The sequence below is a fragment of the Oratosquilla oratoria genome, chromosome 30 (genome assembly GCF_046742065.1).
Source record: "Oratosquilla oratoria isolate Oo_2021 chromosome 30, ASM4674206v1, whole genome shotgun sequence".
Taxonomy (NCBI): domain Eukaryota; kingdom Metazoa; phylum Arthropoda; class Malacostraca; order Stomatopoda; family Squillidae; genus Oratosquilla; species Oratosquilla oratoria.
Genome location: NC_134806.1, coordinates 25114221 through 25254022, shown reverse-complemented (window position 1 = coordinate 25254022; position 139802 = coordinate 25114221). Strand labels below are relative to the sequence as shown.

The following is a 139802-nucleotide window of genomic DNA, read 5'->3' as shown; positions in this document are numbered from 1 at the left end:
ATCTTCCCTTTCTATATTGTTCGTTTTTTCCTATATTTTTCCTCATTTAGTTCTAGTTCAACCAATATATGGGCACTTTTACTTATTGGTGTCTTATATTAAATTTTATCCACTATTTCGGGTTCTGATGTGATTATTAGGTCCAGTCTCGATGGTTCTTTTTCATTTCTATACCTAGTATTCTCTTGTATCCATTGCGTCATTGTATGTTCTATAATCATATCAAGTAGTACATTTCCCCATAGGTCGTCTCCACCATCCCTGTCATATCTTCCCAGCATATTTCTTTACAATTAACGTCACCCATTATAACTATTCTTCCTCTATCTTCCATTATCTTATTAAGTATTATCCTTATGTCTTCTAACACATTCTTGTGTTTTTTCTCTTCCCACGAAGCCGTTTTAGGAGGCACATAATTCACTACAAACTTCCTGCTCTTCCCATCCTTGTCCTCCACTTCCATCATAATCATCTCTACTCTATTCTTTCCATATATGACATTCCTCACATTTATATCCTTCTTAGTCAGGAACATAACTCCACCCCCTTGTTTTACCTCTCTGTTTCTAATCCAACAATTATATGCACCATGTCCTACACTGTTGGGTGGTAGTGGACCTTTCAATTTTGTCTCTACAATTCCCATTATGTCCGGTTCTTTTTCCTTCAAGTAATCATTCAGTTCTTTCAAGCCTGTTATTAAGCCATCTATATTTGTGTAAGACACTTTTAATTTTCTACTACTTCTGTCCTGTTTTCTGTTTCCCTTCTGTTTTTCTCTTCTATGAACCATTTCCTCACTTTCATATTCACTACTCTTCAATAGAATTTCTCTTTTTCTGACTCTGTTCTTTTCTCGTTTTTTTTCCTTAGCTTCTATTATTTTTTATTTTCTAACCTTCTCTTTCCTCTTTATTCATTTCTCTTTTTATCCATACCTGTTTATATTGATCACTGTCTACTAGCTTCCCTGTTTTTGCTAAGATATTCTCTGCTGCCGTTTGTGACCTGAATTTAGCATTAATTGGTCTGGTCATATCTGTGTTGTATTTCTCTATTCTATATATTTCTTCAATTTCTTTCCCTGTTTCTGGTTCATCTTCTTGAACTACTTCTAATAACTTATTTACTTTTTCCTTTTCCTCCTTTATTCTTGTAGTCCTATTTGGATTATACTTCTCTTCCATCCCTAATATAATTATACATTTCTTTTTATCCGCTAAGTCTCTTACTATATTCTCCGCTGTTTCAATATATCTCTAAATTCAATTTTTATTGTTCTCTTGTACTTTTTTCCAACCATTTACCTCTTTCGTTATGGGCTCTTTATTCTCTTTATTATTCCTCTTTAATTCCTCATTCTCATCCTTTACTTCTTTTAACTGTCTTTTTAATTCTTCTATTTCTTTAGTTAGGTTTTGGTTCTCCTTCTTTAGTTCTTCCAGTTCATCAACCCTTTGTGTATCTAGTGGTAATTGTTTAAACCTAACCTCCCATGCTTTCTTCATTTTTTTTAGATTCTCCTCTAGATTTACTAGTCGGGGGAGGTTGTCATCTCCTCCCTCATTAAATCCATAAAACCAGTTATCTTCTCTTTCATTGAGCTGCTATTATCTATATCTCTGCTTTTGACACTTCTGCTTCCCTGTTCTCCCTCGTTTGTGTGTTCTGCACTCCCTCCTTTTATTTACACCCCTTCTAACATCCGGGGCCCGTTCGTCCCCTTCCTCATTTTCTTCCATTTCTCCTTTTTCTTCACCTTCCCACTACACCACGAGCTTTCTTCTTCCCTACCAATACAACAAAAGTACTCCCACGTTGTTGAGATTGATGAAACTTGAATTTTTCCTGAAGTTCCAAACTTCGCTGTCACTTCGACCGACGTGTGTGTGTGTGTGTGTGTGTGTGTGTGTGTGTGTGTGTGTGTGTGTGTGTGTGTGTGTGTGTGTGTGTGTGTGTGTGTGTGTGTGTGTGTGTGTGTGTGTGTGTATTCACCTTGGTCTTTGGATCACGTGTTGGACTCGTGATCGACAGCTATTTCCCTCCCGGAAGAGAGCTCAGAGCTCGTATGACCGATCTATGGGTAATGCTATGACCTTTCACACACACACACACCCAACTCCCCGCCCACGAGAGTCGGAGTAACGACCCGAAGCGCAGCGATACCGAAATAATCTCGGCCCTGGGCAGGAATCGAACCAGGTACTGCTGCACCTCCGTACTGGCATCCAGTACTCTATAAACCGCGCCACCAAGTCGTGTGTGTGCGTGTGTGTGTGTGTGTGTGTGTGTGTGTGTGTGTGTGTGTGTGTGTGTGTGTGTGTGTGTGTGCGTGCGTGCGTGTGCGTGTGTGTGTGTGTGTGTGTGTGTGTGGTGTGTGTGTGTGTGTGTGTGTGCGTGCGTGTGTGTGTGTGTGTGTGTGTGTGTGTGTGTGTGTGTGTGTGTGTGTGTGTGTGTGTGTGTGTGTGTGTGTGTGTGTGTGTGTGTGTGTGTGTGTGTGTGTTTGTGTGTGTGTGTGTGCATGTGATTCACCTTGGTCTTTGGATCACGTGTTGGACTCGTGATCGACAGTTATTTCCCTCCCGGAAGAGAGCTCAGAGCTCGTATGACCGATCTATGGGTAATGTTATGACCTTACACGCACACACACACACCCAACTCCCCACCCACGAGAGTTGGAGTAACGACTCGAAGCGCAGCGATACTGAAATAATTTCAGCCCTGGGCAGGATTCGAACCAGGTACCGCCGGCACAGCCGTACTGAGTCTGGGACTCTACCAACCGCGTCACCGAGTCGTGTGTGTGTGTGTGTGTGTGTGTGTGTGTGTGTGTGTGTGTGTGTGTGTGTGTGTGTGTGTGTGTGTGTGTGTGTGTGTGTGTGTGTGTGTGTGTGTGTGTGTGTGTGTGTGTGTGTGTGTGTGTGTGTGTGTGTGTGTGTGTGTGTGTGTGTGTGTGTGTGTGTCCCCACCTTACAAGGCAAAATGACATGTAGCCATTCACACCCATTCCATTCCCTTCCACCATCCTTTCTGACATCTTTCCCATTCTTGCTAGCCTTCTCACCTCGTTTCTCACTTTATTCAACATTGTAACCCTTACCATACTTCTCGGACATTTCAAATTTGTTTGAACTTTTCTTCTCTGACCCTCTTGAATTCCAAGTCTATGTTCACTACAGTGCCGTCGGCAGAATCACCTCTTCATATAATCTCCAAAACATCTTACTTAAAAAAATAAAATGTCATAATCCAGTCCTATTTCATTTCTGCCCTCCTTTTTGCCTCCTTCATCTAAAGTTTGCTATATTCTTAATACCTCCCATTTGTTTCTCTCGTCCTACTTTGCAACCAGTCCTTGAATCCTCGCTTCTTCTCTTCTGCAAATTTATTCATTTCATCATCCCACTAATCACTACCAGTAATGGCAAAAACGAGGAACTATGTTCTCTCGGCCAATCTAGGAATATCAACACAATACGAAAAAGAAGGTTCTCTGGTTAAATCTAGGAGATGCTCAAATATCTGCAAGGGTATAATAACAGTGCAAGATCTATATGTATATATTGAAAATTTACACAGAATTAATTAACCATAAATTACAACCATTAACAGCAACACGAAATAGTTTTGAGGGCCAATCCAGGAATACAAGACAATGAGGTCGGTTAATCCAGGAGATGCTCGAATATCTGCTAGGGTATAATAGTAGCAAAAGAAAATCTAGAAAATATATTGAAACAAAAAATGCTTTACAAAAAAAAATGAACCATATATTATAACCATTAGCGATAACAAGACGTAGCCAGGGCCTATGAGAGCGGGGTCCAGTAGATATATTGTTCCGGGGCCCGAGAGCTACGGAGGGGCCCGAGACTGAAGGAACATTTGAGTGTTTGTTACTAACAAACTCGAAATAATGTAGCGAAATTAATCCCGGTGATAAAACTGGTTTGGTCTCAAGGATTTGGTAGCTAGTGTGATGTATTTTAATGTGAATTGCTGGCAGTGCATTTCCTGATATGATGCATTGATAATGATTAGCAGTAATTATTTTTGTTGAACTTGTATGTTTGCCTACTTTGTCGAATTTAAGACATTCACGATTACTGTCCCAGTCTGCCCATTGAAGTAAATTTTCCTTTACGCCTTTCAATTTCAAACATTGCGGGAAAGTAGAGAGCGCTATCTGGCGAATGCGGTTTATAAGCCAAAGAGAGAATGTATATTGTAGACATTACGTGGCTGGAAACCCCCACCGCTAAAAGACAAACTGGCAGCTTTGACAGCTGCTACCAGTGGTGAGTGGTTTCAAACATTGCAAGTTTTTTTCAGTGTTTAACCCAGACAAATAGTGTACAAATTTTATTTATTTTTTCGCTTCATCACTTCTCTCTCTCTCTCTCTCTCTCTCTCTCTCTCTCTCTCTCTCTCTCTCTCTCTCTCTCTCTCTCTCTCTTTCTCTCTCTCTCTCTCTCTTGTTCGGCATTAGTGTAGATCAAACTAATACGGTGTATGTGCACACACACACGCATACATACATACACACGTATGCACACATACATACATATATGCAAGGTAAAACGAATACTATAAGGTAAGTTAGCGGGGGGGGGGAGAGCCAGAAAACCTCTCCACTGCGCAGGTAGATGATGACGTCAACGGAAATATCGAGACCAGGGTTCCGCGGGTCGAGAGCTGTCAGTCGCTCACACACAAATGTTATTGAGCGAAGCTCCATCTTCTGATTAAAGGGGTAGCTAAGGCAGACAAATAACATATAAAAATGCCAACAGTTTGTATAGTGCAGAAGTGTAATGCCGTTAGACTGAAAGGTGATAAAAAATATACATTTCTTTTCACTACCCAAAGATAAAGAACTTAAAAAGAAATGGATTGAATTATGTGGCACACACAATTCCCGGTCATCTGGATATGTATGCAGCCGTCATTTTGAAAGTAACTATTTATTAGCAAAATTTCCTGAAATTTTCATTCAATTGCAAATAAACAGACTAAAGAATCCGGTTAAAACATAACTGAGCTTGAGATATGGAAACCCACGCAAATCCAAAATGTAATGTAATAAAAAACCATATGATGTTTTTATGTATCATTACTACTTGGTTTGTATTCTGCTAGTTGGTGTGTATCAACAGTATAATATCTTCCTCAGCTACTTGATCAGCATATAAATTGACATGTCATCCCATCTAATAACTCGTCATATTAATATAATCCACCTAATGTGAAAACATGGAAAACATTTTCATAACTTTTCTGGCGGTCATATTTCAGATACTGATAACACTGATATACAAATTTTAAAAAGTTGCGGATATCTTGGTATCCAACACTTGTTCTATGAGATGTGAAACATGCTGATTCAGGATATGAAAACCATTTGTCTCTGTCACCCACCGTTTATTTGATATACGCCTTCAACCATTTACATTTCACTAGACCAATTTATTTTTACATGAGTAATAATGAACATGGCATCAGCTAAGTAAATAGTGAAATTGAGGTGCATGGCACTTGTATTATACAGTAATATCTAGTTCAACATATAATATACACATGCAATCCATACACACTGAAATACTTTCTTAATCTAAGGTGCGTTTGGTTTGAATTTCTTGGTCGTAGACTTGCGTTTGTGCTGAGCATTTGATATGTCACGCTGAAGTGACCAGCAGTAGTCGGCCAACATTGCTACACTCCATCGACCTTGATACCGTGACTCCATCACCGAGATGTCCTGGTGAAAACGTTCACCGTGTTCGTCACTAACTGAACCTAGGTGTTCGGGGAAGAAGTCAAGATGTGAGTCGAGCAGATGAATTTTAAGGGACATGTTGGCTCCCAAGTGTTTGTACGCACTGATGCATTTCTTCACAACATTAACATGGTCTGCAGATTTATAATTTCCAAGGAAATTGGCTACAACTGATTTGAATGCTACACATGCATTTCTTTCAGTATCATTCAGTAAGTTTTGGAAGTGTGTGTCAGCAATTACCTTCCTTATTTGTGGACCTATGAACACACCTTCCTTCACTTTCGCATAACTCGACTCTGGAAACTTGTTACAAAGGTACCGAAAAGCATCTGAGTCGTTGTCTAGTGCCTTCACGAAATTCTTCATGAGCCCCAGCTTGATGTGAAGCGGTGGCATGATAACCTTATCACGGTCAATCAACGGCACACGAAGTACATTTTTATTTCCTGGCTGCATTATGTTTCTAATTGGCCAACTCTTTTTTATGTAGTGTTGCTTTCTATCTCTACTGTCCCACTCGCAGATAAAACAGCAGTACTTGGTGTACCCTGTCTGCATTCCCATGAGAATGGTGATGACTTTTAAATCACCGCAGATACACCATTTATACTCTTGATAGCGATTTTTTTCAAGAAGTAGCGACATAGTTTCATATGTTTCTTTGAGGTGGATAGAATATCCAACAGGGACTGATGCATATTTGTTTCCATTGTGTAATAATACTGCTTTCAAACTTGTTTTAGATGAGTCGATGAACAATCGCCATTCTTCAATGTTGTGTTCCACCCCGAGACTTGACATGAGGCCTTCGACATCAGAACAGTAGCAAATGGTGTCACTCATTGCAAAGAATTTCTCAAGTTCCTTCTGTCTGTGGCGAAAATGTGAAGTAGTTGTACCCGGTGCAAGCAAATTAAATTCTTTAAGGCGTGAACCGAGCAATTCCGCTTGACCTTTTGTTAGGGCCAGGTCCCGTACGAGGTCAGACAGATCAGCATTGTTAACTAAATGAATACCTTCTCCGGATTGGTAGTCAGGGTCGGATACGTTGCTGGAAGATGAAGGAGAACTTTCTTCTTGCGTTTGTTTATCAACTGTATATTCTGTAGGTCCTATGGGTATTGGACAACTTACGGGATCATGTGGAATTGGTTTAGAAACTGAGAGAACGTCTGGATACTTTACAGATGCACGAGTTTTGTAAGAAAAGCCTGTGACATTTGCCAAACAAAAATAACAGTCTGTTGTATGGTTTCTTGACTCACGCCATATCATGGGAACTCCGAATGCCATATGGTTGTTCTTCGCCTTCCTAATCCAACCACGCAAGTTGCATGCACATGTCAAACAGATGAACTGTGGTGCCCAGGATTTACCAGTATCCACCTTTGAATCATAGTATAGTTCATATGCTTTCTTCAGAAATGGTGTAAAAGTCTTCCGATGGGATTTGTCTGTTAGATAGCCGCACACATAGCAAAACAGATCCGGTGAATTTATACAACCTCTGGACGCCATAATTTCGCCTTAACCTGAAAACTGAAAAAGAAAAAAATGAAAGATTAGTAATGCTATATCTTAAATGTTTTGACACGTTACATTAAATATAACTATTTTTACAGACGACGATAATATTGTATGGCGTTGTATGAAAAATTACTAAAAACGTGGGGGTTAAAAAAATGTGATGAACGGTGTTTCTAGAAAATTCATTTTTGTCAATATTTTAGAAACCTGACGTGATAGAGCAAAACTGTTTTCAGATTTGAAATTAGCATAAAAAAACTACATTAGAAAAAGTGAACAGCATACCAGATATCTATAGCTTGTTTATCAGTGTAATTTGAGGATAAGAAAGTGATACTGAGTAATTTCAGTAGTATGTGAACATCATAGTATAATTTTAAAGTTTACCATACATACAGATTGTTTTCTTTAAAGTTTACATTTTCTTTCACCTCTCACTCTCTCCCCCTCTGAATTTCCTATGACGTCAAGGTGGAGGTGCGCGGAGAGGGGTGCTCAACGTACCTTATAGTATTCGTTTTACCTTGCATACATGCACACACGCATACATACATACGATTACAAACATTGTAAGTTTTTTTCTTTTCACTAAAACAACCCAATGAGAGTGTATCTTCACAAATTAGGATGGCAGAAACGACAAGAAAGGAAGGCAAGAGTGGGCAGAAAAAAAGGCAGGCTGGCCAGCAGACACTTTTCCAGGTTGGGCTATTAGGGCCTGATACACTTCAGGTAGAAGACTCTCCAAACCTTTCCTAAAGTATCTTCCCTTCAGCCCTTCAGCCAGCTGGCGAATACATACGCGTTCTGCAAGATTTTCCCCCAGCTGACGTCTCCATGTAAGGCCACCAATACCCGCCCCCACAACATTGCGCACCACATCCAAACAGCTGGCCCGCTCCGGTCTATAGCAAACCTCGACGCCTTTCCCCAGAGAAGTTGGCCGCCGCCAAACAAGAATTCCAAGAACTTCTCGAACAAGACATCATCCGTCCATTGGAGAGTGCTTGGCCATCGCCACTCCACATGGTTCCCAAGACACCTCCACCACCCAACCAGTGGCGGACCTGCGGTGACTATCGCCAACTTAACCGCATCACCAAGGCCGACCGCTATTTCATCCCGAACTCCCAAGACTTCCACTTCAAGCTGTACAGGAAGCAAGTCTTCTCCAAGATTAACCTTGTTAGGGCGTTCCACCAGATTCCTGTAGCACCAGAGGACTTCCAGAAGACAGCTATTGTCACTTCGTTCGGTCTTTTCGAGTGGAAAATGATGTCGTTTGGCCTGCGTAATGCCGCCCAAACGTTCCAGCAGTTTATGGACCACGCCCTCAGAGACTTCAACTTCGTCACCGTCTACATCGACGATATAATGGTGGCCTCTGGCAACCACGACCAACACCGCCAACACCTCCGCCTTTTCCTCCCCCGACTACCTCCGGATCCACACGTCTAAGTGCCTCCTAGGAGTGTCATCACTCGACTTCCTCGGACACCGTATCTCAACAGCAGGCTTGTACCCTCTCCCTCAAAAGGTGGACACCATCATAGACTTCCCACAACCAACATCCGTCAAGATGTTGCGACAATTCCTAGGGATCGTCAATTATTATCACCAAGAACCGTTCCAAGCGGCCAGTCGTACCCGTGAACTGGTCTCCCGAAGCTACCCAAGCATTTGGACAGGTCAAGGCTGCAATTGCAGAGACCGCTCGCCTGTCCTACCCGGTGGCCCACGCCCCCACCTTCCTTACCACCGACGCCTCCTCCACAGCGATAGGCGCAGTCCTCCAACAGAGGGTCAATAGACGGTCCAGCCGATTGCATTCTTCTCCAAACGACTGGACCCTTCTTAAATGCGCTATAGTGCATTCGACAGGGAGCTTCTGGCCACATTTTCGGCCGTAAATCAAATCCTCTATTTCTTAGAAGGCCGATCATTTACCATCCTTCCCGACCACAAGCCGCTCACCCATGCATTGGACAGGGTCTCTGACCACCACTCACCAAGAGTCTCTCGGCAACTGTCATTCCTGTCCCAATATGATACTCACATCGAGTACATCAAGGGAGAGGATAACCAAGTGGCCGACGTCTTGTCTAGGATTACCTCTAACATCCTCCCTGATCACCACCACGTCGACTACACACGCATCGCCGCCTCCCAAGGTAACGACGAGGAACTCCGTCTCCTACGCCTACATGACACCTCCTCCCTACAGCTCCGGCAGCTCCCCAACACTCCTGCACCATTGTGGTGTGACATCTCTACAGGCAAACCCCGACCGTACATCCTTGCCTGTCATTGTAAGGATGTGTTCTCGGCATTCCACGACCACAGTCACCCTGATATTCAGGCAACACAACGTCTCCGCACGGATCGGATCGTTTGGCCAGGCATCAACAAATACGCCAGAGAATGGACCCGCACCTGCCTTCCCCGCCAGTCTTCAAAGGTCACGTGCCACGTCCACACCCCACTCCAGCGTTTCCCTACACCCACAGCACGTTTGTGGATATTGTGGGCCCCCTTCCGCCTTCTCGTGGCATGCGTTACCTGCTCACGTGCGACGACAGGTACACCAGGTGGCCAAAAGCGACCCCTCTCCCGGACATATCTGCCGAAACAACTGCCCGTGCTTTCCTCTTCGATTGGGTATCCAGATTCAGCGCCCCTTACGCCATTATCATCAACAGGGGGCTCCCAGTTCGAATTTGATCTCTGGTCGAGAATGCTCAAGTTCCTTGGCACCAACCGCGACCGGACTACCGTCTACCACCCTCAAGCCAATGGACTAGTAGAAAGATTCCATCGCCAGCTGAAGGAGTCACTCAAGGCACAGCAACCCTCATGTAACTGGGCTGACGCCCTCCCCCTGGTGCTCCTCTCCATTCGCAACACTCCTAAGGTCAACAGTGACGTATCTCCATCTCAGCTAATTTACGCTGAAAACCTTCGCCTTCCTGGGGAGATTGCCACCCCTGCCGTTGGCGATCCCGACCGTAACGCCCTCCTTCAACTCACCAGGGAGACCTTCGGCAACACCCAACACCCGCCACCTTGGACGCAACAATCAAAGCCAGTGCATGTTCCCTCGGCCCTCGCTGCAAGTGACTACGTTTTCGTCAGGCGGGACTCCAGACGAGCCTCTCTCCAACACCCGTACGATGGACCCTTCAAAGTCATCAGCAGATCGACGAAACACTTCCTCATCAACCGAGATGCCAAATCAGATCGCATCTCCATCGACAGGCTCAAACCAGCTTACCTTCCCCCACCAACCCTCCCCACCTCCTCCAATTCCTCTTACAACATGGTCCTAACCCCATCCCCACCACTGGGCAACGTCAATCCATGCAACGTCTACACCCTATATCGAGTGTTCCCCCCGAACCTCAAGACCCTACCCCAGCCCCGGAACCACTCGTCTTTTCAAGCCAACCCTTCCCACCTGATCACCCAAACCCACAGCGCCAGGCTCAGTCAGGATCCTCGCCAGACATCGACCACGTCTACGGTACGCCGCACCCTTCTCCTCCCTCACCCAGGCCAACCCTGCATTCCACCTCAAGCATTCCCCCCAATACCCTACTTTCCCCCATAACTCACTCTCCCCTTCACTGCAACCATTCTCACCTAACCGTATATCTCCACAGCTCAATGCTCAGCCAGGGTCCCTCTCCAACACAGCGACCACGCCTACAGCACGCTGCCGCCGCCTTCTACATCACCCAATCCATCCTCTCCAGAGACATCGCATCCTTTTCCTCCCTCACCCAGGCCAACCCTGCATTTCACCTCAAGTGTTCCCCCCAGCCCCCAATACCCTACTTTCCCCCCGAACTCACCCTCCCCTTCACTGCAACCATTCTCACCTAACCGTATATCTCCATGCTCAGCCAGGGTCTCTCGCCAAAATAGTGCCACGCCTACAGCACGCTGCCGCCGCCTTCTCAATCATCCAGACCGTCCTCTCCAGAGATGCCATCTGACGGCACAATCACCCGTTCCAGTCGGGTGGTTAAAAGGCCGGCCCGATTCTGCCACATCACTCGCGTCTTGCCCTACCCTCCGCGGCGCTCGCTCAAAAAAAAAAAAAAAAAAAAAACAAGTGGGTGGGTGGGTGGGTATTGTGGTGACGCGGCGCTGGTCAAAACAAGACTGGCCGTCACACAACTCGAGTTAGGCCTAAACGAGTATATTCGCCGAAGTGAGCAAGACGTCTCGACCAGCCCCAGCCATCAGCCAATCAGAACCTCGGTAAAGCTCTCCCGGGACCTCTATGAGCCGCTAGCCTCCTAAAGGACGGCGCTTTGTCGAGACAGTCAGTTCTCCAGCAAGTCACTTCGGGCACAACATCTCCAAGCTTCAAGTGGACTTTCGCTCTCAGCGCACGACACTTGAAGGCCCTCACCCCGGACCTTCCCTCTACGACCCCTCGTCCGTAACCTTCGAGCCTTGTATACATTTAAATCTCGTGCACCTTACTGTTAATGAGAGTTTCATTTTCCTGGCTTGTCCGAACCTAACCACAACAAAACTATATTTTTTTCATTCAGTATTTGTTTCAAAACAAATGCAGAATGAAAACACAATGTAAACACATGACAGTATGAATACCACATAATGAAAAACAGTACTGTTTACAAAGGTTCTTGTGAACGGTACTGTTTTTTATTATGTGGTGCTCGTCACACACACACACACACACACACACACACACACACACACACACACACATATATATATATATATATATATATATCTATAGATATATATATATATATATATATATATATATATACATATATATATATATATGACAGTACTGTTTACAAAGTTTCTTGTAAACAGTACTGTTTTTCATTATGTGGTGCTCGTGTTGTGGTTAGGTTCGGACAAGCCAGGTGAATGAAACTCACAATAACACTAAGTTACAAATACTAGGCTCGGAGGTCACGGACGAGGGCTCGTAGAGGGAAGGTCCGGAGTGAGGGCCTCTTCAAGTGTCGTGGGCTGAGAGCGAGAGGCCACTGGAGGGAAGGTCATGGGTGAGGGCCTTCAGGTGTCGTGGGGTGAGTGCGAAGGGCCACTTGAAGCTTGGAGATGTGCCCGAGGCGACTTGCTGGGGGAGAACTGGTCCCGAGACGACTTGCTGGAGAGAACTGCTGCTTGGAGATGTCGTGTCTACTACTACTACTACAGGATATGATAGGTAAGGTGGAGGAGAGGGGGGGAGGGGGGGAGGGGTGTGTGTGTGTGTGAAGTAAAGTAGGAAATGGAAGGAAGTTGAAGATTAATAGGTGTGGGGCAGACCCACTTGCTGTTTTAATTATAGATAATTTTTCTGAAGTTGGTATTGCCGTATGGAAGCATCTGCTACTTGTGGTTCTTGGTTGGATGTTGGTCCATCTCTTCTTAGTTCGGTCTTCGTCTCTTCTTTCTTGAGTTGTTGTTGTTGTTGTTACTTTGTTGATATTATTGTTGTTGGTTGGTTGTTAGTTAGTTTTTTTTTTTTTTTTTTTTTTTTTATGAATGTATACGACTATTCTTGCCTACTTTAAAAGGTTTTGAATACTATGGGGGTTAGTTCTTGGTTATTGTTACACTTCTTGTGTTATGATAGTGGGGGGGGGTTAATTCTATATGTCGTATCCATTTTTTTTTTTTTTTTTTTTGTACATGAATATAGTAAACATAATAAACATATATCAATGAGTATGTTTTCTCTTTTCCCATTAGGGTGACGTCTAGTGATATTTCTTCATTGATTAGATGATATCACGTGCGATTGGTTCGCACGTGCTATCATCTTATATTAAACAGTAACAATAATAATAGTTAGTAGGGTTAGTTGAACGATTAAAGGTGATATGTGTTTTTTTTTTTTGAGTGTTGTTTATGATTAGCGTATGTATTTTGGTTCGGGTGGGGGGCTGTTTATGATGGGGGACACTCTAGGCCACCAATTGTGATCGTGTCCGTGTTCTGTGTCTATGTTTTCACTGGTTTGTACTAATTCTGGGTTTATGATTGTAAGTCTGTTCCATGTTCTGTATGCTAGTCTGTAAAGTCTTGTGTTCAGTGGTTCAAGTTTATGTTGTGTATGTAGTTCTTCTATTGTGTTTAAGTATGGGGGAATGGAGTGTGTGGCGAATCGAAGTGTTTTGTTTTGTACTGCTTGTAGTTTTTGGAGTTGGTTTGGTTTTAGTGTGATAGCTGTTATTGGTATGTATTCTAGTTGTGGACGTATGAGTACTTTGTATAGTCTTAGTAGGAGCTTGGTGTCTAGGTTTCTGAATCGTTTTAGTGTGTGTAGTGTTTTTTCTGCTAGATGTTTTCTGTTGTGTGTGTGTGTTTGTAGACCTCTGCTCCCAAGTGTTAATCCTAGTATTTTTATGTTTCTTTGTTTGTGTATGTCTCCTATCCATATTTCTGCTGGTTTATGTGTTGATATGTTAAGTAATTGGAACTTTGCTGTGTTTGTTTGTATTTTCCATTTGTGTTCATATGTGTTTATTGTTTCTATTGTTCTGCTTGTTTTTAGTGCTAACATGTTTTTGCCTTTTTTACTTGGATATGTGATTATTTGTGTTAGGTCGTCTGCAAATTGTATGTGTGTGACTCCGTGTGTCGGGTTGGGGGTGTCGTATGAGTAAAGGTTGAATAGTGTTGGTGAATTATTGCTTCCTTGGGGGACTCCACTGTGTATGTTGAAGGGTCTTCCTATGTAATGGTGTATTCGTATCTGTGCGTGTCTGTTGTCGATGTAGTTGCAGAGTATTCTTGTGAGTATGTCTGGGGGGGGGGTGTTTGGTGTATTTTGTATTTGAGTCCTGTGTGCCATATTTTGTCAAATGCTTTTGTTATGTCGCGTGAAATTATGTTGCATCCGTGGTTGTGTCTTTGGCTTATGGCTATTGTTTCGTATAGTGTGGCTATGGCTGTGTGTGTTCCTCTTTGTCTTGTGAATCCATGTTGGTGTTCGTTTATTAGGTTGTTGTTGTATAAGTGTTTGAGTAGTCTTCGTTGTATGAGTTTTTCAAGTATTTTTCCTGGGACTTCGAGTAATGATATCGGTCTGTAGTTGTTTATGTTTGTGAGGTCTTTTCCGTGTTTGGGTATGAATGTTAGTGTGGCTGTTTTGAAGGTGTCGGGGAAGTATCCCATGCTGAATGTTTCATTGAATATTTCTGTGAGTAATTGTAGTGTTGAGTCTGGTATGTTAGTTAGTGTTATTTTGTTTATTTGTGACTGTCCGGGTGCTTTGTCTTTGAAGTTTTTTATTATGCTTTTGATGTTATCTAGTGTAAAGGGTTTTGTGAGTGTGTTGTCTGGGTCAAGTCGTCTCATGTCAGCTAAGTTAAGATGTGTGATGTTGTCTTGTATTTCTTGTACATGTGCTGTGATTGTTCGTTCATGTTCCATGTCAAATGTTGCATTTTCTGTTGGTGTGATTTTGAATATGTTTTTCCAGTGTTGTCTGAATATGTGTTCTTTGGCTTTGTCTTTATGTATCTTGTGGTTATTGTGTGTATGATGTAAGGGGTGGTGCTAGTAGGTGTTCCTGTTAGTTTTTTAATTTGTGTCCAGAAATATTTGGTGTCATTGTATTTTAGGTTTATTTTACGTATTTCAATGTTCCAATGTTCGTAGTATAGTTGTTTGTTTTCGTCTAGTAGTTTATTTTGTATGTCGCGTAGTGTTCGTATCGCTTGTGGTGTCCATGTGCCGCTGTTGTTGTGTGCTCGCGTTTGTAGTTGTTGGTATTGCCACTGTAGTAATTTTAATGTATCTGATTGTCTTGGGTGTGGTAGTATTTTGTGTTTTGTTTGGGGAATGTGTTTGTCCATGGCTTGTTGTATCATAGTGTACCATGTGTTAAGTTTGTCGTCTATGTATTGTTTGTTGCGTGTTTGTCTTTGTCTTTGTTTGTCGTATTTTGTTCTTTCTTTGTTTAGTGTGTTTTTGAATTCTGTCCAGTCTGCTTTGTGAAATGTGTATCTAGCTGGTGTTGGTATTGTTATGGGTTTGGTTGCTAGTGTTAAGTGTATTGGAATGTGATCTGATGTAGTTAGTTGGCCTGGTGTGATACTGTAGTTTAAGTGATGATGTCGGTTTGTTAGTATTATGTCTGGTGTTCCTTATCCAATGTGTGTAATGAAGGTATGAAAGTCTGGTCCTAGGTGTGTTAAGTGTCCTCTTTGTATTAATTGTGCTATTTGTCTTCCTGTGATGTTTGCGGTGCTGTGTCCTAGTGTGGGGTGTTTAGCGTTCATGTCTCCTATTATGTATACAGGTAGTCTTTTTCTCGTTAGTCTCAGTATTTCATTTATAGGGAAAAGGGGGCGTCTGGGGGGTAAGTATAACGTCGCTATAATAATGGGTCCTTGGTTTGTGTCAATCTTGATTGCTAGTATTTCGTCCTGAAAGTCGTCTAGTATTTTGTGTTTGATGTTTTGTTTAATGGCTATTGCTATTCCTGCTTGTGTTTGGTTAGAGTCGTTTCGTCGATGTACTGTGTAGTTGTATATTTTTAGTCTGTCTGGTGTACCTATCGAATTTAAAAGTATGATATCTGGTGTTGTTATGTTGTATATGTTACAAAGTTCGTTTCTTCTGTCAAATGTCCACTGTATTATGTTGTGTTGTATGATGTGTATTTGTTCCATGGTGTTGAGGTGGAAGTGTACTGTATTTGTTTATTCAGCGTTGTATGTCCAGTGGTGTTCGTGCTCTGTGTTCTTGTCGTGGAGGTCGAAGTGTCCTTGTTTGAGTTTGTTGAATTTTGTTTTGTTAACTCTTACAATGTTGTAGTGTGTTAAGTCTATTTTGTCTGTGGCTATTTTTTCAATTATGTCCTTTTCTTGTTGTTGTGTTGTGTAGATTATTTTGATTTTCTGGTTGGTGATTAGTGTTTTGAGAGTGTCGTGTGTGGGGTCTGATGGTATCTGTTCCGTGTCTGTTGTTACAAGTTGAAGGCCCAGGCTGTTTGGTGTTCGTTTTTGTGTGGGGTTGGTGTCATCAGTGTTAGGTGCTCGTTTATGTGGGGGGTTAGTGTCATCAGTGTTTGGTGCGGGTCTCTTCAGTGTTTGTTCTGTTGTTTCCATTGGCTCAGTGGTCTGTACATCGGTAGGTGTTGTGTGGTTGTGAAGGGCTTTAGCTAGTAATTGTGTGTTGATGGCTTGGGGAGGGATGATGACTGTGGGTAGGCCATTGGCTTGGTATATTGTGTTAAGTGTGGTCTGGAATGTTCCTGGTTCCTGTGTATCCATTAGGGTGGCTAGAGTAATGGCTGTGTTTATTGTTGTGAGGTGGTGAAGTGATGTGGTCGTGTTTGTTGGTGTAGGGAGGAGTGCAGGTTTTGATGTAGTGACAGAGGCATATGTTTGTGTATTGGTTTGTGTCTGTTGCTGTTTTTGTTTGAGTTCTTGTTCTTTTTCTCTCTTCTTGGGGCAGCGGCGTGCAACCGCTGGATGATCCCCATGGCATAGGAGGCATTTCGTGAGAACACATGTGCATTTGTCTCTTCGGTGTTGTGTGGATGCGCAGTTGGAGCAGGCCATGTATGGGGATGGGTGTGGGCAGTGTTTGCGTATGTGTTCAAGTGAGTAACAGTTGGTGCATTGTGGGATGTATGTGTATGTTTCCTGTTTCAGTGTATGTGTTGGAAAGGATTGGGAAAACATCTTAAGTCCCTTGAGGAGGCAGTCTTTCACCATTTGTGTGTTTTCAAACTTTATCTTGAGTATGTTTCTGGTGTTTGGAGGGGTGATGACTTCTGTAACGTGTGTGTTTGGATTCAGTCTTTCTATTTCGTGTTGGATTTCTTCTTTTGTGTGTTCTGTAACATAAGGGTCTATGTGTGTAATGACTAGTGTTCTGTTGGCGTTCAGTTCAGGTGGGTCTTGTATATCGTATCCGTTGTTGGAGAAGAATGTTTTTGTGTTCTTTTGGCATAGTGTTTCTGTTGTTGTGTCGTCTGTGAGTAAGATGTATGCTTTGTGTTGTGGAATCAGTCTGTGTATGTAAAAGTTTTGTTTTGCCAGAGTGTCCCAGAGTTCCTTTGTTCGGTTGCGGTTGTTATCTGTGGGACGTAAGTCCCGGATCCTAACTCTACCCATTGCGCCGAGCGCAATGGGTTAGGTGTCCTCGTGTTCTAGTGTTGATGTTTGTGTTACCCGTGATGTGTAAAGGGGTGGTGATTGTGTAGCGATTGTTGTAGGGGCGGGGGGCGGGGGCAGGAAACGTTAGTTAGCGGTTAGCGAGCGGGAAAAAAACTTGACTACTACACTGACAATTGCCGCGAGCGTAGACGGGGGAATGGGTATCAGCGCGGGAGTCGTGGGTGGGCGGCTATTATCCCTGGTGGTTACCAAGGTCTAAGTATTCTTAGATCTTGGTGGTTACTGACCAAGCACGCGCGCGTCTATGCCGGGTGTGTCGAAGAGACACGTAACCGGGAGGGAGGTTCCCCCTCTACTACAGAACAGACCAAGTTTTGAGACCAGCAAGGGCTATGGCTGTCTGTCGCAGAGTTAAGGGGACATAAATCGTCCAGCATAGCGAGTTCTCGGAGAAATGAGAATGTCTCGGATACTAGGAATTTCTTGGTAATGCTTCGGAGCAGCGATGTTAATACCACGGGCGGTTGGGCAACAAGTAGTGATGTCGTGTCTCAGCAAGACGCCGTCCTTTTAAAGGAGGCTGGCGGCTCAGCGAAGGTTCCCGGGGAGCTTTCCCGAGTTTCTGATTGGCTGCTGGCTGGAGCTGGCCGAGACGCCTTGGTAACTACGGTGTGTGTATAGGCCTAGCTTGAGTTGTGTGACGGCCAGTCTGGTTTTGAGCAGCGACGCGTCACCACACTCGTCATATATATATATGTACAGCAAAAGCTCTTTTATCCGTTATTCTCGTATCCGGCTCCTTCTTATAACCGGCATATTATTCACGAGGAAATAACAATTTTGTATAAAAATGTAAAAACTCGAAAAGATAAAAATTAAAATTCCCGCGCCACTCCCGCCGCCGCCAGAGGTAGCGCGCATCTTCCCCGCTATCTCCCACAAATCCCGCCGCTTCGTCAGGCCCAGTGCCCACTGTAATAAGACGCCTGATGTTAAGTGTGCGACTGTCTATTAGGAACTCTCTCAACACACAAACACATACCGACAGCAAAGGAAGGCAGTGATGGCTGAGTTGAAGGATATGCGTGGTAGTGCTAAGCTTAGCGTCACTGATGAAGCTCTTCAGGAGTGGATGGAGGTCGACAATGACGAAGCTATCACCCCCACACTAACTGACGACGAAATCATTCAGGCAGTGATTGAGGAGAAGCATGGTAAGGAAACAGAAGCTGATAGTGAAGATGAAGATGACCCAGAGCCAAGAGTAAAGTGGAAGGATGCCGCTAAAGGATTGGCAACATTTATCAAGTTTGCGGAGCAGTGCACCTACATGGGGACTCACGACGTGATGTCTCTTCACTGTCTTCAAAATGAATTTCTAATGCAGAGAGACAAACATTCTAAACAAAGAAACATACGTGATTTCGTGAAAACAAATAAAGATAAATAAATATGAATATACTGGTAAATAAATAAACAACAAAAGTGAAGACATTGAATGAATTTTATTTAAGTACTCTATGAATAAAGGCAATAAATGTATTTTTTTAATATCTGTGCCGGTTAAAAGAGCTTATACTGTATATATATATATATATATATATATATATATATATATATATATATATATATATATATATATATATATAAATTGAAATTCCACTTTTCAAGTGTTGAAAAGAGGAATTTCATTTTTTTAAACATTAAAAATGCATCGCATGTTGAGGAAAAACGTAAGATTTTCAACTTTGCACTCATAAAAAGTACGTAAAACAGCAAAAAAACGTAAGACTTGCCAGATATGAAATTAGTTTGTAAACCAAAAATAGAACTATTTTCTTGATTAAAAGCTGTGATGTAATCATACTGCCTGTATGGAATTGTCATATCAATATATTTTCTTATTCCATCAATCCTGATTAAAACATAGGAAGAATTATTCTAATCCTAAGAATATTTTTGTTTTTAAAAACAATTTGTCGTTATTTCGTTTTCTATCATTAAGTAGCGCTTTTATGCTAAACAAATTTCGGCATTCTAAGCAACAATTCCTTACAAATACAATTTTAGACAGGTACGTGTCAAGGTTACGTACAGTGAGTTTTTATGACAATGATTGACCTCGTCATTTTTGGACGGTTATCGGCAGTGTAGTGAACATTACTGCATTGCACATATATATAATATATTAGATGACATTGCCTTAAAACTGCCAAGGCTGATAGCATGAGGCACGGGGTCGCTACTTAAGTTTGTTGCGATACACATTTCAAAGCAATGGGCGATTTGATATGCGATTAATTTCGAATTATAGTGTAATTTCGAAAAAAAAACATAATCTAGTAAGTAGAATTGTTGTAGCGGATCAATGTCCGTGTTCCCATTCAATTTTCCATGTATGTCATATTAAAATATGGGTGTATCCCTTTTGTTTAATGATGGGCGTTTTAATTTGACATGAAAAGCAATAATATGGAAGGTTTAGTAAATTTTATGCGTAGGTCTACACCAAATCAAGGACATTGGAATGTTTAAATAAATGATTAGCGTGAGTATGAATCTACTGTAATCAATCAAGGGTCTCACTAATTGCCGAACAAAACCGATAAAAGCCGAACATACCAACAAAATCCAAACAAGAACGGTTTTTGCTCAAATGCACACTTCTATATATATATGGCTGCATTATTTGAACTATTTTCTTTAAAATGTGTGATTTCCATGTAATATGATCAGAGAGAAGTTACGTTTTTATCCTCTGCAAAATTACCGAACACAGCTACGATACGACCCAGCCCGCCGTCTATGATCACTGGTGGTATGGATCAAACTACACTCTTTTAAGTTTCTTACTATTGTGATATTAGTGTAATAGACTGCATATAGTTGAATTATTTCAACTATTTTCTTTAAAATGTGTTACGTCATACTGCAGAGGCTAAAACATAACTTCTCTTTAGTCAAATTACATGAAAATCACACATTTTAAAGAAAATAGTTGAAATAATTTAACTATATGCAGTCTATTACACTAATAACACAACAGTAAGAAACTTAAAAGAGTGTAGTTTGATCCATACCACCAGTAATCATAGACGGCGGGCTGGACGAATCGTAGCTGTGTTCGGTAATTTTGCAGAGGATAAAAATGTAACTTCCCTTTGATCATATTACATGGAATTCACACATTTTAAAGAAAATAGTTCAAATAATGCAACCATATATATATATATATAGGTGTGCATTTGAGCAAAAACTGTCCTTGTTTGGGTATAGTTGGTTTGTTCGGCTTTTATCGGTTTTGTTCGGTTTGTTTGGCAATTAGTGAGACCGATCAATCAATGGGTTGTAAATCTGATACTTCAAATATCTTATTTTTTTCAGTGTGGGGTGGAGCACCCCTCACCCTCACACTTACCCTCCTGGTTGGCAAGAAAATGGGTGAATTTTGGGAAAATAATTAATGGTAAACCAAAAATATTTATTTGTGACAAGCTGGATTGAAAAGTAAATTACTTTAAGTTTAGTCAGCCTAATGTAAATGTAATCCAAGCTAACCTAACCAAACTAAAAGTTAGAAGGCTAGTTAAATAAGTTGTTCTGTCACTAATATATAGAATATATTTTAGGTGAAGGTATGCAATTAACATGGGTCATGTTTTCTGACTTGCTGAAACAAAGGTACACACATCTGCAAGCAGTGCCACCATGGCAGATGTAATATTTACACCACCATTTCTTATGATCCTTTCGACTGGCATACCTTGAGTTTGAACTTGGTTAGTGTTTGACTTGTATGCGGGAAATTCAAAATGTCTTCCTGTTCTAGAAGTTTAGATGTAGTTCTTTAAAAATTGACAGATTTTTGCTGATTTAAATGTAAATTTAGATAGTTGCAGTGTGAATTTAATTTTCTGAGTGGAAATTTAAAGGGAAGAAAGCAATATATGAACTTTTTATTGTGATATGTGTTTTTCAGTTTTTTATGCAGAAATGAGCAATTTCAAGACTTGTTCATGATGTGGCTGTGCATTTGCCAATGAAAAATGCGTGTTGGATTGTCAGGTTTTGCTGCTAGATGCCATCTATTAGCAATCCTATCTTTAAAGACTGATTGTAAGCTTCTAGAACAGGAAGCCATTTTGAACCACCTGCACATGCATTGAACACTATCAGAATTCAGACTCAGGAGAACCTAGTTGAATGGTCACTCAAAATTGTGGCGGCAAAATTCCATCCTTGATGGTGATATTGTCCACAGATTCGCATGTACTGTATTAATCGGTGCCATGCCAGCATGATCAGTGATAGTAAGAATTGTATAAAAGGAGGATCCTACATGCTCAGGCGATGTGTTGACCCAAAACCTTCATAAGCCAGGTTGTATATAAATTGGACCAGCGGTTTGGATTTTATAGGTTATTTGGCAACTTAATCATTGCCATGGAAATGAAAATTTGATATGATGCTGATGTCCCACATTGTTTTTTATGTGCCCATGTGATTTGTTGACCCATAAAACCCAGGAACTCCAAATTTCATTAGAATTGGACCAGTGGTTTAGAGTTTGTGTATTTCTTTGCCAAAATGTTTACCTGAGTTACCTGTGTTTGTTTACTTAATTCTCACCTTTGTTTTAAGTTAATTAAGCACAAAATTTAGAAAAAAAAAAAAAAAAATCATCTCCCTAATTTTTCAAGCTATTTCAACAATTGAAAAAGTATTTTGTTTCTAATGAAATGGTCTTTTGTATGCAACAATAATTAATGGGTTAAACCAAAGTTGGAATTTTTATGCTTGTACATAACAAAGTACAGTATCTCAGTATTGGCGAGTTTGACTTTCGTGAGGTTCACACATTTGTGAGTTTCCGGCAACACAAACATGTTTACCAATATTCACGTGAAAAAATAACAAAGCAGCCCATCACCACATTACTACCCTCCCTCATCCCCCCCACCATCAACCCGCCAGTCCACCACCAAAATTCACTTGAAAAAATAACAAACCAGCTTATCACTGTGTCAATACCCTCTCTACATCATCCTTCCACTGCCAGTCAGCCACTCTGTCTCAGTCTTTGTCTTGTTTGTCCAGGTGGCAGTTTGGTCAGCTCAAAGTGATTGCTATAATTTTGTATGTGTTTGTGTGTCCTCCATTTCATGTGTGTGTGGTGAACTTTGGCCTTCAAGTGAGCAGCAGCCTCTCATGAAGAGTCTACTCCAAAAAGATTAAAGAAAGTGATGAATTTGGATGAGTAGTTGAAGTTGCTAGACAAGTGTAGGGTGGGTAATATGAGCAATTTTGCTGTTGGACAGCTATTTAATGTAAATGAGAGCACAGTGCATTCAATAAAGAGAGACGAGGTGAACAATAGGGCAGCACTGGCATCTACTGCTCCTTTCACTAAGGAAGTGTTGCAGGTAAGAAGCAGTACTATATCTAAGATGGAATCTGCTTTATATGTGTGGATAACAGACCAGAACAAAAACGGCAATCCAATTGATAACAGTGCAATTTGTGCAAAGGGAAAAGCATTTTATGACAGAGTAACGAGTGATAAGGCTAACATGTTTCTGTCCCATACAGTGCTGTCAGCACAATCACTCCTTCATACAATCTCCTCTTAGCATCCATTCCCAAATGTCTATTTCTCATTACACTTTTTTATTCAAGGCATTTACTCACTTCTCTCAGTCTACATTCTTCTTCCACCACTCCCCCCTTTCCTGCCACATTTGCACCCAAGTATCTAAAACTATCCACTTCCTCTAGTCTCTCCCCCTTAATACTCACTTCCAGTCTTTAACCCTTGAAAAAAAGTTTTGAAATGCAGGCCAGTGTAATATTTGGTGTTATAGGCAAATATGTGTTGGCCATTAATATAATGAAATTTACAATCTTGTCATTTTGATTCATATGTATGCCATCACATACCTAATATTTTACAATCATATAGTACTTGTAAAATCAATTAATACTTGTCAAAGTACAAGTATTTTTATTCAACATATTCCAATTATTATGACATTTCATAGTGAATTAAAAACGTGTGTCTTCTTCAAATACAAATGATGTAAATAGTAACACATAATACGGAGAAAAGATAAATTGTTCCACCTAGTGAATAAACCAGCATGCAAGTTGCTGGTGCCACCTACATACTATACATGGAAGCTGTCTCCAAAGTGGCTTCAAGTTTGTTTACATTCAATCTGCTGCAAATATAAGGCATGTTAGGGCATACATATGAATAAAAAGTGCCAAGATTGTAAATTCCATGACATTAACAGCCAACACATGTGATATTTGCCAATATAACCCCAAATATCACTATAATTCTAATGATTTCAATGTCTCTGAGAGGTCTGTTAATGTCTCTGACTTTTAGTATGTGTTGAATCTTACCTGACATGGTAGAGTGACTGTCCAGTACACATGATTTTGTGATCATATAATTCAAATCAGCCCACTGCTGCATGTTTTTGTGTGTTTGTATGTGTGTGTGTGTATATATATATATATATATATATATATATATATATATATATATATATATATATATATATATATATGTATTTACCTAGTTGTTTTTATGGGAAGGGGAGCTATGCTCGTGGTGTCCTGTCTTCATATCCCGTTTTATCTAGCCTGTTTTTAAATTTGTGTATTTTTTTGCACACACCACATTTTCATCTAACTTGTTCCAAACGTCTATTATCCTGTGGGGAAAGCTGTTCTTTTTCAGGTCTCTTCTATAATTATTTTTCTTTTATTTTCTTTCAGTGTCCTCCTGTATCTCTACCATCCCATTTTATTAGATCCTCTCTATCAATAGTTTCTATGCCTTTCATGATTCTATAAGTAGTTATCAAGTCTCCTCTCTTCTTTGCTCTAATGTCTGTAGCTCAAGTTTTGCCAGTCTCCCCTCATATGATAGTTCTGAGAGTGTTGGTGCCAATTTTGTAATTGCTCTTTGTATTCTTTCAAGTTTTGTTATACATTTTTTTGTGCTTGGTGACAACATCGTTGCTGCATACTCTAATCTTGGTTTTATCAAAGTGACTATTATTTTCTTCACCATTTCTTCGTCCAGGTATGTAAATGCCACTTTGATTGTTCTTATTAAATTATAAGTTTCTCTAAAAATTTTTTTTATATGTTTCTCAGGGGACATATTATTCATAATAATGATTCCCAGGTCCTTCTCATTTTTCACATTTTTAATTTCTTCCTCTCCCAATGTATATGATCCCACTATTATTTTATTGCTTCTCCCAAATTCCATTATACTAAACTTCTTAATATTGAATTCCATCTCCCACTTCCTACTCCATTCCCATACTTTATTGAGATCACTCTGTAGCGACTCACAATCTTCTACTTTGTTCACTTTTTTCAGCAGTTTTGCATTGTCCGCAAAGAAGCTCATATAACGTTCAATTCCTTTATCCATATCATTAATATATATAGCAAACATTATTGGGGCCAAAACTGTTCCTTGTGAAACTCCACTAATCACTTCATCCCAATTAGTGTGTTTGTCTCTTATCACCACTCATGTTTCTTTCATGCAAGAAGTCTTCCATCCACTTCAGCAGCTTGCCCTGTATTCCTCCTACAGTTTCTAGTTTCTTTAGCAATTTCTTATGTGGCACCTTATCAAAAGCTTTTTTCAGGTCTAGAAATGCACAATCAGCTCATCCATCTATTTCTTGTATTATATCTATTAGTCTTGAATAGAAATACATCAAGTTTGTGACACATAATCTTCCTTATCTAAATCCAGACTTCCTTGGATTTAGTACATTGTTTTTATCCAAATGCTTTACCCATGTAATTTTGATCATTCTTTCACAGATTTTAGCTACCATACTTGTAAAAGAGACCGGTCTATAGTTAGTAGGGTCTTCCTTGTTTCCCCCTTTATATACTGATATTATATTTGCTCTTTTCCAATCTTCTGGAACTTGTCCTTCTTTCAATGAACTGCTTATGTATTTTGACCATGTATTAGTCTATTAGTTCGTTCCTGCATTTTCTCAAAATCCAGTTTGCCATTTCATCTGGACCATGCGATTTTCTGACATCGAGATTACTCAAGTGATTCATTATTTCTTTCCTTGTTACTTCTATCTCTTTCATAGGGGGGACTTTCTCCTCTCACTCGACATCTCTAAGTTGTATGTTCTCCCTCGTAAACACTGATTTAAAATGCTTGTTCATAATTTCTGTCATTTCTATTTCCTCTGTGTATTCAACTCCTTGGCGTAGTTTCACTAATTCTTATTTGTTTTTCAGTTTGTTGTTTACAAATATATAAAATAGTTTTGGTTGATCATTACATTTTCCTATGACATCCTTTTCATATTTTCTCTTTTCGATATCTAGTATATATTTTCCATTTTCCAGGTCTTTTGTCTTTCTTCCATTTTATCCAAGCTTTATCCCTTTTGTCTTTTTACTCACTACATCTTTTGTTGTATCAACATTTTACATATTCTTTTTCTTGTTTTTGTTTTGGAACATATTTTTCCACTCCTTTATAAATTATTGTCAAAATTTTTCCATTTCTCTTCTGTTGTTCCCTCCTGTATCCTTTCACAATCTGCTTTTTGAAAAAAATTCTCTTATTTGATCAAAATTTGTTTTTCCATACATTAATCTCCCCTTTCTATATTGTTTGTTTTTCCTATGTATTTTTCCTCATTTAGTTCCAGTTCAACTAATATGTGGTCACTTTTACTTATTGGTGTCTTATATTCAATCTTGTCCACTATTTCAGTTTCTGATGTGATTATTAGGTCCAGTCTCGATGGTTCTTCCTCATTTCTGGAAATATACCTAGTATTCTCTTGTATTCATAGCATCATTGTTCTATAATCATATCAAGTAGTACATTTCTCCATAGGTCATCTCCACTTTTCACTGTCATCTATTCCCAGCAGATTTTTTACAGTTAAAATCACCCATTACAACTATTCTTCCATCTTCCATTATCTTATTTAGTGTTATCCTTGTGTCTTCTAGCATATTTTTGTGTTCTCGCTCTTCCCATGAAGCCATTTTAGGAGGCACCTAATTTACCACAAACTTCCTGCTCTTCTTTTCTCTGTCCTCTATTTCCATCATAATCATTTCCACTCTATTCTTTTCATATGTAACATTCCTCAGATTTATATCCTTGTTAGTCAGGAACATGACTCCACCACCTTGTTTTACTTCTCTGTTTCTAATCCAAAAATTACACCATGTCCTACACTGTTGGGTGGTAATGGACCTTTCAATCTTGTCTCCACAATTCCCATATGTACGGTTCCTTTTCCATCAGGTAATCATTCAGTTCATTCAAACCTGTTATTAATCCATCTACTCGTATATTTGTGAAGGACACTTTTTAATTTTCTGTTACCTCCATTCTGTTTTCTGTTTCCCTTCTGTTTTTCTCTGCTATGAACCATTTCCTTACTTTCATATCCACTACTCTTTGACTGTTGTTCTCATTTTTTTCCCTTAGCTTCTATTTTTTTTTGTTTTCTCTTCCTCTCTTTCCTCTTTATTCATCTCTCTTTTTATGCATACGTGTTTATATAGATAATTTTTTGCTAGTTTTCCTGTTTTTGATAAGATATTCTCTGCTGTCATTTGTGACCTGAATTTAACCTTAATTGGTCTGGTCATATGTATATTGTATTTCCCTATTCTATATATTTCTTCAATTTCTTTCCCTGTTTCTTGTTCATCTTGAAGTACTTTTAATATCTTGTTTACTTTTTCCTTCTCCTTTACTCATGTATTCCTATTTGGATTATGCTTCTCTTCCATCCCTAATATAATTATACATTTCTTTTTATCCACTAAGTCTCTTACTATATTCTCCTTCTCTCTCATCACTTTGATAATCGTGTCCTTAGATTGTTCTTTCATCTGTTGTTTTACTATATCTCTAAATTCAATTTTGTTGTTCTCTTGGACTTTTCTCCAACCCTGTACCTCTTTTGCTATGGATTCTTTATTCTCTTTATTATTATTTTATTCCTCATTCTCATCCTTTGCTTCTTTTAACTGTCTTTTTAATTCTTCTATTTATTTAGGTTTTGGTTCTCCTTTATTTCTTCCAACTTATCAACTCTGTGTAATCATTGTAAGTTGACTGAACCTAACCTCCCACTGTTCGTTCATTTTTGCTAGTTTTTCCTCTAGACTTACTAATCGGGGGAGGTCATCTCCCTCATTAAATCCATGGAAATAATTATCTTCATCTTCCATTGCTCTGCTCTTATCTGTATTTCTAATTTTTACATTTTTACTAATCTCTTCGACTTCACCTCTGTCGTCTGCGCATCTCTTGTTGACATTCCTTCTGACTTCCAGGGCCTGTTCATCCCCTTCCTCATTTCCTTACATTTTCCTCAGTAATCCCTCCCCTTCTCCTTTTTCTTCGCCTTCGCACTACACCACGAGCTTTCCCCTTCCCTACTAATGCAGCACAGGTACTCCCTCATTGTTGAGATCCATGGAAATTGTAGTTTTTTTCTGGAGTCCAATCTTCGCTGTCACTTCGACTGTCGTGTGTGTGTGTGTGTGTGTATATATATATATATATATATATATATATATATATATACACATACATACATACATACATACATATACCAAGGCTTTTTCCCCCTTACAAGGGGGTAGCCAAAAAGAAAAAGGCATAAAATCATTCCCACCCATTCCATCCCTGAATACACTCCACACCCCTCCACCCTCCCTCTTATCTTAGCACCTCCTGAATGACGGGTCATCCCTGCACCTTGTCCACTGCCCTGGGTCAGAAGCAGTGTCGCAAGACACAGCACATCCGCAGCAAGGCCGCTTCATATATTCAAAAAAAGAATATATATACAGTATATATATATATATATTTATATATATATATATTCTTTTTTACCCCAGGTAACCAGGTTGACAGATACTACTTGAAACAAGCAAAGAGAAAGATGGTTGCACCTGCAAGTGCTTTGGTATGTGTAAATCATTGCTTTGTTTATTTTTAACTTGATGAATTTGAATAGTCACACAATCCAATCCATTGCCCCAGATCTTTCTTGCAGGCAACCCATGGCCTTCAGGAACCAAGCTCAATGGTTCAGCCCATAAGTTACTCAGTGAAGATCTTTTGTCTGTATTAAGTGCAGATCAGTATCAGATGGTGATCTGAATGTAGGCATGCCACTGCAGTTCTTGCTTGTCATGGGCATGAGTTCATTGTTGGGTTGATGTATGTGGGAGCTTGGTGAGGTTTTTTTGTCATATAGAATGAAAATAATGATAATTGTTGCCTCTAGTTTCACTGACTCCCACACCAGACAAGAACCATACTATTATACATGTAATCAGGACATCTTCATTAAAACTACAAACCCCCCAAGGGCCCAGTATTTTGATGTAGTTGGGGGGCTTGCATGAAGCAGTGAAGGGTCAAGCAGTGGCAGCAGGGTAGTCTTTCACCCTGGTAGGTTTGACCATGCTGCTAAGGTTGACCCAGAGCTTCCAGACGAAATCTGCCTAACTGGATAGGTAATAGATGGGCGACCCCTCACTCTTCCCCTTGGTGAACTCGCCTCTCCCTCTTCTTCATATTGCCTACTCAGCTCTACGCTCCAGTCTTTCTCTTGTACTTACTGGGAAGGTTCTGGTAACTTGGTGCCTTCCAAGCTGCATGTTTGAACCCAGTCAAGTGGGGATGTATACCGTGAGGTCCCTACTCCCTGCGAGGGCCGAAAGCCCGCTGACTGGGGAATACATGTTTGTGAGGAAGGTACCTGGCTGCTGACTCCCTTTTCCCCCATTTCCAGTACACATGCAGGATGACTATGCCAGCCCCATTCTTTATGGGACAAAACTCCAGAGGACAAATCGGGTTGCCAAAGTCCACAGCTCAATTCCGAGGTCCTGCATGTGTAAATTACCATATTCTGGAACTTTCTGGTCCTATGGGGAACTTTCCTTCACCTCCCAAGGCATTGGGAGGCCATAGTATCTTTCTTCCATGCATTTCTCTTAATTAACTTTCAAATATGGCCACAACCAATGCAGAAAATGATAACTCTGCAGCAAATAACAAACTGGCACCTATACCTCCACCCCCAGACCCTCTTGATCCTCCTGACAAACCTGGACCTAACTTGGCTTGAGATTCATGAGGAACATCTCCATACATCAAAGAAACATATGAAAAAAGGAATGAATGCTGGCAGTAAACCCAGTGTTTCAAGACCAACTCTATCAAACAGTACAGCAGTTAGTAGTAGTCCCACCTACAAAATAAGCAGTGCCAATGGGAAGACCACACAAAAAGAGTCTTCCAAAAACAAAAACTAAATTTCATATCATTACTACAATGGAATTGTCAGGGTCTATGAGCGAAATATGATGAATTTAAATTACAGTCGAACCTCGAATGCCCGGACTAATTGGGGGGAAGGGTGGTCCGGTCATGCCAAAAGTACGGTCATTGAAAATATCACCCTAACACCCGTAGATTTTCGTAGTGGTATACGTATAGGTAATGTATGATATGGCATAGAAACACATAAGAATAATACTCTAACACTGTAATAATAACAATACTGTAATAATAATGCTATAATACTAATAATTCTGTAATAACTGTAATACAGGCATGTAAATGTACTGTAAATACAGTGTACTGTACTGTATTTTTTATTAAGTACACTGTAAATATCGGAAGGTATGCACGCGGGACAGTGGTGGCGGCCAGGGTTGCCGCATTTTCTACACTGCCGTGTAGAATGGGAGTGTTGCCATACCGGGGCATACATTTTTCTCAGGCGTGTGCAGACTTCCATAGCAAGATATACTTGTCAAACTTTAACAAAATGTTGGTTCTAGTTTTTTATTCTTGAATGTATATAATGCCCCCATACCCTAACATATTCAGTAAGATATAAAAATATTTTTTTTATATTATTATCACTAAAAGAAAGCTGAAACTTTAGCGTAGAATTTTTTCTACACGGTAAAAACGTATCTTTTGGGGTATGATATTTTATAAGTAACACAATTACCAATAAAAGTCATATTTTGATGTACCATTTATTATTTGATAACTAGTTCTATGATTTTTAAACAAAAGTTTGAGTTTTTTAATGTTTTTAACAGCCTGCTGATATGTAGAAAAAAATTTCCTTATGTCCTTGTGCAGTTGCCGCATGCCGCTATTTTACTACATTTTGGTACAAAATTCTACGAAACGGCAGCCCTAGTGGCGGCTTGACTGGGCCGGGTTTGAGTACACGTGTACGGCCGTTGCTGCCACCTACCTGACAAATAGGGAACTTTGCTTGAAAAGTCCGCCCTTTGTTCATTTCGACGGGTCATACGAGGGTCCAGGCATTTGGGGTCCGGTCTTTCGAGGTTCGACTGTACTAATACATGATATATCACCTACAGTTGTTTGCTTACAGGAGAGCAAATTAGACCAAAATATTCCCAGTCCCAGGAGTACTTTGGTTATACATACATACATACATATACCAAGGCTTTTTCCCCCTTACAAGGGGGGTAGCCAAAAAGAAAAAGGCATAAAATCATTCCCACCCATTCCATTCCTGAATACACTCCACACCCCTCCATATAATCCTCAAGAAGGAAGTCATGGTGGAAGTGTTCTATATGTTTGCCATGACGCTACTCAAATAACTGTTCATTTGCAAACCCCATTACAAGCAGTTGCAGTGCGAGTAGATCTTGGGAGAAGAAGGTACACAGTATGTTCTATTTATATACCTCCCAGTGACCAGTTGATATATGAAGATATGAAAAATCTTTTCCAACAGCTTCTGCAGCCTTTCCTCATACTTGGTGATATGAACAGCAGACACCCCTTATGGGGTGATGTAGTAGCAAACGCCAAAGGCAACATAATAGCATCCCTCATAGAAAATGAGGACATTGGATTACTCAACACAGGGGAGCCTACTCATTTCCATGTGCAAACTGGAACATTATCATGTATTGATATTTCTATAGCCAGCTCGAATTGTTTAATTGATTTCAGTTGGAGAACGCTGGATGATTGGCATACCAGTGACCATGCACCTATTGTAATTGATGCCGGTTTTGATCTTCCTACATATAGATCACCAAGGTGGATCTTGGAAAAAGCCGACTGGGAAAAATTTCAGGAGCAGAGCGATATAGAGGGAGATGCTGACGACTTCTAGACAGTGAATAGTGCAATTGAGCTGTTGAACGAAACCCTCCACTCTGCCGGCACCAACTACATCCCCAAGTCTACAGGTTTATTTTGAAGTCGGCCAGTTCTTTGGTGGTCCAATGAACTCCAGGTGTTACATAGATTAACAAGAAGATCTCTTACCAGATGTCGTAGACACCACACAGAGGAAAATCTAATTTTTTATTAGAAATGTAGGGCACAATTTCATTGTGCAGTAAAGGCTGCTAAACGTGCTTCATGGACATCATATGTATCCTCAATAAATGATAGAACTCCACCTTCATCTGTATGGAGAAAGCTCAGGAAAATTGCGGGGAAGTTAGCTCCAAATCCACCCCCAGTATTAAATGTAAACGGTCAAATTCTAACCAGTGCTGTAGATGTGAGTAATTCCTTAGCCAATCATTTTGCAAATATATCCAGTAAATCACAAGTCTCACCTAGATATCAGTATCGACTCAGAGAAGAGCAAAAGACTCTAGATTTCTCTACCAATAAAACTGAGTCTTATAACCAACCATTTAGCGGAAAGGAATTTGATTCTGCCTTGTCATCATGTAATAATAAGACTCCAGGCCCTGATGAGATTCCTTATGCAATGGTGAAACATGCTTCTATTCATACAAAGAAAGTAATTTTAAGTATTATTAATAGAATTTGGCGTGACACTAGTTACCTGACAATATGGGAACTCTAAATTATTTTAGCTTTTTTAAAACCTGAAAAAGATAAATTTTTAGCAGCAAGTTACCATCCTATTGCACTGACCTTCATGGAAAAGATGGTTAACACAAGGTTGATATGGTATTTGGAGAAGAAACGTATTTTTTCTTCAAATTAATGTGGCTTTAGAAGAATGCACTCGACAACAGATGCATTAATCCATCTTGAGTCGTCGATATGTGAAGCATTTGCTGCAAAACATCACCACGTGTCAGTATTCTTTGACATGGAAAAGGCATATGACACTACATGGAGGCATGGAATCCTGAAAGCCATTCATAGAGCAGGATTGAGAGGTGAACTGCCTTTATTTATTCAAGCTTTCCTGGCTCGACGGATCTTTCAAGTTAAGGTGGGTAATACATACTCAGACAGAAAATGCCAAGAAGAAGGTGTGCCACAGGGGAGTGTGTTGAGCGTCACATTATTTGCTTTGGCTATTAATGGAATATCGTCTTGTCATTCCTCATGATATCCTACACACACTCTTTGTGGATGACCTGTCCATATCTTTTTCTGGAGCAAGAAAGGTTATGGTGGAAAGGAAAATCCAACTGGCAATTGGTAAGATCATTGAATGGGCAGAGATGAATGGTTTTAAGTTCTCTATGAGCAAAACTGTCCTTGTGCATTTTTGTAGAATCTGAGGAATACATCCAGACCCTGATATTGACATTAAAGGACAACAAATCCCATGTGTTCAAGAGACTCGTTTCTTGGGTTTAATATTTGACCAAAGATTGACATGGACTGCCCATTTGAAATATCTGAAAAATAAATGCAGTAATGCAATGAACATTCTAAAAGTATTGGCTCATACTTCCTGGGGTGCAGATAGAAAAACATTACTGAAGTTGTATAAGGCACTTGTATTTTAAAAAATCTCGTATGGTTGTGAGATCTATTCTTCGGCTTCTCCAAACCAGCTCAAAATGCTTGATTTGATACACCATGCAAGCATCTGCCTAGCTACTGGTATTTACCTAGTTGTATTATACGGGAAGGGAGCTATGCTTGTGGTGACCCGTCTTTGTATCTCTCAGCATCGATTTTTTTCTTAAAATTTTGAATAGTGTTTGCACACACTGTTTCTTTGTCCAATTTGTTCCAAGTATCTATCACTCTGTGTGGGAAGCTATTTTTTTCAGATCTCTCCTGTAATTATATATATTCATTTTTTTTTTTTTTTTGTATCCTCTTGTTTTTCCATTGTCCCATTTTAATAAGTCATTCTTATCTAAGATTTCCATGCCCTTCATAATTCTATAGATAGTAAATCTCCTCTTTCCCTTCTTTGTTCCAAAGTTGGTAATTCTAATTTGGACAGTCTTTGTTCATATGTCATTTTAAAAAGAGTTGGTGCCAGCTTTGTTTTTGCTCTTTGTATTCTTTCTAACTTCTTTATATTCTTTTTGGTACTGGGTGTCCATAGTGCTGCTGCGTACTCGAGTTTTGCCACTTTTATTGACCTCAATGAATTATAGGTTTCTCCGACTATTTTATTAATATGCTTATCCGGTGTCATGTCTTTGCTGCAACTTTTTATGCAGAGGGGCTCTTTCTATTTCAGCCTCTATCTTTACAGCTGAGCTGTATGCTATTCTAGCTGCTGTTGAGAAAGTGGCAACTCTGGATACTGGTAGCTTGACCTTTTTTCTGTGACTCCAAAAGTGTGTTGGAGGCACTCTGTGCTTATAACTCTAGGAATCCTCTGATTTTAAATTTTTTACAGTGGATTCATATTAGAGGCGAGGTACCGAAGTAAAGTTTTGCTGGGTCCCTGCACATGTTGGAGTGAATGGGAATGAAGAGGCTGATAAATTAGCCAAACATGCAGCAACAGAGCTATTTCCAAGGAAATACCCACTGTTATTCAGCGATTACTTTCCAGAAATTAAAACTTTTACTCGCAGTATCTGGCAGGAACGTTGGAGCTTGGTTAATCCTAATAAGATGAAGGAGATTACAAGTGTGATATCTCCTTGGGAATATGGTAGAATGCCTAGGAGATGGGAAACAGCACTATGCAGACTCAGGATTGGACATACTCGTCTCACTCACAAATATTTGATGGATGGAAATTATCAGCCTAATTGTGAGGAATGTTTGGTCCCCCTGACTGTGCGACATTTGCTGGTTGAATGCCCCAGTCTCGGGGATCTTAGACACCGATACCTCTCCGAGGCTCTTGGTGGGGATAGCAGATACATCCTTGCCAAGATCCTTGGAGAGGAAGTAGTGTATAATGCTAGTGGCATTTTTAAATTCATCGAAAAAGCTGGCCTTCTTCAAAAGTTGTAAATAAGTTTTGTTTTTAATTATTACATACATATACCAAGGCCTTTTCCCCCTTACTAGGGAGGTAGCCAAAAAGGAAAAGGCATAAAATCACTCCCACCCATTCCATCCCCGAAAACACTCCACACCCCTCCACCCTCCCTCCCATCTTAGCACCTCCTAGATGACGGGTCATCCCTGCACCCTGTCCACTGCCCTGGGTCAGAAGCAGTGTCGCAAGACACAGCACATCCACAGCAAGGCCGCTTCATTAAATCGGCGACCCCCCCTCTCCGTCCCCCCATATAAAGGAGAGGACGGGGAGAAATCCCTTCGGGCTGCATCAAAATTTTGCTCACACACACTACCTCACCCCCCCATCCCCCCGTCCATTCCACCTCATGCATCACAACATCTACCATATACAACCATTCTCCATTCACCCGTCTTCTGTCCTCTCCCGTCCTTCCTCAACAGACATTCCCCTCTTCCCCAAAGCCCCCTTCACCCCATCCATCCATCTCATCCTAGGACGTCCCCTCATGTTCACTCCCTCCACATCTGCCTTCCATACCTCCTTTACTAGTCTTTCTTCACTCATTCTTTCCATGTGTCCAAACCATCCTAATACTCTTTCATCAACCCTATCTCCCAACTCCCTTTCCACCCCTGTTCTCCTCCTCACCTCCTCATTTCCTCATTTCTCACTCTGTCTAGCCTAGTAACCCCCATCATACTTCTCAGACACTTCATCTCAAACACATTCAAGCTCCTTCTCTCTTCCTCTCTTATGTTCCATGTTTCTGCTCCATACAGTGCTGTTGGCACAATCACTCCTTCATACAGTCTCCTCTTAGCATCCATTCCCAAATGTCTATTCCTCATTACACTTTTTAAACCACCAAGGCATTTACTCGCTTCTCTCAATCTACATTTTACCTCCAACTTTACTCCACTTTTTCCTGCCACATTTGCACCCAAGTATCTAAAACTATCCACTTCCTCCAGTTGTTCTCCCTTAATGCTCACTTCCAGATTACTGCCACTTTCACCCCTTGTACATCTCATCACCTTACTTTTACCCACATTTATCTTCAGATTTCTTCTATCACACACTCTCCCAAACTCTGTCACCAACTTCCTTAATCCCTCCTCCAATCCTGCCATAAGCGCAGTGTCGTCCGCAAACAACAGCTGGCTCACCTCCCACTTTTCTCCATTTTCTTTAACCATCTCCAATCCCTGACCCACTACCCTTGCATTTACCTCTCGCACTACCCCATCCATGTATAAGTTGAACAGCCAGGGTGACATAACGCATCCTTGACGAAGTCCCACCTTTTCCTCAAACCACTCACTCTCTCCATTTCTAATCCTGACACAAGCTCTACTACTCTCATGAAAACTCTTGACAGCTCCGAGAAGCTTTCCTCCTATCCCGTATATCCGCATAACCTCCCACAGTGCCTTTCTTCCTACCCTGTCATAAGCCTTTTCCAGATCCATAAAGGCCCAAAAAACATTGACAGCTCCGAGAAGTTTTCCTCCTATCCCGTATATCTGCATAACCTCCCACAGTGCCTTTCTGTCTACCCTGTCGTAAGCCTTTTCCAGATCCATAAAGGCCCAAAAAACATCCTTCCCCTTTCCTATAGCTTTCTCACATATCTGTCTTACCACAAAAATCTGATCTACACAACCTCTACCTGTCCTAAATCCACACTGTTCCTCACCAATTAAATTTAATTATTACTTAAAAAAAAAGATATGTTTTAAATTACCCTTTTATTTTATTCATAGTTATTATTGACTTTCTTTAGACAATATTGGCGTCAGTGACCTTTGCTGTCGCGATGTCAGACAACCTTTGAATTATTCCATTCACTCGGTTGAGATGCACAGAAGCAAAGCTATGGAGTCTGAAGCTGTGTGCAGTAAAAGACTCCACAGTCCACCCTCTTCTCCAACTACTTACCCATATCATGATATGCAATATAAGAAAGGAACTAGTAATTCAGGCTCTATATCAACATCTGAAGGACCATTGTCAGAGAGGAGGATGCCACCCTTGAAAACAAAGAAATTAGATAAGAACCCATCTTGTAAATCCTCTCTTCCGGCCTTCTCTTCCCAGGTCAGGAGAACCAAAAAAGAAAAAGAAAACTATAATGTCTAATTCAGTGGAATATTCAATGTTTTAATTCTCATCGAGAGCAGATTCAGATTCTCTTTAAAGAACATGATGTGTCTGCTATTTGTCTCCAAGAGACTATGCTTGGCAATTTCTCCCCTAATGTTGGACTTAGTTATAATATTTATAGATCTCCTATGATTGGGGGTTATGCTCATGTAGGTACTGGTATCATTTATAACAAGTCTGTAAACCACAGAATTGTCCACCTACATTCAAGGTTGCAGGTTTGTGCAGTAAATTTTTTTACCACTAAATGAATCACTTTATGTTCTTTGTATTTGGAGCCTCAACTGGAAGATAGACTTCTAGACATATTTAACCATTCCCGTCAGTTTGAGTTAAATGACCTACAATCTTTGGTCGACCAGCTTAATGGTCGACCAACTTAATGGGTGATTTTAATGCCAAGCATCCTGTATGGGGTGAATGAAGGTGTAACCCCTGGGGTAATATAATTGAAGAATTTATTGATAATAACGATGTCATTTTAATGAATGATGGTTCCAACACTAGGTTTGATGTCTTTCACAATTCAAATTCTGCTATAGACCTATTTATTTGTTCATCATCCTTAAGATTAGATTACAGTTGGTCAATAGATGAAGATTTACATGGTAGTGACCCCTGGCCTATCCATATTAAATATTTAAGGAACATTTCCTCCTCTTGCTTGCCTAAATGGAAGACAGGAGAGGCTGATTGGGAATTATTTAGGAGATCCACAGAGATTGATTAGAAGACTAGTGATTTTTCTTGTAACTCCGATGCATATGATTATCTGGTAGACATCATACTTTCTGGTGCGTTTTCATCCATTCCTAGGACAGCTGGTAAACTTCGATGCCCAGTAGTCCCCTGGTGGAATGATGAATGTGCCTTGAGCAGAAAGATTACAAGAACTTGCTATAAGAGATTTTTGAGATATCCTTGTTTAGCCAATAGGATAATGTACAGAAGAGCTCAAGCAAAGCAGAAGAAAATCTTTAAGAAAACAAGGAAGGAATCCTTCATTAAATTTATTAGTTAGTTGAAATATGATTCTCCCCCTACCTTAGTATGGAATAGGATTTGAAAATTACAGGGGAAGTTTCCTCCATCTCCTTTGCCCATTCTCAAGGTTAAAGACTTTTATATCAAATAAAAGAAAGGTAGCAGAGGCTTTTGGAAGACAGTATGCTGATATTTCAAGTCCACTTCATTGTTCGCCTGATTTCAGAAGAACTAGAAACAAGACCATGTTAGTTCCACCTACCAATACGAACTCTGAGGCATATGATCTTCTATTTACCTTGGATGAATTAGATCATGCTTTATCTTTATCCTCACCAACCTCTCCTGGAAAGGATGATATTGTTTATTCCATGGTTGCTCATTTATCCATATCTTTGAAGAAATTCCTTTTAAATGTGCTGAACAAATTTTGGTCTTCTGGGTCTTCTCCTAAATCTTGGAAGACTTCAGTTATCATAGCAATTTTAAAGGCTGGAAAAGATTCTAATCTCCCACAAAGCTACAGACCTATTGCTCTCACTAGCTGCATTTGTAAGATCTATGAAAGAATGGTTAATATGCATTTAGTTTGGTTTTTGGAGTCTAAAAATCTTCTATCTAACCGTCAGTTTGGATTTAGAAGAAATAAGTGCACTCTGGATCCCTTACTTTTTATTACTTGTGAGATTCAGAATGCCTTTGCAATTCAGAATCTGAGAGGCATTCAAAAGCAACTTGCAGAGGGGTATTGGGGGTATGTTTAAAGGATTTCTTGTCTGATTGTTATCTAAAAGTCAGAGTGGGCTCTTCTTTCTCTTCTGCATATCTTGAAGAGGAAGGGGTTCCCCAAGGAAGTGGTCTGAGTCCTACACTCTTCAGCATAGCCATTAATAGTTTGTTAGAACAAGTTCCTGTTGGAGTTCATGGATTGGCTTATGCTGATGACTTAGTTATTGTGTGCAGCAGATGAACAACATTAGAAACAGGCCAAAAGATTCAAGAGGTTATTAACTTAGTAACAGCATGGGCTAATTGCAGGGCTTCAGATTCTCTGCTGAAAAAACAAAAGCTATTAGGTTCTCTAGACTGAGATGCAAGGAAGAGATACCAACATTATTCTTAGAGGGTGTTATATTACCATATGAAGATCATGTAAAATACTTGGGTCTGTTTTTGGACAAAAGGTTGACATTCACCCATCACATAAACGAGGTCATGTGCAATGTTAATCAGTGACTTAATATACTAAAGGTAGTGTCTCGCTTCAACTGGGGAGCAGATCGTATAACTCTAATAAGGCTTTACCAAGCATTTTGCCTTAGCAAAATCAATTATGGATATCAAAAGAAAAAATTAAAAGGTGTATAGAGAAACTCAAAGTTAATAAAACACCAGGGCCTGACAGTTGGCATCCAAGAATCTTAAAGGAAATGAAAAATGAGATTGTTGTTCCATTAGAAATTATTTTCAAGAAATCCATCATATCCTGAGATGTCCCAAGAGAATGGAAGCTAGCTAACGTTACTCCCATATTCAAAAAAGATGACAAAGAAACCAAATAACTATAGGCCAATAAGTTTGACTTCAATTGTAGGAAAGATAATGGAAACTATCATCAGAGATGCTATCGAACGTCATTTAGAAAGTAACCGTTTGATAAATGATAGCCAGCATGGTTTGAGAAGGAAACATTCTTGCATGACTAACTTACTCGAATTCTACAACACAGTTATCTCAAATTATAACAAAAGAAACAATATAGATTTAATATATCTAGACTTTGCAAAAGCTTTTGATACCATCCCCCACAAAAGACTACTTACAAAATTAGCTTCACACGGAATAAGTGGTAGCCTATTAAGTTGGACTAGTAATTGGTTGAATGATCGAAAACAGAGTTGTTTTAAACGGAAAAACTTCTAGATGGAAAAATGTTACAAGTGGAGTTCCTCAGGGTTCTGTTCTTGGGCCACTTCTACTCATAGTATATATAAATGATATAGACCATGGACTAAAATCTACTGTTTCCAAATTTGCTGATGATACAAAACTGTGCGGAATGGCAAATGATCACTTAAACCAATTAGATATTCAAGAAGATTTGAATAAATTACAGCAATGGTCTGAAAAGTGGCTAATGAAATTTAACACAAGGTAATGCACATAAGTAAAAATAACAGTAAGTACGATTACAAGTTATTTGGAAATTCGTTAACAAAAGTGAATAGTGAAAAAGATCTGGGCATAATTATCAGTAATGATCTCAAATCATCCAAGCAGTGTATTTCAGCCTCTGAGAAAGCAAATAAGATTCTAGGACTGATTGCATGATCTTTTGACTTCAAAAGTCCATCACTCATTAACAAGCTATATAAATCGTTAGTTCGTCCTCATGCTGTTTCCGTATGGTCACCGAATCTCATTAAAGACATTGACATACTGGAAAAAGTACCACAGCTAGCCACAAAACTGATCCCAAATATAAAAAATAAATCATATGAAAATCGACTAAAACATATGAATCTGTTTTCCCCAAAAAGCGTAGACTCAGAGGTGACTTGATACAGGTCTTTAAAATTCTAAAGGGTATTGATGACATCAAAAGTGACCAAATTTTCACACTGAATGAGAATCCGACAAGAAACAATGGTCTCAAACTGTCCAGAAATAGATTCAATTTGGAAGTGGGTAGAAACAACTTCGCCAACTGTGTAGTTGATTAATGGAATAAGCTTCCTGCAGAGGCAGTGCAATGAAGTTCAGTTTGAAGCTTTAAGAATCATTTAGATAAACACCTAAGCAAGATGCTGCAATGATTATCATTTATTTTATATTGTTTTTGTTTTATCATTTCTCTGATTTTCATTTATTATAATAAATGAATAATAATGAATTGAGATATAACTAATAATTATTAGTTATATCTCAATTCATTATTATTTACTATTTACCTGTTTGTTTATTATTTAACTATACCTATGCATTTATTTATGTATTTTATTTGTTATTTACATTATTATAGTTTTTATTTATTCATTTATTACTATTATGATTTTTTTTTGCATCCGACCTAGATATAGACCAAAAGGTCTCCTGTCGGCATGCTCCGCCTTTGTAATCCCTTTGTAATCCTTTGAGGCTGGTAGATTGAGGTAGACAAGTAGGTAGATAGAGGGGTAGATGGCGAGAAATTAATTTTATGACTTGGATGTTTTGAAACAATGGCCAAGAGGGAGTTGCTGAGTTGCATAATCTCGCTCACCACCTAAAGTTTGTAAACACCAGCTAGGGTATTGATATTGGTGCTGATGTGATGAAATGTAAACACTAAGCCATTTCCCTTCAAGACAAAAGTGCTTGCATAAGCAGTATTTCTTGAGACAGTATAACAGCCTTTCTGATTGGAGAAAAGGGTGGAGGAGGAGAGAAATTATTGGTGTACGGTTGTAAAGTCATGTCCTGAAAAGGTGACACTTATTTGTATCGGTCAAAGATATTGGATGAATGTGATAGTGATGTCGAAGCAGATTGGCTTGGTGAGTGTAAAAAGGATCCCAGGTGGGAGTCCTCTGGTGTACTTAATCAAACTAAGTTGTAGAAGTGTAATATTATTCGGAAGAAATGAAGAAGAAAATTTACGTTTAATTCACCCCATACTGATACTACGTGGCACTTGACTAAGTAGGATTAAAGAGGCATGGGGCCTACAGATGAGTGATGTTCAATTATAAGATGTTAAAAAAAATGAAGAAAATTGTAAGTGACTGAGGAATTACTGAAAGTGTTAGTAGCAGCAGAACTAACATATAGAACATCTCCAGTGGATAGCTTGTATGTAGACACAGGAATTCCTCCCCTTTATATTTGCAGGGAGGAATTAAGCCTTAGATATATATCTTGTGTGTTATCATCAAAACAAATCCAAACTTCAAATATGTAAAGCAACTGGTAGACAGAGCTCCGAGAAAAGATACTCTGCCGAAACCTTTAGAAGTGAGATATGAAGTTGGGGCAGAGGAGGTAGGACTTGTTCCTGTTACAATTGCTGAGGTTAAGCCTTCCAAATTCCCTCCTTGGAACCAATCTACCACTGTAATTTGCCCTTTTAAAAACAAGAAAAATAGAACTGCTGTAGAGCTAAGGAGTGAATTTTTAGAACACTTATCAGTACATGCTGATTAAGTTTTTATTTATACTATTGGATCAAAATTCCAAGATGGTGTTGGTTGTGCTGTTTTGTCTGATAACATGGTTTTAAAGAGGAAGTTGCCTTATTTGAGCTCTGTTTTTACTGCTGAACTGCTGGCAGTCTACAATGCCCTGAAATTTGTTTTTAATTCTGTTTCATCTAATAAGAATGTTGTTATTTTACAGACTCTATGAGCATTCTATCCTCTATAAATAAATTATTGCCTTTTCACTATTTAGTCCAAGAAATACAGGATTGGTTGATTCTTATTACCAGGTGGAAGAAAATAAAAGTAAACTTTTGCTGGGTGCCGTACCATGTGGATGTCACTGGAAATAAGCAGGCCGATGTTGCAGCCAAAGCTGCTACTAGGCTCAGTCACATAACAGGCACTAAAATCCCACATACAGACTTCAGGCAAGTACAGTGGAGAAGTGGCAGGAGTAATGGACAAGGCTAGATGGTATTTACAGGTTAAAAGAGATTCACCCCTTGGTGAGCCCTTGGAAGTCTCATTCTTTGGACAGGAGATCAAGTATTGTTTTAACAAGGTTAAGAATTGGCCATTCCTACATTACCCATAAATTTTTTATGGCAAGTGGAGCAGAAAGGCTGGCCCCCCAATACCCTACTTTCCAAGTTGTTTTAACAATTAAACACATTTTAATTCAGTGCCCTGCATATTCTAATAAGCACTGGGCAAACTTTTTGATAAATTTATCTCTTGAAGAAGTTTAAGGGGAGGATGCTCATGTGGAGAATGTTTTAAAGTTTTTAAAAGACATCAATTTGTTTTATGAAATTTAGAATTATGTATATAATTACTTGTGTATATATCTTGTTTTGATGTGTTTTTGTGAGTGCTTATTGCTTTTACTGTTTTACTTGATTTATTTATTTGTATATGATAGATATGCGCTGAATGGCCTACCGGCTCTGGCGCTTGTCCTTCAAGCCAAAAATTTCATAAATCAATCAAAATAAATTATTCTCTGTACTGATTCTAGTGAATTGATGTCCATTCTATAAAACAGAAACCAAAACTGTACTGCATAGTCAAGGTTGGATCCAATGCTAGATAGTTTGATAATTACCTTTGCACTTCTATTTATAACTGTCCTAGCAATGAAACCTAATGCTCTGTTAGCTTTATTCCTGGCACTAATGCACTGTTTCCTGGATTTAAGGTCAGGACTCACTAGAACTTCCAAATCTTTCTCACACTGTTTTCTCAAAAAAAAAAAAAAAAGTGTTATCTAAGCTATATTTTCGGGGTTGTGTAGCCCTACATTTAACATGCTACACTTTGAGATATTGAAGTTCATTTGCCATTTTACCATGTGAACAATTTGTTAAGGTCATCCTGCAGAATCTCTGTGTCATCTCCTGACCTAATTATGCATCCTATTTTACTAACATCACTATTAATCCCATTGTCCAAGTCATTTATGTACATAATGAGCAATAAGGGACTCAAAACTGAGCCCTTGGGCACCTCGCTAGAAACACTCCCCACCTGGATATTACACCATTAATGGTGACCGTTTTCTGTCACTGATCCAAGCTCTAATCCATTTTGTTTAGTAGTCTCTGGTGGGGCACCTTGTCAAGGTAAATAATATAACTATCATTGTCATCTGATGCCTCATATACTTTAGTGTAAAAGGATATAAGATTAGTCACAAAGAAAAGAGGTCACATGATTTCAATGTTCAGGTGACTAACCACTTTGGTACAATGACGCTACGTAGGTATCATGAGGCACAAGTGGGTACACAAGGATGCCGGTGTCGGCGTCTTGATTATACATATTTTTTTGTAGGACATGGGTTACCCCCCCAGAGTCAGTGAACTGGTTTGATCACATTACAAATGGCAGCCGATGCTGCATGCAAGAATTTGACTTGTACTGAAGTGGCCAAAGGGATAGATTGCATTGATAGAAGTGATCTCCTGATTAAAGATGGGTGGGCTTTAAGAAGTCATGGAAGTAAATTAAGAAAGACCATATGTCGAAAGGACGTGAAGAAATACAGTTTTTCCATATGTATAAATATGAAGAATAGCTTAGAAGGTGATATAGCCCAAACTCAAATAATACACGAGTTAAAATCTAAATATGATAATTGGAAATGAAAGAAATTGAATTGGAACTGTCCATGTATTTGAGTCTAGGTATGTTAGAAAATAAGAGAATAGGAGACAGGACCCAGTGAGCATTGCTCCTTTCCTGTATACTACAATTAGGTAAATACACACAATTCCTATTCCATGCTCAATAATGAAATTCCATGACTGAGTAGGTAAGCTTTCATTGCCTAAAAAAAAAAAAAGAATGTACATATACCAAAGCCTTTTCCCTACTTACAAGGGAGGTAGCCCCCCCCCCCAAAAAAAAAGGGGGACACAAAATCCACTCCCATGCATTCCATCCCCACATACTCCAATCCCATTCACCTCCCTCTTATCTTGGCTCCTTGTGAATGATGAGTCATCCCTGTATCTTGCCCACTGCCCTGGGTCAGAAGCAGTGTTGCAAGACACAGCACATCCACAGCACAACCACTTCATTTAATCGGCAATCCCCCCTCTCTGTCCCTTCATGTAGAAAAAGAGAAGATGGAGAAATCCCTTAGTGCTGTGTCAAATAATTTTTCACCCACATTCACCTCACCCCCATCCCCTATCCACTCCCTTTCCTGTATCATAGCATCATCCATACACAACCATTCTCCATTCACTCCCATCTTCTGTCATCTCCCATCCTTCCTCAACAGACATTCCCCTCTTTCTCAATGCCCCTTTCACCCCTTCCATTCATCTCATCCTTGGTCTCCCCTTCATGTTCACCCCTTCCACCTCTGCCTTCCACACCTCTTTTACTAATCTTTCTTCATTCCTTCTTTCCATGTGTCCAAACCATCCCAATACTCTTTCATCAACCCTGTCTCCCAACTCCCTTTCCACCCCCATTCTCCTCACCACCTTGTTTCTTACTCAATCCAGCCTAGTAATCCCTATCATACTTCTCAGGCACCTCATCTCAAGCACATTCAAACTCCTCTCTTCCTCTTTTATGTTCCATGTTTCTGCCCCATGCAGTGCTGTCAGCACAATCACTTCATGCCCTTTAGCATCCATTTCCAAATGTCTATTTCTCATTACACTTTTTAGTTCCCCATGGCATATACTTGCTTCTTACAATCTACATTGTACCTCCACTTCCACTCCTCCCTGTCCCGCCACATTTGTACCCAAGTCTCTAAAACTATCTACTTCCCCCAGTCTCTCTCCCTTAATACTCACTTTCAGTCTGCTGCCACTTTCTCCCCTTGGACATCTCATCACCTTACTTTTTATCTACATTTATCTTCAACTTCCTTCTTTCATACACCTTCCCAAACTCTGTCACTAACTTCCCCAATCCCTCCTTTGATCCTGCCACAAACACAGTGTCATCAGCAAACAACAACTGGCTTATCTCCCACTTTTCTCCATTTTCTTTAACCATCTTCAATCCCCAACCCATTACCCTTGCACTTACCTGTTGCACCACCCCATCCATGTATAAATTGAACAGTCAAGGTGACATAACACATCCCTGGCAAATTCCCACCTTTTATCTCAAATCATTCACACACTCCATTTCTGATTCTAACACATACATACATATACCAAGGCTTTTTCCCCCATACAAGGGAGGTAGCCAAAAAGGAAAAGGCATAAAATCATTCCCACCCATTCCATCCCTGAATACACTCCACACCCCTCCACCCTCCCTCTCATCTTAGCACCTCCTGGATGACGGGTCATCCCTGCACCTTGTCCACTGCCCTGGGTCAGAAGCAGTGTCGCAAGACACAGCACATCCACAGCAAGGCCACTTCATTAAATCGGCGACCCCCCCTCCCCCCCTCTGTCCCCCCATGCATAAAAGGAAAAGACAGGGAGAAATCACTTCGGGCTGTGTCGAAATTTGCTCACACATACTACCTCACCCCCCATCCCCCCGCCCATTTCACCTCATGCATCACAACCTCATCCATATACAACCATTCTCCATTCACCCCTATCTTCTGTCCTCTCCCATCCTTCCTAAACAGACATTCCCCTCTTCCCCAAAGCCCCCTTCACCCCATCCATCCACCTCATCCTAGGACGTCCCTTCATGTTCACTTCCTCCACATCTGCCTTCCATACCTCTTTTACAAGTCTTTCTTCACTCATTCTTTCCATGTGTCCAAACCATCCTAATACTCTTTCATCAACCCTATCTCCCAACTCCCTTTCCACCTCTGTTCTCCTCCTCACCTCCTCATTCCTCACTCTATCCAGCCTAGTAACCCCCATCATACTTCTCAGACACCTCATCTCAAACACATTCAAACTCCTTCTCTCTTCCTCTCTTATGTTCCATGTTTCTGCCCCATACAGTGCTGTTGGCACAATCACTCCTTCATATAGTCTCCTCTTAGCATCCATTCCCAAATGTCTATTCCTCATTACACTTTTTAATCCACCAAGGCATTTACTCGCTTCTCACAATCTACATTGTACCTCTACCTTCACTCCTCCTTTTCCTGCCACATTTGCACCCAAGTATCTAAAACTATCCACTTCCTCCAGTCTCTCTCCCTTAACCACTTCCATATGGTGACGCCTATGTAGGCGGCATGAGGAGCAAGTGGGTACGCGATGATGCCGACGTCGGCATCTTGATTATATTTATTGTAGTCGTACCTACGTAACCTCCATTCTCTCTAAACTGGCTTCATCATATTTTCTATGGTTACCAAAATTCACGGGTGAAAGAGAACGAACGATTGAGCACTGACTTTATTTTTTATAATGCGAGTATTATGACGCAACATCGCATGTCGGGCAGCTAATGCTGCCAGACTTGCGGTGTGCCCCGGAGTGAAGAGGTTAATGTTCACTTCCAGACTACTGCCACTTTCACCCCTTGTACATCTCATCACCTTACTTTTACCCACATTTATCTTCAGCTTTCTTCTATCACACACTCTCCCAAACTCTGTCACCAACTTCCTCAATCCCTCCTCCGGTCCTGCCACAAGTGCAGTGTCGTCTGCAAACAACAGCTGGCTCACCTCCCACTTTTCTCCATTTTCTTTAACCATCTCCAATCCCTGACCCACTACCCTTGCATTTACCTCCCGCACTACCCCATCCATGTATAAGTTGAACAGCCAGGGTGACATAACACATCCTTGACGAAGTCCCACCTTTACCTCGAACCACTCACTCTCTCCATTTCTAATCCTGACACAAGCTCTACTACTCTCATAAAAACTCTTAACAGCTCCTAGAAGCTTTCCTCCTATCCCATATATCTGCAAAACCTCCCACATTGCCTTTCTACCCTGTCGTAAGCCTTTTCCAGGTCCATAAAGGCCCAAAAAACATCCTTCCCCTTTCCTATAGCTTTCTCACATATCTGTCTTACCACAAAAATCTGATCTACACAACCTCTACCTGTCCTAAATCCACACTGTTCCTCACCAATTACTCCCTCTGTTCCTCTCCTAATCCTCTCAATCAAGATCCTCCCATAAGCCTTCCCAACTACACTTAACAAGCTAATCCCTCTGAAACTACTACATTCACACTTGTCCCCTTTTCCCTTGTAAAGTGGAACTATACAGGCACTCCTCCAGTCCTCCGGCACTCTACCCTCTCGCCAGCAAACATTAACTAACCTCACCAACCAGTCCACCATCACTGTTCCTCCTTTTTTTAGACATTCTGCATGGCATCCATCCAGACCAGGTGCCTTACCTGCTTTCATCATCTTAACAACTGCCTTCACTTCATCCTTCCTTATTTCTCCTCCATTTTCCTCACTCATCATGGTCATTTTCTTAGCATTTCCCACTGCAGCTATCTTTCCCTCCCTATCCTCATTCACATTTAGCAACTCCGTAAAATATTCTGCCCATCTTCCTCTTACTGCCTTCTCTTCCATTATCATCCCTCCATCTGCACCTTTTACCTTTTCTTCTCTACTTGATTCGCCTCCTCTTCCTCTCTTAATTTCTTTCCAAAACATCTTTTTATTACTTTCAAAATTTTCTGTCATACTCTTTCCCCATTTCACATCTGCTCTCCTCTTTGCCTCCTTTAACTTTTGCTTTACTTCTCTTTTCTTTTCTTTGTACCTCTCATATGACTCCCTCGTCCTATTTTGTAACCAATCTGTGAAAGCTCGCTTCTTCTCTTCTACAACCTTCTTTGTTTCCTTATCCCACCATTCACTACCCTTCCTTCTATTTCCTTCTGTCCTTGTTCCACACGCCATCTTTGCACACTTTGTGACTCCCTCCTTGAACCATCCCCATTCCTCCACCACACCTAGCTCTACTCTATCCTTCACTCCCTCCCACTCCTCCTTCAGCTTCTTCTTGTACTTCTCCTTTTCCTTTTCATTTAAAGAGTTCACTCTAAGCACCTCTCTACCTTTTGTCCATTTTCTCTTCCTCCATCTATCTTCCACTCTCAACTTACCTTCCACCAAAAAATGATCTGATACTCCCCCACCCTCTCCCCTTAGCACATGTACATCCTTAACTCTTCCTATCATAATTCTATTTACCACTACATAATCCATTAATGCTCTATCTACCACCCTTCCCTCCACCACCCTCTCCCATGTGTACTTATGCTTGACTTTTTTCCGAAACACTGTATTTGTTATCATCAACTCTCTTTCTAGACACATTTCCACCATCAAATTTCCACTACGATTCTTTCCTGGAACTCCACATTTCCCAACCACTCCATCAATTGGATCATTTCCTACCCTAGCATTAATCCCTTCCATACGGTGCTGCATACGTAGGCGTCATGAGGAGCAAGTGGATATGCGAGGCTGCCATATCGGCGTCTTGATTATATTTATTGTAGTTGCCCCTCCGTAATGACATACTCTCTAAACTGAATGTAATCACATTTTCTATGGTTATCAAAATTCACGGGTGAAAGAGAGAATGATCGATATAAGCGGTGACTATATTTTATGATGCGAGTATTATTACGACACGTAGTACGGCTGGCATTGGCTGCTGCCCGCGAGATTTAAGGACTGTACTGAAGAGGTTAAGGTCTCCCAGTACTATTACATTGATATTTCTCCCTAATTCCTCTATGCACTCATTTAAATCTATCCAAAAAGCCTCCCTTTCTTCTACGCTCTTCTCACTGCCAGGCCCACATGCACTTACAAAAACCCACATCTCCTTTCCCAGTTTCACCTTCATCCACATTATCCTTGAGGAAACCTCCTTCCACTCCACTTCACATTTACCTATCTCTTCACTTACTAGTATAGCAACCCCTTCCCTCCCTCTCCCTCTCTTCACTCCTGATAACCTCCCACTTACACTCCCAAACTTACACTCGCCCTTCCCTTTCAGCTTAGTTTCACTCAAAGCCAACACATCCATCTTCTCACAAACTTACTACCTATCTCTTCCCTTTTACTCTCTTCTGTACCACATCCACACACATTAAAAGACCCAAACCTTAGGGTGGTGGTTGGAAAACTCCTAGACCCTCTTATGCCTTTGCTTTTTCTTTTAGGAATGTCCCCTGTGGGGCTACAAGGAGAAGGATGCCTAGTCCCACTCCCCGTCCCTTTCTTCTCGCCTCTTACTATCCAAGTGGAATTACTTGGTGGCAGTATTCTTTTCCCCCACCACAGGGAAGGATTCTAACACAAGCTCATAAAAACTTTCCTCCTGTCCCAAATATCTGCAATACCTCCCACATTGCCTTCCTGTCTACCCTGTCATAAGCCTTTTCCAAATCTGTAAAGGCCCAAAAAACATCCTTACCTTTTCCTAAAAATTTCTCACATACCTGTTTTACCACAAAAATCTGATCCATGCAACCCCTACCTTTCCTAAACCCACACTGTTCCTCACCAATTACTCCCTCTGTTCCTCTCCTAATCCTCTCAGTCAAAACACTCTCATAAGCCTTCCCAACTGCACTTAACAACTACACTCTGAAACTACTACACTCACACTTGTCCCCCTCTTCCTTATAAAGTGAAACTATACAGGCATTTCTCCTGTATTCTGGCACCCTATCCTCTTAAACAGACATTAAATAACCTCACCTGCCTGTCCACCATCACTGTACCTTCCTTTATTAGACATTCTGCATGACACCTATCCAACCCAGGTGCCTTACCTGCTCTTGTCATATTAATAACTGCCTTCATCTCATCTTTCCTTTTCTCTTCCATTTTCCTCACTCATCACAGTCATTTTCTTAGCACTTCTCACTGCAACTGCCTTTCCCTCCCTATCTTCCTTCACATTTAGCAACTCCCTAAAATACTCTGACCATCTTCCTCTTACATCTCTCCCTCCATTTGCACTTTTTACCATTTCTTCTCTACTTGTAATATGTACAATGTCAAGTAGTATATGTATATAATGAAGGCATTCATCTTTCAGAGTATTGGCATTGGAGTACTCTTTATGCTGGCTGCTGCCTGTCGTGTTTTTAGCAGGATGTCATCGTCTTATGTAGCAGGCACTCACTCTATGGCTTTTGTTACAGCCCCTTCAGAAGAGGTAGCAAAGAAGATCGCTGGGTAAGTAGAATCTGACACAACCTCTGGGTTGGTTTACATTATTCAGTGCTTATTTTACATTGCAAAAACTAATTTTTAAATAGGTTTACCTATTAGGGTATGTAATCTCATTAGGGAAATTAACTAGGATGAAATGGAGGCAAAAATAAGAGGAAGGGGTAGTTTCCAAAATTACAAAGACAACAATGTAAGTGAATTTACAACCAATTTGTAAATATTGAAGAACTTGCTTTTCACCCATGAGTCAAAATTTCATCATTAGAATGAAAACATGAACAAGAAAAAGCTACAAACCCAGCTTAGATAGCTGAAATTGATGAACTTAAAAGGGAAAGCAAGACATGAGAGAATTTCTTTACCATAAAGTATGAGGCTGTAACAAAATAAAAAAAGGATAAGATTGTTGAAGATGTTATGTAGTCAACAGAAGGAAGCATTGAACTTTAGAGAGATCATGGAGTAGCAGAGAAGAGAAGAACATGAAAAAGGAATCTCTTATCAGAGATGTAGTTGATAAGATCAGATGTGTCATGATTGTTGGCTGGCAGGAAAACTCCATTACTTCATGAAAGATATGCCAAGAACTTGAGATGCAAAATGTCTGGAAGTTCCATTTTATGGGGGAAGAAAGAATATTGCCACAGAGTTTTTACGCTCAAGTCATAAAAGTTGACTGAAACAGGATGTAGTAATGGCACTAGGTATCCCACTCTCTTTAACCCTACTTACAAGAATCAAGGCATAAGAGGGTCTAGTTTTTCATTTAGAACCTTACGGTTTTTTTTTTTTAATATGTGTGGGTTTGGTACAGATGAGAATAAAAGAGAAGAGATAGGCATTATGTTTGTGAGAAGGAAGATTGACATGTTGGCATTAAGTGGAACAGGTTGAAAGGGAGGGGTGATAACAAGTTTGGGAGCATAGTGAGGAAGATGTTGGGAGTAAGGAGAGGATGGAGGGAAAGGGTGGCTATGTAAGTGAGAAGATAGGAAAGTGTGTGGTGGAGTGGAAGTTCCTTTAAGGTTAGTGTGGATAAAAATGAAACTGGGGGGATTTGGGTCTTAATAAGTGCATATGGTTCTGGTAGTGAGAAGTGTGTAGAGGAAAGGGAATACAGACACTCCTCAACTTACGTTTTAGTTACGTTCCGAACGGCCGAATGTAAGTTGAAAATGAACGTAAGTTGTTACTGTACTATACATCGGTAAATTCTATTACCGTATCTTATAAAACACCCCTAAATCATTAATTAAACACATAACATTGTAAAATAATAACATTAATTTCAAATAGATTAAATTCAAGCAACATAAATTGAGATGGTGGAGGAGGAGGCAACGCATGTTCAGTTTGTCGTCTGCGCAATGTAAACAATGGACGCAGCGTCGTGCGCAAGTATCGTTTGAACTACGGAGAGCGCGGTAAACTAAAAAATTCACTCCATTTTTTTTTTTTTTTTTTTTACCGTCGGTTCAAACGTAAAAACGTAAAACGAATGAACGTAAGTAGAGGAGCGTCTGTATCAGATAATATTTTGGTTGAAGGAAGTTGAGAATGGAGGATAGGTGGAGAAAGAGGAAAAGGGCTGAAGATAGTGGTGCTTACAGTAAACTGTATAAATGAGAAGGAAAAAGAGCAGGAGCATCAGGAGAAGCTTAATGTGCCGTTACGAGCAGTAACGGGGCCTTTTCCATGATTCTATGTATCTCAATTTTGCATATTTTTTGTCTTAAGCCCGTTTCCCCTGGAAAAGGTATCAGTTTCATTTCTGTAATGTATTTATTTTCAAGTGTATTCCGAGCAGAGCCTATTTCTGTTTATTTCCAATTTTCTGTAAGTTGTCTGCAAGCTGTGCTGCAAGATAACATCCCATTATTTGTACGATGTTTGCCTTTAATTTAGAATAAGATTAAGTTGTGTGAAGAACCTTTGCCGTTTGTGACGTCACTGCTAGCGACTAACGCCTTAGTATTGAATGAGAACTCTCTGTGTTTACACCCATTTTTCGACCCTCTTTGCGGCTAACTCAGTAAGTTGTATTTTGAGCCAAATTTATGTTATATTGGAGTATCTGCAATTTTGAAAGGCGTATTCTTAAGCTTGCGTATACAGGTACTCCTCGTTTAACGACCTACTCGGTTAGCGACGACGCGGAGTTACGATGGGCTTTATGACAGACGTTTAACGTAAATCTCCCGAAGTTACGACGTCGTGTACAATGATTAAGTTGGCTGAGGCAAATTTGTATGATGTTACAATTGAACTTGTACGGAGGATATTAGCTGTGAGGTAAAGTGTTCTGAAGCTTAGGTCTACATTACCATCCTGCAAGCTGCAAAAACTACCTGGGGTACAGTATATACCGGAAGTGGTAAATTTTTAGTTTTGACCATGGGCGCAATATAGCAATAGAAAATTAATTATTAATTTTGTAAATTATAATGTATCAAAGTAATATGCAATTTTGTGAGCGGAAAAAAAAAAAAAATGCTAAAACAAATTTCGTAAGTAACGAAGTCATGTCGGACGAATGGTACACCATGTTTGTTATGATAGATGCCGATGTCGAAGAAATAAAAGGATGATGAATTCGTCTAACCTAAACTAAACTAACCTGACCTGTGTTTGATAAATCATTACCTGCAAATTAAATGTCATCCGGCTCGTCCTCGTTGTCGTCGTCGTGAGAGACGTTGGCAGACGACAAGATGGCGTCCCAATCCTATGCTACCGACTTCGTTCATTAGCATATTTTCTTGTAGCATGGTATTTTTTACTTTCATTTCCACCCACAAAATTGCATATTACGTTGATACATTTTAATTTACAAAATTAATAATTGATTTTCTATTGCTATATTGCGCCCATGGTCGAAACTAAAAAATACCCCGGTATTCAATATGGAATGTCAGCATACGCAGATTTGGTCATATACGGTAATTTCAGGAACATAACCACCGTAAATAAACAGTAAATAAAGCTTTAATGTACTGTATAAAAGAGGGAAAATACACGAAAATAAAGATACATGTATTGCTCGACATTGTACATACAGTACATGTACGTATATGTATACACTTTCGCTTAACGACTAATTCGGTTAACAACGGCGCGCTGGTCCCAATTGTCGTCGTTAAACGAGGAGTGGTTGTATATATTGTGTACAGATTCTTTGTAATTTTTCCCATTTTTCATGTTTTTTGGCTCGTAGGTGTGAGCCTAACCAGTACCTTTTCCGTGTTTTCAGTTTTCATCTCCTCTCATGTAAAGAGGCAATTCTTCTTATGTAAAGGGGCAACTCCTCCTCTTTTCTGTTGTCTAAATATACATGGCAATTACACAAGTGATCCTTCTTGCCCTTCCGTGTGAGTGAACAATCCAAACATGTAAGAGGGCAACACCAAGAGCCATGTTTTTACCTCCAGAACAAGCCAGTTCGCTGCGCCACACTTAGAGAAATGTGGGAGTAGGTGGTGAAGGATAGAATAGAGGTAGGAGTGGAAGAAGAATGGAGGTGTTTCAAAGGGAGTGACAAGGTGTGAAGAATGGTATGTGGAACAAGGACGATGGGAGGGAATGGAATGAAGGGTAGAGTGGTGGGTTGAGGTGAAGAAGGTAGTAGAAGAGAATAAATGAATATCCAGGGATTGGTTGCAAAATGGGATGAAACATTTGAGAGGTACAAATAAAAAAGAAGAGAAGCAAAATAGAAGATAAAGGAGGCAAAGGGGAGCAGATGTAAAATTGAGGATGAGTATTACAAAAAAATATTAAAGTAATAAAAATATGTTTTATATGGAAGTTAAGGGAGGAAGGGGAGGTGAGTCAGATAGAGAGGAAAAGGTAAAAGGTGCAGACATGTTAACAGAAGAGGAGGCAGTAAGGGGAAGATGGGTAGAGTATTTTAGAGCTATTGAATGTGGAAGAGGATAGGGAGGGGTTGGTGGTAGCAATGGAAGGTACTAAGTAATGATGGTGATGGGAGAGGAGAATGTAGTAGAAATAAGGAAAAATGAGGGACAAGTGGTTTTGAAAACGAGAACAGGTAAGGCACCTGGATTAGATGGATGTCATGTGGAGTGTCCGAAGAAAGGAGGCACAGTAATAGTAGACTGGCTGGTGAGGTTTAACATGTGTCTAAGGGAGAGTAGAGTGCTGAAGAACTGGAGGAATGCCTGTATAGTTCCACTTTATAAAGGAAAAGTGGACAAATGTGATTGTAGTAGTTTTAGAGGGAACAGTTTGTCGAGTTAGTTGGGAAGGCTTATGTGAGGTTGTTAATTGAGAGGATTAGGAGGGGAACAATAATTGGTGAGGAACAGTGTGGGTTTAGGAAAGGTAGGGGTTGCATGGATCAGATTTTTGTGGTAAGGCTGATGTGAAAAAGCTTGAGCAAAAGATAAGGAGGATTTTTGGGCCTTTATGGATTTGGAAAAGGCTTATGACAGGATAGACAGGAAGGCACTGTGGAAGGTATTACATATATGTGGGATTGGGGGAAGCTGTTAATGGCAATAGAGTTTTTATAAGAGTAGAGCATGTGTTAGAATTAGAAATGGAGAGAGTAGTTTGAAGTTAAGGTGGGACTGCATCAGGGATGTGCCATGTCACCATGGCTGTTCACTGTGTACATTGATGGGGTGGTGTGAAAGGTAAATGTGAGGGTAATGGGTGGGGTGGGGAGTGGGAGGGTGAGGGAGTATGTGGGAATGATATTTTGATGCAGCCCAAAGGGGTTTCTTCCTGTTTTCTCTTTTTCTGCACAAGGGGACAGAGAATGGGGTTGCCGATTAAATGAAAGGACCATGCTATGGATGTACTGTGTCTTACTACATTGTTTCTGACCCAGGGTAGTGGGAGAGATGCAGGGATTACTGGTTATACAAGAGGAGCCAAGATAAGAGGGAAGGAGGTGGGTAAATGGGATTGGAGTATGTGGGGATGGAATGAGTGGGAGTGGATTTTATGCTTTTGTTTTTGGTTACCTCCATTGTAAGGGGAAGCCATTGGTATATGTATGTACTTATTTCATGTTCATGTTCTTCTTTTCTATTTTTCATAAACATTCCTGGTCATCAGAGGGCTGGTGAAGAACAAACTTGCTGCATGTGTGAACATCATTCCCAAGATAGTGTCTGTGTGAGTATATATTTATTTGATATTTATATTTTCATTATGGTTGAATGATTGTAGTTGGAATTATGGTGGAAAATAGGTTTGATTTCAATTAAACAAGAAATTCACTATTATAAATGTTTTATTTTGGGAGGTTTGACCCAGAATTTCAATAGAAAGGAGTCTTTTTCAAGGATGTGTTGATTAAGGGTTTATGAAGGAGTGTGAGGTCCTGGGATCTGGTTTTCAGGATAGGTGTTGGTTTAATCCTTAGTAGCTGTGAGATCTCCTTCAACATGTTAAAATTGCTGTCAACCAGAAATATATTAAAATAAAAAAAAAAAGACATTAGGTGATAGGTTGAGGTGCAGATAGTATGATAGATTTATTTCTTTATTCATTTTGTGTGTGTGAAAGTTATAGTAAATTTTAGTAAAGTTAGAGTTTTAGTAAATTTTAAAGGTTGCATGTAATGTTTGGTTGAATTGTGGAGAACAGTAAAAACCATAAAAAACAATAGTCAGCAGGATTGTAGTATGGTGGTGCTTCACTACACGGATGAAGATATGATGAAAAAACTTGTTGAAACCTTGATCCGTTGAAGACTGGAATATGCATCAGTAGTATGGTCCCCACACAAAATGAAGGATACATGGTAGCGACCGCTGGCCTATCCATGTCAAATATTTAAAGAACATTCCCTCCTCTTGCTTACCTAAATGTAAGACAGGAGAGGCTAATTGGGAATTATTTAGGAGATCCACAGAGATTGATTATAAGACTAGTGATTTTTCTAGTAACTGATGCATATGATTATCTGGTAGGCATCATACTTTCTGGTGCATTTTCAACCATTCCTAGGACAGCTGATAAACCTCGATGTCCAGTAGTCCCCTGGTGGAATGATGAAAGTGCTTTAAGCAGAAAGATTACAAGAACTTGCTATAAGAGATATTGAGATGTCCTTGTTTAGTCAATAGGATAACGTACAGAAGAGCTCAAGCAAAGCAGAAGAAAATCTTTAAGAAAGCAAGGAAGGAATCCTTCATTAAATTTATTAGCGAGTTGAAATATGACTCTCCCCCTACCTTAGTATGGAATAGGATTCGAAAACTACAAGGAAAATTTACTCCATGACCTTTGCCCACTCTCAAGATAAATGACTCTTTTATATCAGATACAAGAGAATTAGCAGAGGCTTTTGGAAGATAGTATGCTGATATTTCAAGTCCACTTCATTATTCACCTGACTTCAGAAGAATTAGAGACAAGACCACAATTATTCCTCCTAGCAATACGAACTCAGAGGCATATAATCTTCTTTTCACCTTGGATGAATTGGATCATGCTTTATCTTTCTCCTCCCCAACCTCTCCTGGAGAGGATGACATTCTTTATTCCATGGTTGCTCATCCATATTCTCGAAGAAATTCCTTTTAAATGTGCTGAAAAAATGTTGGTGTTCTGGGTCTTCTCCTAAATCTTGGAAGACTTCAGTTATCATAGCAATTTTAAAGGCAGGAAAAGACTCTAATCTCCCTCAAAGTTACAGACCTATTGCTCTCACTAGCTGCATTTGTAAGATCTATGAAAGAATGGTTAATATGCATTTAGGTTGGTTTCTGGAATCTAAAAATCTTCTATCTAACCGACAGTTTGGATTTAGAAGAAATAAGTGCACTCTGGATCCCTTACTTTTTATCACTCGTGAGATTCAGAATGCCTTTGCAATTCAGAATCCGAGCATTGCTGTGTTTTTTGACTTGAAAAATGCCTACGATACTACCTGGTGGGGAGGCATTCTGAAGCAACTTGCAGAGTGGGGTATTGGGGGTAATATGTTCAATTGTTTAACCACTTCCATACGGTGCCGCCTACGTAGGTGGCATGAGGAGCAAGTGGGTACTCGCTGGTGCCAAAGTCGCCATCTTGATTATATTTATTGTAGTCGTACCTACGTAATTTTCATTCTCTCTAAACTGGCTTCATCAGTTTTCTATGGTTATCAAAATACACGGGTGAAAGAGAACAGACAATTGAGCACTGACTTTATTTTTTATAATGTGATTATTATGACGCAACATTGCACGGAGGGAAGAGGTTAAAGGATTTCTTGTCTGACTTATCTAAAAGTCAGAGTGGGCTCTTCTTTCCCTTTTGCATATCTTCAAGAGGAAGGGATTCCCCAAGGAAGTGTTCTGAGTCTTACACTCTTCAACATAGCCATTAACCCCTTCCATACGGTGCCGCACACGTAGGCGTCAGGAGGAGCAAGTGGATTCGCGATGCTGCCATATCGGCGTCTTGATTATATTTATTGTAGTTGCCCCTGTGTTCTTACATTCTCCCTTATCTGCTCTTAATCCCATTCTCTGTGGTTTTCAAAATTCACGGGTGAAAGAAAGAACGATCGATATAAGCCGTGACTATATTTTATGATGCGAGTATTATTACGACACGTCGTATGGCTGGCATTGGCTGCTGCCCGCAAGATTTAAGTCCCGTAGTGAAGTGGTTAATAGTTTGTTAGAACAAGTTCCTGTTGGAGTTCATGGATTGGCTTATGCTGATGACTTCGCTATTGTGTGCAGCAGATCGACAACATTAGAAACAGGCCAAAATATTCAAGAGGTTATTAACTTAGTAACAGCATGGGCTAATTGCCACATCACAGTCTGGGCAGGTGGACTCTGACCTTTCAGGGGAGAGAAGATTCAGAGGGATGGATATCAAGTGGTCTGACATGCAGCAGTGTATTGTTGTTCAGTTTGTCGATGGAGCAGTGAGTGACATGATTATAGATATGCCTCTGGAGGGTGGTGTCTGGTGGTTGTGGAGAAGATAGTATTTATGGTATATAGGTATATGGGCGCTGTGTTGATGTTTCTTGGTGTGTAAGGGTGTTCTGCTATGTAGTGTAGTGGGTGTGCCATGTATGTGGAGGCTGCAGCAAGTGTGCCTTTCATGTCCAGGTGATCCTTGACTTTGAAGACTTTCATTTCATGGTGTAAATGGCATGTAGGTGTTGTATTTGAGCACCCTGTAATTGTTTTTATCCATTTTGTTACAATGACACCTATGTAGGATGTGGCATTGGCGTCTTGATTTTATATATATATATATATATATATATATATATATATATATATATAATATATATATATATATATATATATATATATATATATATATATATATATATATATATATATATATATATATATATATATATATATATTTTAGTTGTACATGAGTTACCCCTGGATTCTGTGAACAGATTTGATTACATTTTTCTGTGTTTATTATTACTCCAAGTAAAAAAGAATTTATATTTTCTAATGCAAGTAGGGTGATGAATCATTCATATGGCAGCCAATGCTGCACACAACAATTTGACTTTGACTGAAGTGGTTAAGGCATTTTGTATGGGCTGAAGGGTGTTCAGGTGTGTCTTTGAGAGATTAGGGGCCCATGCAGGGTTTGCATAATTCAACTCTAATGGATAGAATTTGTTTATTTAGAAATGAATGTTGAGTGCTTCAGTGCAAGAAAAAAGAGGGAGGGATAGGGTGGGAGGCTATGACTATGTATTTCAAGTCATGGCCCAACTTGGTCTGGTTGCAGGGGAGGGGGAGGAAAGCAAGGAGTCAGTGAGCCAGGCTCATAGTATGATGCTCCAAGGCAATCTGAGTCTTAAGAATTTGTCTAGTCTTTATATACATGTGCAGGTCATGACCTGTGCTCCTAATTGATGCAAAGTCAAATCCAGTGCATGGGAAATTGGACACAAAACATTCTCATGCTAGTGACTTACGAAGACAGAGTATGGGGTGCTGGTACTGCATGTGTGTTCCTCAAAGAAGCATTGTTAATTATCATGTTAGGCAAGGCTCTGGTTGAGTCACTGCTGGGACTGATCCTGGTACTACGCAAGAGTTCCTTAAGGAGACTTTGTGCGTCTCCACGTGGGTGTCCAAAGTGGCAAGTCAGTCACTGAAGTCTGAGCACCTAGGCTGATGAACTGCACGTGCATTTCCTCAAAGGGGTTTGTGAGGGTCATGTAGCTGGCTGTGGCTCATGTGGCTGGGTAACACACAAGTCACATGGCTGGCCCTGCGAGTGATTCCCTTGAGGGGCCTTGGGGGTCAAAGGTTGTAGGACAGGCCAGTAGAAGAGATGAGGAAGGGAAGAGGACCAAGGAGTGAGGACTAGAAGTGAGGGCAACTTCCTAACAGACATGGATATATTGTATGTTATGCCAAGAATCTTGGGTGTATGAGTGTGTGGTATGAGAATGTTGTTGATATAGAGGCATGGTATGTATTTGTGTTCCACTGTCCATTTGGTCCTGGTATGGCAGCATCTTTGTCATGGGACCACTGTAACCCCAAGAGTTGGGGGTCAACCAACCATGACATACCCCTGCCACCAGCTCTCACACAGGTGGCACTAATCCCTGGGAGCAGGAGTAGCTTTGTTTACCTGAGTGAGTACTGTAACTCTAGTGGTTGTTGCCATTTACCCAGGAACTGTGGGTCTCCAGCAAGAGACCTGGGGCAGCAGATTGATTGGTTGATTTTTGTTTTTATGGTATTTTCTCTCTCTTGAAATAAGAAGATAAACTTGCCTTTGTCAGCAAAATCAAGCCTTCTTTTCATAAATGAATTTAAGACACTGATTTAGCTTGGATTTTTGCAGATATGAGTGGAAAGAAGAGATCAATGAAGATGCAGAAGTACTCATGGTGAGTATTACAGACTTTAAAAGATTTTGGGCATTGTGTTGCACATGGATAAGTTTGGTTCACATGCATGCATGTACATACATGTGTAAGTACTGGGAAAAAACTATAACTAGGAGTCTTAGCAAAGATGAGTCCTCATATTTATGTTATTAGGACAAATAGGAGAAACTGTCCAGAAAAGGTAAATTTCTTGTGGTCAGGAGGACATGGAACATAATAAATATACATTGACAACTGGTGTTGTTTACATTCAGTCAGTTCTACATGTGAATTGATTTTTTTTTTTTTTTTTGAGGTGAAGGAAAGCATAAATATTTTTAAGGAAATTAAATTAACAAGAATTGGTAGGTGTCTTCGTTTCTAGAACTTTTCTCAAGATAAGTCACCTGTGTGTGTGGATATTAATATATCAAGTGGCTTAGTTTCATTTTTTCAATCCATTCAAATATTTAAAAGCTAATTCAGTAAAAGTGATTGCACTTAATGCTGAACAGAAATGTGAAATAGAACTTCTAATAAGGGGAAAAAATATGGGAAAAGGTACATATACATACATACATATACCAAGGCTTTTTCCCCCTTACAAGCGAGGTAACCAAAAAGGAAAAGGCATAAAATCATTCCCACCCATTCCATCCCTGAATACACTCCACATCCCTCCACCCTCCCTCTTTTCTTAGCACCTCCTGGATGATGGGTCATCCCTGCACCTTGTCCACTGCCCTGGGTCAGAAGCAGTGTTGCAAGACACAGCACATCCACAGCAAAGCTGCTTCATTAAATCAGTGACCCCCCCTCTCTGTCCCCCCCATTGCATAAAAGGAGAAGACGGAGAGAAATCCCTTCGGGCTGCGTCAAATTTTGCTCACACATACTACCTCACCCCTCATCCCCCTGCCCATTCCACCTCATGCATCACAGCATCATCCATAAACAACCATTCTCCATATACCCCTGTCTTCTGTCCTCTCCCGTCCTTCCTCAACAGACATTCCCCTCTTCCCCAAAGCCCCCTTCACCCCATCCATCCACCTCATCCTAGGACGTCCCCTCATGTTCACTCCCTCCACATATGCCTTCCATACCTCTTTTACTAGTCATTCTTCACTCATTCTTTCCATGTGTCCAAACCATCCTAATACTCTTTCATCAACCCTATCTCCCAACTCCCTTTCCACCCCTGTTCTCCTCCTCACCTCCTCACTTTTATACTACGACTGTCCCTCCGTTATGCTGTCCCCCAACTCCTTGTTGTTGTCCTGTACCATTTCTCTGAGTATTCTTTTATCTGTGGTGGTGGAAAAGAACACTGCCACCAAGTATTCCCACTTGGATCATAAGAGGCAAGAAGAAAGGGACGGGGATTGGGACTAGGCATCCTTCTCCTTGTAGCCCCACAGGGGACATTCCTAAAAGAAAAAGTAAAGAGAAAAGGTAAAATTGATAAGAATTGTTGCCTTGAGATTCGTTGAGTACCTCTACTGCAGCTTACAATAATCCTCAAGCCCACCCACAGGTCTCTTTGAAAAGGAAATGACTCTTGTCTGTGTTTTATTATTTGGAACTGTTTGTCACCGGTTGAAAGTGGGAGGAGGGGAGCATTCGTCTATTGTCAGCCTCCCATGTTTGAAAAGGTGGAAGAATTATAGTTGAAGTTGATAGAGAAACATCTTGGGCTCAGTCTGGAAATAGGGTGTCAGAGCCTTCAGGGCTGATTTTCCTGATGGTGGTGAAGGGTTGATAGGTTTTGAAAATTGCAACTTCACTATTCATCTTTCAGGACCATCAGAAGTAAGTAGCCTTCAATATTCCCTGGATAAAGGTAAGAACAGCATGGTGATAGACGCAGGAGACATGAAATATCTAGAGTTCAGCTGCAATCAATCAATCAAATCTATTTCTCAAGGTCTCTTTTTGCAGGGGACCCATGGCTCCCAAGTTAATGGCAGTGGCCACCAGATGGGCAAGGATAGTTTGTTAGGGTAGTGTAGGAGGTGTTTAGGTCAATTGTGTAATGATTACATGTAGGGCAGTTTGATTCAACAGCTGGGCCTATTCTGTATTGGTAGTGTCCTGATTGCAAGCATGCTAAGGTGGTTCTTGTTTATCTTAGAGAGATTTTTCTATGGGGCAGATATCATTAGGGGTTGGGAGGAGATTGGGGGTTGGTGGGGGTACAATCACCCCTCCCCCCAACATGTCTTCATGAACTGTGGTTTTGCATATTATGAGTACATTTATTGAGACACTTGCCAATGGTGGGGCAAGGTTTCGTGTATCTGTAGGTTATGTGCATATTCATGGCAACACCACATTGAGCTGTGACAACATTACACTGAGCCATGGAAGCCCACTAAGATGTGGCAATGCTGTTACTTTGCAGTCCGCGTATGTTTACATTTTTGTCTGCCAGAGATAAACAAGACCCCCTGTCATGCAATGCCATTGTTTTTCTTGGTGCTTTTTCTATGAGTTATAGTGGAATGTACCAGCATTTCAGGACTGGGTTATTGCCCACAGGTTTTGGTAATTTGTGAGTGAACATATGCACTCAATTTGTGTGTGGTAATATTGTGTGTTGTGAATTAGTTGATATTTTCCCTGCCAGGCCATACAAGTAATGCAGCTTTCTCAATGGCAGTTTCATGGTTAACGCTGTCCTCCAGGAATGAAATACCTGTGTTCAGGGAGGAGTGACTATATTGAGTTTGGTGGTCTGATTTGAAGAGGTTGTTTTGTAATCTAGGTGTGAATGTGTTTTGTATGGATATATGTGGCACAAGTGATAAGTTGTGTTTGAATAACATGATGCTAGTGTAGGTTTTTGTGTTACATTCTGGTGGTTTTGCTTGTATGATGTAATGAGAATGGCAAGTGGGCTTTGTCTCTCATAGAGAACTGTGTACCTTTCATTTTCATGGGATATCCTGTGGGGAGAATTTTAGTTTCAAAGTTCAAATGTCCTATTGGAGTGGTTTTGATACAACTTGTTATCATTCTTAATGCTTTGTTTTGTTTGTAAAGAGTGTGTATTTTGCAGATTATTGGTAACCCAACTGTGGAGGCAGAGTTAAGTGTGATTCTAATGAATTGTTTGAATAAGAGTTTCTTTTTGTTGTCCAGATCTCATGCTTATGATGGGGGTCATTATATTTTCTTCTTGATTTTTACTGTCTGATCTTTGGCATATGGGCTGAGGGTTGTGTATCAAAAGTGTGGCCTAGTATTTTATGGTTCTTTTTACAGTGGGAGGGTTTGGGCATTCAGTTTCATTTTTGGATGCTTTTTTGATTCATGGTTGCCTGGGGTGAACAATCTTACACATGACTTCTGGGGTGAGATTTCCATTCTGTTATCTCTAAGCTATTGTTCTAATTTGTCAGAGTAAGTGTGTCTGTTCTTGGCAGCTGTTTTGAAACAGTTCTTCTAGGTTATCGTCAGATCATGTGTATGTGAGTGGTTTTATGTTAAATTCTATTTGGAGTGGTTTTGGTGCATCTGATATACAATTCTTCTTAGTGTTTTATCTTGTATAGTTTGTAGGGGGAAAAGAGTAAATATGAAATTTCAAATGAGGAATTGATCAAGTATATATATGTGTGTGTATATATGTGTGCATATATTAGGGTGTTTCACTCACAGTTATAGGGGTAAAAATTCAAATTCAACTGAGAATTATGAGCAACCTTTTATTTTGTTCCTTTTAACTAAAAAATCAAATGAGAAAAATTTGAAGAGCATCGGCCAATGGTATCATGTCGTGCAATTCATTTCAAGTTTTTCATGAGGCAGGATTTGGTCCGACGGGGGAATTCCCTGCGGTGGGCTTCGACTACCTGAAGAAGGAACTGAAGTTGGTCTTCTGCCTTGGTCCTTCCACACTCTGTGAATTCCTGGACCAAAGCCACCCCACGCTCCGCTGCATCGTTGGTCACAACCAGCCCCTCTACTCGTTGCAGACCAGCTTGATAGGAAGGGTTATCTTTCCAATTTGCCGGGTCCTCATCAAAAAAACTTGTGTCGATGTTCATGAGTTCAAAGAATCTCTTGGTATTTTTAGTTGCAAAGGAGGCCACGGTCTTGTCTTTCATTCCATTAGGAAGAGTCCTAAGACGGGGAGAAGTCTCTTCGGATCCATCAACTGCCTTCATGTTTGCGACGAACAACTCCTTCTCCTGAAGAGACAGTTCTTCATCAAAGAGTGCCATACCAACGTTAATCTTAGACAGATACCGGAGATGGCGTGCCAGCGTCTTCGTCCCTGCCTTCCTGACGATCTCGTTGTCTTCCTCTTCCAGAGCCTTGAAAATGGCGATGTCATGACGGGGAGCACTGACAGCTGAACGTGCCAAGAACCAGGCACGAACGTAATGCTTGGCAAGAAAAATGCAGAAGTCACTCAGATTCTCCAGAATGCCCGATCGTGCTACACGGGAGGACGAGGGTCTTTGTTGTCAATTCTGAGAGAACTGGGGAAGGAAGATCCACATCTTCAAGCCATATATGGCCCGTGCCATCCATCGTGCTCGATGAACAGCCCCGGGTTTTCGAAAAGTGATGCTTTGGCAGCCATGTGGCACCCCTCCAAGAAAGACAATGACCACCTCAAGGAGCTCTCTGTAGTCGTCGCGCAGATGATTAAAGTGTAGCTGATTTTGGCAGAAATTGAGGACATCACTGGCCCACGATGTACTTCGAATTGCATCTTCGGCTGTCCGATAGTCTGTTTTATCCACAGAAGGCCAAAACTCTTCGAATTGCTTAAAAATTGTGGTATCAGGGCTCCGTGACACCTCTGGAACCAATGCAGAGAAGACCGCTTCTAGTAGAAGCTCCAAAACATGATGTCGACAAGCTAGATTCAAGATATCACGTCCAAGGATCTGCTGGAGACGCAGACAGACACTGCCTTTGGGACCGGTATTAGTGGCAGTCGTGTCAAAGCAAAGCGCTGCAATCCTCTCTTGAAGGTTCCATTCCTTGATGATGTTAATAATTGTGGTGGCTGTCGGCTCAGCTTTACCATCGGTGATCGGAGCAGCAAGCAGCTTGAGAACTCCTTCTCCAGAAACAAGAATAGAAAGGCAATCCACTACTTCTCCATTAGTTAGTGCGGGCATCAACTTCCCATCCCAGTGGACAGTCAGGGGAATTGTTGGAGAGAAAGACTCCTTGATTTCGGCGGCTCTTTCTTCACGATGTTTACTGCAACGACTGTGGATTGTGTTAGCACTTAGACTTAGATAAATAATGATAAATACGTACCCTTAAAATGTTGTGTGCACTTCACAGAGATGAACAACTCACTGTTGTACAAGACAGGAGTGAACACATTTTGCCTTCATGAGTTCTGTATAGGTACTGACTTCTGTAGCTCTGCGAGATATAGGAACACCAACTAGTCGATCACATAACATGGTGTAGTCAACAAACATGCCATTCATGATGTAAGATCTTGGGGTATTGCATTCATAGATATTATTGTATTTAATAATTCGTTCTAGGAGTGATATACTTCTATATGTATTAATAAATGTTTGAGATTTAGATAAATAATGATAAATACGTACCCTTAAAATGTTGTGTGCACTTCACAGAGATGAACAACTCACTGTTGTACAAGACAGGAGTGAACACGTTATGCCTCCATGAGTTCTGTATAGGTACTGACTTCTGTAGCTCTGCGCGACATCAAGATGTGGACTTTACAGTATAAAATTTTGCTAAAATAGTTTTCTGATGAAAAGGAACGAAATGAGAGGTTGCTCATAAAAATCCAACAATTTCAATTTTTTTAAACACCCTAATATATATAGATATATATATATATATATATATATATATATATATATATATATATATATATATATATATATATATATATATATATGTATATACCGTATTTTTCGGACTATAGCCCGCACCGTTATATGACCCGCACCCCCTTACACCTTAGTGAAAATCCACACAAGACCCGCACCGCTGTATGACCCGCAGTCATATGGCATGCATGGCACTGTAGATCCGACGATGTATACTACCCATGCATGGGTGGCCACAGGCATAGCTCATGGCGGTTGTTGTCACGGCCGGCCGTTGACGTGGTGATCAAAGTAATTTCAAAGCTGAGGCTTTTTCTAAATTTTCTTGTTTCATCAATGCTTATGTGATTTATAAAAAGAGATATATGTTTTCCGATATTGGCAGGTTTCTTGGTGATATCTTGCTTTTCAGGATTCATCACACATCAAAGGCCGACACGTACGTATGCAACCTCACAATTTGGTTTCTGAAGCTGCCACTAGATGTAGTGGTAGCTTCAATGAAAAAGGGGTGATCTCGAAAGTGTGCAACTGATCTTACGATGCCTTTGGGATGGGTCGAAGACACAGCATTGCGATTCATGATCATGATACCAGCATTCCTCCAGTCCTATTTATTTCTGATTGTGATGAAGATGAAGAATAACCAACAAATTACATTTCAATATATTTTATTGCACTTATATATTACAAAGAACCTTAATCAATTTGTGTAAATAATGCCATAAAACCCTGTTTGGTTGTTTACCGGTAATTAATCAATCAATTGGTTTATAAATGCTATACAAAGACTGGTAATTAATTATTAAACCAAACAATTTCCGATGGTTAGTTTTCAATAGAATAGAACAATAATAGAGCACATTACTGAACTGTTATGAACAGAGTCAATGGAGCACATCGTTATTAGAAAAAAGCACAGTCAGTGATCACAGAAGACAGAGTCAATAATGTTTATGAAGGTGTATCATCGCTCACGAAGCCATCGAATTCCTCATCCTCTGTTTCGTCATGGAAGAGGTTGTGGTATAAATCGGCCAATTCTGATGCAGTGACCTCATCCGTTTCCATTTCGATTTCGGATTCGTCTGTTCCTTTTCTGAGTCATAGCATGCATCGAATATTGCAGGATGGTACATTTCTGATTTACGGAAACCGTTTTGAAGAGTCTATTCTTTAATTTTTTTCCATGCTTGAATGACCCATTATGCACATGTAATGCACAAATTTAGCATTAAGGAATCAGGTACAGTTTGTAATTTGTAACTGTGAAAATGGCTGCCCGCTTGTTTTTGCTTTATCGTGACACACGATGTTGGTGTTGGTACCAGTCAGTGTTGTATTGTATGTTCATGCTGTTTAGTTAGGCCTGTCTTATTTGTGATAATGCCTTTATTGATAACAAGAGCATGTAAAGCGGGTAAGATACTGACAAATCCTACCTTCCCTTTGTCGTTTGTCTCGATTGTGCGCGCTGTATTATGACATTGATCAACTTTCATTCGACCCTACAAAATGGAACGACTTAGTTCACAGCCCAGGGTTCAAATCCCAGCAGATGAGTTTATTTCCAAATGTCAAATGACATAAACACTTGTCGGAAGACTAGCCTGCATAAAGGATTTGATGAAATACATTACGTATCACGTTCTGTCCGAGTGCCCTCGGCGGAACGACTGGGCCGTGAACTAAGTCGTTCCGTTTTGTAGGGTCGAGATAGCGTGATTGGTAAGGTCTTTGTCTTATAAGACGCAAGCCGCCTAGGCAAGGGTTCGAATCCCAGCAGATGAGTTTATTTCCAAATGTCAAATGACACAAACACTTGTCGGAAGACTAGCCTGCATAAAGGATTTGATGAAATACATTACGTATCACGTTCTGTCCGAGTGCCCTCGGCGGAACGACTGGGCCGTGAACTAAGTCGTTCCGTTTTGTAGGGTCGAGATAGCGTGATTGGTAAGGTCTTTGTCTTATAAGACGCAAGCCGCCTAGGCAAGGGTTCGAATCCCAGCAGATGAGTTTATTTCCATATATATATATATATATATATATATATATTTATTTGTATATACTGTATGTATTTTACCTAGTATCTTAGGGAAGGGGAGCTACGCTTGTGGTGTCCCATGTCTGTATCTTGCCATAGCTGATTTGCTTTTAAATTCTTGTATTGTTTTTGCATACACTATTGTTTTGTCTAGTATGTTCCATACATCCATCACTCTGTAGGGATTTTTTCAGGTCTCTTCTATAATTGTCCTTTTTGAGTTTCCTTCCATGTCCTCTTCTGTTTCTCTTATCCCAATTTAATAAGTCATCTCTATCAAGGACTTCCACACCTCTCATAATTCTGTAGATAGTCAACAAGTCACCTTTTCCTCCTATTTGTTCCAGGGTTGTTAGTTCTAGTTTAGACAATCTTTGTTCATATGACATTTTATAGTGTTGGGGCCATCTTCATAGATGCTCTCTGCATTCTCTCAGTTTTCCTTGTATTCTTTTTAGTACTGGATGACCATAGTTTCGCTGCATACTCCGATTTAGGCCTTATCAGTGTGACTAGTATTTTCTTTAACTTTTATTCATCCAAGTAAGTAAAAGCCACTTTTATTGATCTTAGAAAGTTATAGGTTTCACAGACAATTTGGTTTATATGTTTGTCAGGTGACATATCTTTTGTGATGATCACCCCCAGGTCTTTTTTAGATCCCACTTCTTTACTTCCCTTTCACCAAATATATATTGTCCTGATATCCTTTTTTTTTTTTTTTTTTTTACTTTTTCCAAATTCCATTATGCTACATTTCTTAATGTTGAAGTCCAATTTCCACTTGTGACTCCATTCCCAAACCGTGTTTAGATCTCTCTGAAGTGAGTCACAGTCTGTTTCAGTACTCACTTTATTTAACAATTTGGCATCATCTGCAAAGAAGCTCATGTATCATTCCACACCTTTGTCCATGTCATTCACACAGCAAACATTATTGGAGCCAATACTGATCCTTGTGGAACTCCACTAATTACCTCTTCCCAAGTAGAACTCTTATCTCTGAGCACTACCCTCATTTTTCTTCCATGCAAAAAGTCTTCCATCCATTTCAATAGTTTACCTTGTATCCTTCCTATGGTTTCCAGTTTTCTTTATAGTTTTTTATGAGTGACTTTATCAAAAGCTTTTTGTAGATCTAGGAATGCACAATCAACCCTTCCATCCCTTGTATTAAGTCTAGCAGTCTTGAGTAAAAACAGATCAAATATTTGTTACATGGTCTTCCCTGTCTAAATCCGAATGGTCTCAGATTTAGGATATTGTTCTCCAGGTATTTTATCCATCTACTTTTTATAACTTTTTCACAAATTTTAACTATATGTTTATACATATATATATATATATATATATATATATATATATTATATATATATATATATATATATATATATATATATCTATGCAAGCAATCACATCACCATGATACAAAAATGGAAAATAACCCTAGGAGAAGGGAAACTTGTAGACAGTAAGTACTTTCGTATATCAATCTTCAGACTAAATGACAGAGATAGAGAGTTGTGTTTAAATGTAAGTATCAGGTGGCAACCATAGCGGGGGAAGGGGGGAGACAATACAATGTGAGGAGGGGAGATGACCTTACTTCTATCGACATGACCAACACATAAGGCTCAATCTGGCAGAAAGATCTTGGTGACCATTGGTAACTGAAATGGTCACCAAGATCTTTCCGCCAGATTGAGCCTTATGTGTTGGTCAGGTCGATAGAGGTAAGGTCATCCCCCCTCCTCACATTGTATTGTCTCCCCCCTTCCTCCCCTATGGTTGCCACCTGATACATTTAAACACAACCCTATCTCTGTCATTTAGTTTGAAGATGTAATATACGAAAGTTCTTACTGTCTACAAGTTTTCCTTCTCCTGTGGTTATTTTGCATATATATATATGAGGGCCCCTGCGATCAAAGGGGGACATGCGGCAAAAATAAATATGTTCAGAAGTGTTTAAAGTTCAACAAAGCGTTTTTAACTGTATCTTTGTTAATAAGTGAGCTACAGCATTCAATTTGGTCTCATTTTAAAGCTTGTGACGTGAACAATGAGATTTTGGTACCAAAGTATATTATTTTCTTCTTGGCCGTGGCTCTGGCACTGGTACATAGTCCATTATGTCGTTTTTAGGGTCATCATCTTCTGGGCTGTCATCGTCTGCCTGAGTTGATGCCCTTAATCCCTGGTGTCTTAGTGCATCTTGCCGCTGCAGGAGATTTTAGAGCTATTCCTTGCCTGCTGAGCCGAGCAAGGGCAGCATAGTGCGGAGGTCGTCACACTTCTCAGCGGTGATGATCCTGTCGTGTGTATAGTTACTTTTGGGCTAGTGCCACATTAGACAGGTTAAAATTCACCTTTGTATACCTTGCACAGCCCTTCATCAAGCGAGCCTTGGTTGTGTTGTCTTCGGTGTCTTGGTAGTCATAGTTATTCTTGATGTAGAAGCCCTCTTGGTATGTCGAATCAACTACCAGTTGACAAGCTGTGGCAAACCCAGGGGTGTGGTGGTTGGTGATTAGTGGTGCCAACTTCTTCAGGTCGTAGAAGTCTTCCCTCACCATGGGAATGACAGTGAACTTCCTGGTGACAGCTGTTCTAATAATTTCCATGTAATCCTTCGGACATGTCACAAAATTGGAGTTCCGGATCTTCTTTTCAATGTTTCCAAAGACACGGTCACACAGCATGTAAGAATGACCAGGCTTGAGGAAGACAAACTCTATCCTGAAGAGTCTGCGCAAGTGGATCTGTTGCAGGGCCATGAGGATAACGTACAGGTTCTTGTTTTGTCCTGCACAGTTATCAGCGAACACACGCAGGGTTGAAAAGTCATGTCCTTTGTCCAGCTTTAATTTTAGCCATTATAAGATGCAGCTTGACACCTCGTCGGAGCTACGGTGAGCGATGGACTCATCCCAGACAAACATTGAGGCATCCTGCTTGCTGATATCATAGATACAGAAGCTGTATACTCACAACTTCCTCTTGTAAAAAACAACACCTGCTCGAAGACGTGGGCATGGGAGTGTCTGCTGCAGGTCCATGGCTATCACCCGCAAATTGTCGTCGTCTGCTGCAATTTGAGCTGCTTCTGCTTCCTGGAGGAGTCTACGAGGGACTTGTGCCTCCTCCTTGTGCTGCATGAGCTGGTCCTGTATGGCAGAAACGTCAGTCCCTTCTCCTCTACCATTAGCAATCTGGACCTCCAACTTTTCACAGGTGGCACAGACATCAGTTTTCGGAGGCTTGAATACGATATTGTAGTCTCTAGTAAAGACATTGTGGTAAAATCTCTGTGATACCTTATCCTCGGCTGGGTACAGTGAGACCTCTTATTAACGGACATTAATTAGCTGTGTTTGCGGTGTTTTCGCTGTGTTTTCGGTGTTTTGGAGTGGTTTTTGGGTGGCATAGTGATTGCACGCACTAAACAACAGCACCAAAAACACCGAAAACACAGTGAAAACACTGCAAACACAGTTAATTAACGTCCGTTAATGAGAGGTCTCACTGTAATTATCATTCATCCACACGATGTAGCCATTATGCAGGTCCCCAATACTGGTGCCAACCTCCAGGTATCGATGGTGAGGTGTTGTGGCATGGCTGTAGTGTCTGCTGGTGACAGGTAGGGTCTGTATGTGTGCGTGAACACGAGCCAGTGTGGTGGCAGGGGTGGCTCTTGGGGAAGGTTTCTTTCTTCTCTTGTCTAAAACAGGGGTTCCATTGGGTGATTCCTTCTTTTTCTTGATTAAAATTTCCAGTTTCTTCTTCCCAATGCCATAAATGGAGAGGAAACCCTTCTTACACACCCAGAACTCTGCATGGTTAACACAAACATGGTACAGGTAGTTGGTGGTTCTGGAGCTCACTTCAGCTTTGGTTCACTTCCTTTTAATGGTGGCAAATCTAATGAGGGACTAGAGGTATGCATTTTGAATATCATAATCACCAATCTTCCAGAATTCACTAAAAATTGTATCAACATTCTGCCTGCCAACCTTGTCAAAACAACCGTCACTACAGGCTGGGCACACCTTCCTGGCTGCCATTGGCTTCTTTGTTGCATAACTCACATATGCTTCACCAAGATTACACTTTTTCTTGGCAGTAACCTTGCCCCACTTGTCCACATTATGCTTCCTTTGGCGCCCTTTTTTCTCTACGTGTGTGGCTGGCTGTCTTCTCCTATGACCACCTGCACCCACCACAACCTCCTCCTTAGTTACACCACAATTTTTTTCACCAACGTCACCTTCCCCACTACGACTTTTTCCCGTACCATCATCATCACCATCATTAACATCATTATCACCACCTACATCACTCGAATCATCACTAATTTCAGCGTGGTACGTAGGATCATCAACAGAAGCATCACTCTCACCTCCATTACCACCACGACAATAAAACATCCTCTTTGGTGCAGTTTCCTGTGATCCAGAGGGCCCGGGAACACTTTCATCATGATCACGATTACCAGAAGTCATAGTATACACACTTTCACTACAATATTCTATCAATAGCACGGTAAAAACAGCGAAAATACGAGAGCACTCCTTTAGGATGACTATGGCCGCTGGGCCCTCTCGGCCAATCAGTGTCGCCCCGGGCCCACAAACACAGCACGCTGATTGGCGGAACTCCCTACCCCTCTCTCTCCCCACCCCAAGCTTCCCGCCTCACAACAATAATGCACGTGGTCTGCGTCACATCACCACCTTTGGTCGCGACTGACACACCTTTACAAATACAGGTAAACGTCGACTTATGATGGCCGCGACTTACGATTGTTCGACTTTACGATGACGACGACGACGACGACGATATGATAATTTAACCCCCTTCCATACGGTGCCGCACACGTAGGCGTCATGAGGAGCAAGTGGATTCGCGACGCTGCCATATTGGCGTCTTGATTATATTTATTGTAGTCGCCCCTGTGTTTTTACATTCTCTCAAATGTGCCTTGAATCCCATTCTCTGTGGTTTTCAAAATTCGCGGGTGAAAGAGAGAACGATCGATATAAGCGGTGACTATATTTTATGATGCGAGTATTATTACGTCACGTCGTATGGCTGGCATTGGCTGCTGCCCGCGAGATTTAAGTTCCGTACTGAAAATACATATTATAGTGTTTGAATATGGTAAAAAGGATAAAAATAATTAAATAAACTACTGTACATGTTTAATAGGCTATATTCAGTATCTCTGGTGGTTAATATACAGGTAGGCTAGGTACAGTGACCACGGAACAGTGATACACAAATTGGGGATCGACTTACGATGAAATCGTCTTACGATGGCTCTATCGAAACCTAATGCCATCGTAAGTCGACGTTTACCTGTACAGCTTTGAACCTTACTTGTAGTGCCTGGGTCTGGCTACTGTTTTCTGTAATAAAAAGATTTTGGGAAAACGTGTCGCTTCAACCCCTTTGGTTGCGGGGACACTCATATATATATATATATATATATATATATATATATATATATTATATACATATATATATATATATATATATATATATATATATGTGCAAGCAATCACATCACCGGGATACAAAAATGCAAAATAACCGCAGGAGAAAGGAAACTTGTAGACAGTAAGTACTTTCGTATACTACATCTTCAGACTAAATGACAAGAGATATAGAGTAGGGTTTGAATCTAAGTATCAGGTGGCAACCATAGGAGGGGAAGGGGGTAGACAATACAATGTGAGGAGGGGAGATGACCTTACCCCTATCGACCTGACCAACACATAAGGGTCAATCTGGTGGAAAGATCTCGGTGACCTTAAGCTATGGTCATTTTAAATGTGATAAATTGATAACCCAAATGGTCCCCGAGATCTTTCCGCCAGATTGAGCCTTATGTGTTGGTCAGGTCGATAGGGGTAAGGTCATCCCCCCTCCTCACATTGTATTGTCTACCCCCCTTCCCACCCTATGGTTGCCACCTGATACTTACATTTAAACACAACTCTCTATCCCAGTCATTTAGTCTGAAGATGTAATATACAAAAGTACTTACTGTCTGCAAGTTTCCTTTCTCCTGTGGTTATTTTGCATATATATATATATGTATATATATAATATATATAATATATATATATATATATATGTATATATGTATATATATGTATATGTATATATATGTATATATATGTATATGTATATATATGTATATATATGTATATATATGTATATATATGTATATGTATATGTATGTATATATATATATGTATATATATATATGTATATGTATATATGTTTATGTATGTATATATATATATATGTTTATGTATGTGTATATATATGATAGTCCTTCATCTACAAGAAGTTAAGATAAAAGGGAGTGGGAAAGGTTGAAGTTGAGGGTGCACCTTGGTTAAATACTTGTAAGGGTGGAAAAGGACTTTTGCCATATGTAGATATAGGTAGGTAGAAATACTGTTACATAACCTGTTGTTTTCTTTTCAGATGATAAAGACAAGAAGTTCACGTCTAGAGGAAATGACAAAATTTGTAAGAGAGAATCACCCATATGATGTTTGTGAAGTTATTTCATCTCCAGTAAGTTAATATTCTTCTTGGTATATTCATTGTCTTCTCTAGTTATAAGTCATGGAGCCTAGTAATATCAGTCCCTGTTATCCAATACTTTTGGTGTTTATGATGTCACGGTTGTAGGATTATCACTAGCATTTGTAGAAATTTTGTATAAATCTCATAGACCATTTCCCTCCTTATAAACTGGATGGCCGAATCAGAGTACATACCCACTACATAAATATTAAAACTCAATGTCCCTCCCATATCGGTACCTCGTAGATGACTAGGACTTTGCCTCTTTTTTTCTGTTGATTGATACCTCAACCCAAATGTAATAGAAGCCTTAACATATATTTTCAACCACTCCTTGTAGTGGTGCTCAAAAGAAGAATTGTAAGAGTTCTAAACATAAATTTATTCAGGAGAGATAACAATGGATAACAGTATCATTATCTCATGGAAGGGCACTTGAGAATGGAGATTAAGTGGAGGAAAATATAATTTAAGGAGGTAGGGAAGTGCTGAAGGTTAACATGTTGAATACAATGACGTCTGTATGCATCATAAGCTGCAAGTTGGGTATATGAGGATGCCAGTATTGGCTTCCTGATTATATTTATTTTGTAGTTGTAGCTTAATGACCCCTGTATTGTGTGAACAGGCTTGATCATGTTTTCTGTGATGTATTGCAAGATGATTGAAGGGAATATTCAATCCTTTAGATGTCTAGCATGCACAAAAGTGGGAAGTAAAATTTAATATAAAGAAATGCAGTATAATGGAATTTGGAAAGAGTAAAAACAGAATATCAAAAGATTACAGAATTGGGGAAGAAAAAATAAAAAAAGCAAACTCGGAAAAAGATCTTGGAGTGATGATTGGAAAGGACATGAAACCAGATAAGCATATAAATGAAATATTCGGAGAAACCTACAACTTATTGAGGTCAATCTTAGTGGCATTTGCTTATATGGATGAAGAAATGATAAAGAAAATACTAACTACACTAATAAGACCAAAACTTGGGTACGCAGCATCACTTTGGACACCCAGTACCAAAAAGAATATTAAGAAACTAGAAAGATTACAAAGAGCGACAACCAAACTAGCACCGACTCTCGCCGAACTAATTTATAAACAAAGACTGTCCAAATTGAATCTACCAACTCTGGAACAAAGAAGAGAAAGAGGAGATTTGCTGACTATCTACAGAATAATAAAAGGAATGGAAGTTTTAGACAGGAACTACTTGTTAGTGTGGGACAACAGTAAAACGAGAGGACACGGAAAAAAACTCAAAAAAGGATAGTTATAGAAAAAACTTGAAAAGGAACAGTTTCCCACACAGAGCGATAAATACATGGAACAAATTAGACAACAAAACAGTATGTGCAAACGCTATATAAGATTTTAAGATAAAACTTGATGCGGAGAGATACAAAGACGGGTTACCATGAGCATAGCTCCCCTCCCGTATATTACAACTAGGTAAATACACAGGGATTTGGTGCAGGATGGAATGTCTGATGTCATCAGGGAACTCCCAAGGGACCCCCTATTGTGTTGGACCTAAGAGTGGTCATAGGGGCCAAGTGCATCTGACCTCAGACTGGACATCTTGGCCAAGCAGCCAGGACACCTGTGTCCAATATTGCCAAACTGCTAAATCTGCTTACATCAAACATGTATATTTTTTATGTGGTCCCTTTGTAAATAATCAACCCATGCATTAATACAGTGTCCATACTCAGTCCATGCATTGTACATTGTAGCAATAAGATTGTACATTGTAGCTATAGTAGAGAATAAATTGTAGCTAACTGTTGTGGCAACAGCCACTTGGTGCCTGTAAATATAACCATTGGCAGCTGCCCAAGTCCTCCTTGGGGTTGTTCTGAGAATGTAGCATAGTCTAGATGAGGTAATTAAAGCCAACAAACCATCACCTCATTTGTCTCAATGCCTCCATGCTCAATGTAGATCACAAACAGCAAATCTACATTCTGGTGGCCAGCGATAAATATGAAACTCCAACTCTACATTCTGGCACTGAGCAGCAACTCTACCATTCCTTAAGGCAACAACTCTACATTCTGGTGACAACAGCTACAGATTGTATTCCACATGGTAAGATACATCAGAGATCTACACTCCGGTCAAACATAGCCACATCTTAACTCTACACTCTTCGCTGTATCGCCAAGCAGCACTTACAAGTCAACACTCAAACACTCTTTGTCCATCATCTGCTACAAGCCAACTCTTCATTCATCATCTACTACTAGGCAACACTCCAATGCTCCTCATCTATCACCTACTACAAGCCAACGTTCCTTGTCCATCATCTACTATGAGGCATCACTTCAATGCTCCTTGTCCATCATCTACTACGGGGCAGTGCATCAACACTCCTATGAGGCAACGATCCAGTCCTCCTCGTCCAACATCTATTAAGAGGTACTTCACTCCTCTTCATACAGCACCTACTATGAGGCAATCCCTCTTAACTGCATCGTCCAGCATCCATGGTGGAGGATGTTTCAACTAGTCCCTATGGACCTCATTGCAGAAGTTCTAAAACTTCTACAAAATTCCTCCATTGCTGCACACCCTGGCAAAGAGAAATGTATTATTACACAAGCCAGATTGCACTACTGGTTGACCATGAGGAAGGATATACATGACCACATTGATGCTTGTCACTCTTGTGTGACTCACAAAGGTCATATCAGTGGTCATGTTGCAATCTTAACTTGCCCTACCCCTTCTAAACCATTTGACACAGTCATTGTTGATCTCCTAAGTTACCACTTACAGTGGAAACCTATACCTCTTTGTCTGTGTCAACCATTTTTCACTATTCTTTCCCCCTACCAGGCAAGACAGCAGAACATGTGGCAAAGACCCTTATTGACAAACTCGTATGCCCCTTTACTATACCCAAAACACTGATTTTTGGACAATGGGATAGAGTTCAACAAGATTCTTTCACACATTTGTAATTACTTTCAAATCACAAAATGGAACACTACTTGTATGAATGATACCCCAAAGTTAACTCAAAGGTGGGACACCAATGCTTTTTCAGGGTTTCCAAGAGAAGAGGAGTATTAGGTAGAGGTTTAGATATAGAAAGAGAAACTAGGTATAACAAATTACTAAGAAATTGGGATATTACCAATTTGATGGAGGAACTAATGGATTTGAAAGTTGAATATAGAGCAATGTATATAGAGAGGAACTACAAAAAGCCAATGATGAGATGAACAGAGAGCTTAATTATCAAAAAAATTAAATATGGTCAGGAGTGATAACGAAAGAATGAAAAATGAAGATAAAAACAAAAATGAAGTGTTCAAAAAAGAGGTCAAAGAACAAATACAAGCAGTGACCGAAAAAGTTGGAGAATTAATTAAGGAGACGGATCTCCTAGAAATAAAGAATCAGTGGAAGCTAGGACAAGTAAATCAGAAAATAACATTTAAAGAAATAGATGAACAGCAGGTACAGGAAAATGCTAAAGAATCTGTAATTAAAGAAAAGGAAAATTGGGTACAATACACAGTGGGTAAAAAAAAAAAATGCATTGTAGTTTTTAGTATTAAAGAAAAACAATGTATACAAATACCAAAGAGAAAAAGAAGAGTGAAAAATTGCAAGGGCAATTGTGAAAGAGATACAAGAGGAGGGACAGAAAATGGACAAAGATTGAAGAAATGCATAGAATGGGACAGTACTCTAGAGGAAAACAGTATAGGGTACTAAAAATCAAACTATGGTCTCAGATGATAGCTGAAGAAGTACTATCAAAAGCAGCAAAGCTAGCAAACTATAAATTACAAAAATGTATGGATAAAAAAAAAAAACAAGCAATGAGGAAAAAGAGAAAGAAAAGACAGAAATTAAGCAAATGAAAAAAATGAGAGAAGAATGGAGACTGAAAAAGATATTTTTTTCTTTTAAGAGAGAAAGAATACTGGACCTGAGGCTGAGAAAATGGTACATAAAAAAAAAGCGGAAAAAAAAAAATAACATGTACTAACATTTCAAGACTAAAATCAAACTGTCAATAGGAATTGTGGAGACAAAAAAGGTCCACTACCATTAAATACTGTGGGGCAAAGTCTATACAACCATTGGGTAAAAAATAGAATGGGAAAACAGGGTGGAGTCATGTTTTTGACTGAGGTTTAAATGTGACAAAGATAACAAAAGGAAAAAATAATGTGAAATTGGTTATGATTAATGTTGAAAACAGAAACATGAAAAGTAGAAAATTTTTGTAGTAATAAATGTGCCCCCAAAACAGTCTTGAACAGATGGTGATCATTCCAAAATACTGGAAGACAAAGAATGCATTAATTGAATTACGCCTCCCTCTAACTCAAAAGAAATATGTTGGGAAGAAATGACAGTGAAAGGTGGAGAAGAACTTTGGGAAATATTCTACTGGATCCATTGAATACATGTTGACTCGTTGGGTAAAGGAAAATACCAGGTATAGAAACAGTGAAGAACCAAGACTAGATTTAATATTTACATCAGAGCCTGAAATCGTGGATAAACTGGAATACAAGATGCCATTTGGGAAGAGTGACCACATTAATAGAGTTTGAACCAAAAGAACAAATTGATTTGAGAAGTGAGAAACATAGAAAAGGAAGATTAATGTATAACAAAACAGATTTTGAGAAACTTGGAAAATTCTTTTAAAATGTGAACTGGGAAAACTTAAATGAAGAAACAAAAATATGAAAAAGAAATGGAAGATAGTAAAAGAAAAGTACAAGGAGGGAATTGTCAAATATGTACCAAAGAAGAAACAAGAATGGGTGTACATAAAGTGCTGGTACAACAAAAAGTGTAGTGAGGCTAAAGATAGAAGAGACAAAGCCTGGAAAATATGGAAAAAAGACAAAAAATTAGGGAATGGCAAATATACATCAAACTAAGAAACGAATATGTAAACATATCGCTCATTCATTTCAACATTGACATTACTCAAAAAATGCTACTTTTCAGGAGAAGCAAAATAAAATTTTAATTATGTAATACAGTCTCCCATGGAACTTTTAAACGAGGTATTTAGCAATGAATTTTTATTTCATGATTAAATGTAGTACATGACATCTCATATTAAAAAATACATTTATTATAAACATGCTTTGTGCCTATTTGAAAAATAAATTTGGAATTATGACGTTATTGCCTTGAGCGACATCTAGCAGCCAGTTTTGCTACTAGAGTTATGGCGTTCTTACCACAAATGAATATAGAAATGGCAAATTCAGTGGTATAATAACTCAAAATCTTCAATTTTTGAGTTATGTCATTGTTGAAATGAATGAGCGATATGCAGGGAAGAAAAAAGAAACTATGAAAAGGACATGATAGTAAAATGCAAGGACCAACCTAAACTATTCTACAGGTATGTGAATGACAAACTAAAAGGTAAACATGAAATAGTGAAACTGCATGAAGGAAATAATATATAGATGATGTAGAAATGGCTGAAATTATGAACAAACATTTTAAATCTGTATTCACAATTGAAAGTACACAAAATTGGGATGAAGGACCCAAAGATCCCCCCAAATGAAAGAAATATCTGTGACACAGAAAGACATACACATACCAAAGGCTTTTTCCCCCTTACATGGGAGGTAGCCAAAAAACAAAGGCATAGAAACCACTCCCATTCCATCCCCTACATACACCACTCCCCTCTACCCTCTTCCCTCCCTCTTGGCACCTCCTGGATGATGGGTCATCCCTGCATCTTGTCCACTGCCCTGGGTCAGAAGCAGTGTTGTAAGACACAGCACATCCACAGCAAGGCTACTTCATTAAATTGGTGACTCCCCCCCCCCCTCCATCCCCTCACACAGAAAAGGTGAAGACAGGGAGAAATCCCTTTGGGCTGCATCAATCAATTTCTCATACATACTCCCTCACCCCCGACCCATTCCCCCTCATGCATTACAGCATCATCCATATACAACCATTCTCCATACACCCCTATTTTCTGTCCTCTCCCATCCTTCCTCAACAGACTTCCCCTCTTTCCCAATGCCCCTTTTACCCCATCCATCCATCTCATCCTAGTTTGACCCCTCATGTTCACTCCTTTCACCTATGCCTTCCACACCTCATTTACTAAAATTTCTTCACTCATTCTTTCCATGTGTCCAAACCATCCCAACACTCTTTTATCAACCCTATCTCCCAACTCCCTTTCCACCCCTGTTCTCTTCCTCACCTCCTCGTTTCTCACTTTATCCAGCCTAGTAACCCTATCATACTTCTCAGGCATTTCATCTCAAACACATTCAAACTCCTCTCTTCCTCTCTTATGCTCCATGTTTCTGCCCCCATACAATTCTGTCGGCACAATCACTCCATACAATCTCTTCTTAGCATCCATTCCCAAATGTCTATTTCTCAATACACTTTTTAATCCCCAAGGCATTTACTTGCTTCTCTCAATCTACATTCTACCTCCACCCTACGCCTCCCTTTCATGCCACATTCGCACCCAAGTATCTAAAACTATCCACTTCCTCCAGTCTCTCTCCCTTAATACACATTTCCAATCTGCTGCCACTTTCTTCCCTTGTACATCTCATCACCTTACTTTTGCCCACATTTATCTTCAACTTCCTTCTTTTGCACACCTTCCCAAACTCCATTGCTAACTTCCTCAATCCCTCCTCTGATCCTGCTACAAGTACAGTGTCATCAGTAAACAACAGCTGGCTTATTTCCCACTTTTCTCCATTTTCTCTAACCATCTCCAATCCCTGACCCATTACCCTTGCATTCACCTCTCACACCACCCCATCCATGTACAAATTGAACAGCCAGGGTGACATAACACATCCCTGACAAATTCCCACCATTACCTCAAACCACTCACTCCATTTCTAATCCTAACACAAGCTCTACTACTCTCGGAAAAACTCGATTGTTCTTAACAGCTTTCCTCCTATCCCATATATCTGCAATATCTCCCACAGTGCCTTCCTGTCTACCCTGTCATAAGCCTTTTCCAGATCCATAAAAGTCCATAAATCATCCTTACCTTATCCTATAGCTTTTTCACATATCTTACCACAAAAATCTGATCTACACATCCCCTACCTGTCCTAAACCCACACTGTTCCTCACCAATTACTCCCTCTGTTCCTCTCCTAATCCTCTCAATCAAGACCCTCCCATAAGCCTTCCCAACAACACTTAAACTGATCCCTCTGAAACTACTACACTCACACTTGTTCCCTTTTCCCTTGTAAAGTGAAACTATACAGGCAGTCCAGTTGTCCAGCACTCTACCCTCTCTTAAACAAACATTAACCTCACCAGCCAGTCCACCATCACTGTACCTCCTTTTTTCAGACATTCTGCATAGCATCCATCCAACCAAGGTGCCTTACCTGCTCTCATCATCTTAACAGCTGCCTTCACTTCATCTTTCCTTATTTCTCCTCCATTTTTCTCACTCATCACTATCATTTTCTTAGTGTTTCCCACTGCAACTACCTTTTCCTCCCTATCCTCCTTCACATTTAGCAACTCCCTAAAATACTCTTCCCACCTTCCTCTCACTACCTTCTTTTCCATTATCATCTCTCCATCAGCACCTTTGGCCTTGATGTCAGAAAATCACATTGACCAGATGGAATTGGAAATTGGATATTAAAAGAGTATATAGATGAACTAATGGACGAAATACACCTCACTCAAGGAAGGAAAAGTACCACAAGATTGGAAAAATGCAAATATTGTACCAATATAGAAAGGAAGGGACAAGGAGAACCCAACCAACTAAAGACCGGTGTCCCTTAAAAGTACAATAGCAAAAATATGTGAAAAAGTTATCAAAAGTAAATGGATTAAACATTTGGAAGAAAATGATATACTAAATCCAAAACAATATGAATTTAGACATGGAAGATAATGTGCCACAAACTTGATTTGCTTTTGCTCGAGACTAATAGAAATAATGCAAGAAAGGGACAGATGGACAGGTTGTGCCTTCTTAGATTTACAAAGACATTTGATAAAGTACCACACAAAAAGCTACTGAGAAAAATTGAAACAGTAGGTGGCGTACAAGAAAGGTATTGAAATGGATGGAAGATTTCTTGAACGGGAGAAAAATGAGGGTGGTACTTAGAGACAAGAACTCGACCTGGGAAGAGATGATAAGTGGAGTCCCGCAGGGTTCTGTATTGGCTCCAATAATGTTTGCCATATATATAAATGACATGGATGAAGGTGTGGAATGTTATATGAACTTCTTTGCAGATGATGCAAAACTACTAAAGAAAGTAAGTACAGAGGAAGATTGTGAATCACTACAAAATGACCTGGACAAAGTCTGGGAATGGAGTCAAAAGTGTGAAGTGAACTTCAACATCAAGAAATGTAGTATAATGGAATTTGGAAAAAGTAAAAATAGAATATCGGGACAATATAAAATTGGTACAAAGGAAGTTAAAAAAGTTAACTCGGAAAGGGACCTAGGAGTAATTATCAGCAAAGACATGGCACCAGACAAACATATCAACAAAATAGTCGGAGAAACATTCAATTTACTAAGATCAATGAAAGTGGCCTTTGACTACTTGGATGAAGAAATGGTAAAGAAAATATTAGTTACATTGATAAGACCAAGATTGGAGTATGCTGCAATACTATGGACACCCAGTACTAAAAAGAATATAAAGAAATTAGAAAGAATTCAAAGAGTAATGACAAAGATGGCACCAACACTCTCCAAATTGACATACAAAAAAAGATTGGCCAAACTTGAACTACCAACCCGGGAACAAAGAAGAGAAAGAGGAGATCTACTAACCATCTACAGAATTATGAAAGGGATGGAAGTCCGTAGTAGAGATGATTTATTTTATAAAATGGGATAAAAGAAAAACAAAAGAGCATGAAAAGAAACTCAAAAAGGATAGTTATAGAAGAGATATGAAAAAGAATAGCTTCCCATGCAGAATGGTGGATATGTGGAACAAATTGAGTGAGGAAACAGCGAATGCAAAAACTATACAAGAATTTAAGATCAAACTTGATGCTGAAAGATACAAAAGCGGGTCACTACGAGCATAGCTGTCTTCCTGTAAAATACAACTAGGTAAATACTACTTATCACCCTAGTTCAAATGGCTTAGTTGAATGCCATAATGGAAAGATTCTCATTGTTCTTTGACAACTTGCTTCTGATCTTCACCTTGTGATGAACATGTCCCCATGATTCATGCTTGCATAGATATTTCCATTAACAGGTCAATATCAGAATCACCTCATTTTGTCCTCTTTGGCAAAAGACTCCCATATGACCTTGTTTCAGAATTACCTCCCATTTACAATTTCAATGATTATATCAAGGTCAAATTAACAAATTTCAATAATCTTTTTAAAAGAATCAGTAATACTCTTCATCTGATTAAGGATGAAATGGTCTGCCAGCATAAGAAATCTGCCAGAGCTTGTATCTTTGAACTTGGAGACATTATTACACCCTCACCCACACCCCCACCTCAAAGCTATCCCCTAAATTCTCTGGACCCTATTGTATCATTGAACATGAGTCAAAGAACAAAGTCAAAGCACTCAAGTTACACAATCTTACAAAGACTATATTGCACAAAGATCATATCAAAAGAGTTCCCCGTGGCCTTGACATAGACTGTCCCATCACAAGCTCCCACTACCCCTACAATAAAGGACCATCACCAATCCTTTTCACCACAACCTCCTATACCCCTCCCCTGCTACAATCTTCACATTCAAGTGACAGCTTCATAAGATCCATTTTGGCTAGGTGAACGGAAATAATATCTACTTCCACATGCTCATACAAGTCAATTTCATTTTAATTGTGAGTATTTCCTGATGCCACCATTCATAAGGTGTGCAAAGATGGTGTGTGGAACAAGGAGGGTGGGATGAGGAAGCAAAGAAGGGTGTAGAAGAGAAGAAGCAGGCATTCATAGATTGGCTACAAATTAGGACGAGGGAATCATATGAGAGGTACAAAGTAAAGAGAAAGGAAGTTAAGCATAAGATAAAGGAAGCAAAGAGGAGAGCAGATGTGAAATGGGGAAAGAGTATGACAGAAAATTTTGAAAGTAATAAAAAGATGTTTTGGAAGGAAGTTAAAAGAGGAAGAGGAGGCGAATCAAGTAGAGAAGAAAAGGTAAAAGGTGCAGATGGAGAGATGATAATGGAAGAGAAGGCAGTGAGAGGAAGGTGGGCAGAGTATTTTAGGGAGTTGCTAAATGTGAAGGAGGATAGGGAGGGAAAGGTAGTTGCAGTGGGAAGCGCTAAGAAAATGAGAGTGATGAGTGAGGAAAATGGAGGAGAAATAGGGAAGGATGAAGTGAAAGCAGCCGTTAAGATGATGAGAGCAGGTAAGGCACCTGGGTTGGATGGATACCATGCAGAATGTCTGAAGAAAGGAGGTATAGTTATGGTGGACTGGCTGGTGAGGCTATTTAATGTTTGTTTAAGGGAGGGTAGAGTGCCAGAAGACTGGAAGAGTGCCTGTATAGTTCCGCTTTACAAAGGAAAGGGGGACAAGTGTGAGTGTAGTAGTTACAGAGGGATCAGCTTGTTGAGTGTAGTTGGGAAGGCTTATGGGAGGGTCTTGATTGAGAGGATTAGGAGAGGAACAGAGGGAGTAATTGGTGAGGAACAGTGTGGTTTTAGGACAGGTAGGGGATGTGTAGATCAGATCTTTGTGGTAAGACAGATATGTGAGAAAGCTATAGGAAAAGGTAAGGATGTTTTTTGGGCTTTTATGGATCTGGAAAAGGCTTACGACAGGGTAGACAGGAAGGCACTGTGGGAGGTACTGCAGATATATGGGATAGGAGGAAAGCTGTTAAGAGCAGTCAAGAGTTTTTATGAGAGTAGTAGAGCTTGCATTAGGATTAGAAATGGAGAGAGTGAATGGTTTGAAGTAAAGGTGGGACTTCGTCAGGGGTGTGTTGTGTCGCCCTGGCTGTTCAATCTTTACATGGATGGGGTGGTGCGAGAGGTGAATGCAAGGGTAGTGGGTCAGGGGTTGGAGGTGATTAAAGAAAATGGAGAAAAGTGGGAGGTGAGCCAGTTGTTGTTTGCCGACGACACTGCGCTTGTAGCAGGATCAGAGGAGGGATTGAGGAAGTTAGTGACAGAGTTTGAGAAGGTGTGTGAAAGAAGGAAACTGAAGATAAATGTGGGCAAAAGTAAGGTGATGAGATGTACAAGGGGAGAGAGTGACAGTAGGCTGGAAGTGAGCATTAAGGGTGAGAAACTGGAGGAAGGATAGTTTCAGATACTTGGGTGCGAATGTGACAGGAAAGGGAGTGGGGGTGGAGGTAGAATGTAGATTGAGAGAAGCGAGTAAATGCCTTGGTGGATTAAAAAGTGTAATGAGAAATAGACATCTGAGAATGGATGCTAAGAGGAGGTTATATGAAGGAGTGATTGTGCCAACAGCAATGTACGGGGCAGAAACATGGAACATGAGAGAGGAAGAGAGAAGGAGTTTGAATGTGTTTGAGATGAAATGTCTGAGAAGTATGATAGGGGTTACTAGGCTAGATAGAGTGAGAAATGAGGAGGTGAGGAGGAGAACAGGGGTGGAAAAGGAGCTGGGAGATAGGGTTGATGAAAGAGTATTAGGATGGTTTGGACACATGGAAAGAATGAGTGAAGAAAGATTAGTAAAAGAAGTGTGGAAGGCGGAAATGGAAGGAGTGAATATGAGGGGGCGTCCTAGGATGAGATGAATGGATTGGGTGAAAGGGGCTTTACAAAAGAGGGGAATGTCTGTAGAGGAAGGACGGGAGAGGACAGAAGATAGGGGTGAATGGAGAAGGGTTGTGTATAGATGAGGCTGTGATGCATGAGGGGGAGTGGGTGGGGGATGGGGGTTCAGGAAGTATGTATGAGAAAAAATGTGACGCAGCCCGAAGGGATTTCTCCCCGTCTTCTCCTTTTTTGCATGAGGGGACGGAGAGGGCAGGTTGCCGAATTTATGAAGCAGCCTTGCTGTGGATGTGCTGTGTCTTGTGACACCGCTTCTGACCCAGGGCAGTGGACAGGATGCAGGGATGACCCGTCATCCAGGAGGTGCCAAGATAGGAGGGTGGAGGAGAGTGGAATATATGGGAAACGAAATGGGTGGGAGTGATTTCTATGCCTTTTTCTTTTTTGCTACCCCCCATGTAAGGGGGAAGAAGCCTTTGGTATATGTATGTATGTATGTACCATTCCCACACTGTATTTACCTTACCTAGTTGTATTTACCTAGTTGTAGTTTACGGGACGGGAGCTATGCTAGTTGTGACCCGTTTTCATATCTCTCCACGTCCAGTTTATTCTTGAAATCGTGTAGAGTTCTGGCATTCACTGCTTCACTGTTCAATTTGTTCCAGACATCGATCACTCTGTGTGGGAAACTATTCTTTTTCAGGTCTCTTCAGTAACTGTCTTTCTTTAGTTTCTTTTCATGTCCATGGAAAGATACAACTGCGGGTCACTGTGAGCATAGCTCTTCTCCCACAAAATACAACTAGGTAAATACAAACACAAAAAAACCATGAATGTATGTGCTCAAAAACGATGAATCTGCTTCATCCGACTAATACCTTATCACTAGCAAATGCATCCTGAGGTGGAAGAGACACAACTGTGTCTGTTTTTGAAACATTATGTTTGGATGAGTTTAATCGACGCACTCTGGTGTTTAAACATATATCAAGGAATATGAAACTTTTTGTGGTAAGTATTATAAATAGATTGTGGCAGGAGCAGACACACACACGCTCATCGAAGCAACACCGCTCGTCGTCGCTGTCGTCGCGCGACCAAGAAGAAGAGGATTTACGACGAAAAAGGAAAACCTGGTTTGTACTGTAGGGGTGGGGAGTGAACGTGAGTGCCCGAAATGGTATCTATGCAGTGCTAGTTAATTGTGTTAACTCGAAATTAGCAAAAATGAATGAAAACGACTCGAAAGCCAGTTGCGAATCAGAGCCATCTGGCGGCAATCCACTGAACCGCGATGTAAACAATCAACAAAACACATGTTATGACAATGATTTCTTAGGGTTTGGTAAGTACGAAAGAAAGAACTTAAGTAGATTATTAGAGATAGAGAGAGAGATGAGCAAAAATAGGACTCGGTGGGAAAATGAAATCATGGACTTAAGAAAAGAGGTCATTGGTTTAATTGATTGTTTATCTAAGACTAACCATGAAATTTCTGACCTGAAAAAAGCTAACTTGGATCTTACAAACGAAATTAAAGAAATGAAAAGAGACATAAATGAACTGAAGAATGATAATGAAAAGAAGAAAACTAATGATAATAATAGCGAAAATCTAAAGCAGGAAGTGAACAACAAATTACAAGAATTGACACAAAAGATCGAAGAAAACTTAGGTGGGGACAGTATCCAGGAAATTAAGAAGTGGAAAGAAAATATTGAAAATAAAGAAATTGCTTTCAAAGAAATAGTCAAGCAGCAAATGCAAGATAATGCAAAAGACACAGTCATTCAAGTGATTAACGAAAAAGCAAATTGGGTCAGGGACACAGTAGATAGGAAGAAATGTATTGTGGTTTATGGGCTTAAAGAAAAACAAGGATTGGCGAGGTACATGAGAGAAAAAGAAGAAAAAGAGACAGCAGTAGAAATCCTTAATGAAATTCAGGGGGGAGATAGTGATTCAGGCACAGACTTAGAAGAGACTTACAGAATTGGTCGCTATACTAAGGATAGGAATCGACCTCTAAAGATAAAACTAAGGTCACAAGTGGTAGTAGAAGACATATTTGAAAAAGTAGGTAACTTGGCAAAGAGTGAAAAATACAATAAGATATGGATAAAAAGAGAAATGAGTACTGAGGAATTAGAAAAAGAAAGGGCGCTAAGAGAAGAAGCAAAGGAAAAAAACTTGAAAAGATCGGAGACAGAATGCAAAGAATTCCAGTGGAGAGTAATAGACTTGAGATTAAGACAATGGCGCTTCAAAACGAACAAAACAAGGGAAGAAGAAACCAGGGAGAAGGAAGAAAATTAAAAGTGGCCTATACCAACATTGACGGACTAATTTCGGGACTGAACGAACTCAATGATTATCTGTTAGAAGCAAAACCAGACATAATGGGAATTGTAGAGACTAAACTAAGAGGTGAAATACCATCCACTGTTATCGGACAAGGTTTATACAACTACTGGATAAAAAACAGGGACAAGAAACAGGGAGGGGGAATCATGTTCTTGGCCAAGAAAGACCTAAAGGTGACAAAAATTGCAGAGGGCAAAGGTAATGCTGAATTGATCATGATAAAAGTCGAAGGCAAGAATATGAAAAGTAGAAAGTTTGTGGTGACTTATGTGCCTCCAAAAACAAACGCTTGGAAAGAAGTTGAACATACAAAAATGCTAGATGACACAAGAAAATCACTCAATGAGATACTAATGGGTAAGGGTAATCTGGTAGTTATGGGGGACTTCAATTGCAAAGAAATTTGTTGGGACAGCATGACAGTGCAAGGAGGAGATGACTCGTGGGGCAATGTACTGCTAGATATGACCATGGAGTACACAATGACCCAATGGGTCCGTGAAAACACAAGGTACAGAAATAATGAAGAGCCATCGAAACTAGATCTAATATTTACAACAGAGCCTGAAATAGTGCATAAAGTCCAGTATGAGACACCAATTGGAAAGAGTGACCATGTACTCATCGAAACTATACTAAAGGAAGAAATAGACATAGAGAGGAACGAAAAGCATAGGAAAGGAAGACTGAGGTACAACAAAACAGACTTTACAAAACTAAAGACATTCTTCCGGAATGCAAACTGGGAAATATTTTACAGGGAAGAAACAGCAGTGGAAGAGAAATGGAATATATTGATGGAAAACTACAATGAAGGGGTAAACAGGCATGTACCAAGACAAAAGCGAGAGAGAGAGTACATTAAATGTTGGTTCAACAAAAGATGCAGTGAGGCAAAAGACAGAAGGGACAAAGCTTGGAAAAAGTGGAGAAAAGACAAAAAACAAAGCAAATGGCAAATTTATGTTAACTATAGAAATGAGTATGTTAATGTGAGAAGAGAGGAGAAAAGGAACCATGAGAAGGATATTATAGACAAATGCAAAGAGCAACCCAAACTATTCTATCGGTATGTGAATGGTAAACTTAAAAACAAACAGGAATTGGTGAAACTATGCCAAGGAAACATAGAATACACAGAAGATTTAGAGATGGCCGAAGTCATGAACAATCACTTTAAATCTGTTTTCACCAGAGAGAAAATACCGAATTGTGACATAGACAAAAACAAGAAATCTCCCCTCATGAATGAGTTTACAGCATCACTAAAGGAAATATCAGAACATTTATCAAGGCTGGATGTCAGAAAATCACATGGCCCGGACGGTATTGCAAATTGGATTCTAAAGGAGTGCAAAGAAGAACTAACAGACAAAATACACATCTTAATAAACAGCTCACTCAAAGAAGGAAAGATACCCGAGGACTGGAAAAACGCTAACATTGTACCAATACACAAAGGAGGAAACAAAGAAGAACCCACCAACTATAGGCCAGTATCACTAACAAGCACCATTGCCAAAATTTGTGAGAAAATAATCAAGAATAGATGGGTAAAACATCTGGAAGACAATGACATATTAAACCCAAGACAATTCGGATTCAGACAAGGAAGATCATGCTCCACAAACTTAATATGCTTTTACTCAAGACTAATAGACATAGTGCAAGAAAGAAATGGATGGGCTGATTGTGCATTCCTAGACTTGCAAAAAGCCTTTGACAAAGTACCACACAGAAAACTACTAAAAAAACTGGAACACATAGGAGGAATACAGGGAAACCTACTAAAATGGATAGAGGACTTTCTGACTGGTAGAAAGATGAGAGTAGTGCTCAGAGAAAAATATTCAGACTGGAAAGAGGTGATCAGTGGAGTACCGCAAGGATCTGTGCTGGCACCAATAATGTTTGCTATCTATATGAATGACATGGATGAGGACGTGAACTGCTACATGAGCTTCTTTGCCAATGACGCCAAACTGCTAAGGAAAATAGAAACTGATGAGGACTGTGAAGCACTGCAAGAAGACCTAAATAGGGTATGGAACTGGAGTCAGAAATGGGAAGTGGACTTTAATACTAAGAAGTGTAGCATAATGGAGTTTGGAAAAAGCAAAAACAGAATATCAGGAAAATATACAATTGGAACCAAAGAAGTAAAGAAAGTAGGATCCGAAAAAGATTTGGGAGTAATTATCACGAACGACTTGTCCTATGATATACAGATTAACAAAATTGTCGGGGAGACTTACAACTTGCTAAGATCAATAAAAGTGGCGTTTACATACTTGGACGAAGACATGATGAAAAAAATATTGGTTACATTGATAAGGCCTAGATTAGAGTATGCAGCGACATTGTGGTCCCCCAGTACCAAAAAGAATATAAAGAAAATAGAAAGAATCCAAAGAGCAGCTACAAAAATGGCACCTGCACTTGCAAACCTATCATACGAAGAGAGATTGGCTAAACTGGAGTTACCGACACTGGAGCAAAGAAGAGAGAGAGGTGACCTATTGACCATCTACAGAATCATGAAAGGCACAGAGGTACTCGATAGTGAGAACTTACTTAACTGGGACAAAAGAAACACAAGAGGACATGGAAAGAAAATAAAAAAACATAGCTATAGAAGAGAACTGAAGAAAAACAGTTTTCCTCATAGAGTTTTGGACACTTGGAACAAACTGGACAATGAAATAGTATGCGCAAAAACCATTCATGAGTTTAAAAACAAACTAGACACTGCAAGATACAAAGGCGGGACAACACGAGCATAGCTCCCCTTCCCGCAAAATACAACTAGGTAAATACAACTAGGTAAAATATGGGAAACAGCTTTTGTATTATCTTTCTTAAAGCCAGAAAAAGACCCATATTCAGCTTCCAGTTACCGTCCCATTGCTTTAACCTGCTGTCTAGGCAAAATAATGGAGAAAATGGTAAATACAAGACTTGTCTGGTATCTCGAGCGTAATAATATTATATCACCATCACAATGTGGATTTAGAAAAATGCATTCTACAATAGACGTCCTAATACAGCTGGAGACCTCCATGTGTAAAGCATACGCCTCAAAGCAACATCATATAACTGTATTCTTTGATATAGAAAAGGCATATGACACTGCATGGAGACATGGAATTCTTAAGACCATGATTGTTGTCTATGAGGAGAATTACCCTATAGGTAATCTATGGGCATTTTTATCCCTTAGATATTTTAAAGTTAAAATTGGTAATACTCTATCAGATAAAAGATGCCAAGAAGAGGGTGTTCCACAAGGGAGTATACTTACTGTAACACTTTTTGCTTTGGCAATAAATGGGGTAGTAAATATTATACCAGATAACATATTAAGCACATTATATGTAGATGACCTCTTGATATCCTTTGCTGCTACCTATATGCCTGTAGCAGAAAGTAAACTACAACTTGTTATCAACAAGATTGTCAACTGGGCAGAAAAAAAAAGGATTTAAAATATCTACCAGCAAAACAATCATTGTGCACTTTTGCCGCATTAGAGGGATACACCCAGACCCAGACCTTTATCTACATGGCAATAGAATACCCTGTGTTGAAGAGATTAGATTCCTAGGTCTTGTATTTGATAAAAAGTTTACTTGGATACCCCATCTGAAACATATTAAAACCAAATGTCAAGAGGCTTTAAACATTTTAAAAGTTTTAACAAGTACAAACTGGGGATCAGATAGACAATTTTAAGAATACATAAATCTCTGATTATTACCAAATTACAATATGGATGTGAAATTTATTCTTCTGCATCAACCAAACATCCAAAGATCCTAGATTCAGTACACCACAATGGCATATGTTTGGCAACAGGAGCTTTCCAATCTTCCCCCATCCCCAGTTTACTAATTGATGCTGGAGAGATTCCACTACTATACCAACAGTCATTTATCATCCGGTATTGGTTTAGGACACAAAGACTCCCTGAATCAAGAGCATTTACTACAGGCAACAGAAATTGTTTTAATAACTTTTATGAAAATCATCCAAGATATCCTAGACCTTTTAGTTATAGAATAAGAAAAATACTGGAGACTATAAATATCACAATAAATCAGATCTGCATAGTTAAATTACCAGTTACCCCAACATGGAGGTTACCCATAATTAAATATTGTAGATATTTTAAAGGTTTTAAAAAAGATAATCAGATGCAGAAATTAAAGGACTGTTTTTAGAACATGTTAATGAACATGTGGATTCCACATTTGTTTTTACGGATGGCTCAAAAACAGATGCTGGCGTCGGATGTGGAGGTTTTAGCAATAATTTTAGCTGCAGAGGAGCATCAAATTTTACAGCAGAGCTATATGGAATTTTAACCGCTTTCGAACACATTATAACTCTACAGACATCCAACTTCACAATCTTTTGTGATTCAAAATGTGCATTAGAGGTACTACAAATCATCAGTGGCAATAATCCACTAACAATGAAAATTTCACAGTGGGTGCTTCTACTAAAATGTAGAGGGATCACTATATCTTTTTGCTGGGTTCCAGCACATGTACATATATATGGAAATGAAAAAGCTGACCATTTAGTAAAGTCAGCAGCAACCAGTCTGATCCCTAAACAGTGCACACTACCATATAGAGACATCCTTCCTAGCATCTTGAATATCATCCATAAGTCATGGAAACAACAGTGGAGTGAAGTGGGACTTAACAAAATGAAAGAGATCACCACAAATATACACCCCTGGAAATATGAATTTATGCCAAGGAAATGGGAAGTAATTATATGCCCTCTCCGCATAGGACATTCAAGGCTGACCCATGGGTATCTTATGAGTGGTGAAAATCAACCTTACTGTGAAGATTGCTTAATCCCCATGACTATTAAACATTTGCTGGTTGAATGCCCTAGTCACAGAGAACTGAGAGAGTGTCACTTCCCAAATAAGAGAGAGATGGTAACTATAATTTGGCCAAGATATTGGGAAAAGAACTGCAGTATGATTATGAGGGAGTCATTAAATTCTTAAAAGAAGTTAACCTACTTGATAAAATTTAGTAACAAATACAAGTTAATATTGAAATATAATCCTGCCACTCTCATTTTATTGGATATACTCCTTCATATATAGAACATTTTTTGAAGCTCTGCCATGGGATTCAAACCATGACTTGTGCATCCATAATCACGAGGTCAAGACGCTAGCAACCGTGCTACATGTGATGGTTCAAAAGGACTGTACAAGTCTACTTAATCTTCTCAAATTTTTCCAGACCAACACTATAAGGGCCTGGTTAGACTCTTTGGACTGGTTGGTCCTAAAATGTGTAATAACAATAATAATCAAAACCAAATAGCTTTTAACTCTATTCAGATTTTAACATAATTTAACACCATATGTATATAACCATTACACTATTTAATAACTAATACCTGATACTGAATTTAGATTTATTGATATTTACCTTCATCTATATATAGTAAATCACATTATTATTATTATTATCTATACCCAAAATTGAATCTTAGAATTTAACAATTCGGTGTCTATGACCTTGGCAGTTACGACGCCAGATAACCTTTAATCAATCAACCATCATCAATCAATCGACGTGCTCTGAAAAAGAAAAATTGGGTGGAGACAAGTTTACTCATCCTTGTCTAGTATTTACCTAGTTGTAATATACGGGAGGGGAGCTATGCTCGTGGTGACCCGTCTTTGTATCTCTCCGCATCAAGTTTTATCTTAAAATCTTGTATAGTGTTAGCACATACCGTTTTGTTGTCTAATTTGTTCCATGTATTTATTGCTCTGTGTGGGAAACTGTTCCTTTTCAAGTTTTTTCTATAACTATCCTTTTTCAATTTTTTTCCGTGTCTTGTTTTACTGTTGTCCCACATTAATAGGTCGTTCCTGTCTAAAACTTCCATTCCTTTCATTATTCTGTAGATAGTTAGCAAATCTCCTCTTTCTCTTCTTTGTTCCAGAGTTGGTAGGTTCAATTTGGATAGTCTTTGCTCATATGTTAGTTCGGCGAGTGTCGGTGCTAGTTTTGTTGTCGCTCTTTGTAATCTTTCTAGTTTCTTAATATTCTTTTTGGTACTGGGTGTCCAAAGTGATGCTGCGTACTCGAGTTTTGGTCTTATTAGTGTAGTAAGTATTTTCCTTATCATTTCTTCGTCCATATAGGTAAATGCCACTTTGATTGCTCTCAATAAGTTGTAGGTTTCTCCGAACAGGTTAAGTTTGCTCTCTACATTAGTTGATATAGTAGAGTGATTTCTCTTGTAATATTAATTGGAATTCATTTTGCAGATTGCTCAAGGTAACCAACCCTATCTGGACTGGATAAGTGAAATTGTGCCTGAGAAGTGAGTGTAGGCATTTTTTTGAAGAAATGTTTGTGACCATTCATACATCAAGGTTAAAAGAGAATAGACCAGGTGGTTTGCAAAGGTTTGATTCATTCATTATTATCAGTCTTTCACTAATTAAGTGCTTAAAGGTTTATTTGCTGGTCCTTTTTTGATGTAAAGTTTGAGTTATGTTAATCAAACAATTTTCTTAGGTACCAGTAATTTTCTTTTGACTGTGAGGGAGTTTTATGTCCAGTAAGATATGAATATGTACATTCTTCAAAACTTTCATAATTTGTAAATGTTGAGCTATTTTTGAAGGTAGCCTCAAATTTTCACTTGTGTGAGCAAGAATTTGGAATAAAAAGTTGTTTGATCTGCTTTTCATTTTATTTTCCTCCTGTAAACAATGAGTTTGGATAAGAAGAGGTGGAGGGGGGTTTGCTATATTACATGTATTTACCTGATTGAGTTTTGGAAATTGGGTAATGTGAGTATAATTATCAAGTTAATTATCAATAAGTTATCAACTTGCTTAAATGAGAAAGAAAAAGAGGAGTACAAGAAGAAGCTGAGAAAGGAGTGGGAGAGAGTGAAGGATAGAGTAGAACTAGGAGTGGAGGAGGAATGGGGATGGTTCATGGAGGGAGTCACAAGGTGTGTAAAGATGATGTGTGGAACAAGGAGGACAGGAGGAAATAGAAGGAAGGGTAGTGAGTAGTGGGATGAGGAAAAAAAGAAGGTTGTAGAAGAGAAGAAGTGAGCTTTCACAGATTGGTTACAAAATAGGATGAAAGAATCATATGAGAGATACAAAGAAAAGAGAAGTAAAGCATAAGATAAAGGAGGCAAAGAGGAGAGCAGATGTGAAATGGGGTAAGAGTATGACAAAATTTTGAAAGTAATAAAAAATGTTTTGGGAAGAAACTAAGAGAGGAATTGGAGGATCAAGTATAGAAGAAAAGGTAAAAGGTGGAGATGGAGAGATGATAATGGAAAAGGAGGCAGTAAGAGGAAGATGGGCAGAGTATTTTAGGGAGTTGCTAAATGTGAAGGATAGGGAGGGAAAGGTAGTTGTAGTGGGAAGCACTAAAAATGAGAGTGATGAGTGAGGAAAATTGAGGAGAAATAAGGAAAGATGAAATGAAGGCAGTTGTTAAGATGATGAGAGCAGGTAAGGCACCTGGTCTGGATGGATGTCATGCAGAATGTCTGAAAAAAGTAGGTACAGTGATGGTGGACTGGCTGGTGAGGTTATTTAATGTTTGTTTAAGAGAGGGTAGAGTGCTGGATGACTGGACAAATACCTGTATAGTTCCACTTTACAAGGGAAAAGGGGATAAGTGTGAGTATAGTAGTTTCAGAGGGATCAGTTTGTTAAGTGTAGTTGGGAAGGCTTATGGGAGGGTCTTGATTGAGAGGATTAGGAGAGGAACAGAGGGAGTAATTGATAAGGAACAATGTGGGTTTAGGACAGGTAGGCAAAGGTGAAGATGTTTTTTGGGCTTTTATGGATTTGGAAAAGGCTTATGACAGGGGTAGACAGGAAGGCACTGTGGGAGGTATTGCAGGTATATGGGATAGGAGGAAAGCTGTTAAGAGCAGTCAAGAGTTTTATGAGAGTAGTATAGTTTGTGTTAGGATTAGAAATGGAGAGAAAGAGTGGTTTGAGGTAAAAGGGGGACTTTGTCAGGGATGTGTTATATTGCCCTGGCTGTTAAATTTATACATAGATGGAGTGGTGTAAGAGGTAAATGCAAGGGTAGTGGGTCAGGGATTGGAGATGGTTAAAAAAAGGGAGGAAATGGGAGATAAGCCAGTTGTTTGCTGATGACACTGTGCTTGTAGCAGGATCAGAGGAGGGATTGAAGAAGTTAGTGACTGAGTTTGGGAAGGTGTGCAAAAGAAGGAAGTTGAAGATAAATGTGGGTAAAAGGTGATGAGCTGTACAAGGAGAGAAAGTGGCAGCAGACTAGAAATGAGTATTAAGGGAGAGGTTGGAGGAAGTGGATAGTTTTAGATACTTGGGTGCAAATGTGGCAGGAAAGGGAGTGGAGTTGGAGGTAGAATGTAGATTGAGAGAAGCGAGTAAATGCCTTGGGGAGATTAAAAAGTGTAATGAGAAATAGACATTTGGGAATGGATGCTAAGAGGAGATTGTACCAAGGGGTGATTGTACTGACAGCACTGTATGGAGCAGAAACATGGAACATAAGAGAGAAGTATGAATGTGTTTGAGAAGTATGTTAGGGATTACTAGGTTGGATAGAGTGAGAAATGAGAAGGAGAATGGGGGTGGAAAGATAGTTGGGAAATAGGGTTGATGAAAGAGTATTGGGATGGTTTAGATGCATGGAAAGAATGAATGAGTGAAGAAAAACTAGTAAAAGAGGTGTGGAAGGCAGAGTTGGAAAGATTGAACATGAGGGGTCGACCTAGGATGAGATGGATGGATGGGGTAAAAGGGGCATTGGGAAAGAGGGGAATGTCTGTTGAGGAAGGACAGAAGGTAGGGGTGAATAGAGAATGGTTGTGTATGGATGATACTGTGATGCATGAGGTGGAGTGAGTGGGGGATGGGGGGTGAGTGAGTATGTGTAAGAAATAAATTGATGCAGCCCGAAGAGATTTCTCCCTGTCTTCTTTAATAAAGTGGCCTTACTGTGGATGTGCTGTCTTGCGACACTGCTTCTGACCCAGGGCAGTGGGCAAGATGCAGGGATGACCCGTTAACCAGGAGGTGCCAAGATAAGAGGATAGAGGGGAGTGGAGTATGTTAGGGATGGAGTGGGTGGGAGTGGTTTTTATGTTTTTTTTTTTTTCTTTCTACCCATGTAAGGGGGAAAAAACCTTTGGTATATGTATGTGTAAAGTGACCATACTAAAGAGTATTTTAGCATTAAATTGTTGGACAATGCAGGTCTAGAGACTAAAGACAAGGAAATAGTATTAACAGTAGTATTTTTTATTAAGCCAGATAAGATGTTTGATTCTATGTAGCAAGTCCTCAAGAAATTCTTTGGAAGTCAGGAAGTGCTGTCTTTGGACTCAGTGACAGGAAGTAGTGTAAATGAAACTCCTGTGGTAATGATAAGATCTGAGCCAGTGTTTGATACAGAGGAAGTAACTGTTATCACAAGGGGAAGATGATGTGGAGGATTTAGAGGAGATAGAGGAAGAGGAAACGAAAAAAGTGGATACAAAAACACAATCGATAGATATGGTAATGTTAGAAAATGTTACTGTTGTGGTTCAGAATATCATTTGTCACAAGCATGCCCAATAAGTGTTTATGCAAATAAGGAAGCACCTAAAGTGGCAGAGTCATATCCTGCTGTTGAAAGTCCTGAAGTGATACTAGTATTGAAAATTAATATCCATGTATTTACCTAGCTGCATCTTTTGGGATGGGGAGCTATGCTTGTGGTGTCCTGTCTTAATTCTGCAGTGTTTACTTTGCTTTTAAATTTGTGTATGGTTTTTGGACACACTTGTTTTGTCCAGTTTTTTTCCAGATGTCTACCTCTGTGTGTGGAAACTTTTTTTTTTTTTTTTTTTTTTTTTATTCCAGGTCTCTTGTATAACTATCCTTGTCCCAATTTAGTAAGTCCTCTCTATCTAAGACTTCCATGCCTTTCATGATTCTGTAGATGGTTAGTAGGTTGCCTCTTTCTCTTCTTTGTTCCAAAGTTGGTAACTTTAATTTAGCCAGTCTCTCCTCATATAACAGGTTTGAAAGTGTTGGGGCCATTTTCGTGATTGCCCTTTGAATTCTTTCAATTTTCTTTATATTCTTTTTGGTACTGGGTGACCATAGTGATACAGCATACTCCAGTCAAGGCCTTATTAGTATGACTAATATTTTTTTAACCATTTCTTTATCTAAATAGGTAAAAGCCATCTTTATTGATTTAAGTTGTAGGATTCTCCAACAGTCTTGTTTATTTGTTTATCAGGGGACTAGTCATTTGAGATAATTACTCTCAGGTCTTTTTCAGATCCCACTTTCTTCACTTTCTTTGTTCCAATTGTATATAGTCCTGATTTTTTTTCCAATCTCCATTATGCTACATTTCTTAATGTTGAAGCCTACTTCTCACTTTTGACTCCATTTCCAAACCTTGTTTAAGTCTCTGTAGTGATTCACAATCTGTTTCAGTTTTCACTTTCCTCAACAATTTAGCATTGTCTGCAAAGATGCTTATGTAACATTCCACATCTTCATCCATATTTAGATAAATAGTGAACATTATTAGAGGCCATACTGATCCCTGTGGAACTCCACTAATCACCTCCCAACCTGATCACTTTTCTCTGAGCACTACTCTCATTTTTCTACCGTGTAGGAAATCCTCCATCCAGTTTAGTAGGTTACCTTGTATCCCTCCTATGTTTTCCATTTTTCTGAATAATTTTTGTGTGGTATTGGGTTGAAGGCTTTTTGTAAGTCTGGGAAAGTACAATCAGTTCATCCATCCCTTTCCTGTATTATATCTATTAGTTGTGAGTTAAAAACAGATTTGTGGTACATGATCTTCCTTGTGTAAATCCAAATTGTCTCGAGTTTATTATATTGTTTTCTTCCAGGTGTTTTATCCATCTATTGATCATTTTTTCACAAATTTTTGCTACAGTGCTTGTAAGCAAGAGCAGTCTGTAATTTGTTGGTTCTTTGTTTCTTCCTGTATATGTTGGTACAATGTTGGCATTTTTCCAGTCTTTTGGTATTTTCCTTCTTTGAGTGAGCAACTTGTGTATATTTTGTTCATTAGTTCTTTACATTCCTTTAGTATCCAATTTGCAATTCCATTTGGGTTGTGTGATTTCTTAATGTAAAGGTTTGTTAATTGATCCATTATTCCTTTTTGTGTTATTGTCATTTCCCTCATGAAGGGAGATCATACTTCACTTCATCCCAATGCTGTACTTTTTCTCTAGTGAAAACTGACCTGAAGTGATTGTTCATGACTTCAGCCATTTCTAGATCCTCTGTGTATTCTGTATTTCTGTGGCATATTTTCACCATTTCGTGTTTATTTTTTAGTTTACATTCACATATAGAATAGTTTGGGTTGATCTTTACATTTTACTATGATGTCTTTTTCGTAGCTTCTTTTTTCCGCTCTGTGCATTTTTACATAAATGGATTCTCAGGATTAAATGAACTTAACGATTACATGTCAGAAGCAAAACCAGACATGGGAATTGTAGAGACAAAAGTAAGGGGCCCACTAGTACCATGGATTATAATCGCTGGCTTAGAAATAGGGAGGGGAAACTAAGGTGTAGTTATGTACTTGGTTAAGAAAAATTTAAATGTGACAAAAATTACATATGGAGAAAACAGGGTAGAGATGATCACAATAAGAGTTGAAGACAATGACATGAAAAGCAGAAAGACTGCAGTGATTTATGTGCCCCCAAAAACAGGGTCTTGAAAGGAGAGAAATTACTTCAAAATGTTAGATGATACAAAATCTTCATTAAATGAAATGCTGAAGGATGGAAGTAATGCAGTACTCATGGGTGATTTTAATTGCAAAGAAATCTGTTGAGAAGAGATGACAGTGAAAGGTGGAAAGGATCAATGGGGAAATGTATTACTTGACATGACTATAGAACATACAATGACACAATGGGTAAAGGAAAACACTAGATTCAGAAATAATGAAGAACCATCGAGACTAGATTTATTATTTACATTAGAACTTGAAATAGTAAAAATTTAATACAAGACACTAATTGCAAAGAGTGACCACACGTCTCGAGTTAGAATTAAGACCTACAGTGTCAGCGGCATACGTTGTATGCCACAATTGTTTTATGGATTGAGTGTCAGCGGCATACATAGTATCTTCTTGTTATATATAGATATATATAAATTACAGCAATGGTCTGAAAAGTGGCTAATGAAATTTAACACAAGTAAATGCAAGGTAATGCACATAGGTAAAAATAACAGTAAGTACGATTACAAGTTATTTGGAAATTCATTAACAAAAGTGGATAATGAAAAGGATCTCGGCATAATTATCAGTAACAATCTCAAATCATATAAGCAGTGTATTTCAACCTCTGAGAAAGCAAATAAGATTCTAGGATTGTGCAATCTTTTGACTTTAAAAGTCCATCACTCATTAACAAGCTATATAAATCGTCAGTTCATCCACATTTGGAATATGCTGTTTCCATATGGTCACCGAATCTCATTAAAGCCATTGACAGATTGGAAAAAGTACAATGGCGAGCCACAAATCTGATTCCAAATATCAGAAATAAATCATACAAAAATCGACTAAAACATATGAATCTGTTTTCCTTAAAAAAGCGTAGACCCAGAGGTGACTTGATACAGGTCTTTAAGATTCTAAAGGTAATTGACAACATCAAAAGTGACAAAATTTTCACATTGAATGAGAATCAGACAAGAAACAATGGTCTTAAACTGTCTGGAAGTAGATTTAATTTGGAAGTGGGTAGAAACAACTTCGCCAACTATGTAGTTAATAAATGGGATAAACTTCCTGCAGAGACAGTGCAATGTAGTTCAGTTCGAAGCTTTAAGAATCATTTAGATTAGCACCTAAGCAAGATGCTGTAATGACTCTAATTTTATATTATTTATTTGTTTTGTTATCATTTGTCTAGTTGTTTATTATTTGCTTGATTCTCATTTATTATTATATGTCAATTGTTATTATTTACTATTTACCTGTTTATCATTTAACTATACATATGCATTTATTTATTCTATTTATTATTTACATTATTATAGTTTTTATTTATTTATTTGTTTATCATTATGATTTTTTTTGTATCCAATCTAGATATGGACCAAAAGGTTTCCTGTCAGCATGCTCCATGTTTGTAATCCTTTAAATATAGAATACACAGAAGATACCGAATTGGCTGAAGTCATGTGCAAACACTTCAAGTCTGTTTTCACTAGAGAAAAAATATAACATTGGAATGAAGGGAGAGAAGTGAAATCCCCCCATGAAGAAAATAGTAGTAACACGGAAAGAAATAATGGATCAAATAAAGAACCTTGATGACGGGAAATCTCATGGCCCAGATGGAATAGCAAATTGGATATTAAAAGAATGCAAAGAACTAGCAGGCAAAATATACAACATAATAAGTTGCTCACTCAAAGAAGGAAAAATGCCCGAAGACTGGGAAAAATGCTGATATCGTACCAATTAATAAAGGAGGAAATAAGGAAGACCCAACAAATTACAGACTGGTTTCCCTTACAAGGACAGTAGCTAAAATCTGTGTAAAACTTAAAAAAAGTAGATGGATAAAACATCTGGAGGATAACAACATACTGAATCCAAGACAATTTGTATTTAGACAGGGAAGATCATGTACCACTAATTTTATGTTTTTACTCAAGACTACTAGATACAATACAAGAAAGGGACAGATGGGCCGATTACGCTTTCCTAGATCTACAAAAAGCTTTTGATAAGGTCTCTCACAAAAAACTATAAAGAAAACTGGAAACCATAGGAGGGATAAAAAGTAAACTATTGAAATGGATGGAAGATTTTTTGTATGGAAGAAAAATTAAGGTAGTGCTCAGAGATAAGACTATTTGGGAAGAGGTAATTAATGGAGTTCCACAAAGATCAGTGTTGGCTCCAATAATGATTGCTATTTATGTGAATGACATGGATGAGGGTGTGAAATGTTACATGAGCTTCTTTGCAGATGATGCAAAATTGTTAAAGTTAGTACTGAAATGGACTGTGACTCACTACAGAGATCTGAACAGGATTTTGGAATGGAGTCAGAAGTGGGAAGTGGACTTCAACATTAAGAAATGTAGCATAATGGAAATTGGAAAAAGTATATATACATACATATACCAAGGCCTTTTTCCCCCCTACCAGGGGGGTAGCCAAAAAGGACAAGGCACAAAAACACTCCCACTCAGTTCATCCCCGAAAACACTCCACACCCCTCCACCCTCCCTCCCATCTTAGCACCTCCTAGATGACGGGTCATCCCTGCACCCTGTCCACTGCCCTGGGTCAGAAGCAGTGTCGCAGGACACAGCACATCCACAGCAAGGCCGCTTCATTAAATCGGCGACCCCCCCTCTCCATCCCCCCATATAAAGGAGAGGACGGGGAGAAATCCCTTCGGGCTGCGTCAAAAATATTTGCTCACACACACTACCTCACCCCCATTCCCCCGTCCAATCCACCTCATGCATCACAACATCAGGACAATATAAAATTGGTGAAAAAGGAGTAAAGAAAGGGATTTGATAAAGACCTGGGAGTGATCACAAAAGATATGTCCCTTGACAAACAAAATTGTTGGCGAAACCTATAACTTGCTAAGATCAATAAAAGTTGCTTTTACTTGGATGAAGAAATGGTAAAGAAAATACTAGTCACATTGATAAGGCCTAAATTGGATTATGCATCGACACTATAGTCACCTAGTACAAAAAAGAATGTAAAAAAGATTGAGATAATCCAGAGAGCAACTACAAAGATGGCCCCAACACTATCAAAAATCTCATATGAAGAAAGAAGGTTAAAACTGGAGTTGCTGACTCTAGAACAAAGTAGAGAAAGATGTGACTTGTTGATCATCTACAGTATTATGAAATGCATGGAGGTCCTTGATAGAGAAGACTTATTTAATTGGGATAAGAAAAACACAAGAGGGCATGGAAGTAAGATAAAAAAAGGACAGTTATAGAAGAGACCTGAAGAAGAACAGCTTTCCCCACACAGTGGTGGATGTATGGAACATATTAGACGAAGCAACCGTGTGTGCAAAAACAATATAAGAATTTAAGAGCAAACTAGATATGACGAGATACAAAGACGGGACACCACAAGCATAGCTCCCCTTCCCGTAAGATACAACTAGGTAAGTTTCTACGGTTGATATACGTTTGCCATTTTCCAGGTTTGTGTTTTCTCCATCTTTTCCTAGCTTTATCTCTTCTATCTTTCGCCCCACTGCATCTTCTGTTGAACCAGCACTTAATTTACACCACTTGTTTCTGTCTTGGTACGTATCTATTTACTCTTTCATTATAGATTTCCATCAAGATTGTCCATTTCTCTTCCACTTGTGTGTCTTCATTGTAGAATTTTTCCCAATTAGCATTTTGAAAGAATTTTTTAAGTTTCCCAAAGTCCATTTTGTTGTACATCAATCTTCTCTGTATTTCTCATTTCTCTCCATATTTCTTCATTTAGTTCAGCCTCTATTAGTATTTGGTCACTCATTCCAAATAGTGTCTTGTATTCAGTTTTATCTATAATTTCAGGTTCTGTTGTTAATATCAAATCTAGTCTTGATGGTTCTTTATGTCTATATCTGTTTGTTTTTTTTCATTTACCCATTGTGTCATTGTATGTTCTAAGGTCATGTCAAGTAATACATTTCCTCATAGATTCTCTCAGCATTGCCCTGTCATCTCTTCCCAACAAATTTCTTTGCTGTTAAAATCTCCCATAAGTACCAGGTTACCTCCATCCTTTAGTATCTCATTTAATGAATGCCTTGTATCTAACATTTTTGAATGCTCACCCTCTGTCCAAGAGCCTGTTTTTGGGGGCACATAAATCACCACAAACTTTCTACTTTTCATGTTGCTGTCTTCGACTTTTATCATGATCATTTCCACACTGTTTTTACCCTTGTCACTTTTAATTTTTTCTTGGCCAAGAACATTATTCCTCAGCCCTGTTTCTCATTTTTTATTATTATTCCAATAATTTTATTACCCATGTCCAACACTATTAGGTGGTAGTGGAACCCTTAATTTCATCTCCACAATTCCCATTATATCTGTTTTTTCATCTGATAGGTAATAATTTAGTTCATTCAATCCTGAGATTAATCCATCTATATTAGTATAGGCCACTTTTATAATTTTTTCCTTCTCCATCCTGTTTTCTGTTTCTTTTGTTTCACTTACCTTGATGTACCATTTTCTCAGCCTCATGTCTAAGACCCTCTAATAGAACTCCTTGCTTTCAGTCTCTGTTCTCTTCGTATTTTTTCTTAGCTCTGCATTTTAGTGTCTTCTCTCTATTTCCTCAACATTCATTTCTCTTTTTACTTGCTTGATTTTGCTAATGTGCCTTCTGCTACCATTTGTGATCTTAGTTTTATCTTTAGAGGTCGATTTCTTCCTTTAGAATATTGTTCCATTCTATACATTTCTATATCTTTATCTCCTGGTCATCATCTTATACTTTTAGAATTATTATTGCTATTTCTTTTTCTGCATTTTCTCTCATGTACCTCACCAGACCATATTTTTCCTTTAATCCATATACCACAATACACTTTTTTCTGTCCACTGTATCTCTGATCCAATTTGCTTTTTTTCATTACTTGAATAATTGTCCTTTGCATTTTCCTGCATCTCTTGTACTATTTCTTTAAAAGCTAGTGCCACATTTTATTGGTATAATGAAAAGGAATTATGTGGCATCTTCTTGATGCATGTAGATGATTTCTTCTGGAGAGGGACAATAAAGTTTGAAGAAATGATCATTAGCAAAATTAGGAAGCATTTTAGAATCAGTGAGCAGGGCAGTGCTATTTTCAAATATATTGGACTAGATATTGTACAGAATGAACATGGTGTCACACTTCATCAAAATGAATATTGTATATCTCCAAAACCCAAAAATGTAAGTGTCGTGAGGGGACTAAATAAGAACATGCAATGTAATGAAGAAGAAAAAGGGATTCTTAGGAGTATGGTAGGCCAACTATGGTGGTTATGTGCTAATTCAAGACTTTATCATATGATGTTTTAAAACTTAGCTGTAAAGTAACCCAAAAGTAGATGATCTGATTGAGGCAAACAAATGCTTAAGGAAAGCCTGTACTTTTGAGAGTTCCATGTACTTCCCAGGGCTAGGTGACACTTCTAAGTGTAAGGTGGTTGTATATAGTGATGCTTCCTATGCTAACCTTCCTAATAGATTTAGTAGTGCTGGAGGCTTTGCAATTTTCCTTGTGGGGGAAAATGGATTTAGTTGTTGTTGTTGTTCCCTAGACTGTCTGTCCGAGCAGTCCCGTCTCCCCAAGGAATGCCACAGCCGAAACTGGGTTTTCCCACAAATCCTTTATAGAGTGTATGTTGTGTTGTTTGTGTGTATGATTGTGTATAATGCAGTCTTCCATTATGTGTTGTATGGTATGGGGTGAAGTGTTACATCCTGGGCAGAAGTTCACAATGCGGTCATCCAGCCTCTTCTGGTAGCTTAGAAGTGCTGGGTGGTGGCCGCACCACAGTCTGGCCAAGTGGACTCTGTCCTTTCGTGGGAGAGAGGATTCAGAAGGGTGGATATCAGGGGGTCTGGCATGCAGCAGTGTGTTGTCTTTCAGTGTGTTGATGGAGCGGTGAGTGATATAATTATGAATATGTTTCCGGAGGCTGGTATTTGGTGGTTGTGGAGGAAGAGAAGAGACTATCTGTGTGTAATACAGGTCTTTGGGTGTTTTAATGTTTCTTGGTGTGTGTGGGTGTTCTGCTATGTAGTGTAGTGGGTGTGATGTGTTTGTGGTGGCTGCAGCAAGTGATTGTGTGCCTCTCATGTTGAGGTGGTCCTTGACTTTGAGGACTTTTGTTTCATGGTATAAATGGTCTGTAGGTGTTGTATTTGTGCAGCCTGTAATTGCTTTTAGGGCTTTGTTGGATTTAGTTGTTCTTTGTACTGGGAAACCAAGAACATAGAAAGAGTTGTGAAAAGCACCCTAGCTGCAGAAACACTAAAAAACAGTAGAAGCAGTGGATATGGCCTATTATCTTCAGAAGATGTTACAAAAATGATTAATAATGAGAGTAAATTACCTGTGGAACTCTATGTAGATAGTCTTTATGATAATGTGCACTCAGTGAAAAATTTTCTGAGAAGAGATTCAAAAGCACAGCTGATGTTCTGACAAAGGAGTTAATTCTTTGAGGATAGGCATCATTGAAAATGGAACTTTGAAGTTGTAAATGGATAAACTTTTTTTTCTTTTTAAAGTAAAGGAAAAATATTATTTTTGTCATTCAATTAAGTTTCTATGTTCATTTTGTAATCAACTTTTAAGCTTTGTAAATTCGAAGTTCAATGATTATTGCTTAACAAAAAATTTTTACTTTTAACTTAAAAGTAAGGAAACATGTTAAATTTATTCTATTTGTTCATGGCGTTGTAGTTTTTGTACATCATTTGTTTTGTGTTGTTTTGATTTTGTATGTAGGAGGGCAACACCAGGGACTTGAGGAATTGAGAGGACTGGTGTGAAGGCTTTTCTATTTGTAAAAGTTAAACAATAATGGAATCTAGGAGAAGAGTAGGAAGATTTTTGGATGTATATGTACAGTGGAGATAGTAGGGGAAAATCGGATAATTTTTTGGTGGAAGGTAAGTTGAGAATAGAGAATAGATGGAGAAAGAGGAAAAGGAGGGAGGGTAGGGAGGTGCTTAGAGTAAACTGATTAAATGAAAAATAAAAGGAGAACAAGAAGTATGGAGAGAATAGTGGTAGGAGGTGAAGGATAAAATAGAGGTAGGAGTGGAGGAGGAATGGAGGTGATTCAAGGAGAGAGTAACAAGGTGTGCAAAGGTGGTGTGTAGAACAAGGAGGATGGGAGGGAATATTGGTATTGAGTGGTGGGATGATAAAGCAAAGAGGTTGTAGAAGAGAAGAAATGAGCAATCATGGATTGATTAAAAAGAAAAGAAAAGAAAAAAGTAAAACGTGGGATAAAGGAGAGCAGATGTAAAATTGTGGAAGAGTATGGCAGAACATTTTAAAAGTAATAATGTTAGGCTGGTTGAGGCAAACTGGTGGAGAGAGAGTTTTATTTAACAATGAATTTGGGCATCAATGTTAGGGTTCACGTTAAGGGCGAGAAAGGGGAAGGGGATGAGACGGCTAGGGAGCCGACGACTGTGCTTCAAGTTGTTCCCCTAGGCGATCTGAATTTTTGGCGTTGGCACTGTTGACCTCATCACTTTCAGTTCCCAACTCTCCGTAATTACTGGTTTAATTCAGTTTAACTGTTCCTTTCTATAATATTATATTTCTTCAATCACTTTCCATCACCAAATCTTTTGTAGCAAGTTAGTAATGTTTCTGGATGGGTGAACTAAACTGGGAAAGAATTTTCTTCGTTTCTTCTTCACTAATTCTCTACAATGTTATTGTCTTAGGTACACCAGAGGACTCCCACCTAGGATTCCCAATCCACTTACTAAGCCGCCTCTGTTCCGACGTCCCTACTTAATTCATCCAATAATCTTGATTGTTACAAATAAGTGCCTCCCCTAAGGGCGTGACATTTCTCCCATGTACCAATATTTTTTTTCTCCACCCTTCTCCACTCAGAAAGACAGTTACAACGTCTTAAGCAATACTGCTTATACAAGCAATCTCAACATCGAAGCAGAATGGCTTAGTTTATATTTTGTCACATCAGCATTAAAATCTGTACCCTAGCGGTTCTTTATAAACTAAGACGGTGAGTGAGATTATGCAACTCCGTTGCTTATGTTTACCAAATATCTAACTCGTAAAAATTAAATTCTCGCCACCTACCCCTCTATCTACCTACTTGTCTACCTTTATGTACCAGCCTCTTACAGTTGGTCCATCCTTTATATACATGGGCAGGTCATGACCCGTGCTCCTAATTGGTGTGAGGTCAAAGTGTGATGCGTGGGAAATCGGAGGCAAAACGTTTGACGTCGGTGACTCACGAAGACAGAGGGTATGCGTTCCTTGATGAATCCAGTGTTCATATCACGTGGCTGGCCGAGGTGCAGGTTAGTCATTGCTGGTCAATGCTGGTACTGCATGTGCTTCCTCAAGGAGGCTTTGTGGTGTCTCACGTGGTAGACCCCGGGCTTGGTTAGTCATCTTTGGGGGCCTAACAGGGTCCGTCTTAGGCTGGTGGGCTGCACTCACATTTCTTCAAAAGGTCTTTGTGAGAGTCATGTGGCTGGGAGTACGCAAACGTGTCCCATGGGATCACTTGCGGGTCAGTAAGGTAAGGTAATATGACGGCCGGAAAAGAGAAGACAGGATTGTTAAAATTAAAAACAGTGAATGTTTTGAGGTAAAGGTGGGACTTCACCAAGGATGTGTCAGGTCACCATGGCTGTTCAATATGTATGTGGATGGAGTAGAGTGGGAGGTAAATGCAAGGGTACAGGGCATGGGATTGGAGATGATTAAAGAAAATAGAGGAAATTTGGAGGTAAGCCAATTGTTTGCTGATGGCACTGCACTAGTTGTAGGCTCAGAGGGTGAATTAAGGAAGTTAGTGACAGGTTTGGGAAGGTGTGTGAGAGGAAAAAGTTGAAGGTAAATGTAAGGTGATGAGATGTCAAGAGAGAGAGGATGGTAGCAATTTTGGAAGTGATTATTAAAGGAGATAGGCTGGAGGAAATAGGTAGCTTTACAGGTTAGATACTTTGGGCTGCACGTGGCGGAAAAAGAAAGAGTGGTGTTGGAGGTAGATTGTAGATTGAGAGAAGCAAGTAAGTTTTCTGAAGGATTAAAAGGTGTAATGAGAAATAGACATTTAGGAATGGAAACTAAGAGGAGATCGTATGAAGGGGTGATTGTGCCAACAGCACTGTATGGGGCAGAGGCATGGAACATAAGGGTGGAAGAACTTAAATCTTTTTGAGATGAAATGTCTGAGAAATATGGTAGGGGTTACAAGGCTGGTTAGAGTGAGAAACAAGGTGAGGAGGAGAGTGGGAGTGGATAAGGAGATGGAAAATAGGGTTGATGAAAGAGTATTGGGATGGTTTGGACACATGGAAAGAGTGAGTGAAGAAAGATTAGTAAAAGAAGAGTGGAAAGCAGAGGTGGATTGAATGACCATGAGGGGACGACCGAAGATGAGATGGATGAATGGGGTAAAAGGGGCTTGAGCAAGAGGGGGATGTCTGTTGAGGAAGGGAGAAGGTAGAATATAGGGTTGAGTGGAGAATGGCTGTGTATGGATGATACTGTGATTCATGGAAGGGAGTGGGTGGGGGATGGGGGATTTAGAGAGTGGTTATGTGTGAATGGTACTTTGATGCAGCCCAAAGGGATTTCTCCTCGTCTTCAGTGTTACTGCATGATAGGACGGAGAGTGGGGGTCGCCGATTAAATGAAGCGGCCTTGCTGTGGATGTGCTAAGTCTTGCTGCATTGCTTCTGACCCAGAGCAATGGGTGAGATGCAGGGATGACCCGTCATCCATTAGTAGCCAAGATGAGAGGGAGGGAGGGGTGGTGAATAGGGGTGGAATGGGTGGGAGAGAAATTATACATTTTGACTTTGTCTACCCCCCTTGTAAAGGGGAAAATGCCTTTGGTATATACATGCATGCATGTATGTATGTATGTCTGTACAATTGTGATAATTACTGGCTGCCTTACACCTATGTTTCTAATAAGATAAAACCAAATGGCAAACAAAAATTTCAATTGTCCATCATCTTATAAACAGTGTAGGCTCCTGGTGAAATAAACTAGAGGTCAATCAATCAATTTGTTGCCCCAGGTCTTTCCTGCAGATCTGCAGCTCCCAGGTAACTGGCAGTGACCACTGGACAAGCCCATAGATCACTCAGGGAAGAAATATTATTTTGTTGTCTAAGGATAGTGTAGTACAGTGTAAGATAAGGTACACAGTATCTTGTGTGGTGGTTGCATCTAGGGCAGTTTGATATTGTGGCCAGGCATATTCTGAGCTGATACTGTCTTAAGGTTGCATGGTGTCTTGAACACGAATGTGCTACTGTGGTTCTTGCTCCCTATGAGAGAAAATTTTCTGTGTGGCATAAAACAGATGAGGGTTAGTGGTCTGTTTTGGAGCTTATTTAGTGATCTGGGTGTGAATGTATATTTGTGTGGATGTATTGTATGGTACAGGTGGTAGGTTGTATATATCTGAGTAGTAAGCTGTATCATAATACTTTGTCTCCCTTATGAAGGAGGTCCCCAACCAAGTCATGCACCCAACCTCCTCCCATCCCACACCCATTTGTTTTCCTTTTATATTAACTCCTAGTGGATGAATGCCCCCACCCCACTGCCTTGGTCATAAGCAATGTAACAAGACACAATACATTTATAGTAGGTCATGACAATTGAAGCTGATTTTCCCCGTCACTTTATTTACATGGCCCCCTCCTTTCTTATTAAAGAAGACTAGAAATCCTTTTGGATCATGTCAATTTATCATCCATTCACAACCATTCTCCACTTCTTCCTGGGTGCCACATAACCTAGATGTGGCACCATATACCGCAAATCAGTCACTCATTTCCTTGCTCAACAGACATTCCCCTTTTACCCAAGGCCCCCTTCACTCCATCTCATTCCCAGTTTTCCACTCAAGTTCCCTCCATCCACCTCTGCCTTCCACACACTTTGCTAGTCTTTCTTCACTCATTCTTTCCATAAGCCTAAACCAACCCAGTATTTTTTAATGAACCCTATCTGCTAGTAATCACAACCTTACTTCTCCAGCACTTTATCTCAGACATGTATAAACTTCTTGGAGCCTCCCCTACATTCAAAGTCTGGCTAAACAGTGTTGTAGGCACAATCACCCTTTCATATACAGTACTCTCTTTGTGTCCACGCACAAACCCATACCAGATACCTATTTCTCATGACTTTTCATTCTACCAAGACCTACATTTATTTCCCTCACCCTACAGTGTACCTCCATCCTTATTCCACAATTCCCTTCTACATGTGCCCCAAATACTCAAACTATCAACTTTAGCCTTTCTCGATTTTTACTTGCTGCCACCCTTAGTCCATGTATATCTCATCACCTTACATTTATCTACATTTACTTTCAACTTCCCTCTCACACCTCCCTGAGCTCTGCCATTAACTGCCTTAAATCCTCCTCTGATCAAACCACGAGTACAGTGTCATCTGTAAACAACAAATGCCTCACCTCCCACTTCCCTCCATCCTCACTAACCATCTCCAATCCTCTGCCCATCACCTTCTTATTTACCTCCTGTATCACCTCATTGTTCACATTGAACAACCATGGTAACATTACAACCCTGGTGCATCCTCACTTTCACCACAAACCACTTGCTTTATTTCCAGCCCTTAAAAACTTTCTATCCCATACATCTATAACAACTTTCACATTGCCCTCATGTCTACACTGTCATGAGCCTTCTCCAGATCTTAAAGCACAAAAAGTCCTTACTTTGTGGCAATGACTTCTTGCATTACTACAAAAATGTTATCCACACATCCTCTACCTTTTATAAACTCACAATGTTCCTCCCCATTTACTCCTTTTGTTTCCCTCTTAATTCTTTCAATGACAGGTAGTATGTGGTAGTCCTGCAAGATGTACAGCTATGCAGCCCATTTTCAGACTGTCAACTCCCTCACTTTGATCAGGTGGTGCAGCCCAGGGGGTCTGGTACTTTCACTCTGGACCTGGCCCAATATTTCTCTGTTAACTTCAGCTGTATTTCTGAGACTTTTTCATACATGGAGAGTTGACAACCAGTGCCTGCTCCTCTTCCCCTACAATGACACACCATACAACATGACAACAGTCCAAAGTTTCTTTCTGACACTCCACATACATCTAACCCATGTGCCTATCCAGCTTTCATCACTTTCAGTGCACTTTGTATCTTCTCTTTTGCTATAGACCTGCCATTTTCTTCTCCCATAAATATCTCCATCTTCTTACTGTCTTTACTTCCATTAACATCTGTCTATCTGCACCTTTTAATTTCTCCTGCCTGACTCTCTCCCTCACTCTCGTCACTTCCTTCCAAATCATCTTTTAATTATTTTTAAAGTTCTGTCAAACTCCTACCCCATTTTACATCTGCCCTCCTCTTTGCCTCCCTAATCTTGCATTTTTCTTCTCTTTTGTACCTCTCATATACTACCTTTGTTTTACCATACAACAAATCTGCATACATTCACTTTTCTTCCACTTTTACCATCACCTCTTCTTTCATACCACAAATTCACTGCCACCTTATGTTTCCTCCCATCTTCCTCATTCCACATATTGTCTTTGCACACTTTATCACTTCCTCCTTGAAACACACCCATTTTTCTTCTGCTTTCCCTCTATCCCTCACCACCTTTCTTACTTCTTTAGGTATTCTTTCACTTTATCCTTCTTGTTCAATTTGTTTACTCTCAGCACTTTTCTATATCCCTCCTTTTAACTCCTCCACTTTTCTGTAATCCTCAATTTCCTATCTACCAAAAAAATATTTGATAATCCTCCAGTCTCCCTGAATAATAGTAATAATATGGATGATAGTAGTGTTAATGATAATAATAATTATAATGACAATGATGATAATAATGATAGTGAAGATAATCATAATCGCTGTTGTTGTAGATAAACAAAGGAGATGAAAAATGGAATGAAGAGGGTAACAGCCATCCCAAAACTCAAGTTCCTTTCCCACCCTGTATCTCTATTGCACTCCCACCATGTCCTGCAACATTTTCCAGTGAGCAAAATGAAGAGCAACCTGCCCCCCATCCAACTCTAGAACAATCTACAGTGGTAATACCAGAACAGCTAGCTTCCTACCCTTTCACCACTATCAGCAGACCCAAGCACCACTAGGATATATTGCATTTTTAAGCCTACACAGCCCTGTTAGCGACCCGCCCCCCATCCAACTCGAGAATGCTCTACAGAGGTAATACCAGAACAGCTAGCTTCCCACCCTTTCAGCACTATTAGCAGAACTAAGCACCGCAGTCAATAACTCCCACCCTAATTCAACTAGGATATATTGCATTTTTAAGCCTACACAGCCCTGTTAACCACTAAGTTGACCCATACCAAGCTGAAGTGGATCCTGACTTGGGCTAAGATTCTTGGTCCTGATTAAAAATGTACTGATTAAAAAAATGAGAGTATACAGTATACAGTTTGACCCTGGCAGACACTCCAACTCAAACAGCACCTCATGGAACATTTAACATCAATGTAGGAGTAATCTCCACATTTCAGTACTGCATGGAAGAAGTAATGGAAAGAATAGTGAGATGATGAAAAGTAATAAACATACAGAATTAAGAATAACATCAAGTGTACAGAGACCAATATCTCAACACTGATAGTAACTTCAATAAACTATAATTTCCAATTTAATTGAATAGGTTCAAAATATCAAGCAAAGAAAAACTATACCTATGCCACTGCTTCAACTGTTAGTGCTTTGGACTCAATAGACAAGGATGAATGGGTGTAGTGACGTTGTCTCCACCGACGATGCCGGCCACACAGGAGATGTCTGCTTCCCTGGACGGTCCAACCCAGACTGATGACGTCACCAACACAGGCGGAGGCGTATCCACTCGTTAATGCCCACAGCTTTCTCACGTGGACCACAGCCAAAGGGAAGGCGGCCAATCAGAAGGCTAGACGTTCCAACGGGACCCGTCCGTGATCCTGCCATGGGGTTTGAAAGGACGGCCTCTTGCCAACCGAGATCAGAACAGCCTCACCAACCGTCGCAGCAACAGCTCAACTTCAGCTCCAAGGCCTTCTTCCTAGCATTGATGGAGGACCTCCAGCTCCAGAATTCAGACTTACTAAATACTCACCTGATTCGGTGATTAAGATAGTTAAGATTACTGTGTAGACAGGAGTTTGATTTCTTCCCAAGTTGTCCATACCAGAACACCACAAATTGGTAACCCCGGAGTGACAACCAGGAAGATGGCAGAATCAAAGCTCAAACTCCCCAGTTTTTCCCATGACGTGGAAAACTGGCTAATCCATGCACAAGGATATTTAGCCACTCAGACTGGGGTGACCGATCGGCAAGCCTTCGGAGCGTATATTGCCGCACTACCAACGGAAGCTATCTTCTTCGTCCAGAACGTTATCATTACACCAGCGGAACGCAAATGTGACGCCCTCATGGGGGCGTTGAGGAACCACTACGCCAGATCTGACGAGGAACTTTACAAGGAAATACAGCAAATCCAACTTGGAGACGACCGGCCATCAATGCTTTTCAGGAGAATGGCTACACTTAACGCTCGTCCAAAAGTGCACCTTCCCAAGGAACTTCTTTGGTCAATACACATCTTCAAGATGCCGGTTGACCTCCAGTTAAATTTGTACGTCCAAACTGCTGACAAGGACGACGACGCCTACTGCTCCACCGCCGACAGGATGTACCAGCGCCATAGGTCTCTACAAGCGTCGATAAATACCACACTCTCAGAAAGAAGCAACACTGCAGTGAACAGCATATGCAGTAATATTACAAGTGCTAGTGATTGTGGACCTCCGATAAACACCATGCTCTCAGAAAAGATCAATAGTGCAGTGAGAGTGTGTAGTGATATTACAGGTTCCAGTGATCGCGGGCCTCCTAATTACCACCCCTCGACCAGCTTCCCCACAGTCAAGAGTGCACTGAGCAGGACCGTTCATTCGTCGAACAGTGCCGAGAACCAAAGTGTGCAGCAGCTACGGGAGGAAATGACAGAAATAAGAAAATTACTGGGTCAGTTAGCATACAAAACCAAATGCCACGGAGTGTTGTGCTATCAAGGGATAGTGGTACCTACTGGTACCATGCCCGCTTTGGTGAGAAAACACTCAGATGCACTGAGCCTTGCAGCTGGTCGGGAAAACGCCAGACGCCGGGGTCGGTAGGCATCACCATCCCCGACACTGCCGCCAAACTCGCACCTATGAACGACCTCACCAAGAACCGTTCCAAATAGTCGGTCATACCCGTTAGGTGGTCTCCTGAATCAACCCAAACATTTAGGCAGATTAAGGCTGAAATAGCAAACTACACCCGCCTGTCCTACCTGGTGGCTAATGCTCCTCACCACTGACACCTCCTATACAGCTATAGGTGCAGTATTCCAACAGGGAGTCAACGGACAGCTCCAGCCGATCGCGTTTTTCTCCAAACGGTTGGACACTTCCAAAATGCGCTACAGTGCCTTTGATAGTGAGCTTCTGTCCATTGTTTCTGCCGTCAAGCACTTCCTCTACCTTCTAGAAAGATGTTATTTCACCATCCTAACCGACCACAAGCCTCTCATCAACACACTGGACAGGGTATCTGACCACCACTCACCGAGAGTCGGCAGCTGTCATTCTTGTCCCTATTTGACACTCACACCAAATGCATCAAGGGAGAAGATAACCCCGTTGCTGATGTCTTGTCCAGGATTACCTGTAACGTCATCCCTGAACACCGACCCATCGACCATGCACTCATCGCAGCCTCCCAGACTAACGACGGAGAACTCCATCACTTCAGCCTGGATAACCATCCTCCCTGCAGCTTCGACAGCTCCCCAATACTCCCGCACCAGTGTGGTGTGGCATCTCTACAGACAAACCCCGACCATACATCCCGGCCTGTCATCGCAAGGATGCGTTCTCGGCGTTCCACGACCACAGCCATCCCGGAATTCGGGCAACACAACGTCTCACGAATCGCGTTGTCTGGCCTGGAATCAACAAAGACGCCAAAGAATGGATCCATACCTGCCTTACCTGCTAGTCATCAAAGGTGACGCGCCACGTCTATGCTTCACTCCATCGCTTCCCCGCACCCATTAAACGCTTCCAATCGGTCCATGTGGATCCCTACCTCCCACTCGTGGCATGCGTTACCTGCTCACTTGCATCGACAGGTACACCAGGTACCCAGAAGTAATTCTTCCCCCTGATATCCCTGCTTAGACAACCGCCCGTGTTTTCCTCTCAGGTTGGGTGTCCAGATTCGGCGCCCCTCACGCCATCATCACCGACAGGGGCGCCCAGTGCGAATCTGATTTCTGGTCCAGAGTTCTCTTCCTTGGTACCAACCGCAACCGGACCACTGCGTACCACCCACAAGCCAAGACTCGTGGGAAGGCTCCACCACCAGCTGAAAGAGTCAGTAAAAGCACAGCAACCCTCATATGGTTGGGCCGATGCCCTTCCTCTGGTGCTCTTCTCCATCCGCAACACTCCCAAGGTCGACAGCAACTTATCTCCATCCCAGTTAGTGTATGCAGAAGAGCGTTCCACCTCTTCCCCTTCTGTCACTGCCGTGAGAGAGTGGCGCTCCGCGGGGTCCCGTTTGTCGAGCCCGCGTTCGGTAGACATGTGCCCTGTGGAGCAACCGCTGGCTCTAGCCAATCATTTTGCCCTACTGGAGGATGAAGTGGCTGAAAACCAGGAGTTCTTGGTGGTGGGGGGACTCCATGGTGCGAGGCTATGACGACATCCTGCAGCGGAAGACTAAACGACGTTGCAAGCTTATATGTCAACCGGGCCGTAGGATCGCCGATTGTACCCAGTCCATCAGGGAGCAAGGACGGACGAACACTGTTACGATTGTTCATACGGGAAGTAACGATGTAGGTAGGGTGAAATCAGAGGAGCTTGTTCGGAATTACAAGCTCCTCCTTCAGTAGACGAAGGAACGTGGGAGCCGTCACGTAGTCTGTGGGATCCTCCCGAGGATCTACGCAGGCTCGTGTTGGAACAGTAGAGCCATAGAGATCAATGATAGGATATCGCAGTTGTGCACACAATTGGAATACCACTTTCTTGATCCTTGGTATCTCTTTTCAAGGCGCCACGACCTTTACGCTTCTGATGGGCTCCACCTTACCCGCAGAGGCAAAGATGTTCTTACAAACCTCATTGTGGGAGTTTGTAATGAACTAGCTCCTTTTTTGGGGTAGAAGCCCAAAGAGAAGGGGAAATAGAGTGTACTTGGGAAAACAGTGTAGAATATAGCATTAATGTAGAACAATATGCCAGTGTAGGACAAGATATAATTTTAGGATATAATGTCGGTAGAGGACGAAATGTTACATTAGGATGTAATGTCAAAGGATATAATATCACGATGGGATGTAATGACAGTGGAGGACAAAAGATCACGATGGGATGTAATGATAGTGGAGGACAAAATGTCACGATAGGATGTAATGATACTGGAGGAGAAAATATCACGGTAGGATATAATGTCAGTAGAGGACAAGATATAATTTTAGGAAGAGATACCGGACAGAATGTCAATGAAGGCCAAAATATCACGATGGGATGTAATGACAGTGGAAGACAAAAGATCACGATGGGATGTAATTATAGTGGAGGAAAAAATATCACAGTAGGATATAATGTCACTGGAGGACAAAATATAATTTTAGGAAGGGGTGCCGGACATATTGTCAATGAACGACGGGAGGCCGGTGTGAATCACGGTGACGTAGGGGGACAAAGTGTACAAAAGAGATCGGATCACCGTGATGGGGGAAATGTTAATTTTGATGGGAGAAATGGTAATGAGGCATTGAATGTCAATGAAGGAACAAATAATAATATAGAGCAAGGTATAAATAAAAAACAAATGATAATATTTATTATTTTATTATTAATATGATTTTTTTTTTCATCCGACCTAGATATGGATCAAAAGGTCTCCTGTCGGTATGCTCCGCCTTTGTGATCCTTTGTAAATGTAAGACATGATATTGAAACTCAAAATGTGTCAAAAAGAAATAATCACGAGTTTCTTAAAACCATGTACTTTAATGCTCGTAGAATTAGGAACAAATTTCAAGAAATACAGGCGTATGTCAAAAGCGAAAATCTCGATATGATAGGAATAACCGAGACATGGTTAAATGGTACAGAGTTCGAAGCTGAGTTTAATATTGCGGGATTTAAACACTTTCATCAGGATAGAAACCACAAGAAAGGTGGGGGTGTTCTGTTGTACGTTAAAAAAAAATGTTCATGCTTGTGTTTTAGAAAAAGTGAAACAGGATGCATATGATAGTTTGTGGGTTGAGTTAACCCAAACAAATGGACAAAAATGAATGTAGGTGTAATATATAAGCCAAAGACATTATCATTAACAGACGACAAACTATTATTTCAAGAACTGTCTAGTTTCTGTAACCGGGATTTATTGATAATGGGTAATTTCAATTTTACTGACATTGATTGGATGACCCTTGAACATGGCCATATAGGTAGTCGCTTGATTGATTTTCTCTGTGACAATTACTTAATTCAGCATGTAAAAGAGTCCACAAGATATGGAAACTTACTCGATCTATTGATCACTAGCCGCGAAAGCATAGTAACTGATGTAGAAGTCGGTGAAACTGTTGCAAATAGCGATCACAACTTAGATTCAAACTCCTAAGAAATTTTAGAATAGATACTTGTGTTTCTAAAATAACTGATTTCAGTAAAGCTCAGTTCATAGGACTACGTCAGGAGCTTCAGCTTACAGATTGGGAGGCAAAATTAAGCGAAAGACCTGTCGATCAGATGTGGGAAATATTTCAAAATACGCACACTAAGATGATTCGTACTTATATTCCTTTTAAGGACAGACGTCCCCCAAATCAGGCTCGCCCAAAGTGGCTCGACAGAGAAACTGAAAAAAGTATTGCTAAAAAGAGACAGGCTTATAAAAAATATAAGTGCTCGGGTGCATCTAATGACTATGAAAGTTATGTATCAATACAGAGAGAAAAAAAAAACAATAAAAAAAAACGATAATACGAAATGAACATCGCTGATAAATCCAAACAGAATCCCAAAGAATTCTATAGTTACATTAGAAATAAAAAGGTTGTTCGGAGTCACATTGGTCCACTATTATCTGCTGACGGTCAACTTGGATATTCAAATGAAGGAATGTGTAATATTTTAAACAATTATTTTAGCTCGGTATTCGTAAACGAAACACCTCAAAGTGAACTCCAAACTGAAACCTGTGAAAAGTCTAGGGTAAACTTATTCACTACGGTAAATATAACAAAAGAAAAAATTAAAAGGTGTATAGATAAACTCAAAGTTAATAAAACACCAGGGCCTGACGGTTGGCATCTAAGAATCATAAAGATGAAAAATGAGATTGTTGTTCCATTAGAAATTATTTTCAAGAAATCCATCATATCCGGAGATGTCCCAAGAGAATGGAAGCTAGCTAACGTTACTCCCATATTCAAAAAAGGTGACAAAAAGAAACCAAATAACTATAGGCCTATAAGTTTGACTTCAATCGTAGGAAAAATAATGGAAACTATCATCAGAGATGCTATCGAACATTATTTAGAAAGTAACCGTTTGATAAATGATAGCCAACATGGTTTCAGACAGAAACGTTCTTGCGTGACTAACTTACTCGAATTCTACAACACAGTTATCTCGAATTATGACAAAAGAAACAATATAGATTTAATATATCTAGACTTTGCAAAAGCTTTTGATACCGTCCCACACGAAAGACTACTTACTAAATTAGCTTCGCACGGAATAAGTGGTAGCTCATCAAGTTGGACTAGTAATTGGTTGAATGATCGAAAACAGAGAGTTGTTTTAAACGGAAAAACTTCTAGATGGAAAAATGTTACAAGTGGAGTTCCTCAGGGTTCCTATCTTGGGCCACTTCTATTCATAGTATATATAAATGATATAGACCATGGACTAAAATCTACTGTTTCCAAATTTGCTGATGATACAAAACTGTGCGGAATGGCAAATGATCACTTAAACCAATTAGATATTCAAGAAGATTTAGATAAAGTACAGCAATGGTCTGAAAAATGGCTAATGAAATTTAACACAAGTAAATGCAAGGTAATGCACATAGGTAAAAATAACAGTAAGTACGATTACAAGTTATTTGGAAATTCGTTAACAAAAGAAAAATATCTCGGCTTAATTATCAGTAACGATCTCAAATCAACCAAGCAGTGTATTTCAGCCTCTGAGAAAGCAAATAAGATTCTAGGACTGATTGTGCGATCTTTTGATTTCAAAAGTCCATCACTCATGAACAGGCTATATAAATCATTTGTTCGTCCACATTTGGAATATGCTGTTTCCGTATGGTCACCGAATCTCATTAAAGACATTGACAGACTGGAAAAAGTACAACGGCGAGCCACAAAACTGATTCCAAATATCAAAAATAAATCATACGAAAATCGACTAAAACATATGAATCTGTTTTCCCTAAAAAAGCGTAGACTCAGAGGTGACTTGATACAGGTCTTTAAAATTCTAAAGGGAATTGACAACATCAAAAGTGACAAAATTTTCACATTGAATGAGAATCAGACAAGAAACAATGGTCCCAAACTGTTCGGAAATAGATTCAATTTGGAAGTAGGTATAAACAACTTTGCCAACCGTGTAGTTAATGAATGGAATAAACTTCCTGCACAGGTAGTGCAATGTAGTTCAGTTCGAAGCTTTAAGAATCATTTAGATAAACACCTAAGCAAGATGCTGTAATGATTATAATTTATTTTATATTTGTTTTTGTTTTGTCATCATTTGTCTGATTTTCATTTATTATTAGTTATATGTTGATTTATTATTATTTACTATTTTCCTGTTTATTAATAACTATACCTATGCATCTATTTATGTATTTTATTTGTTATTTACATTATTATAGTTTTTATTCATTAAATTATTATTAATATGATTTTTTTTCGCATCCGACCTAGATATGGACCAAAAGGTTCTCCTGTCGGCATGCTCCACCTTTGTAATTCTTTGTAAGACCTTCGCCTTCCCGGAGACCCCGACCGACACGCCCTCCTTCAACTACACAAACAGAGGAACCTTCTTAAGATGGAAGATGTGTAGGAAGAGAAGAGAGTATTTGTGTGTGATAGGTATTTGGGTGCTGTTTTGATGTTTCTTAGCGTGTGTGGGTGTTCTGCTATGTAATGCAGTGGATGTGCTTGTTTGAGGTTGCGGCAAATGTTTGTGTGCCTCTCATATCAAGGTGATCCTTGACTTTGAGAACTTTCGTGTGGTGTGGTCTGTAGGTGTTGGATTTGTGCAATTGTCTTTACGGCTTTGTTTTGTATTGTATGTAAGGTGTCATGGTATGTCTTTAGTGAGATTACGGGCCCGTGCGGGGCTCGCATAATTCATCACTGATCGTATTCATTGTTTGTATACAGTAATAGTTTGTTTTATCCAAATGTTGTTCCTGCAATTAATTCAAGCGCGCTAAGTCTAGATGTGGATTTTGTCCTTATGTTTGTGATGCGTTGTTTGAATGACATGGATGTATCGTATGTTACGCCAAGAATATTGAGTGTATGTTTGTGTGGTATGAGAATGTTGTTGATAAAGATGCGTGGTATGTATTTGTGTCCCGCTGTCCAGTTGGTGAAAATTGAAGCTGTAGATTTGGTTGGAATGAGTCTTTGTAATGAGCCAGGTATTGAGTATGCCGAGGTATGGTTGTAGTATTTCTGCAGCTTAGTGTGCATTACGGTGTGTGCATGTAATTGCTATATTGTCTGCGTAAGAAGAGATTTGTATTTCTGAGATGTCGGGTGTGGGTATATCGTGCATGTACAGATAATGAGTGTTGTGGATAGAACTGAGCCCTGTGGTACTCCGTTCTTAAATATTATGGTATATGATGATTAGCCATTATAGGACACATAGGTATTTGTACCTGCCAGAAAAATGGCCAGCCATGTTTTGGTATTATTGTGCATGTTTGTATTATAGGGTATATTTTGTTTGTGAAATTGTGACGGAGGATGGCATCGAAAGCTTACTAATGTCCAGTGTTATGAGAAGTGTTCTGTGTGGGGGCTTATCTGAATTAAGGCCATCGAAAATTCTTGGTATGATGTTCATCAGAATAATGTTTGTAGAGTGTAGTGATCTAAAACCGTACTGTGATTCAGCAAGGGGGAATGTGGCGTGACGAGTTGTTGTTTGAGGTGTTCTATGACATTAAGGGGGTGCAGAGAAGTGTGATTAGATGGTGTGATGCTGGAACTGTTGTGGCTTTGTTGGGTTTGGGGATGATGATGATTTTCCCGTACTTCTAGATGTCGTTTTAGTGTTGTGTGACTAACTATAGTTTGCAATCTAGGTAAGTGCGTGTATGCCATGTGGTCCAGGTGTTTTATGAGGATGTTACTTATGTTCTCAGGGTCACAGGAGGATGAGAGCTTGATTATATGTTTCGTCTGGCTGTCTATGAAGGGTGTGTAGTCTGGGTCTGTGTGGAAGTCTTTCTTACGTCGAATGTTGCGTTGGTCGTCAGGATGAGGGGTGAGATGGGTTGTCTGCGCAAAATTATTTATGTGTGTGTTTGCTTGTCTGTTTAAGGGTAAGTTGAGTGTTGTGGTTATTGCTGTGTGAAAGCGTGTTGTGTTACTGTTTGATAGTAGAATGCTGTTGAGTGTCTTGTGCTTTTTTTGGTGTTTGTTTCGTGATTGTGTTGACAAATGTTTGGCAATTTTGTGTTTTTGTCCATGTATTTTGTTGTTGATATTGTACCGGGTGGCTACAAGAAATGAAAGTCAAAATGTGAGAAGTACACTGTAATCTCTGATACCACTGACAACTAATGTGTGTGTATACAAAGAGAGCTGGCTCTCAACTGACGCCACGCCGCCAATTTGGCGCGAACAGACATGCATCGCATTTGCGATATCCAATATATTTAAAACATACACAATGATTACACATAATTACAATAAATAATAAAACAACAAACAACAAAACATATGACAATTCTATAAAGAGGGGGAAACATATAATTCCCCAAATAAGCAACACACAATTACAATGTACGATAATAATGGTATGATATACAATCATACCACGCTAACACATCGCTCGGCCAGCACCACTCGATGACCCCACCGAGCAAACAAGAAAAAGACTGACCGAGGCAAGGAGAATCCAAAATACACAAGGACAAACCACACACACACCACATATGCAACAGTGGCAGACAAAAGTGTGGGAAAAATTGATAAAATAGCACACCCAATACATTAAATAAACACATACATAATTAATTATATAAGGACAATACATACAAACACATAAAGGAACATAAGACTGGCGCCAGTTAACAAAAATACAAATACAGCAATTGCCGGACGTCCGGGACCTGTAGCATGCGAGGGAAACTGCAAGGGAAGACTTTCTACTTAAGAGACTACATTCTGCACCAGTATCTACAGTGACAGAAAGAGGCGTATCCCTAGTAAGAAATTGAAAGGTAAGTAATTGAGAAGACTCAACAGCCACAAATAGAATTATTTGAGACCGAACATTACTGGTCAACTCTTTTGGGTGTGAAACAAGCGCTGGGGAAAATGGGATTGACGAGGCTGTTGAGAAGTCTCATCCTTAAGTTTCAAAACCTTGAAACATTGACCAGTCGAGTGTTTACAATGACCATGGATATGGCAATAACTGATTCTACCTTGAGGCTCTACTCTAGAAGGGTCATGCGACAAATTAGAAGAAACAATAGATACACTCCTGCGAACAGGGGACTGTCTGGACTTGTGTACCTGGCGCCTACGGTGGTAACAAGATTTGCTTGAATGACCAGACCTGCTACAAAAGGTACATAACAGGAGAGGGGGGGGGTAACTGTAGATTGAGGAGAGCTATGACTAGGATATGTAGACTGAGAGGGCTGAGGAGAACAAGGGACATGGGCATGTTGAAGAGCATTGCTAATACACAAGGAACTAGAAGGCACTTCCCCTAGTTTACAGGAAAGCCTTGTCGCAAAAGACAATAGAGTCTCATAAGTCGTATACTCGAGAGAAGATGCAGCTCTTCTCTCAGAAGGCACAAAAAAATATATATATATATATATACATAACAAATTCCAAAATAGGACGAAATCTATCTAAAGTGATATTGCCATTATCTATCCAATCTGAATGTGAAAGTGACTCTAAACCATCAACAACAATTATACTGGCCTGAGCTTGCGCCCGTCTATAATCAAGAGTACCCAGTCGGGATACGAGAGTATCAGCCAGTTTGAAACACCACTGGAACGAACCACCACCAGGGGTATCTGAAAAAAGTTTAAGGAAGTTAGGCCTAAAGGTGTCATAATTATAATCCAGAGATTTGGGATCTAAACACGACGCAGAAAGTAACTCCGATGCCAGAGAATTTGGCACAAGCTGGGACCTCACAAAGGAGAACTTTTCAGGCCCCGTCGAAACATTAGAGTCCACAATTGAGTCCTCACATTGGCGGATAAAATCAATCGCCTTATAATGGGGATCTTGACCAGTGAATTTCATAACCGACGGTTCTTCATGCAATAATGTCAATGTGTGGGCCATTGTCTCAGATGAGTTTTTTGAACTGATAAACGAAGGCATCTTTGACTTAGACATGATAGGATTTGACAACTGTAACCCACTGCGTAATAACATACAGCAGGAATAGAAAACACTGACACTGAGCAAGAAATAATGTAAATATAACACACTTGCACAAAGCATGAAATAATGTAAAAAAAATAATATAGAGAAATCACATGGACATGGGACACGAACGTAAGATAATGATATAATTCACACAAACAGAAGCATTGAAACACAGAAACAATGCAATACATATATCAATAATGAAGAAAAAAATTATATTAAGACCGTAATTAGCAAAAATTACGTAAAAAAATATAATGCACTGATGCGTAAGTATACGCAAGACGTCACTGGCGAAAGAAAATCTAACCACTGAGGGGTAACATTTCAAAAAGTAAACAACGAGTGACGTCATAAAAATGGCCGTCATGCCAACAACACGACGTAAACAAATATGGCAGTCTTGCCAGAAAATGAAATATATATCAATTCACTATAGCCAGAAGAAAACTATGGCATTGTATAAACAACAAAATTGTACAAGTCTGAGTACTAATACAAAAATCACCGGTATAGGGGACGACAGTCACTATGGAATCCAGCGAACGACGACCACCGGTTGACGTGAAGAATGCGCGGCACAAATCTTTCTGTCCGAAATCCTCCACCATCCAGCGCTCAAATTACAGCTGAGAATACACAGGAACATAAGACGATCCAGTGATAATCGCAGATGACGATGCCACCGGGAAGAGCGAAAAAAAAAAAAAAAATCACCTGGTGCACTCCGAGAAAAATGTTCCTGCGCCTAAATACTAACTTAAGTCACTGTATCCTGAGCACTATCACTTCTTATATATTTACTTGAGTCACTGAAAAAAATTACCTAGGCTGGAAGGAAAAATGGGAGAAAACACATCGCCAACAACGCAATATCACCGGCCGGCAATTTTCAAATTTCACACAATTCGAGAGTTCTGCATAGAATTTAAACACACAATACAAGTAAAACATGAAATGTTAAACCACTGCTACCAAATGTACCGGGTGGCTATAAGAAATGAAAGTCAAAATGTGAGAAATACACTGTAATCTCTGATACCACTGACAACTAATGCGTGTGTATACAAAGAGAGCTGGCTCTCAACTGACGCCACGCCGCCAATTTGGCGCGAACAGACATGCATCGCATTTGCGATATCCAATATAATTACAATATACACAATGATTACACATAATTACAATAAATAATAAAACAACAAACAATAAAACATATGACAATTTTATGAAGAGGGGGGAAACATATAATTCCCCAAATAAGGAACACACAATTACAATGTACGGTAATAATGGTATAATATACAATCATACCACGCTAACACAATATCAGTATTTAGTACTTGTATTTGGTCTGTTATGTTCTGAGGGATAGGTGTGGGGGTATTGTGTTTAAATGTGTCACGTTGTCTGATGAAGCCTTGGATTTCTGGTGTAAATTTTGGATTGTGTGATTTTCTGTTGCCTCTGGGGATGTATTTCTTGTTTGCGTTTTGTATTATTGTATTGAAGGTGTGCATTGATGCATCTACGTTTGTGATTGGTGTACTGTTCTATGTCTCAAATTGTTGCAGAGCTATTTGAGAGACCCTACAACACGATGGTGATAAATTAACCACTTCAGTACGATTCAAATTCTCACGCGCAGTATCGGCTGCTATATATACGATTGATCACACTACTCGCATTGTAAGATATAAGGCCATTGCTGTATTACTCGTTATCTTTTACTCTGAGTAATAATGAACACAGGAAACGTGATCAAACCAACTCACAGAATCGGGGGGGGGGTAACTCATGTACAACTACAATATATATATATATATATATATATATATATATATATATATATATATATATATATATATATATATATATATATATACAAGACGCCAGCACCAGACCAGCATCCTCGTGTACCCACTCGCGCCTCATGACGCCTACGTAGGCGTTATTGTACCGAAGTTATTTAAGATCAAGTACCGTGTTAATATTCTAATGTTCTATCACACCCTGTGGCAACACATTTACAAGGCTTAATCGCTAAGCAAGAACTGTCTGGCAAAGTGCGTATGTTACGCTTACAGTGCGTTGCTCAAGATACCAGAGCTTTCTATAATGGGAACTATTTACATTCCATGTTTAATATAAGAAGCTATTTACAGAAGAAAATAGCGTGCAATTTAATTATGATATGTACACGTGTGTATTTATGAATATGAATGATGTATGAATGTTATAGATACAATTTTACGGAAATGTAAATGTTTCGGTAATCTGTTGTTTGTCTGTAGAGAAAGGAGGCTGTTTACAAAATCCTCTCTGGTGGTTGCAAAGATGTCAAGTACGTAAGTGCACTGTTTGTATGTAGTATATGTATGTGTTTTTGTCTGTGTGTGTATGTATATTTCTAAGTATGGAATGCATGGTTTAAGGTATAACAAAATTGATGTTCTGTCAAATGTTGGCAGCTCTGCTTATGTGAAAAAATTGCAGAGGAATAGTGAGTGATGGAGATAGACATTAGGTCCGATCCGGAGATTAAATGACAACTTTGAGAGGGTTATGATGGTCTTTACTATAAATTACAATTATCAAACATATCGATAGAATACTTTCTGGTCCATAATGAGGTCATGTGAATAAAGTGTCTAAGTGAATTTTAAAACTTCAAATTGTATTATATTCAATATCTTCGACTGGAGACTTATTCCATTCACTGATGATGCTGTTGGCATTTTTTCTATCCACTCCTAGGTTCAATCTGTGTCCTGACAACTTGAGTCCATTATATCTCGTCCTATTAGTATTTAGTGTGAAAATACGCTATGGAAGTGGCCCTAGAACGGAACCTTGATGAATTTCACTTATAACATCTTTCCAAATAGAAGTTTTACCGTTCACAAAACTACCTGCTTTTGATGATTTAACCAGTTGATAATCCAGCGAAGCAAATTCTTTTTTATTCCATGCGAGTCTAGTATAGTTAGTATTTTTTTTTGTAGGGCAGTATCAAAAGCATTTCCAAAATCCAGAAATATTAAATCTACATTTTTTGATGTGGTTTGAAATAACTGTTTATCTACATATCTATTTTTCTATATACCAGTTTTTTCTTTATACGGGTTAGTCAAGTCAAAAGACATGCACCCATTCCCACTCTTTTCACTTCCACCCATTCCACTCCCTTATTTCACCCTTGTTTCCCTCTCATCTTAGCTCCTCGTAGATGATATGTCATCCCTGTCTCCTGCCCACTGCCCTTGGTCAGAAGCAATGCAACAAGACACAAAATATCCATAGCAAGGCCGCTTCATTTAATCGGTGACCGCCACTCTCCTTCCTCTCACGCGGGGAGAAATTCTTTTGGGCTGCGTCAAAACATCATTCACACTAACCCCACCCTACTCCCCCCGCACCTCGCCGCCTCCTTTCTTTGCATCAAAGCTTCATCTACTGTATACACAGCTATTCTCCACTCACCTATAGTCTTTCCATGTGTCCAAACCATCCCAATACTCTTTCTTTAGTTCTATCTACCATCTCCTTTTCTTCCCCGCTCTCCACACCTCGTTTCTCACTTTATCCAGCCTTTTAACCCCTATCATACTTTAGACATTTCATCTCAAACACATTTAAAATTTCCCCTTCTCCCACTCTTAAATTCCAAATCTCCGCCCCATATGGTGTCGTCGGCACAATCACTCCTTCATATAATCTCCTCTTTGCATACGTTCCCAGATGTCTATTTCTCATGACACTTTTTAATCCCTCAAGGCATTTACTAGCTTCTCTCAATCTACAACTTATATCCACCCCTAACCCTCCCTTTCCTGTCACATATAAAACCAAACACCTAAAACTATCCACTTCCTTCAGCCTCTCCCCTTTAAGACTTATTTCCAACTCGCTGTCATTCTCTCTTCTTGTACATCTCATCACCTTACATTAACCCACATTTACCTTTAACTTTCTGCTATCGCATATCTTCCAAAACTCCGTCACCAGCTACCTTAACCACTTCAGTACGAGTCAAATTCGGCTGCAATATGTACGATGCATCACACTAATCGCATTATAGAATATAAACTCACTGCTGTATTACTCGTTCTCTTTTACTTTAAGTAGTAGTAAACACAGAAAACGTGATCAAACCAGCTCACAGAATGCGATGGTAACTCATGTACACACACACACACACACACACACACACACACACACACACACACACACACACACACACACACACACACACACACACACACACACACACACACACACACACACATATGTGTGTGTGTGTGTGTGTGTGTGTGTGTGTGTGTGTGTGTGTGTGTGTGTGTGTGTGTGTGCGTGTGTGTGTACAACACTGATATATATAATCAAGACGCCGACACCGGCATTCTCGTGTACCCATTCACGTCTCATGACGTCTACGTAGGCGTCATCGTACCGAAGTGGTTAAAACTCCCTCTGAGCCTGCCACCAGTGCAGTGTCGTCCGCAAACAACAACTGGCTCACCTCCCACTTCTTTCCATTTTCTATTTGAAATAACCACATTATAAAACTCTAGAAGTTCGTCGTGCAAAAGTGTTTATGTCTGAAGTCATGTTGTTTTCTAAACGACGTTCTATGGCATCTCTTATAATTGTTTCCATCACTTTTCCAATTATCGAGGTAAGTTTTTTTTTCGGCATCTGCTTATCACCCTTTTTGATTATAGGGACAACATTTTCTTTGTAGATCCCCTATCGTGAGAGTTTTTGGTTATTATTATTATATTTCTAATAATCTCAAATGTGATTGTAATTTAATTTCCTTCTAAATTCTTGGGAGCCAAACGTCGAGCCCTATTATCTTATTGATATTGAATTTTTGGTTATTATTATTATATTTCTAATAATCTCAAATGTGATTGTAATTTAATTTCCTTCTAAATTCTTGGGAGCCAAACGTCGAGCCCTATTATCTTATTGATATTGAATTTTCTTCCAACGTTTTCTTTGGTCATATTTACAGAAGTTTGTGAATTTCCACTCAGCGTAACATATGACTCAGATAATACTTCGCTTTGAGGTGTTTCTCTTACGAGCACGAATCTACAATGACTGCTTAAGATATTGCACGTACCTTCATCTGAATATACTTAGCTTACCGTTGGTAAAAATGGTCGGCGAGAAGTGATTATGTCTCACATCGTCTTGGCCACAAAATGTAGGCGCCAATTGCTTGCCCCTTCTATTCTATTTTCATTCCTTGTAGTTCACAGGGCCTTCACCTTTTCATGGCTATTTTTTTCTAAATACCTTCCATTTATTTAATTTTCCCAGCACATTTATTGAGGCTAATCCTTGCCTCGTTGCCATGATGTGACTGTCGCCTTATAATGCTTCCTATATATTTCTTCTTTTCAACTTTTTCTCCATCCATCATTTTATCTCCCTCTTCTTGCTTCTTTCTGCATTATATTTACTCGGGTATTCTTACCTACACGTTCCGTTCCTCTGCCCAACATTTCTCTCGCATTCTTGGTAGGCTCTCCGCTCTCATACCACCACCGTTAGACCGCACAGCGCAAAGCATTTGCAATTCATTCACCCCAGCTTTTAAAACATCTTCCCGCTCATCTCGTAAAACCCTCCTCGAAATTTCCCATTTTCTAAAGGACCACAAAAAATTGGAAGCGCTGGATTATTGGCGACGACAAAAATGCTCACGTTGTCAAGAGCAAGGGCGCCGTAATCTTTCAAACTGTTGTATTTTTCCATTGTGTGTGTGCATGTGTGTGCATGTATTTGCATTGTCTGTGTGTGTGTGTGTGTGTGTGTGTGTAATCCCATTATAGCTCGATTTATGGGTAATGCTGCAACCTCACACACACACACACACACACACACACACACACACACACACACACACACACACACACACACACACACACACACACACACACACACACACACACACACACACACACGACTCGACGGCGTAGTGGTAACGTTCGCGGCCGCCACTACGGCGGTCCGAATTCGAATTCCTCTAGGACTGAAATAATTTCAGTATCGCTACGCTGCGAGTCGTTACTCCAACTCTCGTGGGTGGGGAGTTGGATGTGAGTGTGCGTGTAGGGTCACAGGATTACCCATAGATCGGTCATATATGATCTCTGAGCTCTCCTTCGGGAGGAAAATAGCTGTCGATCACGAGTCCAACACGTGATCCAAGACCATGGTGAATCACACAACTCCTTGCTCATCAGAGTGAGGTTTCTGCTTGCAGTGCTGTGGTGCTTTTCAGTTTTGAGCGGGGACCGAAATCAAGGCCGCCTAATCAGTGTGTGTATTATGTGTGTATATGCATATATTTACCTAACTAATCTTTAGGATAGGAGTTACATCCGTGGGGCACTGTCTGCTTTTCTCTGTCTACCGTACCTAGTTATGATTTCGCTTTTAGTTCTAGTTTGAGAGACAAATATGACTGAGTAATTTTTAGAAATTGTAGTTAGAAAGCTACAAAGTAGGGTACTATTTCCGAGTAAAAGTTTTTTCCTGGATTTTCACTATATGAAAAACCCGCACTCCCACAGGGGCTGGCAGTGGTCCTCAGGCCCGCCCACAGATCTCTGTGGGGGTGAAATTTCGGACTGCTGTCTTTGTTGTATTGGTGGATTTCACCCTCGTGACTTTATTGCGTGACTTGTCGTTAGTCCGCCATATTGGGCGTCTTGCTTTCCCGGCATCGTTATTGTTTACAGTGTTTGTGTTTAGCTTAACTTAGAGGACACATATTAAATATAACAATAACAAGTGTTTCATCGTGCCTGAGACTAGTGGGAGGTAACAGGATGCTAGTGAATCCAGTTGTTAGGCGTAGAAAAAGAATACCAAACCCAGGCATCCACTGACATGGCATGGGAGATGGTTCACGTAGGCATTTTGTTCTGTTCACAAGCTATTCCGGCTAAAGTAGTGGCTTTAGTCCAGAAAAAAAGAAAAAGAAAATGAGAGGCGCATTGGTGCGAAAGTTGAGCCTTAGGAATACCGCATAAGGAAGTGTTGACCAATTTGTAGGAAAATAGGATCTGGAGGACTGTCAAGATGGCAGTGCTCTCACCAATAAATTATGTAGAACACATTCCGATGTTATGCTTTCATTAACCTTGTTAATACCAAAGGAGTGTCACAAAGTGATAGCCTGGCGACAAACAGAATAATTAGCAACGGTATAAACAGGCGAAATAGGCCGTCGCAGGAAATTACGTACAAACATGTAGTCTGTTTACGTTCTTAGAGGTAGTACTTTCTTTTGTGTTCACTCCTTATTTTTCCTTATAGCTTACCACTGTAGATATGAGTAGGAATATTCCCATTATAACTGTTGTAATTAAACGCCGCATATCTCAGTCATTGCCCAGAAAGATATTGGCTTGGTTGTACGAGTTTGAAATTTAACTTGTATAAAACAAGTGAGTAATGAATAAGAACAAGACATGTAACTACATATTTGTTGGAAGTCTTCTCAAACAATGTTTCAATACTGCTTATTTTGAAGGTGTAATCGTATAAGGTCTACTTTAAGTATTAAGTCTTAATATACATACATACATATACCGAAGGCTTTTCCCCCTTACACGGGAGGTAGCCAAAAGACAAAGGCATAGAAACCACTCCCACCCATTCCATCCCTTACATATTCCATTCCCCTCTACCCTCTTCCCTCCCTCTTATCTTGGCACCTCCTGGATAACGGGTCATCCCTGCATCTTGCAAACGGCCCTGGGTCAGAGGCAGCGTCAAAAGACACAGCACATCCACAACAAGGCCACTTCATTAATTAGGCGACCCCCCTCTCCGTCCCTTCATGTAGAAAAGAAGACGGGGAGAAATCCCTTCGGGCTGCGTCAATCTATTTCTCATACATACTCCCTCACCCCCATCCCCCATCCACTTCCCCTCATGTAGTTCAGATGTGGGAAATATTTCAAAATACGCTCACTAAGATGATTCAAACTTGCATTCCTTTTAAGGACAGACGTCCCCCAAATCAGGCTCGCCCAAAGTGGCTCGACAAAGAAACTGAAAAAAGTATTGCTAAAAAAAGACAGGCTTATAAGATATATAAGTGCTCGGGTGCATCTAATGACTATGAAAGTTATGTATCAATACAGAGAGATTTAAAAAAGACAATAAGAAAAAGAAAACGACAATACGAAATGAACATCGCTGATAAATCCAAAGAGAATCCCAAAGAATTCTATAGTTACATTAGAGATAAAAAGGTTGATAGGAATCACATTGGTTCACTATTATCTGCTGACGGTCAACTTGAATATTCAAATGAAGGAATGTGTAATATCTTAAACAATTATTTTAGCTCGGTATTCGTAAACGAAACACCTCAAAGTGAATTCCAAATTGAAACCTGTGAAAAGTCTAGGGTAAACTTACTACGGTAACTATAACAAAAGAAAAAATTAAAAGGTGTATAGACAAACTCAAAGTTAATAAAACACCAGGGCCTGACGGTTGGCATCCAAGAATCTTAAAGGAAATGAAAAATGATTGTTGTTCCATTAGAAATTATTTTCAAGAAATCCATCATATCCGGAGATGTCCCAAGAGAATGGAAGCTAGCTAACGTTACTCCCATATTCAAAAAAGGTGACAAAAAGAAGCCAAATAACTATAGGCCTATAAGTTTGACTTCAATCGTAGGAAAAATAATGGAAACTATCATCAGATATGCTATCGAACATCATTTAGAAAGTAACTGTTTGATAAATGATAGCCAGCATGGTTTCAGAAGGAAACGTTCTTGCGTGACTAACTTACTCGAATTCTACAACACAGTTATCTCGAATTATGACAAAAGAAACAATATAGATTTAATATATCTAGACTTTGCAAAAGCTTTTGATACCGTCCCACACGAAAGACTACTTACTAAATTAGCTGTACACGGAATAAGTGGTAGCCTGTTAAGTTGGACTAGTAATTGGTTGAATGGTCGAAAACAGAGAGTTGTTTTAAATGGAAAAAACTTCTAGATGGAAAAATGTTACAAGTGGAGTTCCTCAGGGTTCCTATCTTGGACCACTTCTATTCATAGTATATATAAATGATATAGACCATGGACTAAAATCTACTGTTTCCAAATTTGCTGATGATACAAAACTGTGGGGAGTGGCAAATGATCACTCAAACCAATTAGATATTCAAGAAGATTTAGATAAATTACAGCAATGGTCTGAAAAGTGGCTAATGAAATTTAACACAAGTAAATGCAAGGTAATGCACATAGGTAAAAATAACAGTAAGTACGATTACAAGTTATTTGGAAATTCGTTAACAAAAGTGGATAGTGAAAAAGATCTCGGCCTAATTATCAGTAACGACCTCAAATCATCCAAGCAGTGTATTTCAGCCTCTGAGAAAGCAAATAAGATTCTAGGACTGATTGCGCGATCTTTTGATTTCAAAAGTCCATCACTCATTAACAAGCTATATAAATCGTTAGTTCGTCCACATTTGGAATATGCTGTTTCCGTATGGTCACCAAATCTCATTGAAGACACTGACAGACTGGAAAAAGTACAACGGCGAGCCACAAAACTGATTCCAAATATCAAAAATAAATCATACGAAAATCGACTAAAACATATGAATCTGTTTTCCCTAAAAAAGCGTAGACTCAGGGGTGACTTGATACAGGTCTTTAAGATTTTAAAGGGAATTGACAACATCAAAAGTGACAAAATTTTCACATTGAATGAGAATCAGACAAGAAGCAATGGTCTCAAACTGTCCGGAAATAGATTAAATTTAGAAGTAGGTAGAAACAACTTTGCCAACCGTGTAGTTAATGAATGGAATAAACTTCCTGCACAGGTAGTGCAATGTAGTTCAGTTCGAAGCTTTAAGAATCATTTAGATAAACACCTAAGCAAGATGCTGTAATGATTATAATTTATCTATATTATTTGTTTTTGTTTTGTTATCATTTGTCTGTCTGATTTTCATTTATTATTAGTTATATGTCAATTTGTTATTATTTACTATTTGCCTGTTTGTTTATTATTTGACTATGCCTATGCATTAATTTATGTATTTTGTTTGTTATTTACATTATTATGGTTTTTGTTTATTATTTTATTATTATTATGATTTTTTTCGCACCCGACCTAGACATGGACCAAAGGGTCTCCTGTCGGCGTGCTCCGCCTTTGTAATCCTTTGTAATGTATCACAGCATCATCCATACACAACCCTTCTCCATTCACCCCTAACTTTTGTCCTCTCCCGTCCTTCCTCAACAGACATTCCCCTCTTTCCCAATGCCCCTTTTACCCCATCCATCCATCTCATCCTAGGTGGACCCCTCATGTTCACTCCTTCCAACTCTGCCTTCCACACCTCTTTTACTAATCTTTCTTCACTCATTCTTTCCATGTGTCCAAACCATCCCAATACTCTTTCATCAACCCTATCTCCTAGCTCCCTTTCCACCCCTGTTCTCTTCCTCACCTCCTCATTTCTCACTCTATCTAGCCTAGTAACCCCTATCATACTTCTCAGGCATTTCATCTCAAACACATTCAAACTCCTTCTCTCTTCCTCTCTTATGTTCCATGTTTCTGCCCCGTACACTGCTGTCGGCACAATCACTTCTTCATACAATCTCCTCTTAGCATCCATTCTCAAATGTCTATTTCTCATTACACTTTTTAATCCCCCGAGGCATTTACTCGCTTTTCTCAATCTACATTCTACCTCCATCTCTACTCCTTCCTTTCCTGCCACATTCGCACCCAACTATCTAAAACTATCAACTTCCTCCAGTCTCTCTTTCTTAATAGTCATTTCCAATCTGCTGCCACTTTCTCCCCTTGTACATCTCATCACCTTACTTTTACCCACATTTATCTCCAACTTCCTTCTTTGACACACGTTCCCAAACTCTGTCATTAACTTTCTCAATTCCTCCTCTGATCCTGCTACAAGCATAGTGTCGTCAGCAAACAACAGCTGGCTTATCTCCCACTTTTCTCCATTTTCTTTAACCATCTCCAATCCCCGACCCACTACCCTTGCATTCACCTCTCGCACCACCCCATCCATGTATAAATTGAACAGCCAGGGTGACATAACACATCCCTGACGAAGCCCCACCTTTATCTCAAACCACTCACTCTCTCCATTTCTAATCCTAACACAAGCTCTACTACTCTCGTAAAAACTCTTGACTGCTGCTAAAAGCTTTCCTCCTATCCCATATATCTTCAAAACCTCTCACAGTGCCTTCCTGTCTACCCTGTCATAAGCATTTTCCAGATCCATAAAAGCCCCCCAAAATCCTTACCTTTTCCTATAGTTTTCTCACATATTTGTCTTACCACAAAAATCTGATCTACACGAACCCTACCTGTCCTAAACCCACACTGTTCCTCTCCTAATCCTCTCAATCAAGACCCTCCCATAAGCCTTCCCAACTACATTTAATAACCTGATCCCTCTGAAACTACTACACTCACACTTGTCCCCTTTTCCCTTGTAAAGTAGAACTATACAGGCACTCCTCCAGTCCTCCGGCACTCTACCCTCTCTTAAACAGACATTAAATAACCTCACCAGCCAGTCCACCATAACTGTACCTCCTTTCTTCAGACATTCTGCAGGGCATCCATTCAGACCAGGTGTCTTACCTGCTCTCATCATCATAACAACTGCTTTCACTTCATCTTTCTTTGTTTCTCCTCCATTTCCTCACTCATCACGGTCATTTTCTTAGCATTTCCCACTGCAACTACCTTTCCCTCCCTATACTCCTTCACCTTTAACAACTCCCTAAAATACTCTGCCTACCTTCCTCTCACTGCCTTCTCTTCCATTATCATCTCTCCATCTGCATCTTTTACCTTTTCTTCTTTACTTGATTTACCTCCTCTTCCTCGTTTGATTTCTCTCCGATTTTTATTACTTTCAAAATTTGCTGTCATACTCTTACCCCATTTCACATCTGCTCTCCTCTTTGCCTCCTTTTTCTTATGCTTTACATCTCTTCTCTTTACTTTGTACCTCTCATATGATTCTCTCGTCCTAATTCGTAACCAATCTATGGAAGCCTGTTTCTTCTCTTCTACACTCTTCTTTGCTTCCTCATCACACCACTCACTACCCTTCCTTCTATTTCCTCCCTCCTTGTTCCACACACCATCTTTGCACACCTTATGACTCCCTCCTTAAACTATCCCCTTTCCTCCTCCACTCCTTGTTCCACTCTATCCTTCCCTCCCACTCCTTTCTCAGCTGCTTCTTATACTCCTTCTCCTTTTCTTTATCATTTAAGCAGTTCACTCTAATTACCTCCTTACCTTCTGCCCTTTCCTATTTCTCCACCTATTCTCTACACTCAACTTACCTTCCACCAAAAAACGATCTGATATTCCCCTACTCTCTCCCCTAAGAATATGTACATCCTTAACTCTTCCTACTATACTCCTGGTTAGCACTATATAGTATATTAACGCTCTATCTGCCACCCTTCCATCCACCATCCTCTCCCATGTGTACTTATGCTTGACTTTCTTCTTAAACACTGCATTTGCTATCATCAACTCTCTTTTGAGACAAATCACCACCATCAATTGTCCACTACGATTTTTTCCTGGAACTCCATACTTCCCAATCACTCCGTCTATTGGTACATTTCCTACCCTAGCATTAAGGTCTCCCAATACAACTACATTGATATTTCTCCCTAATCCCTCTATGCACTCATTTAAATCCATCCAAAAATCCCCCGTTTCCTCTACGCTCTTCTCACTACCAGGCCCATACGCACTTACAAAAACCCACATCTCCCCAATTTCACCTTCATCCACATTAACCTTGAAGAAACCTCCTTCCACTCCACTACACGCTTACCTATCTCTTCACTTACTAGTATAGCCACCCCTTCTCTCCCTCATCCTCTCTTCACTCCTGAGGACCTCCCAACTACACTCCCAAACTTACACTCGACCCTCCCTTTCAACTTAGTTTCACTCAATGCCAACACATCCATCTTTCTTCTCACAAACATACTGCCTAGCTCTTCCCTTTTACTCTCATCTGTACCACATCCACGCACATTAAGAGACCCAAACCTTAAGGTACAGGTTGGAAAATTCCTAGACCCTCTTATGCCTTTACTTTTTCTTTTAAGAATCTCCCCTGTGGGGCTACAGGTAGCAGGATTCCTTGCCCTATCCCCGTCCCGTTTTTTGTCGCCTCATACGACTCAAGTGGGAAGACTTGATGGCAGCATTCTTTTCCCCCAACACAGGGTAGGCGAAAGAAGGAAATGAATATTTAGAGAAATGGCACTTTTTATTTATAATATACATGGTTAAGAGTAATGTTTTACTTATGTGAATGATACCCATTATGAGGGCATGCCGCAATAATTACTGGAGCTATGCAATATTTGGCTATTTTTAGAGCTACCCAATAAAAGTCAAACCTGCTAAGTATCCTAGCCTGACCTAACCTTGTATACAACTTATCTCTAGGACTTTAGGGGTTGCACTTCTGGACCACCACAATCTTGCCGGACTGCAAGAACCCTAGCTGAAAAATGTGCCCCTAGACCCTCTCCTAACACACACAACCATTACAGTATATTAGCTTTTGAATATTCTCGTTAAAATAGTAAAGTTTGTACAGCATAAAAACTTAAAGATTAGCATATGCAATCTAATGTACTCGAATATCGTAATATAACATTATCTAATGCAACTTGGCCAAATGTAGCATAATGTAACTTAATATAATCTAAACTAATTTCACCTGAATTGAATGTTAAGTGAGAAATTGTATTATCTAGGCTTTATAAATGTATGTGTTAACAGTCCAACCATCTCTGGGCACATACAGATCTGGGCAGTTAATTTCATATTGATAAATATCCCTCCAAATATTAGACGTAACAATATTTTTAGAGCAAAGTACAGTGTAAACCAGGTTCCCTCTTATATAACTTACATCGTAAGTCCACTTTCGGAGGCTTATGATTTTAAATA

General features: G+C 39.7%; 1 protein-coding gene across 3 annotated transcripts; it reads left to right on the top strand.

The window, feature by feature from the left end:
• The first annotated feature begins 19449 nt into the window (after nucleotides 1–19449).
• LOC143041049 (protein CutA homolog) lies at nucleotides 19450–95861 on the top strand. 3 transcript variants are annotated; one of them, XM_076212668.1, is made up of 7 exons: nucleotides 19450–19513; nucleotides 28384–28451; nucleotides 50547–50686; nucleotides 55766–55825; nucleotides 60500–60545; nucleotides 74916–75008; nucleotides 95443–95861. In XM_076212668.1, exons 2-7 carry the CDS (start codon nucleotides 28428–28430, stop codon nucleotides 95500–95502), a joined length of 423 nt encoding a protein of 140 aa, XP_076068783.1. In that variant the 5' UTR covers nucleotides 19450–19513; nucleotides 28384–28427; the 3' UTR covers nucleotides 95503–95861. The 3 variants fall into 3 exon arrangements, with proteins under 3 accessions (XP_076068783.1, XP_076068785.1, XP_076068782.1); XM_076212670.1 differs by lacking the exon at nucleotides 28384–28451 and having other exon boundaries at nucleotides 19480–19535; XM_076212667.1 differs by lacking the exons at nucleotides 19450–19513; nucleotides 28384–28451 and adding an exon at nucleotides 22719–22862.
• The last annotated feature ends 43941 nt before the right edge of the window (nucleotides 95862–139802 follow it).

Excerpts from the sequence above, each read along its gene's own strand:
- LOC143041049 (XM_076212667.1), top strand. The coding sequence starts at position 22,734 with ATGAGCAATTTTGCTGTTGGACAGCTATTTAATGTAAATGAGAGCACA. Across the intron at positions 22,863-50,546 it reads TCACTAAGGAAGTGTTGCAG|AGTATTGGCATTGGAGTACT; the intron begins GTAAGAAGCAGT and ends TTCATCTTTCAG. Across the intron at positions 60,546-74,915 it reads AAGATGCAGAAGTACTCATG|ATGATAAAGACAAGAAGTTC; the intron begins GTGAGTATTACA and ends TTTTCTTTTCAG.